The sequence below is a fragment of the Oryx dammah genome, unplaced genomic scaffold (assembly GCF_014754425.2).
Source record: "Oryx dammah isolate SB20612 unplaced genomic scaffold, SCBI_Odam_1.1 HiC_scaffold_6, whole genome shotgun sequence".
NCBI lineage: Eukaryota > Metazoa > Chordata > Mammalia > Artiodactyla > Bovidae > Oryx > Oryx dammah.
This window is the reverse complement of record NW_024070190.1, coordinates 15,216-128,005: the sequence shown is the minus strand read 5'-3', so window position 1 is coordinate 128,005 and position 112,790 is coordinate 15,216. Positions and strand designations below refer to the sequence as shown.

The 112,790-nt window shown below is 42.1% G+C and overlaps 2 protein-coding genes and 1 pseudogene across 4 annotated transcripts; 1 reads left to right on the top strand and 2 right to left on the bottom strand.

The window, feature by feature from the left end:
- Positions 1-4,954: 4,954 nt before the first annotated feature.
- On the bottom strand, positions 4,955-18,799 carry LOC120865376 (myoregulin). Of its 3 annotated transcripts, XM_040242630.1 has the most exons (4): positions 18,690-18,796; positions 12,809-12,887; positions 7,058-7,168; positions 4,955-5,185 (listed from the first exon to the last, which is right to left on the bottom strand). In XM_040242630.1, the coding sequence occupies exon 4, from the start codon at positions 5,163-5,165 to the stop codon at positions 5,025-5,027; it is 141 nt and encodes a 46-aa protein (XP_040098564.1). In that variant the 5' UTR covers positions 5,166-5,185; positions 7,058-7,168; positions 12,809-12,887; positions 18,690-18,796; the 3' UTR covers positions 4,955-5,024. The 3 variants fall into 3 exon arrangements, with proteins under 3 accessions (XP_040098564.1, XP_040098563.1, XP_040098562.1); XM_040242629.1 differs by lacking the exon at positions 12,809-12,887 and having other exon boundaries at positions 18,690-18,799; XM_040242628.1 differs by lacking the exon at positions 12,809-12,887 and having other exon boundaries at positions 7,058-7,191.
- A 28,070-nt stretch (positions 18,800-46,869) lies between these two features.
- On the bottom strand, positions 46,870-105,840 carry LOC120865110 (coiled-coil domain-containing protein 6; the record flags this gene model as incomplete). The annotated part of the gene is made up of 9 exons (XM_040242120.1): positions 46,870-51,200; positions 52,270-52,394; positions 61,308-61,408; positions 64,880-65,036; positions 70,724-70,884; positions 75,338-75,441; positions 88,495-88,623; positions 103,715-103,864; positions 105,787-105,840. Coding segments are annotated over 9 exons (1,176 nt in total), but the record flags the coding sequence as incomplete, so codon positions are not given.
- On the top strand, positions 68,984-69,205 carry LOC120865346 (annotated as a pseudogene).
- Positions 105,841-112,790: the final 6,950 nt, after the last annotated feature.

Here is a 112,790-nt window from a genome sequence, read left to right as displayed (position 1 = left end):
ATGATCTTCGTTTTCTGAATGTTGAGCTTTAAGCCAACTTTTTCACTTTCCTCTTTCACTTTCATCAAGAGGTTCTTTAGTTTTTCTTCGCTTTCTGCCATAAGAGTGGTGTCATCTGCATATCTGAGGTTATTGACATTTCTCCCAGCAAACTTGATTCCAGCTTGTGCTTCCTCCAGCCCAGCGTTTCTCATGATGTACTCTGCATAGAAGTTAAATAAGCAGGGTGACAATATACAGCCTTGACGTACTCCTTTTCCTATTTGGAACCAGTCTGTTGTTCCATGTCCAGTTCTAACTGTTGCTTCCTGACCTGCATACAGATTTCTCGAGGGGCAAGTCAGGTGGTCTGGTATTCCCATCTCTTTCAGAATTTTCCACAGCTTATTGTGATCCACACAGTCAAAGGCTTTGGCATAGTCAATAAAGCAGAAACAGATGTTTTTCTGGAACTCTCTTGCTTTTTCAGTGATCCAGCGGATGTTGGCAATTTGATCTCTGGTTCCTCTGCCTTTTCTAAAACCAGCTTGAACATCTGAAAGTTCATGGTTCACGTATTGCTGAAGCCTGGCCTGGAGAATTTTGAGCATTACTTTACTAGCGTGTGAAATGAGTGCAACTGTGTTGTAGTTTGAGCATTCTTTGGCACTGCCTTTCTTTGGGATTCTTTTTTACTTCACTCAAAACTCTGCCTCCAAAAATTAACTCGGTGTTGCTGTATAGAGGCCAGGTTTGTCTTCAAGAACAGGGACTGAAATATTTCCCGTGTGCTCACAGAGCTCCCAGATAGGTAGTGAATCCTTGATAAATGTTTATTGAGTACATGATCTCCACGGGGCAAGTCATAATCAACTTCATAAACAACACCTGAAAGGTCAGGCTCTGTACCTTGAGATCACACCTCAGACCGGAGTCCTGGGACACTGACTCTTCAGAGAACAGTCTGTAGCCTCCTGCAAGCTGAAAGGGCAGAGGGCTGAGACTGAAAGCCCCGTTGGCCACCAAGCACTTCCTCTGCTCCTGCACTAATCTCCCCTCACTGTGGTCCCGGGTCAGGCGGTGGATGGCTCCGGGGCCTTTCCTGTGGGTTTATAAATAAAATCTGGGCTCATGGCTGACCCCTGAGTGGCCTACAGGGCAGCATGCCTTCAGCTTGCTCCATTAGTAGGACTGCTCACAGGAAGCACAGCAAACGATAGCCATGCAGAAGCCACCCAGAACAGCAGCCTGAGTCTGTGTGGTCACACACATATCACACACTTCAGATTCTCTCTCAAAGGACCTACTATACAGCACAGAGAACTCTGCTCAGATTTCTGTAATAACCTAAAAGGGAACAGAATCTGAAAAGGAATAGATATTTAATACATGTGTATGTATAACTGAATCACTTCACTGTATACGGGAAACTAACACAATGTTGTTAATCAATTTTACTCCAATATAAAATATAATTTGATCTCAGTCTTTATAGAAGCAGTTCATCCACATCATACCCCAAAGTTAGGAAATATCCATTATAACTCGGAATGGCTTTCTGGCTTAATTTTCTTGCAAGTCATTTCATTCAAGTGAATATTTAATCACTAATGTTTCATCAGTTGTAGAGTACTTGTCACTCAGTTCCAGGAAATACCTGTTTACCTAACCCAGACTGCATACATACACATATGCCCTGGATATTGCATGGATATTGTTGCCACTTAGGAAAACAATCCTTTCCCAATCCTACTGAAGGTAGTCACAGGTCCCTTACTTTACAGAGCTACTCCTGTCTTCTTGATGTTTAAACAACATCTTAGATTTCTAGGACTCCTTTCTGTTATATGTCTTCCTGCAAATAGCAGTCCAGTTTATTTAATAACTATGGTGTTTCTACGTGATATGCAAAGCCAATGATATTAATGCCACTTTTGATCTTTTCTTGGTTCTGTTTTGACACAGGAAGCATAGGATACCCAGAGAAGGTAAGCAGTGTAATCCGAGGTCACAGAACTGTTCAGTAGCCAGACAGTAGGAACACGTAGTCCATGAACTTCCCTCCACATCAGCATTTCCCAAATCCATAGTAATCTCTGGGGATCTGGTTACAATGCAGATTCTGAATTTAATAGGTCTGGGGGGTTGAGGGGCAAAACTAGGATCCTGTGTGTTTCCTAAGCTCCCAGGACTTGTTGCTACTGGTGGTCCTCAGAACATCTTTCCCCACACCCTTCATGACACCCCAGACATGTCCATCCTACTATTTCCTCCAATGGCAGTTGTAGTACTTTGGTATTCACTAATTTCTGCCACTAACCTATCAAGCACCGTGAGAGCAGGAACTAGGTTTTATTCACTGTTTTGACCTGGCCACCCAGCACCATGCATGCCAAAAAGAAACCAAATGAATATTTTTGAAAGGTTAAGTGATCTATTTCCAACTACACAGCCATAATAATTAAGACTCTGATTTCTTATACAACTGAAATTATTTACAACACAGAAACAGACTCACAGACTTAGAAAACAAATTTATGGTTACCGGAGGGAAGTGATAAATTGGGAGTTTGGAATTAACATATATACACTACTACATTAAAAATAGATAGCCAACAAGGACTTACTATATAGCACAGGGACATCTGCTTAATATTCTGTAATAACCTAAATGGGAAAAAGAATTTGAGAAAGAATAGATATATGTATAACTGAATCATTTTGCTATACACCCAAAACACAAAGCTATAAATCAACTATAGTCCAATATAAAGTAAAAATTTAAAGAAGAATCAGCCATTTAATCAATCTTTCAAAAGGCTATTCATCGAGTATCCTTTGTTGTCTGGAGTCACATTATGATATCCAGTTGTCCTTGCCAGGTACCAAAATAACCAAATAAAAGCCACATAGGGTCAACCAGTTTATACTGGCTACAGAACACTGTAATACGTCCGGGGGACAGAATCACAGCCTTGGGCCTACAGGACAGGTTAACCTAGGGTCATTCCAAGGGCAAGGGGAAGGTGTGGAACAGTCAGGGTGATGGAGGCTTGCTGCAACTCAGCATCACCTGTGGATGTTGACAACCCCAGTCCTCCATGGATGGCGCCTTTTTCATATGCCAGGCACTCAACTAAGCACTTTGCACCTGTCATCTCATGCCATCCTCTGGACAAACCTATGACACAGGCACCTTTTTTATAGGTAAGGAAGCAGAGACTTAGGGTTATTAAAGCATAGGAGATGAAGCCAAGATCTGGACCCAGGCAGTGTGGCTTCAGAATCAGTGCTTCTAACCATATCATTGATTGCCTAGAAATACACAGGGAAAAGAAGCAATTGCCCGGGCCTGGGAGTGACTCGACTCTCCTCTCAATAACCTGACAAAAGGCTCCAACAAATCTCAAATAGAGGCGCTTGGGAAAAAACATATCATATCCACATTATATCCCGAAGGATGTCCAATGATATAGCATAGGAAAAAAAGATTCTGTTACAGCAAATGCTCACACAGTGTGATTCTATTTGGCTTATGGTTAAATATACAACTCCACTGAAAGCTTAAGTCAGAGTCAGTGAAGTAATGAGTCTCAAAGGTCTCAGATTCCTTTCATGCTTCATTAGATCTCTTGTGAAACCTTGCCCTAATGTCTGGACCAAAGCTGAGAAGATGGTCATCACACAGAAGAGATCAGGATTTTGTGAAGCATGTGTGTCCAATGTAAAAAGTTAAAAAGTCTAAAGGACAGAGAGAACTCCATTTGTCAAAGACTTAAAGAGCAGAATTCAACAGTCATAGTTTAATACTGTCAGAAAATGAGGGAGTCAAAAAAACAGGAAGAGAACACATTGTTCAGTTGGATATGAGAAAAGGGTAAACTTAATCTGGTTTTGATAGAAGATTCTTAAGTGTGGAATAAGAAAATAAATCAGGACAATACTAAAATATACCCGCAGGGTCTTGAATAAAACATTACTGTGAAAAAAGTTGAACTGTCTAGTTTTTTAATTGCGCTTGTTTCATTATTATTACCTTTGGGGGCAACATGATATGATGGATTGTGAAGGCACAAGGCCTGGTTCTGCCACTCCCCAGGTATGGTCTCCAGCTAGCATAACTGTTCCAGGATTCAGTGTGCTCATCTGTGAAATGGACAACACACCCTTGCCTCCTAGGATTACTGGGAGTCTTATGTTAAATGACATACTGTGAGCATTTAGTTCCAAACAGAGAATCAACACGGGTTGCGTCCTGTATTCTCTTCTTTCTTATAAGTTCTGTTTTCCTACAAGAATCTCTTTTTAAGCATTTCTATTCCTAACTTAAAGGTTTGTTGGTAGAAACATAAAGCTGTGGAGCATTAAGAAAAGCAATCTACCTACACACAGATGAAATGTATATATAAGAAAATGAGAATAAACTATTAGTATATCATATGGAAAGATTATCTTATGCTAAGTTTGGTGTGTTAAAAAATAGAATCACATAATAAACAACAAGATCCTATTGTATAGGAGAGAAAACTATATTCAATATCCTGTGATAACCCATAATGGAACAGAATATGAAAAAGAATGTATATATATGTACAACTTAAACATTTTGCTGTACAGTAGAAATTAATACAACACTGTAAATCAGCTACACTTCATAAAATAAATTTTAAAAACAAATTAAAACTTTAAAAATAGAACCATATAAAATTTCACATAGGTATGCATCCGTAATAAAAAAAATCACTCATAATTACACTTACACATTGTAGTCAATCTATTAACTATATCAATCATGTTAAAAATCAAGAAGTTTTATGACAGTAGTATAGATTTTTGAAAAAAATTCCATTTCAATTTATGTGAATGTTTTATAAACCATAAAGTTCTAAATAACACACAATGTTGTTTTTATTGCAATGTCCTATTAGCTTCTAGAATAACTGGAAATGTCATCAAATTAAAATCACTCAATGTATTAAATTATAAAATTTTATTCACTGGCGTTCAATATGAAATTAACAAGTAAAGTAAAGGAAGCCATTTTTCTAAGAAGTTATAACAACATATATAATAGACAGGAAGTCAACAAAGATTACAAACAAAATTTTTAGAAGTCTTCCCACAATTTCATCTTCTAGACTTGTGGGGGTAGTAGTAGAAATTAATATCCAATTTTTACATGTCATATCCAAAATGCTTCTGCTTCCTAAGAAGTAAAATAAAGAGAAAATATCCTTAAATAAACACATTTGTAATCCTGATTTTTTAAACTCAATCTAATAATTTGCACAGTAAAGAAATAGTGATCAAGAAATGTCTTTCAGTCAGGACTTTGTACATTTTAGTAACCAATCAATGAACTAAAATATTTTTCTCCTTAATGAATTAATGAACTTTTACCCACTAATTTTGACCATCTTATGTCATAATCATTGAATTTTCTATTTGTCTGTCTATTTTTTGGCTGAGCTGTGAAGCTTGTGGGAACCAAGGGGGGATCAAATTTGGGCTGCAGCAGTTAATGCATAGAATCCTAACCACAGGACCACTAGAGAATTCTCTTATCTTTCTTTCTTTTAAAAAAAAAAAGCAAAAAAAAAATTTTTTTTAAAGCTCAAGAACTATCAGAATTACCACTCTCTTCCCAATGTTATAAATTATCAGTTTATTTTTGAAGTCTTTTCTGCAAAGTCACTTGTAACCATTTTTATGGAATCAGTGAAATTGCAACTTTCTAACCTACAGCTAGTATTACCAGGAAAGAAGAATTTGAAGTCATGCAAAAAAGGCAGGTGATAAAATTTAAAAAAATTAAACAACAAAAGGTTTGTTTCATTTCCTTGATCTTTCCTCAAAATCCTCTTTCTTATATTTTGGTCACTTATTAAGACATTAAATATTTTCATTTCCACCACACTTCTGTGTTCAGATGGTAAAGAATCCCTCTGCAATGCAGGAGACCTGGATTTGATCCCTGGGTCAGGAAGATCCCCTGGAGGAGGGAATGGCAACCCACTCCAGTATTCTTGCCTGGAGAATCCCATGGACAGAGGAGCCTGGCGGGCTACAGTCCATGGGGTCACAAAGAGCCAGATACTGCTGAGCAACTAACACTTACTTTCTATGTTAATCAGTTTTTTAAAAATATCTGGAATTTTTTTAAGTATTATGGAATTGCAAAAGGTATTAATTTGCAGTCTGTTGAGCGCACTGTTGGAATGGTTTACTGAATGCCTGTCAGGTAGGGAATTTAGAACCATTCCCAACTCCTTTTTCCAGGAATGCAAGGTCAAATGAGTTAAGTAATTTTCAAAGCCTTGTATCCAAGTCCCTTATATACACTCAACTTAAAATGAGCATCAATACTTTAAAAAAGTGGCACGATTGGGGTGGGAAAATATTTTCTGCTATTTTTTTGCTCAAACCCAAAAAGGCAGGTAGAGTTTTAGGAGAGAACATGAAAGAGAAACAGGGAGATAAATGAGATGTATACAAATACGTTCTCCCTCTTTTTACTTACACCTTCTCCCTCTTGATTCATCTCTGTGATAACTAACCCCTCCCTAAAGGAGGGGATGATTTGCCCCAGATTTGGCAGCCATCATTAGCAAAGTGGTGATGGTGGTGCTGGTGGTTTGTGACCACGGAGAGCCCATCAGGATCCTCTGTCCATGGAATTTCCCAGGCAAGAATGCTAGAGTGGGTTGCCATTTCCTTCTCCAGGGGATCTTCCCAACCCAGGGATGGAACCAGCGTCTCCTGCATTGCAGGTGGATTCTTTACTGCTGAGCCACCAGGGAAGGCCACACTGGCAAAGTAAACACCTAGAATTTCCCCTAAGTTCAACAATTCCTTGGGAATTGTTTGGGAAACAAGGGGTAAGAATAACGCATGAATTTGCAAAGTGATTTTCCTTGCCTCATATTTCCTCCACCTCCAGCTTGTGTTTCTTCAGTCTGTACTCCGAGGGGTACCTTCAATTTTATCCAATTACAGTAGGAGAGAGACAGAATAGGAAGCAAGGGAAAGACCAGATGAGTGATGGGGATTGAAGAGTGCACAGAAACCCACTTCTCACCTGATTTAATCCGGGTAGTGGTAGATAATGCTGCTCCTCGGTTTTCTCTCTGGCTGCTCTTCCTAGGACAAAGTGCATTCAGAACAGGTGGTCTCTTAGCAACCTTGGTTCCTGTGTCAAAGCACATTAAAAGCCTTTATTGAATGGTGAGGTAGTCTGTGAAGCGGGCAGTCAGGGAGCCTGCGTGGAAAAACTCTCAAAGAAGTTGGGAAAAGGTGATACGTTAATTTTAGTGGATTACAGAAACTACAGCTAAAAACTACAGCTAAAAACTGTAGCTAAAAACTACACCTTTCACAGAAAAGTTAAACAGAATTCTAGAATTTTCCTGACAGGGCAAACATTTACCACTCTTTTAAAACAATAGTTCTCAGGGAGTGGGGGGAACAGAAGAGATGTTGTTTAAGGGTTACATATGTGCCACTGATAGACAAATAAGTTCCAGAGTGGTAATATACAGTACAGTGAGCATAGTTGTAAAAGTGTATTATATACATTAAACTTGCTAAGAGACTAGATATTAATTGCTTTCAGCACAGAAGAAATGACAATCATATGACAGGCAGAGGTGTTAGCTAACGCTACCATGGCAGTCATATTACAATATAAACATATCAAATCATATACTGTACACCTTAAACTTACACAATGGTTGTGTCAAATATAACTTAAATTTTGAAAGTTCCTAAAATTATTTTTTAAATATATGTTTCATTATCTTCCATAGTACAACAAACAAAAATTCTCTTTCTGCATAAGAGGCGATACCTCATGGGATTTTATATCTGCTATAAATTTTATAAGTTTTAAGATTTTGTATCACTTTTACAAACAAATTAGAAAGTAAAGGAGTGAATTTATTTGCAAAGACCAGGCTGTAAATTTCAGACAAAACTGAAAAATTATTTATCCAACAAAATGATGATTATTACAACTATGAAATAATAGAAACATTACTTAGAAAATCATGTTGAAATATTTAAGTATGGACGAAAACCAATACTTTAGGACCAGTCATTACACTCCTGGGTATATACCTGAAATACAAGCATAGATATCCACACCAGGACACACATTCAAACTTTATTTGTAATATACTGAAGCAACTTAGCAAAAGCAGCAGCAGCAACTTAAAAACAAACCAAATGCCTATTAGTAGATAGATAAATTCATATAATGGAATATTATACAATAATGAAAATTAAGTTACAGCTACATGAAAAAACAGTGGTGAATTTACAAACATAATATTGAGTTTTTAAAAAGCAAGACACAAAAGAAAACACATGGTAAATACATTTATGTAAAGTAGGAAAACAATTAAAGCTGCATGATTTAGGAATACATAATATGGGTAGCAATGGTGTAGGTGATTAATTGATCAAGTAAAGCAAAGGACTGACTACCATAAACTCAGGATAGTGGTGGTGTTAAGGGAAGGGGTGGAGAGCTTCCAGAAGTATTTCATTTCTTTCTTTCTTTTCTTTAAAATCTGGCCCTGCCACGTGCCATGCAAGGATCTTAGTTCTCCCTACAGTGGAAGCACTGAGTCTGAGTCTTCATAACTGGACCACTGGGGAAATCTCTTTTATTTTAAAATTTTTCACTTTCTGTCCTTGGTGGTGGTTATGTTAATTATCAGTTTTTAATTACTTCCTAAACTTTTGAACTGTGGTGCTAGGAAGACTCTTTCGAGTCCCTTGGACTGCAAGGAGATCCAACCAGTCCATTCTGAAGGAGACCAGTCCTAGGTGTTCACTGGAAGGACTGATGCTGAGGCTGAAACTCCAATACTTTGGCCACCTCATGCGAAGAGTTGACTCATTGGAAAAGACCCTGATGCTGGGAGGGATTGGGGGCAGGAGGAGAAGGGGACGACAGAGGATGAGATGGCTGGATGGCATCACTGACTCGATGGTCGTTGAGTCTGAGTAAACTCCAGGAGTTGGCGATGGACAGGGAGGCCTGGCATGCTGCAATTCATGGGGTCGCAAAGAGTTGGACACGACGTAGCGACTGAACTGAACTGAACTGAAACTGCACATAGAAATTTTATAGGCCTTTCTCTAGGTATGCAGGACTTCACAATTGAAATATTCTTTAAAAAGTCAGAGAATTCTCTACAAATGTCAATAATGACTATAGTTGTTGAGTTTGGGTGAAGGACTATACGTGATTTTTTTCCCCTTGTTTCTTTCATTTCTCACGTTTTCATTTAAAGGATGTTGCTTATGAAACTTCAGAACACTAAAGAAAATAGTTTTCTAGCTCCCTGTCCTCTTTCTTGTCCATCTATTTAAAAGTAATGACTTTATCTTTGTCAAACAAATCATTTTAACAAATATGAACTCAGGAAAATTAAATGGATCAGTGAGAGATTTGAATGAAAATATGTAACCTACACTTTATCCAATAAATTACGCATTTTCATCAAAATGTTTCACTGACCCATTCCATTTTTCTTGAGTTTATATTAAATCTCTTTGGCTAAAGAACATGTTCTTGCTTCAGTCCAAAATGATCATGAAAAACAGGAATGTGGGTGGTTCCTGTCTGGGCCTTCTCCTTAATGTTAGATCTGTTTCTAGAACTAAATCGCTGGAAGCACTTGAATCTGTACCACAAGTTTACTAGCACACTCAGATTTTACTGGGGATTAAATGATGCTTGATTCACATTTTGCCTAATTAGTCCTTGCTATGCTATGGGGTCGCACAGAGTCGGACACGACTGAAGCGACTTAGCAGCAGCAGCAGCAGCAGCATGCTAGAAGCTTGGTACTCATGTGTTTTTTCTCTTAGGAACATTCTTTTGGAGGAATGGCTATTTCACAGCAGCATTTTCATAAAAAAAGATGATTTGTAGTGTTTTTCATTGGATAAAACATGCACTGAATAAACAGATTTCAAAAATAAGTTGATTAATTTTAAACAAGTTAGCACACTTCTTGAAGTGTAATAGAATGTATTCAGTGGAACTATCTTATTTTGAATACAACATTTAAAAATCCTAGCTAAAATAACATTAACTCCAATTTCTGATATAAGACATCCTAGGTTATTTGGGCCTAACATATTTCATGTTGAAATTTCAGATGGCTGCAAATAATTGCCCCTATCTTTTGAATGTCTCTTTATACCTTTCTTTCCCCTATTTCCAAATGGCAATGAGAAACAATTTATTTTGTAGAAATTAATTTCTAGAAAGTTATACTGAAAGTAGTATGAATAATCTCTTATCTAGTTTTCAAAACTTGTCTTTACTATATTCTCTTTTGACTCTACCAAGAGTCCAATTAATCTAACCCAAATTAATCTGTTTATTGAATGGTTGAACAGTGGTATCCCACAAAGTTAGACAAATGCCTAGTAGTCATCACTTTTGGTCTCTGAGGGTTGAATTTCATTGCATTCTCTGTTTTTTACCCTGCCATCAGCTTGTAGGTGCTAGCCTTTCAAATCTCCACAATCTTGTAGATTGTAGAGACACCTGGGACCCCAAGAAGAGTGCATTTGCCAAATGGTTTGGTCCCCTAGGAAAATCAAAACAATGCAAATGAACCAGTAAAACCCCCTCTATTACATAAAATTATTGCTTGTCCTAAGACTTCACCCATTTCTCAATCTCTCCCAACCTCTACTATTTCCACTTATTAGGCGTGGACTCTCGGTCAAGACAAAGAAGAGAACATACTTTGCAAAGTCTGTTTTTCAATCAGAAGAAAAACACTTTTCATTGGATTCAAGATTGTAGTCTTAAACACATGAGTCACATTTCAAAAATATTTTCTGTTTTGATAAGAATTTGCTAATCCTACTTCCATCAATATCTAATGGTCAAGATAATATTCACAGAAGTTCCCTAGAGACACAAATAGAAAAATGAGACACAATTGAAACCTGTCCACTCTTGCTTAACAAGTCACTTAAAGAGGCTCAGACAGTAAGGAATCTGCCTGCAATGCAGGAGACCTGGGTTCCTTCCTTGGATTGAGAACGATCCCCTGGAGAAGGAAAGGGCTAGCCACTCCAGGATTCTTACCTGGAGAATCCCATGGACAGAGGAGCCTGGCAGGCTACAGTCCATGAGGTCACGAAGAGTTGGATAGGACTGAGCAACTACCTGTTTCACTTTTACTTGTAAGTAAAGTATAATAATGGCCATTTATCATGGGTCTAGTATGTGCAGGTTGTGATTAGACACTATTGGGGCATGGAGCAACTGCCCAAGTTTCGAAGCTAGAGCCTTGACGCTAGTAACCTAGAACTTTAGCCCCCAGATGCCACTCTGTTTCGACTATGTGGATTTATTAATGTTTTCAAATGAAATGGACCAAAATGGAAATATCCACATGTAACAGCCATTCTTTCTCTTTAGTCCTGACTCCTCTCCGTATATGTGAATTGCTGGGTGAACAAAGGGATGGATAGTCTTGCAGTTACCCCTCTGGGCCTGATAACCCTGAATTTTCTGGAATACTTTTACAACAGCCAGTTTTATTCACATCAAAACCATCTTCTCTTTATAAACGGATCTTTCACAGGCCACTACTACAAGCTTACTCTCTAGCAACCTGATTAGCTGAAAGTTCAGTTTTTTTAATCTGTTTTTTATAAACTTTTATTCTCTGCAATTTTATTCTCTCCTATTATTAGTTTTGTTATCGACCCACTGATCATCTTATGATTGACAAGTTTGTCCCCTTGATCTTTTATTTTTGGCTGTGCCAGAGGCTTGTGGGATCTTAGTTTCTCAACCAGGGATTGAACCTATGTCCCCTGCAGTGGAAGCAAGAAATCTTAACCACTGGCCCACCAGGGAATTTCTCCTCTTGATCTTATTAACATTAGCTGGATGGAGAAATAACAAGAATGCTTCCAGGACTTGGTAGTTGAGAGATGGGTTGGGAATAAGATTGGTGGTATTTGACTTGGATCTGCCACTTACCCTGAGACCCTGGGCAAGTCCTGTTAACTCTCTGTGCCTCTGTTTGTTAGCACTTCTATAAAATGGGGATGATGATAACTGTGTGTGTCCATGTGTGTGTGTGCGCACACGCTCCGTTGTGTTCTTTGTGACCCTGTGGACTGTATCCCACAATGCTCCTCAGCCCGTGGAATTTTCCAGGCAAGAATACTGGAGTGAGTTGCCATTTCCTACTCTGAGGGAATCTTTCTGAACCAGGGATCGAACCCGAGTCTCTTGTGTCTCCTACAATGGGAGGCGATTCTTTAATACTGTGCCACCTGGAAGCCCAATAATGACAGTAGCCACTTCTTAGGGTAGTTTGGAGAAAGCAGTGGCACCCCACTCCAGTACTCTTGCCTGGAAAATCCCATGGATGGAGGAGCCTGGTAGGCTGCAGTCCATGGGGGTCGCCAAGAGATGGACAAGACTGAGTGACTTCACTTTCACTTTTCACTTTCATGCATTGGAGAAGGAAATGGCAACCCACTCCAGTGTTCTTGCCTGGAGAATCCCAGGGACAGGGGGAGCCTGGTGGGCTGCCATCTCTGGGGTCGCACAGAGTCGGACAGGACTGAAGCGACTTAGCAACAGCAGCAGCAGCAGCAGGGCAGTGTGAGAATTAAATGAGATAATACTGTGCCTAGCGAGTAAACACTTAATAAGCAAGGGTAACTATCATTATCAATTATACTCTACCATATTACCTCCTAGATGGTACCCCTTGAATGAATCAGTTTTCTCAGTTTCTCTTTAGGTATCCAAACATACAAAATTGTCACACACCTACTTATCCTTTGAAGCCCAACATATCTCCTCTGTGATCCTTCCTGATGTCCTCGGTCAGAATTTAGTGTCCACTTATCTGTAATGTATTGAAACTCACTACAGTGTATAATGGTTATTGTTTGCATGCAACCCCCATGGGCAGTTGCTGTCTTCCTAGAAAGTGGGGATGGACTTACCCATCCTGAATCCCACTCCATCATGGTATTTGATGTTAATCATTTTTAACAATATTGATTTACTAATTGCACATCAAACAGAAGCTTTCTTGGAAGGCTGAAAGTTCATTTTGCCCAAAAGACAACTACAATAAGAAAAACACATATAGTAAGTCTACTTTTACCACCAAAATTTCAAAAATAAAATCCCAAAGTTGGGTAGTTTCAATTTTGTCTCCAGAAAATGTCTCTCTCCCACAAAATTTATGTTTAATGAAATTTATCTTTTAGAAACCTGAGAAATCATATAGAAATCATACCTTGTTGATGTTTTTTCTTTTGGCCTATAATTATGTGACCTAGTCAAATGTTGGAAGAGAACAAAACTTTTGTACCAGCCTACAGGGTTTCATGATGGAAATGTCCTGTTGGGATGGTTACTATTTCTCCAGCATAATGGTGATTTGTCTCCTTAAGATTCTAGAAACAGATGACAGCCTGGTAGGATAGGAGACATCAACTCCTTAATTTTGAGTCATTCAGAAGTTAACTAAAAAATCGGGCATATTCAATAGTTAAAAGGATTTTGTGCATTCTGTAAGTTTCCAAAATAGAGTTCAAGGTGCATTTTCTGAATTAATTATGTGAGGAATTATATGAGGAAGAGAATTTAACAGATATCTGAGAAATTAACTCATCAATAATATGAGCATTGTACAGAGAAAGCTTGAATGAGAATAACAATAAATGGCATATGGTTTTACACCGAAGGGATTATGAGCATGATTGTTAAACCTTGTTTCCTGATTAAATATGATTTCAAGGAGACCTTTCTCTCTCTAGCTAAGAAAAACAACTGTAGTGAAAAAATCTCAACTATGACAGAAATGTTATGCCAGAAATGTTAGCACTGGCAAAGAAATTTGAGATTTCATCCAGCTTCTCACTTGACAAGCGAGGCCCAGAGAAGTACAGTAACTTGTCTGAGGTCACATAGTTACTTTTCTTCTGAGCTGCCATATTAATTGCCTTAGCAAGTTTTTGATACATTTATGGTAACTTGGATTCTGCATTTCACCAGACTTGGCTATTTGAAGATATTTTACCTTCAACACCTCCCAACTGCTTTGATTCAGGCCAAGGGAAGGCCAATGTCCGGGATAAAATAAGCCACAAGGAGAACTTGGAAACGTGGGAGGTAAGACTTGCCAGAATTGACAAAGTGGACTTTGCTTGGAGACAGAAACACGTGCTCTGTCACAGAGATGGGGGTCAGAAAGGTTGTGGAGCTGGATGGAACTGGTTTGAGATCCTGGTTCTGGCTGGTATTAGCACGATAGCCATTGACCAGACCTCATCTGCTATCTCATCTGGAGATAGACATAACCAGTCTTGCATGGGACTGAAAGGATTTTATTGATAACTACAGTTAAGAAGGGCCAGCACATATTCTGATTTTAATCTCATAAAGCTACTTGAGGTGAGTGCTAATGCTTCTATTTCCTTAGTTGGAGAGACTGATGACCTGTAACCTCAGGGAGCTATTTGAGATCACACTCCAGGGGATGACCCAGGATTTGAATGGAAGTCAGTTTGGCTTCAAAGCCTTAGCCACTGCAGCATCTCAGGAGTGGTCAAAAGAAAAAGGTGAGCTAAGAGCCCAGCATTTTGCCTGGCAACAGATAAAATAATGGTTGATATGATGAAGCTTGGGAGTCAAAAAGGTGGACATTTCCTGCAGTCTGACAATGATGGAGGGAGGTGAGGGACTCAGATGGACTTAAGAGATGGCAGGCCCCAGGAAGCTGAGACAGACGCTCAGACATGTGGGCCAGAGGGCACTGTCTGACCTGGCAGAGCCCCATGAGGGTCCACCTTACCCCCAGGAGTGCAGAGAGGGTCCCAGACCTCTGTGGAATCCCTCTGCTCTCCTCTTCTTTGACTGTAGTTCTCATGCTTTCTCTCCATGTCAGTATGTGTCCAATCTGGGCTTTCCCAAGCCACATATGACCATGCCTTGAGAAGGCAATGGCACCCCACTCCAGTACTCCTGCCTGGAAAATCCCATGGATGGAGGAGCCTGGTGGGCTGTAGTCCAAGGGGTCGCTGAGGGTCGGACACGACTGAGCGACTTCCCTTTCACTTTTCACTTTCATGCATTGGAGAAGGAAATGGCAACCCACTCCAGTACTCCTGCCTGGAGAATCCCAGGGACGGGGGAACCTGGTGGGCTGCCGTCTATGGGGTCACACAGAGTCAGACACGACTGAAGTGACTTAGCAGCAGTAGCAGCACATTTTTAAAAAACATTAATTAATTAATTGTTTTGGCCATGCGCACAGCATGTGCCATGGCTTCCCAGGTAGCTCAGTGGTAAATAATCTGCCTCCCAATGCCAGAGATGCAGGAGACTCCGGGTCAAGAGGATCCCCTGGAGGAGGAAAGGGCAACCCACTCCAGTATTCTTGCCTGGGAAATCCCATGGACAGAAGAGCCTGGTGGGCTACAGTCCAAGGGGTTGCAAAGTCAGACACGACTGAGTGAGCACACAGGCACACACAGCATATGGGATCTCAGTTCCTTGACCAGGGAGGACCCCCTATTCCCTGCGTTGGAAGTGAGGAGCCTTAACCCGTGGAGCACCAGAGAAGTCCCTTGCCTCACACATTTGAGTAAATATTCCAGCCCTAAAATGAACAGTTTTTCTACCTATGAACAAACATCTCCTCTTAATCATCCAGTACTGAGACTCCTGAAGGCTGAAATGTTCTGAGACCATGTTCCTAAACCAAATAGGAGATTGCATTGCCCCTAAGAAGACATAAATTACTCAGTTACAGGCACTTAACATTAAGAAAGATTCTGGAACCAAAACAATCAAAATGTTTTCAACCTTCTCCCTGCCAAGTTCCCCAACCCTTGCCAGGAATCACAGCTGTAGTGCAGTCTTACAAGGCCAGACGAACTGTCCAGAGTTGTGGCGAGGACTAGCCCTACAAAGCTTCCTTGTGAAGCCCCACAGGGCAGTGCCCCATGACACCTTCCATGGTGTGGTGAAGCAGGAGTGGAGCTGAGGCCAGGTGCTTATTTGTTGGTTTTGGAGGTTTTATCTGCAGAGCTCTCATATCAAAACAAGTGTCCTCCCAGGTTTGGCGAGTGGAGGGGAGGTTTCTGGACCTGTCTGACTTCTTAAAAGCATTCGGGAAAACCTTTTAAACTACTTTCTTGGCCTACAACACACACTCCTTTGCCTAAATTCATTGCTAGCAGTTTTGTCTTTTTAATCTAATATTTGATTTCTGAAACCAGCTAAGTGTTATTTGGAGTCAAGTTAAGCTGACAAGGCAGATGGCCAGGTTGGAGAACAGAATTTCAGGTTCAGTGAAAGACTGTAACTTCTTCTAAGGCCAAATTAAATTTCTAGTATTTAGCACAGGGCTGGGGCTTCCCTGATAGCTCAGTTGGTAAAGAATCCACTTGCAGTGCAGGAGACACTGGGTCTATTCCTGGGCTGGGAAGATCTGCTGGAGAAGGGATACACTACCCACTCCAGTATTCTTGGGCTTCTCTTGTGGCTCAGCTGGTAAAGAAACTGCCTGCAGTGAGGGAGACCTCGGTTCGATCCCTGGGTTGGGAAGATCCCCTGGAGAAGGGAAAGGCTACACACACCAGTATTCTGGCCTGGAGAATTCCATGAACTGTATAGTCCATGGAGTCGCAAAGAGTTGGACACAACTGAGCAACTCTCACTTTCACTTTGGAACAAAACAGGTACTCCCCCCAAAAAAAACTGGGGTGGGGAGGATGAGATTCGACTTTATGGTGAGTTTTTCTGTGCCTCCCAAGCTTGTTGCATAGAAGGTGAACCCAGGGAGGAACACTGAAAACCAATGAGCCGTTTTCTAAGGTGAGGTCTGATGATAATACCCATCCTCAGTGAGTAAGTTTTGGGAATGATGGCCCTGTGGAATGCCTGCCCACTGTTTGTACTTCTCATGTACCATGGATCAAAGCCATTCTGACTTATATCAGTTACTCATGAAATGACTTCTCTCTCCTACCTTATTCTGAGTTTACTGACCCTTTGCTAATCTAGCACTGTGTATTCACACAGTGGGAATTAAATAAACATTTGCAGAATGAAAACTTGCAGTGGAAAACAAAAATCTCATCCTGTCTCCTGAGCATACAGGGTAACACTTTGGGAAGTAGGTATTCTCTGAAACAACCCTCCTTTCTGTCTCATCCAGACACAGAATTGGAGCTAGGAAGCGGGGTAACCAGTCTTTCAGAAGCACAGAAGCATGGAACCAAAAGAAAAATTTCAGAATGCTGATTATAGAAGAGCAGAAAAGTTTATTAAAATAATAGCTTGTGCTTTGAAACTGTTTTGAGTTTCCCCAGCATCATTGATCTTTTTGTAGTTGTTTAGTCACTAAGTCACGTCCAACTCTTTGCGACCCCATGCACTGCAGCGTGCCAGGCCTCCTCGTCCTTCTCTATCTCTTGCAGTTTAGCCATAGCCTAATGTCCTGAACTGCTTACCATATGGCATCCTCCAATGGCCCCATCCTCAGCATTCCCATGGCTGATATCATCCTAAGGATGAAGTTGCCAAAAGCACTAAAAGCCAATTATTGTCTCTACAGTTTAAACTTTCCCATCAAAGACCATGTTGGAGGTTCTAGGTTAAGAAGATTCAAAAAAAAATTCAAATGAGGGACGTCATCGATAATGCTCCCATACTCGGCCGCTTAGAAACATGGTGAGTAAAACCCACCACCTTATCAAGGAGGTTATAACGCTCATCTCATAAACAAGGAAACTGAGGCTCAGAGAGGGTGAGTACTTGTTTAAGGTCACACAGCTTGTTGGGCCAGGCCTCAGTTCCCTGCTTCCGGTTCTCCGTGATGCCGCTCTTATTTAGAAGCCTGATGCACATGTTCAAGAGGACTGAACCTACATAACCAAAGCAGAAAACTCTCTTCGTCTGTAATCCTGAGGAGGGACTGGAGTGTCAGCTTTCATCTTTTCTGAGAGGGCTGGGCAGGGGCCCAGCTTCAGGGTCTTCCTTTTCCAGACCGTAAACACAGTGACCTACTTTGCAGGACTCTCAGAAACAACCATTATTTCAAAAGAAAAAAAAAAAAAAAGGCTGCAAGGACAAAGCCTTTGGCTAAACACTCAAGGCGGCAACAAATTCAAGCAACAGGACGGATACCCTCTCTCTGCAGCAAACCTCAAACGTGGAAAAATAACAGACAAGGCCCAAGTGTCCAGTCCAATATTCCCCTGCAGACACTTTCCATATGTGAAATTTCCTCTTTGAAATCACTGAAATCCTCTCTTTGGGGAGGGAACACAGAAAGACAGAAATACTGTTAATAATAATATTATAAAATAATTAATAATAAATATTAATATCTGGCATGACCACAAGGCTGGGTCAAGCTTTGAGATCATATTAACCCCTTGCTTCTCCTTGTGCCTTTATTAAGCCAGAAGGAAATGGAGGGGATAGAATTCTAATTCATATTAGATCATATAACCAGCCTTATAAAATCTGGAAGGACATTGAAAGACAGGGAGAGAAAACAGGCTTCCAGAGTCTTTGAGCTTCCTGTATTCCCCTACCAAAAGCAAGCAAGACTTCTGCTAAACTTTCCTCTTGTCAACATTTTAAAAGGCCACTAAAAAAAACAAAAAAAACCCACAAAACTTACTGTTTAGGGGTTTGATAAGCGAAGTCCAAAGTCAAGGAGATGATCCCTCTCTTTTGTGAAAAACACCATCTGCTCCTAGGTGGCTCAGGAGACTCGCTGGGCTGTTATTAATAACTGGCTTAGTGCTTTCCTGAGAAACATGAGCCAGGCTGTCCCGGGAGGAGGCAAGTGGGGAGGAACAGACAGACACAGGTGGGGTAAATGACGACAAAAACACCCTTAGGCCCACAGTGGAGTGCAAATAACCCATGAGTAGGGGGTGGGCCCCTCCACAATCAGTATTGATCGTGAGGTGCTAAAGTTCATGTCAAAGGTGCTAAAAGTTCAACATCAACCAACCAAACACTCGCTACTATCTTACTCTATTGGAAAACGTCATGACTCAAGCAATGTCAAGCTTTCCTTTGTTCTTCTGAGCAATTCTTTTCCATGGATATCAATATTTGAATATCTTCTCAAACTACACATTTTTGCTTTATGTTGAATTTCTTGTTTTTCAAATACATAAACAAATAGATTTTCAAATGCACATTATCAATTTGTTAAGGTTTTTTTCCTCGTGAGCGTATCAGTCTCTCTCCAACGAATAATCCCAAAACCTTTCCTGGCAAAGGGAGTGATGCATTGTGACAGCATCATAATAAAGGGAAACCTGTAGAATTCAAGTTCAAAGAATGGAAATAGTCATGACCTGGCTACTGGTTTACAGCCGGTCTTCCCTTTTGAAAAACTATCAACTACTTCCAAAAAATCTAAGTCTATGCCTCCCTTCCCCTAACCACAGACACCAAATTGTTCAGACCAAGAACTACCTGTCTTCTGACTTACATGATCTAACTTACATTGGTTCTGTATCTGTCTAAAGTGTTAAAAGAAAACTGAGGATCACACAAAAGTTATTAGATTATATAAAGATACAGAATTGAAGGGAACAAACACTCATCAAATGTCCAATTTGTAAGGATCCAACTGCCACCTGGTTCAGGCCCGGTAACTATTCTTTTTTCAAACTCAACTGGGGCTTCTCCTCTCCAGCCAGGCCCCTGACATTTGACCCACCTTCAACCTGAATCAGCATAATTCAGAACAACCCTTCCTTAATCATCCTACCCCAGCCCAAAAGCTGACCATGAACGTGGACCTTCCCTGATCAATGGTCCAGACATCAACTCGTTCACCCCATAGGCAACATCCAGCTCCTTCCAGTCTTGTTTACTCCCCTTTGGGGAAAAAGTGGAAGCAGTGACAGACTCTATTTTCTTGGGGTCCAAAATCACTATGGATGGTAACTGCCGTCATAAAATTAAAAAACACTTGTTCCTTGGAAGAAAAGTTATGATAAATCAAGACAGTGTATTAAAAAGCAGAGACGTCACTTTGCTGACAAAGGTCTGTGTAGTAAGAGCAAAGGCGATGGCACCCCACTCCAGTACTCTTGCCTGGAAAATCCCATGGACGGTAGGCTGCAGTCCATGGGGTCGCCAAGAGTCGGACACGACTGAGCGACTTCCCTTTCACTTTTCACTTTCATGCATTGGAGAAGGAAATGGCAACCCACTCCAGTGTTCTTGCCTGGAGAATCCCAGGGACGGGGGAGCCTGGTGGGCTGCAGTCTCTGGGGTCGCACAGAGTCGGACACGACTGAAGCGACTTAGCAACAGCAGCAGCATGGTTTTTCTAGTAGTCATGTACAGATGTGAGAGTTGAACCATAAAGAAGGCTGAGCGTTGAAGAACTGATGCTTTTGAATTGTGGTGCTGGAGAAGACTCCTGAGAGTTCCTTGAACAGCAGGAGATCAAACCAGTCAATCTGGTTTGGTTCATGGACGGACTGATGATGCTGAAGCTGAAGCTCCAATACTTTGGCCACCTGAGGTGAAGAACGGACTCATTGGGAAAGACTCTGATGCTGGGAAAGACTGAAGGCAGGAGGAGAAGGGGGCAGAAGAGGATGCAAGAGTTAGATAGCATGGAGATGAATTTGCGCAAACTCTGGGAGACAGTGAAGGACAGAGAAGCCTGATGTGCTGCAGTCTACGGGGTCACAGAGTCAGACATGACTTACTGACTGAACAACAAACTACAAAATAAAAAAAAAGCCATTTTCCACCTGACCTTTGAGATGCTTGCAATCTTGTGGTCAATGTGTTATTTTGCAGTGGGCCCCTTCCCCATATTATAAGTCTTTTCTCTTTTTTGAGTATTTTTTGAAGTTGTGGTAAAAGGCACATATCGTAAACATTAGCACCCTAAACGTTTTTTAAGTGTGTGGTTTGGTCATGTTAAGTACGCCCACTTTATTGTGCTACAGATCTCCAGAACTTTTTCATCTTGCGAAACTGAAACTCTCATCCCCATCAGAGAGCCACCGTCCACTGCCGGCCTTTCCTCCCACCTCTGGCAACCGCTTACAATAGTCCTTTCAAATACTCCCCCTTACCTACATCTGGATTTGTCTGGGACAGTTTGATGGTGCCATGTCTCAGACTGAATGCCAGCCCTCCCGTGGGCCAGGCCGTCTTCACCTCGGTTTTCCCATTGGCTTCTCTGACCCTCTGTGTCCTGGGGATCTGGGATGTTCATTCGGGGCTTTGGCCGGCCGTCTCACATGACATGCTGAGTTACAGTGACTCTTCCAGGCGAGGTGACTTTCCTCTGGCTCTTCTGCGAGGCCCCTCCTATTTCTCTTTGGTTCCTCTTGTGAGATTTTTCCAGGAAGTTCCTTCAGCTCCTCAACTGAGGATTGAATGAAGGAGGATTCTTTGCACTGGGACAGTGTGAGAAGCATTAGAGCAGTAACACGAGGGGGATGATCTTTCCTGTCTTTTTTAAGGTCTTTATGTCTGATATGATTATCTAATCCCACGGGTTACTAACTGGATGAGTTTCCTAGGGTTGTCCTGACAAAATGCCATAAACTGTGTGGCTTTGAACAACAGAAATCTGTTGTCTCACAGTTCTGGAGGCTAGAATCTGAAATTGAGGTGTCGGGAGGGCCATCCTCCTTCTGCAGGTTCTAAGGGACGATTTTTTTCTTGTCTGGTCCTGGAGCTCAGTGACTGCCTGCAGTCCTTGGCATGTCCCGGTTTATGCCAGATGATCTACATACATCACTTCTTCTTTTTTAAAAAAATTTCCCTGTAAGCCACCTCAAATAACTCTTTTTTAAAAATAATTTTATTTATTTATTTCTGGCCGAGCTGAGTCTTCATTGCTGTGCGGGCTTTTCCCTAGTTGTGGAGTGTGGGAGCTACTCTCTAGCTGTAGCGCAGGGACCTCTCACTGTGTGGCCTCTCCTGTTGCATGGCACAGGTTCCAGGGCACACGGGCTTCACTAGATGCAGCATGTGGGCTCAGCAGTTGAGGCTCCCTGGCTTCACAGCACAGGCTCACGGGTTTAGCTCTTCGGGACATGTGGGATCTTCCCAGACCAGGGATCAAACTTGTGTCTCCTGCATTGGCAGGCAGATTATTTACCACTGAGCCACCAGGGAAACCCTATATCATTGCTAATAAGATAAAATACTGAAATATTAGCACCCCACTCCAGTACTCCTGCCTGGAAAATCCCATGGACGGAGGAGCCTGGTAGGCTGCAGTCCATGGGGTCGCAAAGAGTCGGGCATGACTGAGCGACTTCACGTTCACTTTTCACTTTCATGCATTGGAGAAAGAAATGGCAACCCACTCCAGTGTTCTTGCCTGGAGAATCCCAGGGACAGAGGAGCCTAGTGGGCTGCTGTCATGGGGTTGCGCAGAGTCAGACGCGATTGAAGCGATTTAGCAGCAAGCATAATTTTAAGACTTTATATATTTTGATCTGTTAGTGAATGTGTTTTCTTTTGCTACATCAAGAAGCTGTACTGTAAAGATGTATATGGCCATAAAAAGTTGTGAGATATACGTTCATAAGCTTTGCTATAAAATGGTGTGCGACAGTTCACAATTACCCACTTTCCAGTTATTTCTGTGGAACAGAAGTTGCTGGGGTTAAAAGTTATGATCATTATATGTGAATGAATCTCTGAGAGAAATAACTGCATAGGAAAATACATGTGTATGCAAGGTATTCAGGATGTGCTTTTGTTAAGGGAAAAGAAGAGTAGCTTTGTCCTAAAGTAAGATGATTGGTTGTTTGAGAGTGAAGAGCAGGGATGCAGAGGACAAAATCTGCATGGATATAGAAAGTTGTAGAAGGTTCACAGAAAGGGAACTGTATTTGTCATGGTCAACATTTGTTAAGGGTTGGTGGTGGTTTAGTCACTAAGTCATGTCCGACTCTTCCTAACCCAGGAATTGAACCCAGGTCTCCTGCAGTGCAGGCAGATTCTTTATCAGCTACGAGGGAAGCCTCCTTTGTTAAGAGTTAATGGGCTTATTATAAGATTGCCTTTAAAAGATCACTAGTATCAAATATCATACTGGTGAAAAACTGAAATTCTATTTTCTCATTGCCAAATGACAAAATTTTCTTGGATTACTGATCTGCTTCTTAACAGATTAGAAAAGTGTTCTCAGTCTGCCTAAAAGGCAGAAGATTCTATGTCTTACCAGAATACTTTCCTGTGCCTTACGCTGACTTTACCACGTCCTTGATGACTTAAAGGAACAAAGTTTTCTCACTTTGGGAAGAGCTAAAGTTCTTTACAATCATGTGATCTACTTAACAAAATATTTGTCACTTTGATTTCAAATTGATTTTATTTTGTTTTACATGGCCAGAAACAACCACATTTCCTCATCAATTGCATTGTTTTTGTAATAAACTTTTAAAAATGGATGTATAGATGATTTATATATATATATATATATTTTTTTTTTTATAGTTTCTTCCTAGCTGTGTATCTCAGCCCCAAAACAAACAACAAACAAAACATTGTTGTATGTTAGGCATAAAAGCTGTTAAAAGAGTAAATCCTAGGAGTACTCGTCACAAAAAATACTTTTTTTCTATTGCTTAATATATATATAAATATATGATATTATATATGATATATATAAATATATGCTATTATATATGATATATACAAATATAGGATATTATATATGATCTATATAAATATAGGATGTTATATATGATATACATAAATATAGGATACATATATGATATACATAAATATAGGATATATATATGTTATGATATATATGATGATGGGTGGTCGCTAGACTCATTGGGGCAACCATCTCATGATATATGTAAGTCAAATCATTATGCTGTACACTTTATTTTATTTTTATTTTTATTTTTTATGCTGTACACTTTAAACTTAATATAGTGCTGTATGTCAATTATATCTCGATAAAATGGGAAGAAAAAAAACACCTTTCATGTAACTTAGATAAGATTGATAGATACTCCCTCATTTACCTAGGATGAAGCCAGACACAAACTCCAGTTCCCCTTATTTGTCTATCAATGATTAGCTAAACTGTTTGAGCCCACTGACCATCAGGTATCCCTGGTGGTTCAAATGGTAAAGAATCTGCCTGCAATGCGAGATACCCTATCCCTGGGTCGGGAAGATCCCCTGGAGAAGAGAATGGCTATCCACTCCATAATTCTTGCCTGGAGAATTCCATGGACAGAGAAACCTGGCAGGCCAGAGTCCACAGGGTCATAAAGAATCTGACACAACTGAGCCACGAACACTATTGACCATTATGGAGAAAACACCTGCTGACATGACTTGACCTAACTTTACTGTGGCTTCTTCCCTCCCCTGAGGAGCCTGAACTTTGACCCACTTTCAACCTGAGCCAGCATCAGAATACTGCACAGCCCTTCCTGACGAAACCTGTGGGAGACCCTTGTAAATCTCCAGCTCCAAGCACTCCATGACAACAGTGCCCCTGATATCTCCTTATCTTCCTCTAGAATTTTTTTTTTTAATTTTACTGTAAGAAAGTGCTGAGCGGTGCACCCAGTGTTATAAATATTGAGGACTATGAAAAGTGAAAGTGAAAGTCACTCAGTCCTGCCCAACTCTTTGCAACTCCATGGACTATAAAGTCTATGGAATTCTCTAAGCCAGAATACTGGTGTGGGTAGCCTTTTCCTTCTCCAGGGGATCTTCCCAACCCAGGGATCGAACCCAGGTCTCCTGCATTACAGGCGGATTCTTTACCAGCTGAGCCACAAGGGAAGCCCAAGAATACTGGAGTGGGTAGCCTATCCCTTCTCCAGGGCATCTTCCCAACACAGGAATCGAACCAGGGTCTCCTGCATTTCAGGCAGATTCCCTACCAACTAAGCTATCAGGGAAGGCCGGAGGACTATGGGGTATGGTCCAAATACTTAAGCAGACAATCATGTCTTAGTTCTATTATACAGGTAAGGAGATGGAGGCAGCAGAAGTCTAAGAGACTTGCTGACTCACAACACTGAGTGCAGATTTGGGAATCCAGGTGTTATTTCTTATCTCCTAGAAAACAGTGCTCTTTCCAGCACGTGCTTGCAGGCTAAGCCGCTTCGGTCCTGTCAGACTCTTTGTGACCCTATGGACAGTAGCCCGCCAGGCTCCTCTGTCCATGGGATTCTCCAGGGAAGAATACTGGAGTGGGCTGCGATGTTCTCCTCCAGGAGATCTTCCTGACCCAGGGATCGAACTCGCGTCTCCTATGTCTCCTACATCGGCAGGTGGGTTCTTTACCACTAGCACCACGCAGCACAAACATGCTCAGTTCTTGTCAACGTTTAGAGTAGGTTTGGGGAAATTATTGAAAAGCATTGGTTAAAAACAATCTCGTGTTTAAAGAAAGGGAAATTGTATCCAGCAGTGAAAAAAAGTCAATGGAATACCCTGAGCTTCAGGAAACTTCTGATCTGTGGAAGTGAATGAAGACCACCCAAATGAGGACAAGCAAAGGCTATTGATTTAGAGCAAGGGAGTTGACCATCATCACTTGCACGTGACAGAAACTCAAAAGCAGGCGGAAGGGCTTCCCCGGTGGCTCCGTGGTAAAGAATCCGCCTGCTAATGCAGGAGACATGAGTGCAATCCTTGGCCCGGGAAGATCCCACCTGCCATGGAGGAACTAAGCCTGTGTGCCACAACTACTGAGCCTGTGCTCTATAGCCCGAGAACTAAGACTACCGAACCCATGTGTTGTAACTACTATGCGCCCAGAGCCCATGCTCTGCAACAAGAGAAGCTACCACACTGAGAAGCCCACACAGCTCAGTGAGGAATAGCCCCCGCTCACCAAAACTAGAGAAGAGCCTGTGCAGGGACACAGTCACAAATAAGTAAATAAAAATTATTAAAAAAAAAAAAAAAGCAGGGGTTAGAGTGTGACAGTTTTCTGGTGGATAAAAAGGGTAGGAAGCCCTGATTGGAGGCTGTTAGCGTGGAGAAGCAGTAGATAGGCCAGTGAGACATGGAGCTTTCCTGTGTAATTGGTTAGGGGTGCATTCTGGCTTTCTCCTGTCTGTCCTATAGCGGAAGTAGGTACAAAAATTAGGGAGGCTGTCAGTTATTAATCAAGTCCTGGCTGTTTGGGATCAATTGCCACAGGGATTAAGATTTGGCTTCCTGGACTGGCTACTGTGGTTAGGAGGCTGGCTTCCTGGGCAGACTGCAGCAAGCTGTGGGCCAGGGTTCTATTTTTATTTATAGTCTGGCCAATGTACGTTCAGTCTCTCAGGGGCCTACAGGGACCCTGCATTTAGAAGAGGCTTTCAGATATCTGACCAGTCCTGCCGAGGAGTCTATACACAGGCCAGGGATACTGGCAAGAGGTTTTCCATTTCCAGTCTGGAGGAGGGAAAGTATTGTCGACTTAAAAAGTAGTTATAATTTCCTACCTGACAGAAGGGGGCGAAGGTGGTCACTTGCAAGCCAGCAATCCCACTGCTGGGCATACACACTGAGGAAACCAGAATTGAAGGAGACACGTGTACCCCAGTGTTCATCACAGCACTGTTTACAATAGCTAGGACATAGAAGCAACCAAGATGTCCATTGGGAGATGAATAGATAAGGAAGTTGTGGTACAGATACACAATGGAATATTACTCAGCTATTAAAAAGAACACATTTGAATCAGTTCTAGTGAGGTGGATGAAACTGGAGCCTATTATACAGAGTGAAGTAAGTCAGAAAAACACCAATACAGTATATTAACTCATATATATGGAATTTAGAAAGATGGTAACAGTGACTATATGCAAGACAGCAAAAGAGACACAGATACAAAGAACAGACTTTGGGACTCTGTGGGAGAGGGCGAGGGTGAGATGATTTGAGAGAATAGCACTGAAACATGTATATTATCATATGTGAAATAGATACCAGTCCAAGTTTGATACATGAAACAGGTCACTCAAAGCCGGTGTACTAGGACAACCCAGAGGGCTGGGCTGGGGAGGGAGGCAGGAGGGGGGTTTGGAATAGGGGACACATGTACACCCGTGGCTGATTCATGTCAATGAATGGCAAAAATCACCACAATATTGTAAAGTTATTAGCCTCCAATTAAAATAAATAAATAAGTTAATTTTTTAAAAGTAGTTACAACCTTGAAGTTGAGAGTTATATTTTATTTGGTGGGAATTTTTAGGACTTCAAGCCCAGGAGACAGCATCTCAGGGGAATCTGAGAGAACTGTTCCAAGGAGGTGGGGAGAGGAGTCAGGTTATATATAAGTTTTCAGCAAGGGGCAGGTCCACTGAGATCTCTGTGAGTCATGCAGAAGGGACTTGATGTCCTCAAGGAGCTCAGCCAAGTGGGAGAAACAGGCAAATAGGTGAATGCACTCAATGAATTCCCCAGGCCTACCAGCAGCTGTCTTGGCTCTGAGCTTGCAAATGGCCATTCCTTCTGTCTAGATGGCCTTTCCTCGCCCTAGTTCCTCACTGTGCATTTCTTTCTAGTTTCCCCAGGCTCCAGGCTAGAGACCTCTGAGTGACCTGCACTCACCTTTCTAGGATTGCTTATGTTATTCTGCTCCGGGGTTTTTGCCTCCTTTCCCTAAATGATTGTGAAATCCTGAAGACCACCTCTCAATCTGGGTTTCCATCATCTGTCTCATTCCTGATACAAGGCAGCCGCTCAGATATCTGAAGGTGTGCACGGAGCACAAGGGCAACCCAGGTGGGAAGACTGAGTGCTGGAGGGGCTGGTGCCAGGGCCAAGTCTGAAAGTGATGCCAAAAGCTCAGCTTCTCTCTATACTGGTGCCTGATAAAATCTCGGAGACAGAGTGTTTGGGGGCGAAGTAGGAAAGAATAGCTTTGTTGCTTTGCCGGGCAAAGGGGAACCCAGCAGGCTCATGCCCTCAAAGGCATATGTCCCCACTTGGGAAAGACTGTGAGAAGTTTCATAGTAATTGTTCGGAGAGGGAGTGATTGACTCTCATGGACATTCTTCTGATGGGGTGGTGGTGAGTTAAGAAGGAGTCTGCATCACCCACCTTCAGGTCCAACTGGTCTGGGGTCTACATCCTTGTGGGCAGCATACCATTGTTAACTGTTAACTTCTCCCACCTGGAGGGGTTTCAATATCTGCAAAATAGCTCAAAGATATTGTGTGTATCACTTGATGGGGAAACAGGACCCTGCTCCAAGGCTGCTCTTAGCTGTTTGTTTCTCTTTGGTCTCGCCTCCTTTCCCTTCCCTAATTAACAACTGTTTGAATCTGCCCATTGGAACTCAGGGAAGGTCATGGAGGCTGAGTGAAGGCTCTTTCCTATAGTCAAAGAAACTTTGAGAGACTCTGTGCCCAGGAACCCTACAGGACCCTGCTCAGTATCAAAAGGATAAGTAGGAACTTCCAAGGAGTCAATAGGAAAAGCATTCCAAGCAGAGCTATTAACGGAAGTGAAAATATGGGAGGAGGAGAATGGATATGGGTAGGATGAGAACATCATGGGGCTTGTACACCTGAAGCCTAAAGAACAAGGCAGGGACTTCCTTGGTGGTCCAGTGGTTAAGAATCTGCCTGCCAACGCAGGGGACACAGATTCAGTCGCTAGTCCGGGAAGGTCCCACCTGCTTTGGAGCAACGATGCCCACGTACATCTACTGATGAGCCCACGTGCCCTAGAGCCTGTGCTCCGCAACAAGAGAAGCTATTGCAATGAGAAGCCCATGCACCATAACAAAGAGTAGCCCCTGCTTGCCACAACTAGAAAAAGCCTGTGCACAGACGGAGCGTGGCAAAAAATATATTAAAAAAAAAATAAACAAGGCAGAAGCGGCCAGAGACATATAAAATTTTGATATTCTGCTTCCTCACTTACTAGCAGTTTAACTCCAACCAAGTTATTCAAACTCTCTACACCTCAGTTTCTTCATCTGTCAACTAAAAATCAGAACAGTCATTCTCACATAAAAATGTTGCAAGGGTTAAGTGAGTTAACATACACAAAACCTTTATCAATAGAAGAGCACAGAGTAAGAATGATAAGATTGCTTGCTATTTTTATTCTTTTATAGGCAAGATCTGGCTAATTCTCCTATTCTTAGCAGGAGTGAGAGATGGTTATCGGAGCGGGACCTGTGGTCAGCACAGAGGAATGATTTCCTACAAGAGTCCAGTGAACAATACAGGCTGAACTGACCTGGGGCAGGGGTGGGGAGGATAAGGAGGATTCAGCAGCATTTAGCAGGTAAAACTGGTCAGACTTACTGCCTGGCTGGAACTGGGTGGGAAAGACTACAAGAAGCCCAGGAAGCATTAGATGTGTGGTCTAGGCAATTTGAGTTGGTAAGATACAGAAAGATAAGGAGCTTGTAAGTGCTTCCTATGTGCTAGGCACATAGCTAGATGCTTGATGCCAAGAGATGCTGAGGAACTGATCCAGGGCCAGAGCAAGTGGCCAAACAAGACCTGAAACTCTGTCTCCTAAAACCCAGTTGATGCTCTTTCCAACACACCCCACTCTAGTCAGAGAACTGGGTCCTTCCCAGGGATAAGATTTCTGCCTCGCATATCACAGCTCTTAACCCTTAGGAACCAACAAGGAAAATTCAACACTGGGAGAGATGAGAGGGGGTATTTTTGAATTGTCAGGGCTTTCCACAAAATAAATATATAATAGAAGTGTACCTCAAGCCACCTTCCCTTTGCAAATTCCTTTATTTTATTTATTTTAGGGTAACCCATGTCATATAAACTTAAATACTTCTAACACCCATTTCTTATTCCTGGTTTAGTTCTTCGTATCAGGTGGCCAAAGTATTGGAGTTTCAGCTTCATATCAGTCCTTTCAACGAATATTCAAGACTGATTTCCTTTAGGATTGACTGGTTTGGTTCCCTTGCAGTCCAAGGGACTCTCAAGAGTCTTCTCCAATACCACAGTTCAAAAGCATCAGTTCTTCAGTGCTCAGCTTTCTTTATAGTCCAACTCTCACATCCATACATGACTACTGAAAAACTATAGCTTTGACTAGACGGACCTTTGTCGGCAAAGTAGTGTCTCTGCTTTTTAATATGCTGTCTAGGTTGGTCATAACTTTTCTTTCAAGGAGCAAGCGTCTTTTAATTTCATGGCTGCAGTCACCATCTGCAGTGATTTTGGAGCCCAGAAAAATAAAGTCCATCACTGTTTACACTGTTTCCCCATCTATTTGCAATGAAGTGACGGGACCAGATGCCATGATCTTAGTTTTCTGAATGCGGAGCTTTAAGCCAGCTTTTTCACTCTCCTCTTTCACTTTCACCAAGAAGCTCTTGAGTTCTTCTTCGCTTTCTGCTATTAGGGTGGTGTCATCTGCATATCTGAGGTTATTGATATTTCTCCCAGCAATCTGGATCCCAGCTTGTGCTTCATCCAGTCCAGCATTTCTCATGATGTATACTGCATATAAGTTAAATAAGCAGGGTGACAATATACAGCCTTGACGTACTCCTTTCCCAATTTGGAACCAGTCTGTTGTTCCAAGTCCAGTTCTAACTGTTGCTTCTTGACGTGCATAAAGATTTTTCAGGAGGCAGGTCAGGTGATCTTCATAGAATTGTTCAACTTCAGCTTTTTTAGCATTACTGGTCAGGGCATAGATTTGGATTACTGTGATATCGAATGGTTTGCCTTGGAAACGAACAGGGATAATTCTGTCATTTTTTTGAGATTGCATCCAAGTACTACATTTCAGAATCTTTTGTTGACTATGATGGCTACTCCATTTCTTCTAAGGGATTCTTGCCCACGGTAGTAGATATAATGGTCATCTGAGTTAAATTCACCCATTCCAGTCCATCTTAGTTCACTGATTCATAGAATGTCGATGTTCACTCTTGCCATCTCCTGTTTGACCACCTCCAATTTGCCTTGATTCATGGACCTGACATTCCAGATTCCTATGCAGTATTGCTCTTTACAACATCAGACTTTACTTCTATAACCAGTCACATCCACAACTGGGTGTTGTTTTTGCTTTGGCTCTGTCTCTTCATTCTTTCTGGAGTTATTTCTCCACTGATCTCCAGTAGCATATTGGGCACCTACCTACCTGGGGAGTTCATCTTTCAGTGTCCTATCTTTTTGCCTTTTTATACTGTTCACATAAATAATACTGAAGACACTACAACATTCCAAAGGAGACCATATAAAGCCCAGAAAAAAATCAGCGAGGTAATCTCACATATTTTGATGCAGCATTCACACACCACTACAGGAAAAGTATGTCAGTTTTGAAGAATACAATTGTCTTTTTTTAAATTGTATTTTCAGAAGTTCAGTTCAGTTGCTCAGTCATGGTCGACTCCTTGCGACCCCATGAACTGCAGCACATTAGGCTTCCCGGTCCATCACCACTCCCGGAGCTTGATCAAACTCATTTCCATTGAGTTGGTGATGCCATCCAACCAACTCATCCTCTGTTGTCCCCTTCTCCTTCTGCTTTCAATCTTTCCCAGCATCAGTGTTTTTTCCAATGAGTCAGTTCTTTGCATCAGGTGGCCAAAGTATTGGAGATTCAGTCAGCTTCAACATCAGTCCTTCCAATGAACATCCAGGACTGATCTCCTTTAGGATTGACTGGTTTGATCTCCTTGCAGTCCAAAGACTCTCAAGAGTCTTCTCCAATACCACAGTTCAAAAGCATCAATTCTTTGGAGCTCAGCCTTCTTTATGGTCCAGCTCTCACATCCATACATGACTACTGGAAAAATCATAGCTTTGACTATCCGGACCTCTGTTAGCAAAGTAATGTCTCTGCTTTTTAATATGCTGTCTAGGTTGGTCATAACTTTTCTTCCAAGGAGCAAGCGTCTTTCAATTTCATGGCTGCAGTCACCACCTGCAGTGATTTTGGAGCCCCCCAAAATAAAGTCCATCACTGTTTCCACTGTTTCCCCATCTATTTGCAATGAAGTGATGGGACCGGATGTCACAATCTTAGTTTTCTGAATGCTGAGTTTTAAGCCAGCTTTTTCACTCTCCTCTTTCACTTTCATCAAGAGGCTCTTTAGTTCTTCTTCACTTTCTGCCATAAGGGTGGTGTCATCTGCATATCTGAGGTTATTAATATTTCTCCCAGCAATCTTGATCCCAGCTTGTGCTTCATCCAGTCCAGTATTTTTCATGGTGTACTCTGCATATAAGTTAAATAAACAGGGTGAAAATATACAGCCTTGACGTACTCCTTTCCTAATTTGGAACCAATCTGCGGTTCCATGTCCGGTTCAAACTATTGTTTCTTGACCTGCTTATAGATTTCTCAGGAGGCAGGTCAGGTGGTCCAGTATTCCCATCTCTTAGAGAATTTTCCACAGTTTGTTGTGACCCAGACAGTCAAAGGCTTTGGCATAGTCAATAAAGCAGTAGTAGATGTTTTTCTGGAACTCTCTTACTTTCTTGATGATCCGATGGATGTTGGCAATTTGATCTCTGGTTCCTCTGCCTTTTTAAAACCCAGCTTGAACATCTGGAAGTTCTCAGTTCATGTACTGTTGACACCTCACTTGGAGAATTTTGAGCATTACTTCGCTAGTGTGTGAGATGAGTGCAATTGTGCAGTAGTTTGAACCTTCTTTGGCATTGCCTATCTTTGGGATTGGGAATGAAAACTGACCTTTTCTAGTCTTGAGGCCACTGCTGAGTTTTCCGGATTTGCTGGCATATTGAGTGCAGCAATTTAACAGCATCATCATTTAGGACTTGAAATAGCTCAGCTGGAATTCCATCACCTCTACTAGCTTTGTTCATAGTGATGCTTCCTAAGGCCCACTGACTTCACATTCCAGGATGTCTGACCCTAGGTGAGTGATCACACCATCGTGGTTATCTGTGTCATGAAGATCTTTTTTGTATAGCTCTTCTGTATATTCTTGCCACCTCTTCTTAATATATTCTGCTTCTTTAGGTCCATACCATTTCTGTCCTTTATTGAGCCCATCTTTGCATGAAATATTCCCTTGGTATCTCTGATTTTCTTGAAGAGATCTCTAGTCCTTCCCATTCTATTGCTTTCCTCTATTTTTTTGCATTGATCACCGAGGAAGGCTTTCTTATCTCTCTTTGCTGTTCTTTGGAACTCTGCATTCTGATGGGTATATGTTGCCTTTTTTCCTTTGCCTTTAGCTTCTCTTTTCTCAGCTATTTGTAAGGCCTCCTCAGACAACCATTTTGCCTTTTTATATTCCTTTTTTGGGGGGATGGTCTTGATCACAGCCTCCTGTACAATGTCATGAACCTCCATCCATAGCTCTTCAGGCACTTTATCAGATCTAATCCCTTGAATCTATTTGTCACTTACACTGTAGAATCGTAAGGGATTTGATTTATGTCATACCTGAATGGTCTAATGGTTTTCCCTATTTTCTTCAACTTAAGTCTGAATTTGACAAAAAGGAGTTCATGATCTGAGCCACAGTCAGCTCCTGGTCTTGATTTTTGCTGATTGTAAAGAGCTTTAAATTGCATTTTCAGAAAGAAAACATTAAAAAAGGAAAACTTGGAGCTATGAGAAGAGGTTAGGTTGATGTCTATCATTAGAACTTAATATGATTGACAATACTAGAGTGGTAAAGTCATGGAATGCAGAAATGTTTAATACCCGTTCTCATATACTGAGGGTTTAACTGGTCCTAAGTTCTAAGTTCCTGAACTAAGAGCTTCATCTACAGTAAGATATTTATTCCACACAGCTCTATGTAGATGAGAAAATGGGCTCTGGTTGGTTATGCAAACTGTCCAAGGATCTAAATATAAGATCCAATATCTAATCAGGCACTCAGATACAAATGCCTAGTCTCTTACCTTTGTTTTCAAAATATACATGGGTAGCTACAACAGTGGGCTTTCCTTGTGGCTCAGCTGGTAAAGAATCCACCTGCAATGCAGGTGATCTCGGTTTGATCCCTGGGTTGGGAAGATCCCCTGGAGAAGGGAAAAGCTACCCATTCCAGTAGTCTGGCCTAGGGAATTCCATGAACTTTATAGTCCATGGGGTCACAAAGAGTCAGCGACATGACTGAGCGACTTTTTAAAATTTGCCATGCCATGCAGATTTTGGTACCTTAGTTCCCCAACCAGAGATTGAACCCACACCCTCTATGGTGAAAGTGTAGAGTCCTAATCACTGGACTCCTAGGGAATTCCCACAAAGCATATGTTTTGATGCAAAGAAAAAAGGAGAGAAGAGCCACACCTCACACCAGCTGATCAGAGAGATCAATCAGATGAGCACCAGCACCCTTTTTAAATACCGACTGAACTTTCTGTCAGAGACATAAATAGGCTGATCCAAGCTTATAGATGGCATCCCACTCCAGTACTCTTGCCTGGAAAATCCCGTGGACGGAGGAGCCTGGAAGGCTGTAGTCCATGGGATTTTTGAGGGTCGGACACAACTGAGCGACTTCACTTTTCCTTTTCACTTTCATGCATTGGAGAAGGAAATGGCAACCCACTCCAGTGGTCTTGCCTGGAGAATCCCAGAGATGGGGGAGCCTGGTGGGCTGCCGTCTATGGGGTCACACACAGTCAGACACGGCTGAAGCGGCTTAGCAGCAGCAGCAGCTAGCGTATATATAACCTGGGGCTCAGGCTTGAAGGGCATTTCACACCTAACCTTTGGAGAGAGACGCTGAATGCAGTTTTAAAAAGCCAATAGCCTGAATAATGTGCAGTTCATCTAAATGGTAATAAAACTTGTTTAACAACTGAGGATCTTAATGACAATTTAAGGCACTTGTTTTCCTAACACAGAGAGAGTAATTAACATTAAAGAGCACTTGGTTTTTAATTGTTTTACAAACAAAATGATTCCTTTTCCCTTTTAAGCTATTACAATTGCCATCTGGTAAATCAACTCTGGAGATGAGCTAATGTTAAAGTATTTTCTTTAGGATCAAGGAAACCAAGGATCTGAAGCCAAATACTTCAGATGAGGGAATGGAATTTGAAGACAGGGTTCCTCAGAAGAGGAAAGTAAAAATGATAGTCACTCAGTCGTATACAACTCTTTGTGACCTCATAGACTGAAGCCCGCCAGGCTCCTCTGTCCATGGAATTCTCCAGGCAAGAACACTGGAGTGGGTAGCCATTCCCTTCTCCAGGAGATCTCCTCAATCCAGGGATTGAACCCAGGTCTCCTGCATTGCAAGCAGATTTTTTTTACTGTCTGAGCCACCAGGGAGGAAGGTGGCTAGAAATCTGGGGACGCAGAGTCTAACCAAACTTTCGCTGATTCCATGGCTCAGTGTCACTGTTCCAAACTCTCACCCAATCACATGAACAAAATGTAACCTTGGGGGAAACTAGGAGCAGAGTAGAGAATTTAAGAGCTTTCTTCCCACCCTAAAATTCTGTACATTTAGTTTTATTAAACTATTTGATTTAACAGCCAACACTAAATCTGTGATGATCCCTTCAGAGAAGGAGCTCAGAGTATCAGACATATGCTATCCACACCCATGTGGCCATTTAGATCTTTTAAATGACTATTCTTAAGTACTGACCTGGGGCTAGTGGGACAAGACAGAAGCTGCTCCCAAGGTATGAAGCTGGTCAGACTTGATATTAAGATACTTCAGAGCTGGACTCTCAGAGGACTAACCCTTTATTCTGCATCTCACCTTAATTTATGCCCAGCTGTGCTACCCAACCTGTGGTCATGTTATATAACCTGAAAGGCTTATACAATGAGTCACAAACACCCACCACAGGGAAAGTTCAGCAACTTAAAAAAGCACCTATAGGGGCTTCCCTGGAAGTCCAGTGGTTAAGACTCTGTGCTTCCAATGCAGGGGGCCCAGGTTCAATCCCTGGTCTGGAAACTAAGATCCCACATGCCGCACGGTTCAGTCAAAAAATAAATAAATTAAATAAAAGCAACCAGAAGTTGACACTCACAGTCCCACAAAGAGATTGAAAAGCCAAAGTAAAAGAAAGCCCAGTGATTCCCTTCCCCTAATCTAGTCATAAGCTCAGGTGTTCTAATGGGAGTCTCACTCGATACTCTGATACAGATTGTCTCTTTAGAAACCTTATCACAAATGTGCTTTCTTCAGGACTCCCAAACTACATGAATTTATCCCAACCCTCTTATGGTCCCAAAGTTCCATAAGGCCAACCCCAAATGTAATGACACCAACCTTACATCTTGACCGAAAAAATGAGAACTCCCCAGCACACCTGCAAGCTGTGGCCTTTCTCCAGCAGAACAGAAGCCCCACCACACCAGCCAGCCCTGCTTTCTGCGGAAATATGGATATGAGAACAAAATGGGAAAAAAGAAGAGGACATCCTTGTGCGATGAATTTCACTAGGTTATCGGTCACTCCAAGCCAGTTGCCCAGAGTCCACAAGTCCCAAACCCAGAAACTCACACTCAGTTCAGAGCAACTTCCCCCCAGGTTTCTCACACTGGAGGGCGGGGTACAGAATACTCCTGCCTTCCTGCAAAAATTAGAATTTTCTATAGTGGCATCTCTAGCACCATCTTTCCTGAGATGCCTGCCCTTCCCCCTTTCTAGCCTTAAAAATCTCTTGATCCCCTCCCTTGTATTTCTGAAAAATTTACTAAGAAAATCTCAAACATACAAGAGTATAGTGTAACAAACTCTCAGGTATCCATCCCCTAATTCAGTATCCTCCCGATCCTGTTTTCTCTATACACACATCAACCTGCCTAACCCCCATGAGCTGTTTTAAAGAGAACCCCAAATATCATATCGTTGCATCAGTAAGTATAAATAAACTTCTAAAGGACACAGATCTTTTAGAAATATTTACAGATAAGAAATACGATGAATGCATCTTATATATAAATAAGAAATAGAAAACAAAAAAAGAAAATTGTAGAGAGATTTAGGAACTTCCATGAAGTCATGAGTCAGGCAAGAGTTAGTCTATCTCCAAACGGCATCTTCTGTTGCTTGGAATTTTGCCCTTTTGCAATTATACTTTGTGACCTCTCAGGCTATCTCTGATGGCTCTGCTGAGTAAGGCTCTGAACTTACTGTTTAAGGGCAAAACTCCCCCAAGTAATTAACCCACCCACAGCCCTGAGAAAGATCTCCTGGTGAATCTGGAATCTTTCCTGGATGGAGTTCTGTTTCTGTGGCCCTCTCCAGCACCTTCATTCCAGGGTCCTGATATTTCTCTTGGATCTGGGACCGAGGTTCTATGGGAAATAGTCATCGGCTAAAATAAAAACTTAAAAAAAAAAGGGGGGGGGAAATAGCTATATAATACCATTATCACAGCTGGAAAAGAAATCAACAATATAGGAAGAAAGTCCAAAAAAAGAGAGGATATATATATAAACATGTGGCTGATTCACTTTGCTGATCAGCAGAAACTAATACAACATTGTAAAGCGACTGTACTCTAATAAAAAATTTTAAAAAGGAAAACGAAATTAACAATAATCCTTTAACATCAACTATCCAGGGGCTGTTCGATCCACTTCTCCTTTGATCTAGGTGGCCTTGGTCTCTTGGGTGCTCTGCTGGAAGTGGAGCGAGGAGACCTCTTTGTTTCTGAGAGCCCAGTTCCCTCTACCCATCCCACACCTAAACACACAGATGAATGGCGTACCAAACAATGTTTATGGGCTTCCCTTCACTCCAATCTGAACCAACACCCCCAACCCCAACCCCACTTCTCTGCTCTCATATTCCCAACATCTCCCCAAGTATTTTTAGCAGCTGCAAACGACCACTGCTCTGGAATTTCTTGTCATTAGGAAAGATACACCCACCCAATTGCCACATTTCTTTTCCATCAAGTTGTGAAGATTGCATGCTCTGGAGCCAGACGGTCTGGCCTTGCCACTTACTGTGTGATTCTGGGCAAGCTATTTATTGTAAAAAAATTTTATTTATTTTTGGCTGTGCTGAGTCTTCACTGCTCATCTCTAGTTGCCGGGAGCGGGGGCCACTCTTTATGGCAGTGCTTGGTCTTCTCGTGGCAGTGCCTTCTCTTGTTGCAGAGCATGGATCGAACCCATGTCTCCTGCATTGGCAGGAGCCATCAGGGAAGCCCTGGGCAAGTTATTTAAAATTTACGTGTGGTGCTCAGTTTATAGTCTGACCCAGACAGAGAGGAACAGGACAAGGGGAAGCCAGTCTCAAGTACAGCCGAGGGACAACCCGTACATCCTACAGAGCTCCTCAGCACCTCTGGTAACATCCCTGCTTCCGCAGAATGAAGTTCCAACCTCCTGTCCCCGCTGAAACTTAGGATGGTGGGGAGGGAAGGTAAAGGCAGAGCGCAGGGAAAACTGAGTGCAGAGACTGTGCCACCTGAGTGTGCCTGAGGCCAGTGTGCCTGGGTCTAATCTTGGGATCTTTCCCACAAAGGGCAGCTGCCGCAGCTGCCTTGAGATTCCAAAGGGAGTCTCAGCCTCAACCTTCTGTCCTCTGCCAATTCCAGATCCAGCCTTTCTCGGTGCTTGCACCTGTGCTTGGGGTTTGAGAGCCCCCAAATAAATCATTTCCTCTCCCATCACCCCTTGCAATGGGATTTGTAAACACGAGAGGCCTCTGATACAGGAGCTTCCTTTGACCTTTGGCCCAGAGGTATCATAGACCAAGCGCAAAAAAGTCTCAAGAGAGTTGACTGTTCAACTGCCAGGAATTTTGTGAGCTGGTTGTTAAACACAGACACTATTAGAATACAATTATTTAAGATAAAAGATTGTATTAAAAACTCAGCTTAAGGGACTTCCCTGTGGCCCAGTAGTTAGGACTCCATGCTTTCACTGCAGGGGGCATGGATTCGATCCCTGGTGGGGGAACTAAGGTGCCCTAGGCCCTCCCAAACCACAAAACTCATAGGTTAAAAAAAAACACATAGGTAAGTCTAGTCAAGGCTATGGTTTTTCCAGTGGTCACGTATGGATGTGAGAGTTGGACTATGAAGAAGGCTGAGCGCCGAAGAATTGATGCTTTTGAACTGTGGTGTTGGAGAAGACTCTTGAGAGTCCCTTGGACTGCAAGGAGATCCAACCAGTCCATTCTGAAGGAGATCAGCCCTGGGATTTCTTTGGAAGGAATGATGCTAAAGCTGAAACTCCAGTACCTGGGCCACCTCATGTGAAGAGTTGACTCATTGGAAAAGACTCTGATGCTGGGAGGGATTGGGGGCAGGGGGAGAAGGGGACGACCCAGGATGAGATGGCTGGATGGCATCACCTACTTGATGGACGTGAGTCTGAGTGAACTCCGGGAGATGGTGATGGACAGGGAGGCCTGGCGTGCTGCGATTCATAGGTTGCAAAGAGTCGGACACGACTGAGCGACTGAACTGAACTGAACAAATACTTAAACCACCCCACTTCCTAATTATTTCACTATTTGTTGTTGTTCAGTTGCTAAGTCATGTCCAACTCTGTAACCCCATGGACTGCCGCATGCCCGGCTTCCGGGTCCTCCATTCTCTCCCAGAGTTTGCTCAAACTCATGTCCCTTGACCCAGTAATGCCATCCAACCCTCTCATCCTCTGTCGCCCCCTTCTCCTCCTCCTGTCCTCAACGTTTCCCAGCATCAGGGTCTTTTCCAAGGAGTCGGCTCTTTGCATCAGTTGGCCAAAGTACTGGAGCTTCAGCTTCAGCATAATTTTCCTATTATTATGTATTTATGGTTAGTTACCCAGTAGAAATAACATATAATGGTGTTACTATTGTATCTCTCTCTCCAAGTTTAGTGACTTCATATTGCTGACTTGAAATCAGCCACAGTGGGGAGAATTTACACCATGACCATTGGTAAGCAATACAAACCAAGGCTTATTCTCCCAGAAGACAGACAATTACACTTCTCAACATCCCTTTCTGACTCATCTCCTCTACAGTTCTTCATCCATGGGCACATCCTCCTCCTCAGCCTGCTGAAACTGTGCTGTCTGTTGTATTTGGAGAGAGCAAGGGGCAAATTAGATGGCACCACAGCTAAGAGAATCCAGGAATACTTTCATATCTTCTCAAATCCTGTCCAATCTTCCCTATGAGGCTCACAAGAAAGACTGATTTCCTGAGACTTCCTTGTTGGCCCAGTGGTAGAGAATCCACTTTCCAACGTAGGGAACATGGATTCAATCCCTGGTCAGGGAACTAAGATCCCACATACTACAGGGTAACACGCCTGCCTGTGCCAACTGCTGAGCCCATGCCCTGCAACTAGAGAGCTTGTGCACCACGACAAAGACCCAGTGCAGCCAAAAATACATACATACATAAATAAAAGACTAACTTCCCAAAGTCCACTGTGCGTCTACAAACCACCTTCTATTAGTTGGACTTCTGCTGGGAGCTTCTGGTGTAAACCTCTCTCCAAACAGGGCTTCAATTTTCACTTGTCATTCACTCTCCTACTCTTTCCCCCTCCTTTCTTATGCACACACAAAAGCTCTAGCCTTCATTCCTAGAGGACCTTATGCCAGGGGTTCAGAAACTCAAAGCCTGCAGGGTGCACCGTGGCTCTGAAGGGGCAGATGTTCTCTGCACCCTGGGCATAGCTTCTGCTCAGCCTGGCTGACTGAGCAATGGAGGGGCGAGGCCCTGCTGAGCTCTTATTTTTTTGGGTAATCAGAAATCTGGATTAAAAAAAAAAATCTCCCTTATTGTAAATCCAAAGATATTCCAAATTTCATGAACTATAAGTAACTATGTGAGGTGACAATGTGTTCACCAACCTTTTTGTGGTCATCATTACGCAATATATATTAAACTTACACCGTGTGATGGGTCAGTTATTTTTCAATGAAGCTGGGGAAAAAGAGAAAACAGGAAAATAAAACACATTACAGGGACTTCCCTGTTGGCCCAGTGGCTAAGACTCCACACTCCCAATGCAGGGGTCCTGGGTTTGATCCCTGGTCAGGGAACTAGATCCCACATGCTGCAACTAAAGATCCTGCTTGCCACAACTAAAACCTGGGGCAACCAAATAAATAAATATTTTTTTAAAAAACACATTACATCTCTCCAGTTTGCGGGAAAAATGTTTTTCACGCATACTTGGGCCAAATCAAATTATTTTTGTTGTTGTTCATTCTCTAAGTCATGTCCAACTAACTCTTTGTGACCCCATGAACTGTAGCACACCAGACTCCTCTGTTCTGCCCTTCATTATCTCCTGGAATTTCCTCAAACTTAGGTACACTGAGTCAGTGATGCCATCCAACCATATCATCCTCTGTCATCCCCTTCTCTTGCCTTCAATCTTTCCCAGCATCAGGGTCTTTTCCAATGAGTCTGCTTTTTGCATCAGGTGGCCAAAGTACTGGAGCTTCAGCTTCAGCATCAGTCCTTTCAATGAATATTCAGGATTGATTTCTTTTACAGTTGACTGGTTTGATCTCCTTGCTGTCCAAGGGACTCTCAAGAGTCTTCTCCAATACCACAGTTCAAAAGCATCAGTTCTCCAGTGCTCAGCCTTCTTTATGGTCCAACTCTCACATTAATGCATGACTACTGGAAAAACCATAGCTTTGACTATCTGGACCATTGTCGTCAAAGTGGTGTCTCTGCTTTTTAATACTCTGTCTAGGTTTGTCATAGCTTTCCTTCCAAGGAGTAAGCATCTTCCAATTTTGTGGTTACAGTCACTGTCCCCAGTGATTTTGGAGCCCAAGAAAATAAAATTGGTCACTGTTTTCACTTTTCCCCCATCTATTTGCCATAAAGTGGTGGGACCAGGTGGTTAGAGGTTATTTAGCCCCCAGGCCACCTGTAGCAGACCGGATGCAATGCGTCACACTCCCTGGCTCTCCTCATGTTACTGAAATCCCTCACACACCTTGCCAGCACCCCTCATCAAACACGGGGTGGCCATCATAGGGACACAAAACAGATCAGTAGCTGCCCAGTGGCAGTGAGGGAGGTGACTAGGGAAGAAGCAAACTTCCAGGTCGATCATGAAAATGATCTACTGATTAAAGAGAAAACTTCTGCTGGGTCTTGGGAGATGGTGTGAAAAGGGACAAAGGACATTCTAGGAAGGTTATTTCAACATAGATTACAGTTCTGTTGTCTTGAGAAATAGGGTCACCTGCTGAGGCTTCAGCACATGGCATAAATTTCATTCCTATGTTCTTTAGAACATCAGTGAGGAGCTGGAAACACAAGACTCTGTGGAAGACTGAAAGTACCCTGTCAGCTGAACCCTAGTTTTATCTTCAAAAGGCCTTAAATAGCTTAAATTATGGTTCAACTTTTTTCCCCCCTTTGACTGCACCATGCGGCATGCAGGATCTTAGTTTCCAGACCAGGGATTGAAACTCAGGCCCCTCTGCAGTGGAAGTGCAGAGCCCTAACCACTGGGCAACCAGAGGACAGGGAAGCCTGGCATGCTACAGTCCCTGGGGTCGCAAAGAGTCAGACACGACTGAGCGACCGAACAACAACAAGAATTAATGAAATACTAGAAACAGTTAAGAAGTGACAACATGAAGACTTATATTCTCCCAAGTTTTAACAATGTTCACTGGATCCCAACAATTCCATTTGTAACAGAGAACAAATCTGACTCCACATTGAGTCTATTCCTTTAGCTTAAACCCTTGGGCTCTGTTGCCTATGCTTACTCATGCTGGTTCTCCATCTTCTGTAAAAATAATGTCATCTACAGCCTGAAATACATAGGAAAGCCCATTCTCAAGGCTTTCACCTTTAAAGGTATAACACTTTTCTCATCATATAGAGATGAAAAGTTGCAGAATAGAGAATATTTGCATTGTCGGAGGTTTACAGGAACAGAGTGACCTGACCTACATCGACAGCTGCAATAACAAAGGATTCTGGACACCAAATAGTTTGCAACAACCAACCAACCCCCTCACCCCACATCCATCCCTTTCTATCTTGGGTAACATGGTTGTCTGGGACATGAGTCCACCATCTTCTCAGTTTGCTGGCTTTCCAGTTAAAGTTGTTGTTCCTTGCCCCAACACCTTATCTCTTGACTCACTGGCCTGTCGTTTGGTAAGAAGTACGAGCTTGGACTTGGTAATATATTCTCATTCTTATTTTACAGGTGAGGAAGCCAAAACCCAGAAAACTGAATTTGGACCAGACCCTGAACTCACAGGACACTTTTTACTCCACCTAGCTACGGTAAATCTCAGGCTTCATGCTCAGCTTTAAAGTGATGAACAGCAGTAGTCAGGCAGTTCCCAAGGTTACTAATTTCCCAAAAGCATTTAACCAGCACCCAGACAAAGCCATCTCAGGGTAGAGGGGTGAAAGAAAAGTAGGTTAACTGGACTTAACTTGAATTTCAGCAGTTGCCTTTCAAAGGAACATTTAAAGAGCATAAATACAACCCACAAAAGAGTTAAGACAAGTTTTTGTTGCTTTACATATTTCAGATACTGTATTTTTTTTTCTCTAGAAGTTCAATTGGAATCTTTTTTATATGTTTCATTTTCTTCATCACGCTCATGTAGTCTGCCTTCCAGAACCCGGGAAGAATGTTTATAATGGCTGTTTTCACATCCTTGTCTACTAATTCTATCATCTGTTTCACTTCTCAGTCTGGTCTTTTCTTTTTCTTTTTTTTTTTTTTGGTCTTTTCTTTCTTGATTTTTAATATGAAAAATCTTCAGATTAATGACTCAGATCTCTTTTCGGGATAATTGAAAGTGAAAGTCACTCAGTCATGTTTGACTCTCTGCAACCCCATGGACTATATAGTCCATGGCATTCTCCAGGCCAGAATACTGGAGTGGATAGCCGTTTCCTTCTCCAGGGGATCTTCCCAATCCAGGGACTGAATCCAGGTCTCCCGCATGGCAGCCAGAGTCTTTACCAGCTGAGCCACTAGGGAAGCCCAGGAACACTGAAGTGGGCAGCCTATCCCTTCTCCAGTGGATCTTCCAGACCCAGGAATCGAACTGGGGTCTCATGCATGCAGGCAGATTCTTTACCAGCTGAGCTACCAGGGAATCCCTTAGGATAATTCAGTTCAGTTCAGTTCAGTCACTCAGTCATGTCTGACTCTTTGCGACCCTATGAATCGCAGCACGCCAGGCCTCCCTGTCCATCACCAACTCCCGGAGTTCACTCAGATTCATGTCCATCGAGTCAGTGATGCCATCCAGCATCTCATCCTGGGTCGTCCCCTTCTCCTCCTGCCCCCAATCCCTCCCAGCATCAGGGTCTTTTCCAATGAGTCAACTCTTCGCATGAGGTGGCCAAAGTACTGGAGTTTCAGTACTTCCAAGGAGATCCCAGGGCTGATCTCCTTCAGAATGGACTGGTTGGATCTCCTTGCAGTCCAAACGAGTCTCAAGTTGCACTCAATCACTGGTAGGGTATCAGAAAATACGATCTTTAGAAAAAGGGCTACTAGAATTCAGTGTAGTATGGAATTAGAGGAGATATGAAAGACAAAATGTTCTAAAGGACAGAAACTCAGTGTCTATGTTGACATACACATCTGACACAAACCATACCTTCAGAGTCCCTTGGACAGCAAACTAGTCAATCATAAAGGAAACCAGTCCTGAATATTCAATGGAAGGACTGATGCTGGAGCTGATGCTCCAATACTTTGGCCACCTGATGTGAAGACACGATTCACTGGAAAAGACCCTGATGCTGGGAAACACTGAGGGCAGGAGAAGGGAGTGGCAGAGGATGAGATGGTTGGATGGCATCACCGATTCAATAGACATGAGTTTGAGCAAATTCCGGGAGAGAGTGAAGGACAGGGAAGCATGGTATGCTGCAGTCCATGGGTTCATGAAGTGTTGGACACGACTTAGCCACTGAACAATAAATATTTACCAAGCACTGACTTCTTCCTCTATTTCTAGGTAAATGTTTAAAAGCTTGGGTCTGAATTGTATCAATACATTAGTCACTGAAAACAACTGTATTTCCCCAAGTATTTTTTTAATTCAAATAGCTTATACATTAAAGCAAGGGCCCAGATTTACCTATAGAGTTTTACATAAACACCAAAAGTTTCTAAACCATTTCGATTTCAGAAGCACCATGTGAAAAAAAGAAGTGCACATATAGCTTAAACTTTATAACTTACATGTTAAAGTACTCTGCTTGAAATCCCATTTTCTTCAAATTCTACCTGAAATAAGAATGGCTATTTCCAACATGCAGATTAGAAAACTGAAGCTGGCAAATGAAGCCAAGTTCTGAATTCAGAGGTCCTGGGTAATTTCTTGGTCAATATTTTCAAGTTACAACTAAAACTTCGCTGCCACGAGAAGATTCTGGTCAACTCATCAACCAACCAATTAAACTGAAAACTCTTATCATTTTTGCTTACTCAGTCGTGTTCGACTCTTTGCAACCCCATGGACTGTAGGCCCCCAGGCTCCTCTGCCAATGGGATTCCCCAGGCAAGAATACTGGAGTGGGTAGCCATTTCCTTCTTTAGGGGATCTATCCAACCCAGGAATTAAACTTGGGTCTCCTGTATTGCAGGCAGATTCTTTATCATCTGAGCCAGTGAAGGAAATGGTACTCAAACCTAGAACTGATCCTAAAGCTATGCTTCCTACAACTAGGAAGAGAAAACCCTACAGATGTATTTAAGAATATGTAACAAATGTATTTTCCCAAGCCTGACTATATATGTGTGTGTACATGTATATGGGATTCCCAGGTGGTGCTAGTGGTAAAGAACCTGCCTGTCAACTTATCAGAGAAGGCAATGGCACCCCACCCCAGTACTCTTGCCTGGAAAATCCCATGGACAGAGGAGCCTGGTAGGCTGCAGTCCATGGGGTCGCTGAGAGTTGGACAGGACTCAGTGACTTCACTTTCACTTTTCACTTTCATGCATTGGAGAAGGAAATGGCAACCCACTCCAGTGTTCTTGCCTGGAGAATCCCAGGGACAGTGGAGCCTGGTGGGCTGCCGTCTATGGGGTCGCACAGAGTCGGACACGACTGAAGCGACTTAGCAGCCAACCTTATATGCAGGAGATGTAAGAGACACAGGTTCAATCCCTGGATTGGGAAAATCCCCTGGAGGAGGGCATGGCAACCCACTCCAGTATTCTTGCCAGGAAGATACCATGGACAGAGGGGCCTGGAGGGCTATAGTCCATGGGGTTGTAAAGAGTCAGACACGACTGAAGTGACTGAGTACATATATTTTGTGTGTGTGTGTGTGTGCAATGAAATTACGTAACCAGGTTATGTGCTCATAGTGCTGCAAAGGTTCCCTAACAGAGTAGACTGCCTGGACTCAGGACACCCATCCCTCCACTTACAATGCAGGTTCCTCATTCCTCACTCTTGCTGAGAGCAGAAATTTTATCTTCCCGAGGAAGAGAAAGGCATTATGGAGCCACACCCATTCAAATCCTTGCTCTCAAGTATACTGATCACCTTTGTAGGCTATGGTCCAGAGTCGAAAAGAGTCGGACACAACTGAAGCCACTTAGCACGTGTGTGTATACACATGTATCTATTGTTCAAGGAAACATTTTGAGAATGAGTGTGGTTTTCTTTTCCTTATCATAATCTCCCAGGTTTATGGTTTTCAAGTGAAATACAACACATATATATATGGTACAAATCATAAACTCACAGTTCAATGTAGTTTCAAAACCTCAGTACATCCAGATAACCAGCATCCTGATTAAGAAACAGAGCAGTACCAGTCTCTTTTGTTTCCTCTTCTTAAGCTCACTCTCTAAGGCAGCCTTCAGTATTCAGAATCCAGGACGAATGTCTATCAGAAGCCACAGGGAAACAATATTCATTTTCTGACTCAAAGACCAGAAAGAAAGAGATAGAGTATAAGGCTCAAGAGGTTCATTTTAAAAAATTATCTTTATTTAGGTTCTGATTCAGCACATGTATCAAAGGCTAATCAACATAAAGAAGTAAATAAGACATTAATTGGAAGTCTTACATCTCTCTAAATTCTGACCAAGAAATGTCAAGATTGCCACTATTAGCAGAACTCCAACCTAGTCAAGTTGTAGACAAGCTATTATGAACGACATACAGTGTGCACAGATACGCAGAGGCCAAAGTCATGCTAGCGCTTGGCTCTCTCCTCTTCCTTGTTGACGTCTTTCCTTGGGACAGTCCACTTTTGCTTTCCATGCCTAGCTCCAAATAAAGTCCAAAGAAGGCTCAGGGCCAACCTGCTCCAACACTCTGCTGGAGGAATGCATTCTCAAGCTGTTGTGCCTGCAACTTTGTTTTTGCCAGGATGAAGTTCAGATCGAGATGTACAATACAACCTAGATGACAGTGCAGACTAGGTCAAGAACTAAAGTAGAGCAGTAACCCCGGTTAAGGCATGAATGCACACACACACGCTTGCACACACACATCACCCACACTATCATGAACAGAAGATTCCTTCCGTTGCCCAGCGAGAGGCAACCAGGGCTTGGCAGTTAACCACAACTGCTGAGCACTCTGGAACATGCTCCCTATAATTTTATACTAACAGCTGTGTGTGTTTTATCCAAAAAAGAAAAAAAGAGAGAGAGAGAAAGAAAAATGAAAGAAACTAAAAAAAAACAAAAAAACAAAAACAACCCTAACAACAAAAAAGCAAAACCAAAACAAAACCCCAAAACCTAAAAACCCCTTAATCTCTTACAATGGCTCTTGAGCATGGAACTCACGTAGCAGCGTCAATGGCTGGCTCTTTAGTAATTTGGAAATAAAAGGTTGTTTTACTATGCGTTTCTTTGGTAGTCATCACTACAAAGTTATCAGTGTTGGTTACCTATAATACAAGTACTAGATAGAAGAATCAAGTTATGCAGAAATTATTTCTTCTGTATCGATAAGATAAAAATAGTGAGCTCTCCAAGCACAAGTTACTATGCTTTTTCTTGCCTTATTGTAAGGGCATCCTCTACAAGCAAGGCTTCGTGCAGGAAAAGTTCATGTCTACCTAACAAAGGGCGATAACATATTCTATCTTTCTACAATTGAACAGTTAACAAAAATTCACATTATCCATTATTTCTGGTCAAATCAGTGAGAAGCCAATTACAAAGGGGCAGCAGCAGCACTTGGTGTCAAACCCACATTCTGGTCACACATTCATTCCATGGTTGTGGTCAGGCTCTCAGGAGCTCGAAATTTCAAACTCCTTTCAATGAACAAAGGAGTGAGTTAAATCAAACCTTAAATACTTCCACCATCTGCCACATCACTAGAAGTCTGTCTAGAATGCCAGCATGCTGAATGACAGAGAGCAGTTCAGAGCCCAGAGAGGCATCAGGTGTTAGGGAAAGTAATTTGGTTTTGTATAAAAGGCATGGTCATCTGGCGACAAGTACTTATTCTATTAGCAGCACAGTGATAGCCAAGGGTCTCTGTCAGTGAGACAGGAAAACGAAGCTATTGAACCTGCTGTGCCTCCCACCTGCCTTCCAAGGCCTGTGGGAGTCAGTCCTGGGTTGCGGGTAGGCAACAGGAAAAGCAGAAACTGCATTCAGCCCCCAAAAGACATGCTCCAGCTATGTCAGCTTCCTGTGGACGAGGGGGCTTTTGCCTCTGTGCGCTTGAGGTGGAAATCTTTGGGGTCCTTGGGGGCTGCCCTAGCAGGTACTGCCTAAGTGTGACAGGCTCCCCACAGGGTTACAAAATACTCAAACAGGACCCGAAATGGCATCAGTTCACAAGAGTAGTGTTTGTTCTATCAATCCAGAATGTCCACTGGGAGAGGCAACAGATTTATAGTGAAAAAGTGCTATTTGAAGGAGCTGTGTATTATTTTGCAATGAAATGACTAGTCTAGGGAAACTGGCGTCACCTTCCTGTAGAAATCTGAATGTTAAGGACCTGTCTTAGAAGGCATTTATCAGAACTGTTTGCTCCTCAGTCACCATAGGACAATGTTTTAACTTTTGTGCTTTCGGGAGATCACTAAATTGCTAGCAAGCAGAGGGAAGATCATTACATTTTAGACTCTTCTTGTTTGAGCGTAAGACCCTCTATCCAACAGCACTGAAACCTACAGTCTTGTAGAAAATTCTTGTAAACATAGACCATATTTATCCTCTAAGAAAAACTGAGAACTGTACCATGTAGCCAATACCTGTTTGCCTGCTCTCAGAATTCCTCAAAATGGCCAGGTGCCAGGAGGGACAGTGAGCCATTGGTGAAATACCCAGGTTAGACAGGACCCCATCTGATTGAATTAAAAACCTCAAGCCTCAATAATCAAATGCCAAACTTCTTCCCTATATTTGAGAACTGTACTATGATTATGTATATTACACATTATAAATAAAATTTATATAGACTTATGATTTCTTTCAAACAATTGAGGAGCAATGCTCTCAGTTTGGGGGTGGAAACTGAAAGAGCTGGAAAAAAAAATCCTATTGTTGCTTTTACTCTCAAGTTCTTAAGATGCTAGTCAAACACTATTAGCCAACAAGAGTTTTTCTCATTCTGTAACTCTTAAATATGCATTTGAAGGCAAAAATGGAGGTTTCTCTACTGTACAATATTAAGTATCTACAATGTTATGGTTCCTTATACTTAGGAGTGTGTTCAGTAAAGAGCTAGCTATGAGAGGTGGTAGTCACAAAACATGGACTCTTAAAAATTATGGATAAATTATTTTTCAGTTCTCTGATTATATCCAACAGATACACATTCTCATCATAAAATATACATTCTCTAGTAAGTTATTTCCATCCACAGCATATATAAATATGCAAACACAGGTGGTAAAAATCACTTTACTACCAAAGTACAAAACAGTAACTGCTGAAAAGCCAAAATAAAGGTGTTCCAAAGAGTGACTCAGTGTTCCACTTTAAAGTGAAACCAAACAATTTGTGCTGAATGAATGAAAATAACGCATTCAGGATATACTTCTTTGAACACTGCACTTGTTTTTACTGGGCAAAATAAGCAGTCCTCAAGGCTAATGTGCTACTTGCCTCTCTAGCTCTTTCCTGCTAAGAGATAAAGTATTTTGTGGCCATTACGCCAAAGTATTCCTATAATGTTCATTTCAAACAGTATTTTCTAATAGTACTTTTGCACCTTTAAAATATCTGTTCGAACTCTATTTTAGGGGAACACAAGTAAAGAATGGAAAGGGAAAATAGCTGTTTTTATTACAATCACACTGCCTTTGGCAGCAGAAATCACACAGCACGTTCTTATCAGCCATCGCAACCACCGGTGGGTAGTTAGCAACTCACAGGAGAGGGGGCTAGTGTGAGTAGGTTAACATCAAGGGTAAAGACAGAATCACACCTAGATATACAATAATTATCCATCCCATGTATATGGAAAAGATACAGCCATGTGAGCCAATACTTTAGGTGACCTCTTTTACAAGAGTTGTGGGTGTTGAGATATACTGAACATACCCCATACAAAGTGTATCTGTCAGAAAGTTCTATTAAACATGATCTTGGGCACTGATCCAGCTAACTTTCTGGTCTATACTGAGAGCTAGATTTTCAAAGGTCTGAACTGTAGTGCGGAATTATTGGTATGCTTGGTAAACACCATTATAATGAGGGGTGGGGGGTAGTCATAACAGCTCAGTAATTTTCTGCAAATTCATGGAAAAAAATATAAAAAAGAGATCCCTTTTTATTTTACAAACCTAAAAGCCAGGAAAATGAAGCTCTGGGGGCCAAGCGAAAAATTGCACACTGCTGCTTAACTACCAAAGAGTCGAAAAGCCGAGGTCCCAGCCAGGGAACGGACGCACATGTAGATTCAAGTAGAACACCGATGGAAAAAAGTCGTCTGTTTAGTGTTGTAGACCCACAACACTGGCTGCGTTTCCGACACACACTTACAACACAATGAATAGTGAAGCCTAGATAACCTCAGTGCAAGTAAGTCAGATCCGAATATGCCAGGGAAGGAAGCCTTTGGCGTCGAGTCGACGGCTCCACTGTATGAGCGAGTCCCCCCGTGGGGTCTGGACTAAGCACATGCGTTAAGGCTGGGAGGAAGGGTGCACCGAATGTGGCGAGGGGGCAGGCTGCGAGGTGGCTGCCGAGGGGACCGCGGGCTGCATGGGTGGCGGAGGTGGAGGTGGCGGTGGCTGGACGGGGGTCTGTGTGTTGGGAGACGGAGGCGGCGTGGGCCGTTTGAATTTGTCAGGACTGTTGCTTCTCCGCGGTGAAGGCCTCTGTAGAGAGGACAGGAACAGCAGGTCAGACCAGGCATACAGGCTCACCCCTAACCCAGCCTGACTCGGGGCTAAGGCTGCCCAGAAGCGGACCCATGGAGACGAAACACCGGCCGCGTCCTTGTCCTTCCCCAGTGGTTCTCAAACTCGTCATGAAAACTTCAACAAACTACAGTGTGCATTGACGCCTAGGAAAAGGCTACACAAAATCACGATGAAATGTGCACTGACCACATGACGGGACTTGGGGCCCTCAATGAGACTGTCCAAAAATGAAAAAACAGCTGCCACATCCTCCCCTGAAATGTTTTCTCTCTGTTGTGTGCCTCCAGTTCCTTCCATCCCTCAAACAAGTTTTCGATATCCTGAAAGCTATGGCTCAACCAAAAATGCCTGCTTTTATGTAAAGCTCATCAAACCAGCAAAACAGCTTCAGAAATATCTTACAAACTCTTTTTTTTTTTTTTGTAGAATAGGGCTCTTCTTTTCAAGATTCCCTCACTGGGAACACCCTCTATTCTACCCTGTTCTCAAACCTCTATTAGTGACATTTCCAACAAGCCTCTTATTCAACTACATAGCCAGTTCTAAAGAAAATACTCCGCTGTGTAGAGTCTGAACCAGATACACATAAGCTTCCTTCTAATTTCAGGAAAGAAAATTCTGGATGAAACTAGAAATGAATCTAATTTCAGGAAGAATATTGAGGGTCAGCAAACTGTGAAGATGCAGACAATAAATACTTTTAGATGTGATGGCAGCCAACAATAATTCACTATGGCAAGGAGCTGGCTAGAGTTCAATCACGGCATTGGCCAGAGTTCAAACTACATTTCATGAAGGGCAATTTTTCAAAGAAAGTGAAGGTCAGGTTTTTGCCTCCTGAGAAGGATTTTAATTTCAACACCACAGTGCGGCATCGAATTGTTGGGAGATATCTAGACGTTTAAGATGAACTGAAGGAATATGAAAGGTAAAGTTCCAAGGGCGTCAATACCAGCTCCCATGTCGCTGTGCCAGTCGCTACCACCATCAGGCATAAAGTGCCGCTTCCTGCATGGATACTTACTGTGATGCCATGGGATGCCCCCATATGCTGCACATGAAGACCTGGGGAATTGTAATAAGACATTCCGGCTCGAGTCAGTGAAGTTGGTGGTGTGAAACCAACTGTGTGGCTTGCATATGAGAGACCTGAAATATAACAACAACTTGTGAGTATTACTTTGGACTCAACTCTCTGGTGTCTTAAGCATCTAGGAGGCTTAAAAATAGGGAAGTTCTGGAACCTCCCTGGTGGTCTAATGGTCAAGACTCCATGCTGCCCATGCAGGGGGCACAGGTCGATCCCTGGTTAGGGAACTAAGATCCCACATGCCTTGAGGCCAAAAAAAAAAAAAAAAAGTGGAAGTTCTTATTCATCCACAAAAATGCAAACGGATAAGAGGAGTGATGGGCTCACCAAATGGCCTGATGGATGGATAACAAAGGATGTGAAAGTCAAGCCCTAGAACAGACTACACAGTCCAGATGTAAGTCCACACATAAATGGTCAGATGATTTCAATGAAGGTGCCAGGAAAATGCGATGGTAAAAGGGTGGTCTCTTCAACAAACGGCGCTGGGAAAACTTGACATTCACATGCAAACAGAATGAAACTGGAGCCCTAACTTACACCACACACACAAATCAACTCAAAATGAATTAAAGACTTACACATAAAACCTGAAACCATAAAACTCCTATAAGGAAACATAGGGGAAAGCTTTATAACTTGGTCTTGGCAATGATTTCTTAGATATGACACAAAAAACACAGCCACAAAAGCACAGATAGCCAAATGGGACTACAGTATACTAAAAAGCTTCTGCTCAGCGAAGGAAATAATCGACACGAAGGTAACCTATGGAATGGGAGAAAATATTTATAAATCATGTATCAGATAAGGGAATAATATGGAACAATATCCAAAATATGTAAGGAGCTCATCCAATGCAAAAGCAAATAAACAAATAACCTGATAAAAAATGGGCAGAGAACCTCAGCAGACACTTTTCCAAAGAAGGCAAACAGATGGCCAATAAGATACATGAAAAGAGGCTCAACATCATTAATCATCAGTGAAAAGCAAATCAAAACCACAACAGGAGATGATCTGACATCTGTTAGCACAGCTATTAAAAAAAATAAAAATAAACATTTCTAAAGGTTGGCAAGGAGGTGGAGAAAAGTGAACCCCGTGCACTGCTGATGAGAATGTAAACTGGTGCGAATGCTACAGAAAGCATTACGGAGCTTCTTAAAAAATTAAAAATAGAACTACCGTAAGTGATCCAGCAATCCCACTTCAGGGTGTTTATCCAAAAGAATTGAAAACAGGATCTTGAAAAGAAATTTGCACCCACAGGTTCATAGCAACACTATTCACAGTAGCCAAGACACAGAAACAACCCAGAAGTTCATCAACAGACGAGTGGACAGAGAAAACGATATAAACATGCAACGGAATATTATTCAGCCTTTAAAAAGAAAAAAGTCTGGTTTTTTTTTTTTTTTTTTTTTTTTAAGAACATGATGAACCTGGAGGACATTATGTTAATGAATATAAACCAGTCACAGAAGGATGGATACTGCACGACAACACATACACAAAGGATCTAGGTCAAACTCACAGAAGCAGAGAGCAGGACAGTGGTTGACAGGGGGTGGGGGTAGAGGAAATGGGGGAACTATTATTTGATGGGAACAATGTTTCAATTTTATAAGAAGAATAAGTTACAGAGATATGCTGCACAACATTGTACCTATTTAACAATACTGTACAGAACAGTTAAAAAGGTGTTAAGAGGGTAGATCTCATGTTAAGTGTTCTTATCTCCACTAAAAAAAAAAAAAAAAAAATTCAAGGCTTGAGAGGAGTACAACTGAGACTTTACAAAAGTGGAAGACAGAAGAAATAAGAGTAAAGGGGAAAAAATAGAGCGAAGGGGTAAAGACCAGATGCAAGAAAAGGGAAGGTGTCAAAAGACACACCAATAATAACAAAACCAAACCACAGTGTTTGTTGTAGCCACAAAGGCAAACAAAAAGCCACCACTGAAAACTTGGCAACTTCAGGATATTAAATGAAGAAAACAAAAAGCTCTATATATCCCAATGTTCCTCCCCAAAGAAATGAATATTTAACCACTTCCCAAATTGATGTTTTCAAATTGTGGTGCTGGAGAAGGCTCTTGAGAATCCCTGGGACAGCAAGGAGTTCAAACTAGTCAATCCTAAAGGAAATCAACCCTGAATATTCATTGGAAGGACAGATGCTGAAGCTGAAGCTCCAATACTTTGGCCACCTGCTGTAAAGAGCCGACTCATTGGAAAAACCCTGATGCTGGAAAAGATTGAAGGCAGGAGAAGGGGATGACAGAGAACAAGATGGTTAGAGGGCATCACCGACTCAATGGACATAAATTTGAGCAAACTCTTGGACATAGTGAAGGATAGGGAAGCCTGGGCTGCAGTCCACAGGGTCACAAAGAGTCGAACACAGCTTAACAACTGAACAACCACCACCTCTCCTTCAAGGCTCATCTCAAAAGCTCTCTAAGCTGGTAGCTCTCTCTCCTTTGAAATTCTCTTGAAATTAGTTTTTTTTTAATTATACCTTCTAATTTTATCATAAATTTTTATTTAGAAATAGTTTATGATTCATAAGAAGTTGCAAAAATACTACAGGATCTCTGTCTACCCTTCACCCAGCTTCCCCCAATGATGTCTTACATAACCACAGTACATTGTCAAAAACAGAAAATTGACATTGGCCCAAAACAAGTGACTACGATACAAACTCATTGCATGTGTGTGTGTGTGTACACGTAAAGGTGTAATTTTATCACTTGTGCTGATCCAAGTAATTATCACCACAATCAGCATACAGAATCATTACAAAACCACAGCAAACTTCTTTGTGTTGTCCCTTTAATTGTTATGCCTTCTCTCTAATCCTAACCCCTGGCAAGGACTGATCTGTTTTCTATCACTGTAATTTTCTCACTTTGAGCATGCTATATTAATAGATATGAAATTATACAGTATACAATCCTTTGAGATTAGTTTTTCATTCATCACAATGCCCCTGTGATCCTTCCAAGTTACTGTGTATATCAAGTTAATTCCTTTTTAGTGCTGGGTAATATGTCACTGACTATGGATGCACCACAACTTAACATTTTAGGGGATATAAAATACATAAAACTCATTATATTTGGCTTTGCATTAATAGTATCTTATTTCTTATGTTTCCTTAGGCCCTGTTGTTGATCATAAGCATTAGAGGCCAGAGACCATGTCTTACAAATTTTCTTTTTCTCCTAAGTTATAATCATCATACATCTGATGCTCAGGCCCAGGAATATAATAAAGGATAAAGATCCCCCCAGAAACCTAAATCGAAAATGCCTCCTAAACAGAATACTGTGGCCTTATGAAGTTATTGTTGGAATAAATTGCTCTTGCTCTACTACAGAAATGCATTGCCTAGAGTAAAAATTTTAAGATTTATTTCATTGTCCACTAGCTCAAGATTGTGAATTAAACAAAAAAGATTCATTAAAAGCAATTCATGACAAAATACCACTAAGCAAAATGAAGATACCAATGTATATAACCAACAGAAAATCAACTACCGAAAGGGAAGTTGCAAGACATGGGGGAGGGAGACATGGGGAGAGAAGACACTTGAAAACACTAAACTATTAACACTTTGGATACAAGGATTCTGGACGGTTTTATATTTCTGCTTCTTCTGACTGCCCCTAAATTCCCTCTAATACATCTCTGCTAAAGGAAAAAAGATGTGATAGATATGAGAGTTGGACTGTGAAGAAAGCTGAGAGCCGAAGAATTCATGCTTTTGAACTGTGGTGTTTTACTCTTGAGAGTCCCTTGGACTGCAAGGAGATCCAACCAGTCCATCCTAAAGGAGACCAGTCCTGGGTGTTCATTGGAAGGACTGATGCTGAGGCTGAAACTCCAATACTTTGGCCACCTCATGCGAAGAGTTGACTCATTGCAAAAGACCCTGATCCTGGGAGGGTTTGGGGGCAGGAGGAGAAGGGGACAACAGAGGATGATATGGCTGGATGGCATCGCCGACTCGATGCACGTGAGTCTGAGTGAACTCCAGGAGTTGGTGATGGACAGGGAGGCCTGGCGTGCTGCAATTCATGGGGTCGCAAAGAGTCGGACACAACTGAGCGACTGAACTGAACTGAGAGGGAAAAAAAATACAAAAGCAGCCACCATACAACCAAACAAAAGGCAGAAGTTTGAAGATCCTGTCCCTTTGGAGATTATTTTAGTTCTACAAGTCATTCATGAAAACACTGTCTCTGTGAACATTCACGCACTAGAGATATGATTTCTTCTTTAGCTCTCCCTGATCTGGCTCTGCCCTTATCAGTCCATCAGGGCTGCTCTTGCCAAGGTAGGCAGCGTTTCTGTGCTGCCAGCTGCATTGCTACTCTCCGCTCTTTATTGCAATTGACCTTGGGGCAATGAGGGACAGAGCTGACCCCCCACTCCCTTCTTGCTGAAAGGCTTTGTCTTCGCCTCAGTGATACCAGATACTGCTTTTCCTTCCCCTTCCCTGGGAGCAACTTCCCAATCTCCTTTGCCAGGTTTCCTCCTGTACATGACCTCTAAATATTACAGTCACTTCTGGATCAGACAGAAGGGCTTTTCTCTTCTCCCTGTACCTTCCATGACTAGGTGATCTTATCTATTTTAGTAGCTTTAAAATAGAGTTTTTATTTTAGAATAGTTTTTGGTTTACAGAAAAGTAGCAAAAATAAGTATAGAGAGTTCCTGTACTTCACACACTCAGATTCCGTATTATCATTATTTAATCACACCACACGCTTTGTAGGATCTTAGCTCCCCACTCCAGTACTCTTGCCTGGAAAATCCCATGGATGGAGGAGCCTGGTAGGCTGCAGTCCATGGGGTCGCTAAGAGTCGGACACCACTGAGCAACTTCACTTTCACTTTTCACTTTCATGCATTGGAGAAGGAAATGGCAACCCACTCCAGTGTTCTTGCCTGGAGAATCCCAGGGACGGGGGAGCCTGGTGGGCTGCCGTCTCTGGGGTCGCACAGAGTCGGACATGCCTGAAGCGACTTAGCTGCAGCGGCAGTTCCTCAACCAGGGACTGAACCCATGACCTTGGAATTGAAAGCGTGCAGTCTTAACCACTGGATTGCTGGGGAATTCCAACAGATTCCCTATTATTAACTTTTTATGCCGCTGTTGTACTTTTATCACAACTAATAAGCCAATGTTGATACGTTACTACCAACTCAGGTTCATACATTATCTGGATTTCCTGAGGTTTTCCCTATTGTCCTCTTCTGTTTCAGGAATCCGTTTAGGATAGCATGTTCTATGCATAGTTGTCATGTCTTATTAGGCACCTCTTGGCTGAGATAGTTCCTCAAACTTCCTTGTTTGTTTATGACCCCGTCAGTTTTAAGGTGTACTGATCAGGTATTTTACAGACAGAGTGTCCCTCTACTGTCTGACACTTTCCACGTGGGGTGATGGGCTTTGGGGAGGAAGACTGCAGAGGTAAAGGGCTCTTCTCATCACATCGTATCAAGGGTGTGTGTGTGTGTGTTAAGTTGCTTCAGTCATGTCTGATTCTCTGCGACCCTATGGGCAGAGACCCTGTAGCCCATCAGGCTCCTTTGTCCATGGGATTCTCCAGGCAAGAATACTGGAATAGGTTGCCATGCCCTCCTCCAGGGGATCTTCCTGATCCAAGGACTGAACCTGCATCTCTTATGTCTCCAGCATTGGCAGGCGGGTTCTTTACCACTAGTGCCAGATGGGAAGCCCTCATATCAAGGGGACATACTACCAACATGACTGACCACTGTCAATGTTGACCTTGATCTCTTGGCTGAGGCAGCACCTTTGAAGTTTCTCCACTATAAAGGTACTCTTTCCCCTTCCTTCTCACACCGTATTCTCTGCAAGTCCTCATCTGCGGTCCACATTTAGAGATCAGGGAGCTAGTTCCATTTCCATGAGGACAGACTATCTACATCAATTATTTGGAATTCCTCTGTAATGAGAGATTTATCTCTTCTCCCTGTTTATTTCCTTAGTCATTTATTCAGATCAGTGTGAACTGATGGATGTTTGTTTTCTGTTTGGGTTACAATCTACTATTACACCATTTATCATTCAAATGTCCAGCTTTGGCCTTTGGGAGCCCTTTCAGCTAGCTCCTGTGTCTCTAGGAATTATCCTTATCTCTGTGTTTTTTGCGCTTCTCCTTACTATGTTGGCATTACCGGAATGTCCACATTCATCTCATATATTCCCTGCCCCAGGCCCCAGAAACATACATTTCTCCAAAGAGCCTCAGTTCTTTTAACTGGAGAATGGAATTAGAAACCAAGATAGGGGCAGCAGCTATGCTTGTTGCTACTGCAGTATAGATCCTTTTAAAAACTTCATTATTCCCCATGCCTGATGTAGGCCCTTGAAAACATGCTAATTGGGAATGGCCTTTTCTTAGGCTATATAAAATAGTGAACTTCAAAAAAAATTGCTAAAAAAAATAATACTCTATATAATCGACATGTACAAGTCCACATATAAGCAAGAATTTTTCGTAAGTTCTATCAAGTTGTGAGATAGCCCTCAAAATATTCCAACAAGTTAATGAAAATACAAGACTGCCAATGTTAACCAGAAACGGTAAGGGAAGAAGAGCCAAAATACTTAAAATGGAAATGAAAACTATACAAACAGCATAGTTCCACTAAAGAAGTGATTAGATATTCATACTATTGAGAACCACAAATTCTTTCAATAAAAAATAAAGTGAAAAGAAAACTTGAAAATTCAGATGTTGCTCATATATTATGCATGCAATGGACTAGAGAGACCAAGAGTAATTCCACTGCCAAGAGGAGTTTATAATCTACTTTGATGATATTCTAGAATTTCAAAGATCGTACAACTGTTCTCACAAAAGCCGACTGAAATTTAAAAAGAAAAAAATCTAGTTGTTACTTACTATGATGTAGTATTAATGGACAACCAACTAGCTTTGTCTGTACAAGGAAGCCCCACGTTATAGCAACAGGGACAGCAAAAGCCAAAATTCTGTGCATGCAATAAATCTTCCTCCAGAGTATTTGTTACCATAGAAGTTAATATTCCCAACCAAGGTCTCACTTTTGTTTTTGGCTTCTTCAGTGACCACAATACTACATTTAATGAATTAGAAATCACATGCATTTAGGTTTAAATAAATCAAAGAGAACACTAAATTATACTTAACATGAATCAGCACCAGTATGAGCTATAAAAGCCTTCCTCTTGCTTGCTTCTTCCTAACTCACGACTTTCTTCCCCATCAATAAATCAGAAAGCAAAGAAGACCTTTATCCTCCTGGTAGTGAAACCCACGTGCTCTTTGGGGAAACCTGAGAGGCAGCTTAGGAGAGAAGCTTCTGGAGAGATCTCAAGGCCACTGCAGAGCAGGAGAAACAGACTCAGGAACATCCTTTGGGGCAAGAACAAGTGATGATTGTGCTGAAGATCCACAACAGAAAGTCCTTTTGATTTGCAAACAGCCCCTCTTCACTCTGTCAGATGCCTGAGAGTGTGCCGGCCCCAAGTGGACAAAAGCTGCCACACTTTGTGTTGGGCTTTTAAAAAATGACCCTTCTAGAGATGTCCTTGGTGGGCCAGTGGTTAAGACTCTGCACTCCCACTGCAGGCGGCATGAGTTCGATCCCTAGTCAGGGAACTAAGATTCTGCATGCCACACGGCTTGGGCAAAAACAGACAGACCAACAAAAGCCAAGAAGTGTGACCCCTCTTACAAAGAGTCATAGCAGCACAGTGCTGGGCTGGATCCTAAACTCACAAAACCAAGCCATTTCTGCCTCCTGCTATCCTCAGCCACCTGCCTGGCTGCAGCACTTCCCCTCTGTCAACCTGAAGGGCGTCCATCCTTGGTGTCCCATTATTACAACAGACAAAATGAGATGACACCCTAACGTGAAGCTGTTTCACTGTCCCAGACCACAAAACCTTTATTGTTGCCACCCTTTTAAGCCATCACCTCACTTTATTCTGCTATGAGACTGTCCCTCCAGCTCCCTTCCCCCACCCCCCACACTTTTCTCCCAACTCTGCTGAAAACCTGTTTACGAGCGAGCACAAGAAGGGCAGCCTGGATGCTTCAGTCACAAGACACAAGCCCTTGGCCGGCTACCTTTTCCTTCCTCCCTCCACTCACTGCCCTCCCTCCCTGCCTTCCTCTTTCTTCCCTGCTGGATCATTAATTTGCCCTCCTGGCCCGAGAATCCCATGCGGTGCGGGTATGGAGCCAGGGACCCCGGGGAGAGAGTTTTTTGGGGTCAGATGAAAACAAGCCTGCCTTTGAGGGGAAGGCTTCTGAGGAGCAAAGCCAGAGACAGAAGCAAAGCCAGTTCCTTCTTGCCCAGTCTGTGTCCCAGGGCTGAGGCCCACTCACCATCACTGCAAATAGCAGGAGGCAGCCTGTGCTCGGAAGGACACAGGCCTTGGAAATAAGACATGCCCTGCCTCGGCACTTCTGGCCATCTGACCAGTAGCTATGGAACCTCCGCATCACTGCTCCCTCAATTTTAATACAACATCTGCACTAATTATTCTGAGGATAAAAAGGAGATGGTGAATACAGAATATAACGCGAGAACCCATAATAAGCTTTGATGCATCTCAGAAAAATCTACCCAAGGTTCTTGTCAATTCATTGGCACCTAAAATCATAGTCAAAGATAGTCTTTTCACAAAGGTTTTTTAGAGTTAAATTACATTTTTTGGTTCCAGAAAAACTGAAGAAAACCACCAGCTGGCATTACAATATTTGTGCTTAAAAATTTGAAGCAAAGACTGTTGTGATGGTATTGATCTTTTTTTTATGTTTCTGGACAACACATGACCCCTCTCTGTTTACAACTTTTATATGCTGGGAGGGAACGTATTCAGGGGTACCTAATAAATACAGCAGAAATGAGTCGCAGAGGCAGCCGAGAACACATACTCACCAGGTGATATTGGCCGGCTTGAACTGGGAGAAGGTGTGTAAGGGATCGGGCTGGACACAGTGCGAGGTCTTAATCCTTGTGCAGACATCTCGTTAAAATACCTAAGAGGCAGGATGACATGGTTAGCGCTGCCTGCCTCCCAGCAGTTCCTCAGAACGCTCCCCTGAGAAAATGTCAGCCGCTCGCATCGTGAGGTAGAACTGAATGTTCAAAAGGTACCATTGTAGCGAGGACACGTGTATACTACAGGTACCAGAGCCACGCTGCAGCGCTGCCTGGCACAGCGCTCTCTGCAGGGGCGCAGGTGAGGGAACCCAGGATGTCTTTACTCAGGATGGAGGCACAGAACAGTTATGTAGGAATTCCCTGCCCTGTCCCAAGAATGAGACACAACCACGTTGTAAGTGTGTGTGGTGTGTGTGTGTGTTACTTGCTCAGTCGTGTTGGACTCTGTGACTTCTGCCAGGCTCCTCTGTCCATGGGATTCTCCAGGCAAGAATACTAGAGTGAGTTGCCATTTCCTGCTCCAGGGGGACCGTCCCGACCCAGGGATCAAATCCAGGTCTCCCACATTGTAGGCAGATTCTTTATGGTCTGAGCTACCAGTGGGGCTCAGTGGCTACATGTAAATGGTATAATGGCTACATGTAAATTATTCCTTGAAAGGCCAACCCACACAAGCCCTCTGAGATGTATGTCATCAAATTAAAGGCACGTGGTTCCCTCAAGTGGATGTCAATTGTTTACAAGGCAGGCCTTGCTTAACAGTCACATGTTTGAATGGGGGGTGTAATAAAAGACACTCGGGTGAGGACCTCAGCAGGTCACACTGTGCGCGTCAGACTTCTTCCTGGATTCAGAAATCACATTAGACCTCACTCGGTGAACAAGCACAGAGAGCTGACGAGGGCGAATTTCTGCTTGAGAGACTCTCTAATAAGCGATCCTTCCCAGGCTTTCCAGCCAAAGGAAGGAACACGTGCAGACATGTCTACCCTAGAGGCAATCTTAGCCCAGATGTTTAATCAGCTCACATGAGGAACTTGAACAGTTATTTCTAGGCCGGTTTAGTGAACGCGAAGAAAACAAGGCTCCCAAGTTTGGCACGCACCTGTCAGTGAGCTGCTCACCACCAATTCTCCCTGCTCTCTTTAGTGTAGCCCACCATGGTGCTGCTAGACCAGACGCCTTGTAATTCTGCAGCAAGCAAGGCTACTAAGACCACTTCTTGGTCTTTAAGGAATTAAACATATATAAGTCTCAAGTGTCTATTTTCTTTCTCCCAAATGTGATATTGTCCCCAGTAGGGACAGCAGATGTCTTTATTGGGCAGCTGTACTTGACTCCTGATAATCCAACCTAAGAAAGGTAACAAGGACCCACTGCATAGCACAGGGAACTGCATTCAATATTCTATATTAACCTATATGGGAAAAGAATACGGAAAAGAATAGATAGATGAATATGTGTTAGCTGCTAAGTCATGTCTGACTCTCCGCAATCCCATGGACTGTAGCCCACCAGGCTCTGCTGTCCATGAAATTCTCCAGGCAAGAATACTGGAGTGAGTAGCCATTCCCTTCTCCAGGGAAATCTTCCTAATCCAGGGACTGAGCCCAGGTCTCCTGCACTGCAGGCAGATTCTTTACCATCTGAGTCACCAAGGAAGCCCAGATATCTGGATTTGTATAACTAAATCACCTTGCGGTATACCTGAAACAAACACAACGTTGTAAATCAACTATATACTCTGATGTATGGCAAACCCAATACAGTATTGTAAAGTAAAATAAAGTAAAAAAAAAAAAAAAAAAAAGTAGGCGAGTGGGGCTGGGAGTCAAACCTTGTTTCTGATGCTACCATGCACACTGGACAAATCAAAAAAAAAAAAAAAAAGAAAGAAAGAAAGAAAGGCAAAGCTTCTGCAGTAAATACCAATTCTGGGGGAAAATCGATTTTTGTCCAGAAGCCTGAAGTAGCCTTAGTGTTGTCACTGTCGTCAGAGAACTTGTCCCTCAGAGTGCGTCATGTTCAAAATTCAAAAACAGGGGATATATGTATACAAACAGCTGGTTCACTGAGCTGTACAGTAGAAATGAACAACAGTATAAGGCAACTATACCTCAATTAAAAAAAAAAAATCAAGCACAGGGTGCTGTGTATATTAATACACCCTCTGCTCCATGTCTTCAGGTAGTTGCTAAAGTAGTAAGTTAACTAATATTCTAGCTGCTGTTTTCAGTCAAAACGGTTTTCAGAGGATAAGAATTTTAGGAAGAATGAGACATTGTCAAAAACAGTGAAATTCAGAGTTACGGATGACAGTTTTAGAATATAAACTTCTGAGAAAAAAAGACTCATTTTTATTCTCTTCAAACAAGGAAGATAGTTTTAAAAACAGATTTAAGTCTGTTTTTATTAAAATATTTTAAATGATAAAAGTAGATCTTCATTATAAAAAAATCATACATTTTTCATGAAATGATAATACTATCACTGCCCACAGTGAATTAATCAGAATGCCTGTTAGCCCTCTGGATCTGTTCAATAAGAGAAATGGAGTGCTGATCTGCTAGAACTGTCCACATGTGTTCAAACAACGTGCTCTGGTGTCAACAGCAAGTATGAGTCATCACAGCCATTGGCAGACCCTGGTCAGAGACTGGCTGCCCAGTCCTGTCGGATGGTGGCTGTCTTAACAATCACCTCTCTTCAAAGTACAGGGCAGGAGGGTGGGTAGGAAAGGAAAGGAAAATCTGTCTAGCTAACCAAAGGATGACTCTCTTATTCCAACCCATTTCTCAATGGGACAACGAAGGGTCTTGATATTGAGGCCTGGGCAGATAAATGTATTTGTTTCGTTTTTGAAAAGTAGCTGCGAAAAGGCTGAAAAGTCACCAAGTGTGTTAAAGCAAAACCTCTGACTTTCAACAACTTTCGCCCATCTCTGGCAGATTCTTTCACCCCCTGGACACACTGGCTTTCTCAGGCTGTACCATGCACGGCCTGCTCATTTTTTCTGTGAACTAAGACGCTCCCACCCATACTCTTAAGGCTTCCCCAGTGGCTCAGTAGTCGCAAAAGGAGACGCAGGTTCAACCCCTGGGTCAGGAAGGTTCCCTGGAGAAGGAAATGGCAACCCACTCCAGTATCCTTGCCTGGGAAATCCCATGAACAGAAAATCCTGGCAGGCTACAGCCCATGGGGTCTCTTAAGAGTCCGACGTGACTTAGCAACTAAATAACAATCACCTATGCTCTAAAGAGACATGGCAGGATCAGATGAATTCAACAACATATGTCGATGCTGCCTCTCTACACATGACCTGCCCCATGCCTCTCCTATCAGTAATTTGGGAAAGGCCATTTTCTTCATCTTTCTGTGTTTAGGGAGGATGGTCAATCGTCGTCATTTATCCCATTCTCGGCAATCACTTTGAGGTGACAGGATTCATCATGACAATAAATAAACGTTCCAGCCGTCTCCTACCACATCTCACAGGAGGTGAAGCAGGGCTGGAGGCTGGTTTTTGTTGCTGTTGTTCTCACGAGGTTTGTGGGACGCACACGCACCTTTCATCATCCATCTCTAAGCTGGACTCGCTCTCGGAGAGCTGTCTACAGAGGGCCTCTCTTCTCTCCATCTCCCTCTGCAGCTTCCTCTGCAGCCTCAGGTTCTCCTCTCTCATGTGACGTTCCTCCTCCAAATACTGCGCCATTTTCTCGGAATCTGAAAAGCCAGAGTTCTCGATTAAACCAAGGTCCGTGCAGTCATAGTTCGCTCTTAAAAAGACAGGGCTGGTCCAGCTTCTGTGCCACAGACCAAGAACAAGACAGCCATTCTCACTCCCCCCACACAGGTGACACCTGGATTTCAAGTTTATCCCAAGTACCAAGGTTGATCAATGATCTGCACTTAGGGAAAAAAAATGTGAAAAGCAGTGCTAAAGGGTTAGGCAGCATCAATCCCACTTCCTCGCCTTCTAAAGTGCTCAATGTCAAGGAAGACATGCTGGAGCTACATCTGGCCTGAGTGGTTACGAGCTCTCACTACCTTGCTGGAGTGGAGAGGGGAAGGGGACTAGATAGGGAAATAAACTCAGCCCATGGGCTCCCCTCAGGGCAACAATTCTGCTGCCTGTCAACACCAGACACGCTGGGGCAGGTCATCTATGGGAGCACACCCAGAGATCACATTTGTTAACACACCCCCAGTGCAAGTGGTGGGGGTGGGGGTGGTGGGGAGGGGGCTGCACATGGAGAGCCTGTGTACTCAATGAGCTAGGTAACAGTTATAAATCTTTTTATAAAACCAGAAACTGACTTAGTAAGCACTATGTGATCAACCTTTCCGATCAGTCTAATTTTGGCTGTACGTGTTACTGTCTCCTCCCTGGTGCAGTGTTTTGGAGGCAGACAGCAACTCGAGACCTGCGTGCAGCCAGGTTCTGGGGATGGCTCTTGCTTATGACAAGTACCCCTTCCGCAGGAGCTGCTCCAGATGTGGTGCAGTCAGAACTAATCGGCCCCAGGGCTAGATGCTATAGACTCAGGCTGAACCAACCAGATTATCTCTTGGAGGAATCTGAAATGTGCAACCAACATCTTCCTGGGGCTTTGGAATCCCCTTCTGCTGAGCTGTCTGCCCTCCGGAGTGACTCTGCAGGATTCTGTGGCATCCTTGCCACCAAAGGTAAAATATGACCCTCTGCCCTTTCCCGGTTTACCCTAGGCAGACCTCCCCCCTTTCCTGGTTTACCCCAGACAGAATGTGTTGCTACTAAGTACTGAAAATAACCTTCATACAAAACTCAGTGTCTACTCATCTTCTTGGCTCCTTCATCCCCCCCGCCCCCCACCCCCGTCTCAGCCAAGGAACTTGGGAAAAGTACAATCTCCACCTACTTCTCTTTTCCGAAAAGTACTTACAAGTTTAGAGTGGCCGTGACCACGTCTAACAGATAGTCCTACAGGATACTACCGCATATTATCAGTCTGGTTCAAATTTAAGGAAGGAAGGAAGGCAGTGACTGCTACCCTGACAATTTCTCTCCCATAAACTGAACCTATTTTGACTCCCAAGTCTACCAAATTAGTTCCAGTTTTACATAACTCAATGGAGGTCTGGCATTTTTAGCAAATAATGACTTTTGATAAGTACTCAATGATTTCCAAGAGACCATCGTGACAGAATGCATCCAAGTTTTTGAAAATCCTTATGTTAGAAATTCAAATGAAAACACCCAAATTATCAAACACTATTATGTGCGCTGAACACTAAATCTCTCGGCTGTTTTCAATCTAACCAGAAACCCCGCTGTCTAATCCAGATGCAAAAATCTCCTTAATTGAAGGCATGCTGGGAAAATATTTACAAAGTACACTTTTAATATAAATGATTAAAGGTATTTCATCCCAAATATGTTCAGAGGCAGAATTTTTCACGAGCTCTACAGGAAGTGCTCTATCGGCCTCTTGGAATATTTATTGTTTCTAGAACAAGAGGGGCAGCTGTCAGAGCAAGTTGTCTTTCTTTTCCGTAAAGAGAAGAGAACTGAGGATTCGTGAGGCTTTGAGAATAATTATTTAAGAGGAAACCCTGTCTTTCAAAGAAAAATGGCAATCCTTTAGCATCTGGGGAAACCAGCAGGGGGGATCCTTAAACAATAAGCTATAGACAAGAACATCAGTCACCAGGAGCGACGGCTGAAAAGACTGCCTGGCAGTTTGGCAATTAACCCAGAAGCCAGAGGCACAGAGAAGGCACCAGGCCCACAGCCTCTGGGTGTGAGAGACCCAGGCACAGATGGCTGAGACCGTGGCATTCCTTGGCTGCCCTCTACCGGCAGGTCGCCACACCTGATTTCACGGGGCTGGGTTTACTCTTGGGTCTTCCCTGGTGGTTCAGATGGTAAAGAATCTACCTGCAATGTAGGAGACCTGGGCTCAGTCCCTGGGTCAGGAAGATCCCTTGGAGAGGGAAATGGCAACCCACTCCAGTATTCTTGCCTGGGAAATCCCATGGACAGAGGAGCCTGGCGGACTACAGCCCATGGGGTTGCAGAGTTGGACACGACTGAGCAACTAACACTTCATTTACTCTCAGGAGTCATCCATCCTCTTTCTCCCACACTGAGCTCCCTAAAGCTTTGAAGTCACAGCTTATACTTCTGCCATCTTCAGCCACCTCACAAATTCAGTCAAAATTAGTGTCAACTGAAGGTGATTTCTAGTCTCCCAAAAGATGGTTCCTATATGATCCTAAGGTGGCCTGTACCTGGCTTTTTTTTTTTTTTGGCCAGTACGTGGGATCTTACTTCTTGGACGAGGGATTGAGCCCATGTCCCCAGCACTGGCAGCAACCTAAACACTGGACCACCAGGGAAGTCCCAAAGCCTGTACCTTCTGCATTCCCTTTCAAGTTTATGGTAAGAAAATACTCCGGCCCAGATCCCATCCAAACCAATGAAACTAAAATCCACGAGGATGAAGCCTCTCCACTGGTCTACAAAAACTCCCCTGAGGCTTCTAACAGTCATCCAGAGTTGAGAGCCATTTGGAGAGAGGTTCAAGCTCAGATTCAGCTTGACTTATGGGAAAAGGCCCAGGTGCCCTAGGAGCTTTCAAAGGGGACTAGATTATATGACCCAAGAAGGCAGATGCAGGTGGATGAGGAAAGTCTCATGAACTCATCCTTTAAACCCAACCTAAACCAACTGTGAGCAGCTAGGAGCCACAGGCAGCTGCTTCAGGTCAGCTTTTCCTGTCCTCACAAAATCCAAATAGCATTTACAGATGCCTCTGCTGATATGCAGTCTCTCCAGGGACCAGACATTGCAGTAGCAAGGAAGTAGAGGAAATAAGATACCCCTCCTAAATTTATTCCAAAAATGTTGTCTGGGGAACAATAAGGCAAGTATACACAGGAAAGAAAAATAGCACTCGAAAGATTTTTGAAAGGGGCTAAAAGACCTTTGCCTGTCCAACACAGCAAAAACTCAAAAAACACCCAAACCTAAAACAACTAATACTTGAGAACTCTTTGACTTGTTTTCACGAAATACACATTCATGGTGATTCTCAAACTGGGGTACATGATCAGAATTGCCTTTATTAAAAAAAATACAGATGACAAGGCTCCACCCCTAGAGTAAGCCCAGAAGCCTGTATGGGGTTAGACAGGATGGTGGCCTCCTACAGATGTCCACATCCCACTCTCTGAAGCCTGTGGCCATGCTGCCTGACGTGGCAAAAGAGACCTGTCGACACGGTGTGGTTAAGGACTCTGAAATGGGAACTCATCCTGGATTATCTGGGTGGGTCTGATGCAGCCCCAGGGTCTTTAAGGGGAAGGCAGGAGGGTCAGAGTGAAAAGATGTGACAAGGATGGCAGAGGTGGGAGTGGTACCCATGCAAAGGAGGAGTCATGAGCCAAAGAGTGCAGACGCCTTCAGAAGCTGAAGCAAGCAAGCAAGCAGTTTCTCCTTTCGAGCCTCTTATAAGGAAACAAGCCCTGCTGACACCTTGCTTTTAGCCCAGTGGACCTGTTTTGAACCCAGACCTCCAAAAACTGCAACATAATAAATTGGTGTTGTTTTCAATCAGTGAGTCTGCCTCTTTTTTCTTCTTCACCATCCTAAGTGTGGTTGAATTTGCTCCTCCCCATGTCCTGCTTCTCATGAGACTTTTGGGGTCAAGCGACTCCTGGCCAAGAAACAAAAGCAGAATTGTCCCACTCCCCAAAGGATTTGAATGAAAACTGGTAATAAAATCAGGTACAGTTCCAAGAGAAGACATGGGAGAAGAACCAAGCTGGGTCTCAGGAGCCTCACACAGGAATGGCACACATTTATGCTGTGTCAAGGTCACTTCCATCCTACCATATCACTTGCATCTTAACCACACAACTGCTGTTTGCACAGCCCACATGTGTTCTACAGAAGAGATGGAATGGCTGGCTCTCCTGTTGTGTTTCTCAGCTAGTACTCTATCTTACTAATATATATGTGAGATCTTTTGTTGGAAATAAAATAAATGACTAAGTTTGTGCTCATTTGTTAACAGCAAGCAATAGGATACGTAACACACTGGATTTCTTAAAGGTTCCCAAGATGACCTTGATGTCCCATCCCAGACACAGTACAGGACTAAAGCTTGCAATACACTTCAGAGAAGAAAACATAAAGATAAGAATCACTGAAAATTTAAATCTGCATTTCATCTGACTCAGCAAGTCCATGCCCTGGAGTTTGCCCTGAAGGTATTCTTACACAGGTATCAAAATATGGGTACAGAGATGTTCTCTGTGGTTGCCCATGGCAGCTCAAAGGGGTCTGTTGATAAGAGATGAGTTAAATAAGCTACAGCATATCCATACAATCAAATACTGCACAGCCTTTAAAGGAGGAGTAAGGCAGGTCTGTATGTATCGGCAGGGGAAAAACTGCAAGAGATAGTGAAAAGAGAAAAATACAAAAAAAAAAAGTTCATTGTGCTACTATTTATATAAAAGAAGTCTACACACAGACACACACATCTGAGGACTAAATTAAAAATGTGTTAATTGTGAAAATTTGGGGGGCTGGGGGTCAGGGGTGAAAGAGACTTATTTTTTCCCTGCATACTTTGTACAGTATTATCTATTCAAATAAATTTGAACAGTCTAAAAGCTGAAATAGGAGAAACACAAGCAAATACACAGTGACCAATAGCGTATCCAGAAGTTAGTTCTCTTGCTTTCCAAAAATAAAAAGAATATACTTCAAAAGCATTGATTCGTCAAGTACCATGAACAACTGTTAGCTGAGACCCAGTTTTGGTAGTAAAGACGATAATTACTCTTCTCTGCATTAATGCTCCCAAAGTACACTGAGGCCTCCAGCATCGCTTCTGTTAGCACCATCTAAGAGATGAACACCAGGGAGCTGGTGAGAAGGAGTACTACCTCTGATATAAAATAGATAACTAATGGGGACCTACTGTATAGCTCAGGAAACTCTCTATTCAATATTCTGTAATGACCAATATGGGAAAAGAATCCCCAAAAAGAGTGGGTGTATGTAAATGGATAACTGATTCGCTCTGCGTGCTGTATAACAGAAACTAACACACACTGTCAATCAACTATATTCCAATTAAAATTAATTAAAAGAAAAGAAACAGTGCCTCTGATCCTGGACCCTCCTGAAATTATGTGATTTTCTAGTATTCTTAACTATTTGCCCTGCCTGATTATAATGTTTTTTTTAAATAAACTATTCCAGGAGGACAGACATATAATTATGTACTGGCAATGAAACACAATGTGAATTTAATTTATACAAATTCAGTGGGAAATACATGTATTTGATAAAACTCTCTGCTTGGTAAGTGGATTACTCCTGTGGACAGACGACCAGTGACAACAAGCCTACGTACGCTGTAGCTGGGCGGCTCTCAGTTGCTTCTTCAGCCTCTCCACTTCATTCTTTAAAAACCTGATATGTCGCATCATGTTTTCTGGAGAGTCAATCTCCATGGAGATGTCTCTAGGCGATGGGGGAGCAGACACCGGCTGGTCTAATTTCTCCTGCAGGATTCTTCATTGAAAAGAAAAATCCAACAATGAAAAACAGTTTGTTTTTAAAAGATAAAACACTGATTTGATGCGCACCATCATCTATTTTAAAAATACATAAATAAATTCTTAGCAATTGAAAAATAAATAAAGACAAAACCACACATTCTAGCTGGGAGGTTTGTTTTAATAGCATGCTCATATTAATCACCAAAATTCACTAAATTGTTTAACTCCTCTGCCCACCTTCCAGTACTTTCAATCGCCCTTACTTGACAGTCAAGTCACAGGACAGAGCTGAAGAATCCACTTTCCCTTTCTTCCTGTTAAATGGCCGCTGGTAATTAAGCCTTACATAAAAAATCTCTAACACTGGCTTCTGATTATCATGCCGGGCATACCCTGGGCAGTCAGGATGATTTGCTGACTAAATGGTCCACATGTTGGGCTTGAGGGAATGGAGACCCTGGAGGAATTTCCTCTCAGTGCCTTTAGTTGAAACTTTAGAACTATAGATCATGAATCTTTTTGGAGGGTTGTGTCAAGTAGACAGATACACTTCTCAACTTCCTTCCTGAAAAACCAATCCTAAGATTTCCCTGATCCAGTGGCTAAGACTCTGTACTCCAATGCAAGGGGCCCAGGTTCGATCCCTGGTCAGGGAACTAGATCCCACATTCAACTAAAGATCCTGCTTGCTGCAACTAAGACTTGGCACAGTCAATAAATTAAAAAATAAACATTTTCAAAAAGGGAAAACAAGGGCAAGGCTAACTGGATGGAAGGCCCTTTGCTTCTGGCCACAGCAAAAGTAAAAAGAGTTAAAGACAAAACCAAAAAAAAAAAAAAAATGTACTGGGTTAATAAGTGGTGGTGCCACCTTCTCTATCAATTATTTTTAGTCTGAAGTACATAAAGCTCTAATATTTGACAAAATGACAATTTCATAAAGTTCCATGCAATAATCTGGTATTTATATATATAAAAAACCTTCCACTGCTTTCTTCAAAGAAAGATTGACTGGCTACAGACCTCTCTGCCTCCTTTTTATAAACTGCTGGGAAGTTTTTGGTTTAGTTTGGTTTTTACCTTTGAGTTTATCCCTTGCTGAGAAAACCAGTTGGTTAAATATTGTAATGGTCTCTCCATCTATTAGATGAAATAACTTTTCATGATTCAATTTATTAGTACTACTATAATAAGGCAAAACATAACTGATTCAACTACTGCTGGAACAATTTCATATAGGTACACCCTGTGTCTTCACTTTTTTTAAAGCCTGTAGAAGATTCCCTGGAGACAGGCATGGCAGCTCACTCCAGTATTCTGGGCTAGAAAACTGGATGAACAAAGGAGCCTGGCGGGCTACAGTCCATGGGCCGCAAAGAGACACAACTGAGCGACTAACACACAACCCACACATGAATCTGTTTTGCAGATCTTGAGATGAACTCCATCTATGGTTATTCATCCAAATCAAATATTTATGGCAAATATTTCTGGTCAGTAAACTAAAGTTCCTAGTGAAGTAGGTGAATGAATATTTTCAAAAAGTTTCCTTTCTACACCCAAACACACATCCCATCTACAGAACTTCCCTGCCGTTAGCCCTGTTCGACCCACCCCAAAGCACACAGTGCTTAAATCTAAGGGCCCACCAGATCTTTTTTTGGTGGGGGACTGTGTGGTACAACACGTAGGATATTGGTTCCCCATACAGGGATTGAACCCATGCCCCTTGCCCTGAGAGCTCAGAGTCTTAACCACTGGACCACCAGGGAAGCACTCCCACCCCAGTTCTTGCACAAAGGGATTCTAGATTACATATGTTGCTGAGTTTTTCATATCCATGTACATATATTTAATAGTAAAAACACTAACCTTAAATATGTACAAGTAAGTCTATAAAAAATAAAGTTTTGTAGACTTTAGTAAGTCTTAAAACACAAAGATGATCATTTTGCTATTAAAACCTCAGCCTTCCTCATGAAGTACACTCTAGAGATATGTGATCAGTCATGGTACACAGCACACATCCTAAGCAGTTCAGAAAATAACTGGGGAAGCGAGTTCAATATAGTAAAAAGTTGCAATTGAAGTTATCCTTCAGAACAACTCAGGGGTAGACAATAGCGCCTTCACTAATTTCTTCATAGCCTCCAACATCAAATGAAAAGAAATTCTACCAGGACAGTAAGAGGGGAGTATAAAGATGGACCAACAGAAGGATAGTTCAGTTTAGCTGCTCAGTCATGTCCGACTCTTTGTGACCCCATGGACTGTGGCACACCAGGCTTCCCTGTCCATCACCAACTCCCAGAGCTTGCTCGAACTCATGTCCATTGAGTCGGTGATGCCATCCAACCATCTCATCCTCTGTCATTCCTTTCTCCTTCCACCTTCAATCTTTCCCAGCATCAGGGTCTTTTCCAATCAGTCAGTTCTTCCCAGCAAGTGGCCAAAGTATTGGAGTTTCAGCTTCAGCATCAGTCCTTTCAATGAATATTCAGGACTGACTTCCTTTACAATTGACTGGTTTGATCTCCTTGCAGTCCAAGGGACTCTCAAGGATCTTCTCCAACACCACAGTTTAAAAGCATCAATTCTTCGGCGCTCAGTTTTCTTTATAGTCCAACTCTCACATCCATATGTGACTACTGGAAAAACCATAGCTTTGACTAGACGGACCTTTGTTGGCAAAGTAATGTCTCTGCTTTTTAATATGCTGTCTAGGTTGGTCATAGCTTTTCTTCCAATTCCAAGGAGTAAGCGTTTTTTAATTTCATGGCTGCAATCACCATCGGCAGTGATTTTGGAGCCCCCCAAAATAAAGCCTCTCACTGTTTCCATTGTTTCCCCATCTATTTGCCATGAAGTGATGGGACCAGATGCCATGATCTTAGTTTTCTGAATGTTGAGCTTTAAGCCAACTTTTCCACTGTCCTCTTTCAACAAGAGGCTCTTTAGTTCTTCATTTTCTGCCATAAGTGTAGCGTCATCTGCGTATCTAAGTTTATTGATTTCTCCCAGCAATCTTGATTTCAGCTTGTGCTTCATCCAGCCTGGCATTTCGCATGATGGACTCTGCATAGAAGTTAAATAAGCAGAGTGACAATATACAGCCTTGACATATTCCTTTCTCGATTTGGAACCAGTCTGTTGTCCATGTCCAGTTCTAACTGCTACTTCTTGACCTGCATACAGATTTCTCAGAGGCAGATCAGGTGGTCTGGTATTCCCATCTCTTTAAGAATTTTTCATAATTTGCTGTGATCCACACAGTCAAAGGCTTTGGCATAGTTAATAAAGCAGAAGTAGATGTTTTTCTGGAACTCTCTTGCTTTCTAGTTTGATCTCTGGTTCCTCTCCCTTTTCCAAATCCAGCTTGAACATCTAGAAGTTCATGGTTCAGGTACTGTTGAAGCCTCATTTGGAGAGTTTTGAGCATTATTTTGCTAGTGTGTGAGATGAATGCAACTGTGCGGTAGTTTGAACATTCTTTGCCATTGCCTTTCTTTGGGATTGGAATGAAAACTGACCTTTTCCAGTCCTGTGACCACTGCTGAGTTTTCCAAATTTGCTGGCATATTGAGTACAGCACTTTAACAGTATCATCTTTTAGGATTTGAAAGAGCTCAGCTGGAATTCCATCACCTCCACTAGCTTTGTTCATAGTGATGCTTCCTAAGGCCCACTTGACTTCAGATTCCAGGATGTCTGGCTCTAGGTGAGTGATCACACCATCGTGGTTATCTGGGTCGTGAAGATCTTTTTTGTGCAGTTCTTCTGTGTATTTTTGCCACCTCTTCTTAATATCTTCTGCTTCTGTTAGGTCCATACCACTTGTGTTATTTATTGTGCCCATCTTTGCCTGAAATGTTCCCTTGGTATCTCTAATTTTCTGGAAGAGATCTCTAGTCTTTCCCAGTCTGTTGTTTTCCTCTATTTCTTTGCACTGATCACTGAGGAAGGCTTTCTTATCTCTCCTTGTTATTTTTTTGGAAATCTGCATTCAGATGTGTTTATCTTTCCTTTTCTCCTTTGCCTTTCAGTTCTCTTCTTGTCTCAGCTACTTGTAAGGCCTCCTCAGACAACCATTTTGCCTTTTTGCATTCCTTTTTCTTGGGGACGGTGTTGATCACTGCCTCCTGTACAATGTCATAAAACCTCCGTCTATAGTTCTTCAGGTACTCTGTCTGTCAGATCTAATCCCCTGAATCTATCTGTCACTTCTACTGTATAATCGTAAGGGATTTTATTTAGGTCATCCCTGAATGGTCTAGTGGTTTCCCCCACTTTCAGAAGGATAGGCTATCAATATTTTCCCCATTTGTCAAATTAAAACAGTGTGCATCCACCAAGGCATTAAAATGTCCCCCTGGTACTCCCTGGTCACACTCAGTGTGGTCCCCCGACCCCACCTCCAACACACACACATTTACATACACTACACAGAACAGGAAGACTCAACAAACCGCTTTTCAGCTTCAAGTTTATCCATCCTCTTCCAGAGACGGTTCACTAGTGCTTCTTGTTCTTGTTCCAAAGTATTTTCAAGGTCAATCTTCTCCCGTCTCAACTGGAGAAAAAGAAAGAAGTTTTACTGAGAATCGTAGGCCACTTTAACTTTGTTAATTAGATTTTTTGATTGGAACACTAGGCTCCCTTTCCATGGAGAAAACTGCAAAGAAACGGTCAATTTTCTGGCACAGACACCTTAAGTGCATTTAGTTCTTAAACTTTAATTGAGAAAACTGAGATACGTTCATTCTTTGATGTTAATGCTTAATTGCTCTCTGGTAGGTGGATCACAGTGGTTGCTTCAGCAGTTACTCAAGGCACATGGAAAGTCTTCCTTAAAGAGAGTTTGAGGAGCTTTGCTTACCAGTTGTCTCAGGACATAAGTGGATTTGTCTCCCTAGTCCTGCATGCATTTCAACATTAAACCAGAAAAGTTATACTTCCATTTACAGAAATAACTCCAACACTGAAGATAATTCTACCAAGTGGTTAATGGGTACAAAGAAATGTGTCCTAAGATATAAAAACATGTGCAAAAAGGATAAACACCACATTCACAATACTGGTTACTTCTGGGGAGGTGGGGAAGAAGGAAAATGTGATTTAGGGGAAGACAAACGGTTGCAGAGGGAACACCACACTGCATTCTACTTCATAAAAAGCAATTTGGGGAAGCAATTAACTTAATCTAACATATAAAGTGAAAGTGTTGAGTCGCTCAGTCCTGACTCTTTGGGACCCCATGGACAGTAGTTCTCCAGGCTCCTCTGTCCATGGGACTCTCCAGGCAAGAATACTGGAGTGGGTTGCCATGCCCTCCTCCAGGGGATCTTCCCTACCCAGGGATTGAAGCCGGGTCTCCCTCATTGCAGGCAAATTCTTTACTGTCTGAGCCAACACAGAACAACAAGCAGTAACTGAGACCAACAGCAGACACAGGGTAAGAGGGATGTCGCAGAGAACTGGGGAATCAGAAAGGTCTGCCCTCTGGGGACTTTTTTGGTTGGCCAAAAAGTTCGTTCAGGTTTTTCCATTACAGCTTGTGGGAAACCCAAATGAACTTATTGGCCAGGCCAATACCTTCTAGTAGTGGTGAAGACATTAAAAGAAACCATTTATATGTTTTAGTAGAGAGTGAGAGAGAGATGAAGAAAAAGAGGGCTGGTGATGGGACAGAAAGTGCCACGATCAACAGAGTTCACACCATCAGGAAGAAGGAAATGTGTGGTATCACTTTTTGTATACTTGTCTATCTGCTTGGGATATTAAGTAATTTTAACAGAAATCATTTTTTAAAAAGGGGGCAATGTTATATTACTGCTCCCATGCTGTCTCTTCAACCAACTGGAATTTATCTTTTCAACCACTGACTTAACAGATTATTTTTGATTGCACAGCTACACAGCTATCCAGGTATTAATAGCAGAGTTCACACTTCTTTAGCAGGTGAGAGGCAAGCTCCTCACTGAGCAAAGACCCCTGTGTAGACATAAAGTGAGACCAATTCCATGGACAAAATGCAGCTTTTTACAGCAACCAAAGCAGACATACCTTACTCCACCAGTCAACGAGCCAAGATCACACTGTCAACGGAAAACATAGCTTCACTGTATTTTCTTTGCATGGGCAAAGCGAGAGGAATCAGACTAAGCCGGAAGCATCCTGTGCAGTGAAGCTGGGAGCTGGCTAATGCACAAAAGCTCCTCAAGATATTAAACAGCTCCTTTTCCCCACAAGGAGGAAAAACCCAGGAACACCTCACAGAATTCCTATGAATCTTTGTGACCCTCTGACCACATTTTGGGCCAAGGTTTGAAGTACTGATACAATTCACAGTCGCCTACTCAAAGAAACAAAATGCCAAGTCATTACCCTTTAAGGACCCTACTGCCATGTTTAACTAAAACATGACAAGGGGTACTTGTTAGGTGAGAAAAAATTCAAGCAAGGCATCCTTTTGTAGTACAGATGCCTAGTAGAGAAACTAATGCCCAACGGCTTATTTTTAAGAGTAATTATGCACCATGCAAATCTATAACTCCAAAAAACAAAATCAAGACAAAGCTGTCTTTATCCACGTATGACTGACTCAGCATGTGGTTTTGAGGACGTACTAATCTGCTCTCAGGCTTCCCAGGTGGCGCTAATGGTAAAGAACCCTCCTGCATAGGCAGGAGACGTAAGAGATGCAGGTTTGATCCCTGGGTGGGGAAGATCCCCTGGAGGAGAGCATGGCAACCCACTCCAAGTATTCTTGCCTGGAGCTGGACAGAGGAGCCTGGAGGGCTATGGTCTATAAGATCAGAGAGTTGGACATGACTGAAGCGACTTAGGATGCACGCATGCAATCTGCCCTCATCTACGAAATGAGAAGGCTGGCCTCAATGACATCTGAGGTCCCTTCCAGGGCCACCCATTCTATCATTCTCTGTCAATCTCAAGACGGCACCGGTCTCAGTCCGCACTAGTTCTGTTGAGATTTTTAGAAACAGAAGCAGCAAAAGAAATCATCTAAATCCACTCTTTCATTTGAGAGCTGAGGAACCATTGATTCAGGGAAAGTGATGCTGCCAGCAGAGGGATGGGGATCAGTCACCGTGGTGACCAAAGCAGCTGGGTCCCATCTAACCAGCAAGTTCAGAGCATCTGGAGGGGCAGAGAGGATCTGGGGTAAATTATCCAGTAGTTCTTAGAAGTAGTGGAGCAGGGGGTACCTTAGTGAGTCCAAGAGTATGCAGGAGCAGATAAGAAAGCAGGAAAAACAGAAGTTGAACATGAATCTCAGCTTCTTTTTGGTACCAGTTAGTAGAGCTATGTGTGAGAGTGTGTGTGTGTGTGTGTCTGTTAAGTCACTTCAGTTGTGTCCAACTCTTTGCAACCCTATGGACTGTAGCCTGCCAGGCTCCTCTGTCCATGGGATTCTCCAGGCAAGAGTAATGGAGTGGGTTGCTATGTCCTCTTCCAGGGGAGCTTCCCGACCCAGAGACTGAATCCATGTCTCATATCTCCTGCACTGGCAGGCAGGTTCCTTACCACTAGTGCCACCTGGGAAGCCTGTTAGTAGAAACCCGAGTTTCACCCTCCGGAGGCCTTGGTTCACTGAAGTGGGCAGAAAATTGATAGCTGGTTGCCACATGAAGAACTTCAGAACCTCCCGAAGTTCTTTATCAGTGCTGCCCTTCCACCTCCTGTCCATCTAATCCCACAGCCTATTTATTTACAGCCAAAGAGTATAAACCAGGACTGCTGTTTCCGACCTAAGTAGATTTTCAGTGCTTGCATTGCCGTGATATCAAACAACCCTCAGATCTGACAGCGTGTGTTAAACTGACAGGGTACTGAGTCAAAAATTCTTGCTGGAATGGAAACACCAGCTCAGTGCTGCTCTCGTTGCTTCTACAATGCTTATCTCCATCTGTAACAGTCTTCCCTATCTCCTTTTAAATTCAGTGTTCATGCCACAAGTACCCACTCTTCCATTACCAAACATCAAATTCTCAAGCAAACCCAAGCCCCTGCTGACTACACTGTCTATGAGCGTGCAGCACCAGTGGATACAGCCGATTTGTAGAATATTCATTTGAAGGGTGGCTGTGTAATTAAGTCAGGTCAATGGACTGTCAGCCAAACTCCTTACTCGTCTTCAGTAGCTCTTCCTCCCACTGCAAGTTAATTAACATTGCACCAAGAGTTCTTATTATGTTTCCTAAATAAATAACTTCTTTAATGGATAAACTTAAGTGTATAAAAGTAAAGCTGGCTCATTTGAATTCACAGCCCTTCTCAGTGGGCTGACACTCACCACCCAAAAAGCAGAGAAAGCAGGGGGCAGCCAAGAGACAGCTCCAACATTACTGCACTTCTCTCTCAGTGGAACATTTTCCCACTTACAGAGGACCCGGATGCTCGCAGAGGTCAGGGAAGGACTACGTGGCAAAAAAGCCTGATGAGAACTTTAGCATGACCATGTGCTCAACTAGAGAATTTTGAAAGGTTTTAGTGGATCATTTCAATCTACTTTGAAAAGTTTTAGTCTGACCACCAAATTACCATCATTCCTATGTGAAAATATATTTTGAACTCCAAACATTTGACTTAAAAACCCAATTTTGGAAGGCAGCCCATGACAGCTCTTCCCATAACAGGCAGCCCATGACAACCACCCGTTCTATGTGCACCAGAAACATACAGAGAAGGGAATTCCCTTGCGGTCCGGTAGCTAGGACTCCACTATGTTGCTGAGGACCCAGGTATGGTCCCTGGTTAGGGAACTATGATCCTACATGCTGTGTGGTGTGGCCAAAAAAAAAAAAAAAAAGAACAGAAAATATATATATACTGATAAAAAGACACACAAAAAAATCACAAAGAATAGCAAGATAAATAGGGTTGGCCCTTGGGTGAAAGTATTAACAATATTGGTGATAATTTATCTTCATATCTTTTCCTGCTCCCACACAATTTTTAAAAATATTTATGTATTTTGGCTCTTTTGGGCTTCCTAGATGCAGCTCAAAGGCTTGGCTGCCTTATGGCACATTCCTTCGTGGGGAAGTAAAGAACTGCCTTAGTTCCCCACCCAGGGATCAAATCCGCATCTCCTGTATTGGCAGGTAGATTCTTAACCCGTGGACCACCAGGGAAGTCTGCCCCACACAATTTTTTAATGAACATTTACTATGCTTATAACAAAAAAATGGGAAGACAGTCAATCTTACAAATTAACAATTTCTTAATTTAGGATATTAATTCACATATCTAAAACACAGAATGAATTCATATACTCTTAAGAGGAGAAATTATACTGAAGGCTCAGCTAGTTATCTGGAAGACTGAGAATCTTCCAGAGAGCCTTGAGTTATTAACCTTCTTTACCACAGCTTGTGCATCTGTATAAAAATTAGATTTGTTCTTTGAAATGGGTATAACTTCAGGACAATAGTAATACCTTATTAATATTTAATATATGAAAAGTGACACTTTCATAGTTTACCAGCTCAATAAATTTTGCTTTTGTTCAGTGATATTGAAAAATGAAGGTCTTTTATGAAACAGATACACATAATTAGTCATATTTATATGGTTTCCAGGCTCAAGTTTCCATCACTTTGACATCAGTACAATATTATACAAATTTGCATAATGGGTTCATAATTTTAGGGGACTCTTTTACCAAATAATTACCATCATTGGAAAGCAAGCAGGTTTCAAAGTCTTGGGTATACAGGATTTTTTTGCCACATCAAGAACACAGTGGAGAAATCCTTGGGAAAGAACACATACCACAGTGCACGCTGCAAATACACTGTCACATCAGGGGCTACCTTCAGTTCATCATCATCTAAAATAAGCCTCTGTGAGAGACAAATATCATGTATCAGGCGGAATTCAAAAAGGATACAAATCAACTGATTTACAAAAACAGACTCACAGACATAGTAAACTTATCATTACTAAAGAGGGAAGGTTGGGGGAGGGATAAATTAGGAATTGTGGGTAATATATAGATGCAGGATTTAGCCATTTGCCACATACGTTTAGCTAAGGAGAATACCTTTTCTAAGTCACCCACCAAATTCTTGTTCTTTTTTTTTTTTTTTAATGGACTTCGTGAAATGAACTTATGGTTGCTGGAGGGAAGGAATAGTTAGGGACTTTGGGAAAGTCATGCACGCACTGCTCTATTCAAGATGAATAACCAACAAACACCCACTGTACAGCACATGGAACTCTGCTCAATGTCACGTGCCATCCTGGATGGGAGGAGGGTTTGGGGGAGAATGGCTATATGTATATATATGGTTGAATCCCTTCACTGTTCACCTGAAAGTACCACAACATTATTAATCGGCTATACCCCAATCAAAATAAAAAGTTTAAAGTTATAAAGAACTGACCTCATACATTCTAATTACAAGCAACTAGAAAGTCTCAGTACAGTATCTCTGGATTCTATTGCCTTTACTGTACGTAGCACACCCATGCCCTACAATTTCACAGGCAAAGTCTTTACCACCAGTGCATGACCAGGAACATACATGGTTGGATCATGGTGAGGTACCTCTTTCTTTGTAAAGAAAACTCATTTTTAATTTTGTCCCTGCCATCATCTGTTCAAACTGATGCACAGGCAAATGTTATCTGGGTGCTTCAAAATAATACCTGACAAGATGGAACACAGTCTTGGTACTTAATTGAAACAAGGCCTAAGGAAGGACTTCTTTCATTTCATATCCTGTGGAGGGACTTAAATCTGTGTCCTGGACAGAGCTCAATGTCTGCTCTCACAGGTGTGGAGGGGAGGACCCTCAGCTGGCTTCATCACACTCTGACAGCTCCTCAATTACACATCAACTGAAGAGAGAGCCTGTTGAAGCTCCTTCAGTACCACCTACTACTGCCCCTGGCTTGTTTACTATCAAGGCACAAACTCTCACTTACATTCCAGTATGCTCTGAGGCTTTTCTCCACCTCTCCCTGATAAGCAGTTAGGCAGGGCTTCCCTGGTAGCTCAGACAGTAAAGAATCTGCCTGCAAGGTGGCGGACCTGGGTTTGATCCCTGGGTTGGGGAGATCACCGGAGGAGGGCATGGCAATCTATTCTAGTATATTTACCTGGAGAATCCCATGGACAGAAGAGCCTTCGGACATGACTGAATGACTAAGCAAAACACAGCACGTGTCTGTACTTGACCTTCAGGTGACCCACCTATCTTCAAGGATTTGCTACAAATCCCCATCAAGCTGACTTCAGAGTTTACCATGATTATGTCTGGCTGTGTACCTTGTCTGAAATGTGAAGACACAGGTTGTAATATTTTACTTTACAAAATTAAAAGCAGGGCAGCAAATGACAATACACTATTATTCAGTTCAGTTGCACAGTCATGTTGGACTCTTTGTCATCCCATGGACTACAACACACCAGGCCTCCCTGTCCATCACCAACTCCCGGAGCTTGCTCAAATTCATGTCCATCGAGTCGGTGATGCCATCCAACCATCTCATCCTCTGTCGTCCCCTTCTCCTCCTGACTTCAATTGTTCCCAGCATCAGGGTCTTTTCCAGTCAGTCAGTTCTTCCCATCAGGTGGCCAAAGTATTGGAGTTTCAGCTTCAGCATCGGTCCTTTCAATGACTATTCAGGACTGACTTCCTTTATGATTGACTGGATTGATCTCCTTGCAGTTCAAGGGACTCTCAAGAACCCTCCCCAACATCACAGTTCAAAAGCATCAATTCTTTGGTGCTCTGCTTTCTTTATAGTTCAACTCTCACATCCATACATGGCTACTGGAAAAACCATAGCTGTGACTACATGGACCTTTGTTGGCAAAGTAATGTCTCTGCTTTGTAATATGCTGTCTAGGTTGGTCATAGCTTTTGTTCCAAGGAACAAGCATCTTTTAATTTCATGGCTATAGTCACTATCTGCAGTAATGTTGGAGCCCCATAAATAAAGTCTCTGTTTCCATTGTTACCCCATTTATTTGTCATTAAGTGATGGGACCAGATGCCATGCTCTTAGTTTTTTGAATGTTGACTTTTAAGCCAACTTTTTCATTCTCCTTGTTCATGTTCATCAAGAGGCTCTTCAGTTCCTTTTCGCTTCCTGCCATAAGGGTGGAGTCATCTGAGTATCTGAAGTTGTTGATATTTCTCCCGGCACTCTTGATTCCTGCTTGTGCACCATCCAGTCCAGCGTTTCGCATGATGTGCTCTGCACAGAAGTTAAATAAGCAGGGTGACAATATACAGCCTTGACATGTTCCTTTCCCAATTTGGAACCAGTCTGCTGTTCCATGTCCAGTTCTAACTGTTGCTTCTTGACCTGCATACAGATTTTTCAGGAGGCAGATCAGGTGGTCTGGTATTCCCATCTCTTTAAGAACTTTCCAGTTTGCTGTGATCCACACAGTCAAAGTCTTTGGTGTCATCAATAAAGCAGAAGCAGATGTTTTCTGGAACTCTCTTGCTTTTTCCATGATCCAACGGATGTTGACCATTTGATCTCCGGTTCCTCTGCCTTTTCTAAAACCAGCTTGAACATCTGGAAGTTTACGGTTCACGTACTGTCGAAGCCTGGCTTGGAGAATTTTGAGCATTCATTTGCTAGTGTGTGAGATGAGTGCAATTGTGAGGTAGTTTGAGCATTCTTTGGCATTGCCTTTCTTTGGGATTGGAATGAAAACTGACCTTTTCCAGTCCTGTGGCCACTGCTGAGTTTTCCAAATTTGCTGGCATGTTGAATGCAGCACTTTAACAGCATCATCTTTTAGGATTTGAAAGAGCTCAGCTGGAATTCCATCACCTCCACGAGCTTTGTTCATAGTGATGTTTCCTAAGGCCCACTTGACCTCACATTCCCGGATGTCTGGCTCTAGGTGAGTGATCACACCATCGTGGTTATCTGGGTCGTGAAGATCTTTTTTGTGCAGTTCTTCTGTGTATTCCTGCCACCTCTTCTTGATATGTTCTGCTTCTCTTAGGTCCACACTATTTCTGTCCTTTATTGTGCCCATCTTTGCATGAAGTGTTCCCTTGGTATCTCTAATTTTCTTTACTATTGTTAGATGACACTTATTAGTGTTATTACCTGTGTTAGACAACACTATATATTGTTAACAACATTATCCCTTGGTATCTCTAATTTTCTCTACTATTGTTAGACACATTATTATTCGTGTTATTACTAGCGTTAGACAACAGTGTGCATTTTTCACTACTCTATTGTTGGAGGAAAAAGACAAAGGTAAGGAAGATGATGAAAAACATGAATAGCAGTTGTTGGAGGCGGGGACTGTAGTCTAGGTGATATTTTTTCATGTTTGTACTTCCATGTTTAGGTTTTCCACATTTTCTTGAAAGCCCAATGGATTAGTCTTATAACTAAGAAAGTTTAAGACTTCCATCATTTGAGATGAGTCTGTGAAATCAAACTTCAAAAGATGCACAGGGGTCACCAAGTTTCCTCTGTGCACGTGTGTGTGCTAAGTCGCTTCAGTCGTGTCCAACTCTGCGACCCTAGGGACTGTAGCCCAACAGGTTTCTGTGTCGATGGGGCTCTCCAGGCAAGAATACTAGAGTGGTCTGCCATTCCCTTCTCCAAGGGATCTTCCCCACCCAGGGATCGAAACTGCGTCTCCTGTACTGGCAGGCAGGTTCTTTACCCAGGAAGCCCCAAGTTTCCTCTCCTTAATGCAAATGAAGGCTCGTGGAACATGGTTGTTCTCTGAAGAGCTCCTGCAACACAGCCTGCCAGGGCAGCCGCCAGCATGAATGGAATTCTAACTAAAACCAGTATACCCACGTTACCCATGAACTGAGGAAATATCTTATTCCAACTTAAAAAAAAAAATCAACCAATCAAAGATGCAGACCTGAACACAAGCCACTAGCCACTCAATTAGCTGCTAAGTCACAAGGACAACAGATGATCTGTGTAACTCACTAGAATTAGTCATTGCAGCCACTAAAAATAAGCAGCATCAGAATTGTATGTGGACTGCTTGTGACATCAGTTGGCTTGTATTACCCGCTAGACAAGTAAGGCAGAAAGGCCGTCTTATATTCTTAACTCAGAACCATTGTACTAAGAGCTAGAAAGCGACAATGTTCCTTTCTTCTTTGTGGAACTTAAAATACACAAAATGTTTCCTTATTACCTTTTTAAAAAAGTGAACCAAAAAAAAGACTGTACTTCCCTGATAGTCCAGTAGTTAAGAATCCACCTGCCAAAGCAGGGGACGCAGGTTCAACCCGTGGTTCGGGAAGATTCTACATGACGTGGAGCAAGTAATCCCGTGCTCCACAACTACTGACCCAAATGTTGCAACAAGGGAAGCCACTGCAATGAGAAGCCTGCACACTGCGCCTGAGCAGCCCCTGCTCCCCTCGACTAGAGAAAGATCACGCAGCAAGAAGGCCCAGTGCAGCCATAAACAGAGACATAAAGAGAACAACACAACAAAAAATTACTTGTTGAGGATTGAAATTCATTCTAAAGCCTTGCTTCTAGGATAAAGTTATATATGGTGATGGACACTGGGAGAAGTGGGTGTTGCCCCTGGAAGCTGGGGTCTTCTCAAACCTCTGCAGTCACCTGACGTTGGCTAGTGGCTGAAGGTAACCACTGGGCACCTTCCAACACTGAGGCCTGCAAGAGTCGTCGTACGGCTACGTGGCTGCCTCTGCAAGACACGCACTGTAAAGACAAGGGTATGCCCTCAAAGACACCACACGTGCAGACTGCCGAAGCCCCGTCTCTTCCCCTGCCCAGTGACAAAGAAGAGGGATTCAATTTTACATCTCCATCTCTTCTGTGTTCTCAGCACCTCTGTGCCATCCAGAACCTCTATCCACTGTTTACTGCGTAGCTTTCCCATTTCCGTCTCCTCACACTTCCTTGCTCCTGCAGCAAGCCTGGCCTTGGGTTTATCCAAGTCCATTACCCATGCCCTGAACCAACCTGACCCTACACTGCCTTTTGAAGTACAAATGACAGCTCTCCAGTAACCTGTCCAAATCCACACTTTATTTAAACTCTTCCAACAAAGCAGTGCTAAGGCACTGGACCCAAAGGATAAATGCCTTCAAATAGCTTTTAGTTCTAAAAATGTGTTGTCAGAGACAAGAGCAAAGGCATGACCACATATATATCTGCATAATGAGTAATATAACACCTGTCTTGGCTCTTCTTATAGTAACTTTAATATAGGGTATATTATATTATACAGACTATGACATATATAGTAAATATAATACAGATGACCACAAGAGAGGATCAGAGCATACCCACGGAAACACAGAAGAGATTCGTTTCTACTGTAGAACATAAATGTTCTCTCCAAACACAGACTAAAATTACTTGTAGCTAAACAAAACAGAGTGAAATCCCCAACATTTAATCATCCTAGATATACCCAAAAGAAAGGGGGCCATGTCTTATGATGATGTTACATTTCTCCATCTTAATTAAAACAAGGACTTGATGTAATGACCTCTATGGGAAAACAATCTAAAAAAGAGTAGATGTATATGTATGTATAACTGACTCACTTTGCTGTATACCTGAAACACAATATTGTAAATCAACTATACGCCAATAAAAAAAGTTTTTAATTAAAAAAATAAAATACAGACTTGATATCCCACAAACACTTTCACTTTTTTTCACTTCATCCCACATCTGAAGTTAAGTTTCCAGTTAAGTTACAGTGTACACGTTTCATTGTGGAAATCCACTTCTTTAGTGTTGAGGTCTGATATGAGTCTTACAGTGGACTAAATCATTAACTGGGGAGAAGATATAACTTGTGCCTAGTTTTCAAAGCATTTAGTTACTGAAGTTTCCAATGAGCCTTAACACGGGGAAGCCATCCATCCTCTCTCCCTTCTCTTTCTGACTCTACCTCCACCTTGTGGCCACAGCTAAACTTTGGGGGTCAGGGTTCCAAAGTCTCCTCTGGAATCTATGAGCAAATACAAGGTAGAAGCCGCTTCCATTACTGAGAGCCATCACAGAGAAGGTGTTGACCAAGTCAAGTTCTCACAGTACCAACCAGGGTGAGAATTCCACTTGGTCACATCTTGATTAACAATTACCAGAAACAAGTTTGTGGGATGTCAGGGGCTTTTCAAAACTAATGTGAATGGAACTGGCTACCATCTATCCTGGAAATTAAACAGGAGAACTTTGGAACAAGATGTTTTTAAGCTATGAGAGGTGGAGGAGTAGTCTTCTAAATTTGGAAACTGCATCTAAATTCCCAAGAGGAACAGTAGGACTAGATTACTCTGGATTTTTGCAAAATAGCCAGCCCGTGGAAATGGAACTTTTTTGTTCTTTAACCTAGAAGGAATGGAAAAAAATTTCAAGGCCATTATTCAAAGTCTTGGAAATCACCATAACCCATCCTTTGATATAGGTAGATAGAGGAATAACGCAAAAAAAAAAAAAAGGTCAGTGCAATTAGTTTAAAATAAATGCTCACTTTCTCTTACACCTGATAATCCCACAACAATTCAGTCTCAAGTACAGTGATGAAATGAGAATCGTCCTGAGGGTGATTCAAAAACCAATTAGCATGGACTAAGCTCCACATATGAAAGACGCTAAAGTTGCGATAAATCAGACAACTTTGCACAGAAGCCTTGGCCAAATCATCAAAATGATAATTGGGATCCAAATCATGAAGAGCTAGAAAATGTCAATATACTGAATTTTACATGGAAACCGGGTAGCAGTACACTATGCTTGGTCTCTTCCAACTTCAGGAAAATAAATTAGCGTGGGAACAGCATTAGGGACACTTGGGCCAGAGACACCAGGAACTTCTGTCTGGCACGCCAAGCCGGCAGGACCGACAACGGCGGGCCACGATTCTGGGCCCAGCCTGGCCTCCTAAGGCAAACACTAACGTCTACCAAGGGCGATGCACAGACGGACTGTGCACTGGTGCTTTCCACCTTTTGCACCTTTCTCAGCTTGCCACTCCTGATTGGAGCTTGTGCTTCTCTTGTTTACAAATGGCAAACTTGGACCCCCGCGAAGTTAATGAAGTTAATGCAAGGCCACAAAACTAACTAGTGGCTGAACCAGGATGAGTGACTGAGTCTAGGACTCCATACCTGTATCAACAAATCTAGGTGGGAAAAGACAAGGTTCATACAAGGTTGCTAATAATTCAAAGACAAAAGTGCTAATTGTTCTGAAGAACCCTTGAAAGAGAAGTTTTTGCTCCACAGTGCCACTGTCTCAAGAACTTTCACAGAAGGGATCCTGTGGTTCAAAACATATTCTTCCCTCTTTTGCAAAAGGAACCTAACATTTCCTGCCTATAAATCAATACACCACAATATATCTCTTGAAACCTTATTAGTTGTGGTTGAAAAGAACAAAAGAGCACAAGAGAGTAAGGAGGTGCTATGCAGAACTGTCAATGCATACTTTAGACAGGAAGTCCCCACAGTGTGAAGAAAAAGTTGAAAAATGTTTTTCACTGATATTCCACAGAACCTTTTAAAGTCTGAAAGAACAGTTGATGATATGAGAAAAAAAAAAAAAGAACTATCCTAATTAAGGATAGAGAGAGAGAACCATACATTTTTACCTGTTCTAAGGTAAGCTGTTTAGAAATGGTATCATTCTCCAGTTTTTTAATTTTCTTCATCAGTTTGTTGACCTGGAATTCCTGCTCCTGCTCAAGATGCTGTTCTAGTTCAGCTTTCTCATGCTGCAACTGGAAAATGAAAAAAAAAACACAGATGTGGAAATCAAGACACTCAAAAGCCATGATAATGCTGGCTCTAAAAGCTGGTTAAACCAAGTATAGGAGGTCATCATAAAAGTTACCTTACTCATTTCTCTCGTATATCCAAATGTACACCTAATAACCCGCTCCTGATTCCTCTAACTTATAACCAAAATAATCAGAGTGCATAATCAGAGGCACTTGTCTGTCTGTATGTATACATATATATGTGTGTGTGTATATATACACACATATATATGTGTGTGTGTGTATATATATGTATATCAGAACATCAAACCATGATTAAACACCAATTTCAATTTTGAAGAACATGTAAGTGGTTGTCTCTGTAGGGAAGAACTGGGGATGAGGAAAAGAAGGAAACGTACTTTTCAGCACATATATAACCCTTGGAGACTTGAAAATTTTTATACCTTGGCCATAAAAAATATTTAAAAAATAGAAAATTTGCAACTGTCAGTTTTTATTAAATGAATTACAGTTTACTTGCATTCATGCAATTTACTTGCTTTTATACAATGTACATAGAGAGGGAAGAGAAATTACAATCACAAAAAATACCTGGTAAAGTATTCTGAATGCTATTTATGAGTGTACTAGTAAGCATACTTGGCAAAAATCAGTATAAATAATTAATTTCTTGTAATGAGACCAACTTCACACCTTCTACATCTTTTCTGAAAACCAAGAGGGAAAGCCTCTTATTTATGCAATTAAAAAATAAGGTTATGGGGTCACTGCAAAAGAAATCTTTAAAAAATGTACTCCAAACTTCAAAACCAAAAGAGAATAAAAGAAATTCAATGACACACAACTGGGGTCCTCATGAATCACTGTGCCTTATTTCCAATGTTCTCAGTTGGGAGGGGCTATTGATTCATAGTAGGGGTTAATAGGAATGAGCCACAGGGCCTGATATTTTCAGAACTACAGGCAAATTAAGCAAAAGCTATTAAACACAATGAAGCACACAGTTTGATTTTGAGGTCTAAGATGACCAATGCTCCCTAATTCTACCTCCAAAACCATTTCTTCAGGCAGGCACTGCATACCATGCTCATATTAGGCAGGCATGACACCTCCATATCTAATGTGATAAAACAGGTTACCAGACCAAGGTAACTCAGCTGGAACGTGGCAGAGCCTGGGGCCCAAACCATGCTCTAAACTCTAAACCAGAGTCCTCCTACCCGATCCTGAGCAAATCTGAGGGGCTGGCTAAACACTCTTCCATCCACAAGTGCCTAGTGCGCCCCTGGCGTTCGGAAGATTAAATGGCTAAATACAGACATGGATGCTTGCCCAGGGAAAGCTATGTCTCTTTGTGAACCCGTAGAGGGTGCATTGGACAAGAGAGAGAGCTCAGTGGGCCTAAAAACCTCAAAAGGTTATACTTAATCATCTCCTCAATTGAAACAATTTCCATTGCTTTGAAAGTACCATACTTGGTGTTTAAAAAGAAAACAAAAATGTTCAAAATCTGACATCTGTCTTTCAACATGGGAAATGTTGACTAAACAGATGCTGGTTTTCCTCCAACTGTTTTTTACATGCAACTCCAAAAGAGCTGGTCAACCTTGAAGGGACTCAAAAAGCAAGCAGATGTGAAGAGGTGCTTACAGTGACAAGTCTATTTTTAGCTAGCTCATTAAAATTCAGGTTCTGGAAGATCAAGCAGTAATTAAAGGAACTAAGAGGAATGGTCAGAGAGTGAGAACAGTTCTCAGCATTTCAGACACAAAGGCCCCCAGTGGGACAGGCATCAGTTATGAGGGGAAAAAGGCAGAACGAGCACCTCTTCATCTCACTCTTGCATTCTTTAAAAATTACCTGTGTGGTGTGTCTTCCTTCCACCTGCACAGTAGAGGCAGAAGGGAGTGAAATCTATAGTTAAGACATTATCTTTGCCCTAAAATACTTTATGAATGCTAAGCTTAAATGATATCTACTGGTTTAAGAAAAATGAACTTTTTGTCTTAAAACTTTTAAACCTTTTGCATAGTTTTCTTTAAATATTAGATGTGTTTTCTTCCAATATGGTTTTTAAAATACTGGCTGCGCCATTCTCAGTTGTGGCATGCAGGATCTTGGCTGCATCCTGTGTGATTTTTCACTGTACAGGGATTCTCTAGTTGCGGTGCACGGGCTTAGCTGCTCCATAGCATGTGGGATCTTAGTTCCCCGACCATGGATCGAACCTGTGTCCCCTGCATTGCAGGCTGGATTTTCAACCATTGGACTACCAGGGAAGTCTCTCCAATATGTTTTCAACTGCTGCCACTTTTATTTCAAAGAGCCTCCTTCTTCCCTTTTTTTTAGTGTTATACTTGTGCTCTTAAGTAAATTAAAATAATAAAGAGAAAGTGGTCATTGCTCAGTTGTGTCCATCTCTTTGCAACCCCATGGACCATAGCCCACCAGTCTCCTCTGTCCGTGGAATTCTCCAGGCAAGAATACTGGATGGAGTGGGTAGCCATTTCCTTCTCCAGGGGATCTTCCCAACCCAGGGATCAAACCTGAGTCTCCTGCATTGCAGGTGGATTCTTTACCATCTGAGCTGCCAGGGAAGCCCCAAACAATAAAGAATGCAATCTAATGTCAAAAAATCTCTCCCCTGACCCAGGCAGCAATTTGTCACAGAATTATTAATCTAAGCAAAGATTCTCATTGTCCTAGAGGAAAAGACTCACAGACAGATGGTCTAACACCATCAATAACTGATAAGGTATTTCCTTTAAGAATACTGATTCAGCTAGTAATGAAATCTAGAAAAGCTCTCAATTTTAAAAGGCTTTTTCCTTTCAAGAGCTATACCCAAAGGAAAATGTGATGATGAAGCTGTCATTACCAGAACTCAAACGAGGTCCCTGGGTTGTACAAACCATTTGGAAAATATCAAGCCATCCTGAGATATAACTCAGCCAAACACTCACAGTTTTCAACATCCCCCAAAGACAGACCTGGAACAAACAGCTTTGCTGCCTGTTTTGTTCGGCCATCTCTCAGGTGACAGGCAATTTAGGGGCAGGGCACAGAGTTAGTGTTCCAAACAGAACACTAGAAACAGAAAATCTGGTTCTTCCTTGGAACCAAGAAACCACCAATAAAAAGAGAAATACAGCAATAAATACAAAAACAACCCCCCAGAACAATCATGAGAAGAGAATTAAAATGGGCAAGAAGAGAGGCCAGAGTTTTCCTCACGACAATGCACCTGAGAAAATTTCAGAAATTATTTGTTTCAAACAGATACATGTAAATTCAAGCTATTTGGCCCCAACAGGACTTGAACCAACACCCTGAATCCATCTATTTTATTTTATTTTTGTTTTTTTATTTGGCTGCACCTCATGGCATACAGGATTTTAGTTCCCCAACCAAGGATAGAACTCATGCCCCATGCAGTGGAAGCAGGAAGCCCTAACTACCGGACCGCCAGGGAATTCCCTCCACCTGCTTGTTTTAAAGCTGTAGTCCATGACATCATAAACAAAAACCGTAAAAGGAAGACTGGTTTAGGTGACCCGGGACATATCAGAGATGATTTCCTGGTGACTCAGTGGTAAAGAATCTGCCTTCAGTGGAGGAGACCCAGGTTGGATGCTATGGTTGGGAAGATTCCCTGGAGAAGGGAATGGCTACCCACTCCAGTATTCTTGCCTGAAGAATCCCACGGACAGAGGAGCCTGGCGGGCTACGGTCCATGCGGTCACAAAGAGTCAGACACGACTGAGTGACTAACACTTTCACTTTTCAGGACCTATCAGAAAAACTAAACTCCAGTTTCATTACTGAGTAGCATCTTCAACATGGGCATACAATTTAAGCCATGATTTGAAATTTTTAATCAAAGGTCTAAATGTCGTAAGCAATTCTTAATCTTACTAATCAGGTCAGAGATCCTAAACTGGAACAAAAATCATTCAAACTGAGAAGTAAACAGGCAAGTAAATTCTATTAATGTGTTTGGAAAAAAAACCAAGAACTCATTTGCTTGCCTTTAATATATCTAAAGTAAAATGCTTAGGTAGATTAAAATTTGTCGTCAGAATCAGCATTTTCTGTAAAATATACTTCTTACAAAGTCAATCTCACAGATTACAGGAGAGCTTTAGAACTGTTAACCGTGCAATATATTGTACCATTAACAACAAGAAACCTTGGAGAATGGAAATTACATAACTGACGATCCATAAGCAGCACATTTACAATGGAATTAGGGTTATATAAATAAAGATTTGCTCCTTGGGATTCAGCATGAAAAATATATTAACATAAGTGAAAAAGCCATAAGCAAAAACACAACTACAAACCTGGAAATTTCTAAGCACTCAAATGTGAGCATTTTCTCATTGTATCCACTCACATATGAAGTCCCAAAGCCAATTTCCAGCCCATTAAAAAACATGAGTATAGCATTAAGTTGATCTAACACAGACTAGCTTTAAGCATCATTGAATTACCGATAATTGTTGTCTTTCTCATAATTTCCAAAGTTTTCTGGAGCCACTTCAGTGAACCAGGCTTCTTATATCAGAGATTCAAAAGCTCTTCACTGAATGGCTTTTATTCTGGGCAAAACCTTCTCCAGCAGGTACAGGCGCCACTGCAGGTGCACGTGAAGGTTGGTGCTTGGCCAGCCCACCCACCCAGCATGCAGCAGGTTTCCCAAATCCCAGGCTTGGCGAAGCGTGTTTCCAAGTCTGGGCCTGTTGTTAGTCCACCCAGAGCCAAGGCAGGCACGCCCTCTTGCCACCAGCCCCGGACTCAGCTTTTTCGATCCAACTCGAGGATAAACCCAAGATGCCCCCAGTTCTGTTTACACTTGTCAGTGCTAACCATTCTCTGTACAACCTGCAGTTTTGCAACCAACATCCCTCATTTATTGACAACTACCAAGAACTAGAGCCATCTGCACTGAACCAAATAAAGGCCACCACAGAACAGTGACTACATTAAATCACTGGATTGCCAAAAATAATTGTCATGTAGTTAACACAGTAAGCCCCCTACATGTGAACAAGTTTTATTCCAAGAGCGTGTTCTTAAGTCCAATTTCACAAAGTAAGCCTAGGTACCTGACTAACACAATCAGCTATATAGTGCCGCTCTTATCCTTGCTTCCAGACATCGATGGCTTGAAATAAAGATACTGTACTCTGTACAGAACTGTACAGCAAGTACACAAAAGCACAACCACTTGTAGAGGAAGCATGCGTGTGACAATGTATGCTAGACATGAGAACTAACTTACGTGAATGGACAAGTGAACAAACATTCGCATCGTTTAAAGTTTGCAGCTTAAAGGTTCACGTGTAGGGGACTTACTGTTCCAAGTAGTTAACATGGGCTTTGAAAAAAAAAAAAAAAAACCTGTCTCTCACAATATTGAGTCTCTAAACCAATCTGAACAGCTCTGCTGAGCAGAAAGTCAACCTCCCACCTTCAATTCAGTGCATCACCACTAGACGCCTCCTGGGCCCACACTTAAGCCCACCTCCTTCCCCTTTCTGTCTCTGGTACCGTTATTCTCAGTCAATACCTCACATCTCATCAGTTACCAAATGCCATTAAGTCGGCCCCCAGAACAGCTGTCCAACACACCCTGCGCTTTCTGTGCTCTGGTTCAAATCGTTTACTCCTCTTCACTGGGCAACTGCCAAAGCTCCTAATCGATACCCCGGGTCCAGTGTAGCTCATGCTAAACTAAACTAGTAGGGTTTTCTATTCATTCAACACCCTGCTCGAAACCTTATAATGGCTCCCTCATTCGTGCAGAGTAAGCCCAAACTCATCTGTACAATGTTCAAGTCCACCTTCGATCCAGTCCCCATGCAAGTTCCCCATACTTTCACACTCAGCCTAAGTGACAGTCTAAGGTTTGCACACACAAATGCCTTCAAAGAATGATGAATCTCAGCACAGAGAGTGGTGGTAACTATGATTAAAGGCCCATCTCACGTCTTTTTCTAAAGACTCTTTTCCTGGAGGGAAAAAAAAAAAAAACCACCCACATTTTAAAAACTGAAGGGACCTGCCCTGGCAGTCCAGTGGTTAAGGCTGCACCTTCTAACCCAGGGGGTGTAGGTTTGGTCCCTAGTCAGGGAGCCAAAGACCACATGCCTCATGACCAAAACATAAACCAGAAGCAATATCTTAACAAATTCAACAAGGACTTTTAAGAAATTGTCCACATCAAAAAAAGAAAAAAGAAACCTATCATCCTGGGCAAACGTGTCTGGAGACCACTCTGGTGCAGGGGCTTCTAGACCCCAAGTCCTGTTGGTCACCACACTAACAGGAGCCGCCGCACCCCAAGCCCAGTCCTGATCATTCTGTATCCTCTGCCTAGAGCACCTGAAGCTGTTTCTTCCAAATTTCTGCAACTTAGGGACGGCTCCAAAGACGCCTCCCACAGTGCCTTCCCACACACGCTCAGCATCATGTACACTCCCCCTCCTTCAGGCTGAGATGAGCACAGTCTGCCTTAATCCAAAACCAAAGTTTTGTGTTCTCTGATTCATCCAGATGAAGCAAAAAAAAAAAAAAAAAAAAAAAGGTTCACTTTTTTCCGATGGTATAGCTCTTCATGATTCCAGATTAAAGCGGAGGTGATTTATCTTTGTCCCCACCTTTGGCCAGCCCTGAGCTCTGACTTCTGAAACCCCAGCTCTGCACAACTGCCAAAAGCACAATTCAGCTTCTTAGCTGTTCTGTAACAAATAAATAGCAAATATGCTCAGGAAAAAGGGAGCCTTGGGTGCTGGGTCTCCTCTCAATTTCCACCTTCCCCAGATCTCCCCCGAGCAGTTCTTCGTGGTCTTGTTAATTTTTCCACTCGTCTTCAGTGAAGCTTGCCTGAATTATCTAATTGTGATTTTCAAAAAGGGAAAAAGTATACTTAACTTTTGAAAGGAAAAAAAATTGGTAGGCCCTTTCAGAAAATAAATTATTTGGGGGATGTTATTTTCTCGTCAGCCTCCCCAACACTGAGGACAAGCTCTCATCTGAGAGGAGGGCTCCAGTACCTGAGGCTTCTTGCCCACTTAGAATACCTCAGGGGCTAAGTCTGACCTTCCTAGATTTGATTCCTAATTGCATCATGCTGCTTAAAGTGTTAACACCTTTGAAAAAATCTAGTTAGATTTACAAAAAGATCCTCCATGAATAAGATAAAGGAATTCTTGAGGTTCTGGACTCAACCTGCCAAAAAAAAAAAAAAAAAAAATCCATTTTGTAAAAATTAACCCTTTCTTCTTTGAGAAGTAGAGAATATTTAACCCAAAGAAAGAAAGCATTTTAAGCTGAGACCCTATCATAAATTAAAAGAAAAAAAAAAAGGAAAGTAAAGATAATTAGTAGTAGGATACATCTCTGTATTTTAAGGTAATTACTAACTGGGCTGACTGTAAACTTTTTAACATGAAAAAAAAATTACCCAAGAAATGCAGAACACTGCAACATTTATAACTGCAAAGTTTAAAATCTTTTGCACAGCATTTCCAGTGATAGTTCAAGTCCATCTACAGTGCAGCCAAGTATCATTCAATCTCCAAGATTCACCTTTTCAACTAGAAAGAACAATGCCACCCCTACCCTAGTGAGTAAAGCGACTTCTCACTCCAGTTTCATCTCATTATTTTTCATTTCCTTCTATTTTTATTTTCTACCTGCATTTCTCCATATTTTGTCCAAGAAGTCAACCTGAAAAGCTGCTAAGCCCTAACCCTTGCTCTTGTATTTTGGGGAATCCAGGCTGGCACATTAACTCCAGCCATAATGGTAACATACTACACACATTTTGCACATTTGAAAAAAAAAAAAAAAACAACAACGCAGTGATTTGTGAAGACTAAAAGAACTGCCTCAAGTTTATTGTATTTTCTAATCATAATGCAGATTACGTTGGACTGAGATTTCTGGCATGCTGCTAACAGGAAAATTCTGCCTTATAATTTGGCCTCTGGTGGTTGTGGCATTTAAAATGCAATAAACACACCCCAGGAGCCCTCTGCAGATGTATTGTGAACACAATGTATAAGCCCCCTATTCCATGAAAAGAAACAAAGAACACACGCAGCTGAGAGTCAGATAATGTGGAGTGAAAAACAACAAGGAGAATGACACACAAAATAACTCACAACTCAACTTTGCCCCAAATGTTCTGTTAGCTATTAGGTGATAGCCAATTTTTCTGCTCAGCATTAATAGCCCTGAAAAACTAAAAGCCAACAGGGCCACTGGTCGAGCCAGCTTAATGAAGAACATATTTCAAGGTCTCTTCTCCTCTGCCACGGGAGAACAAGTCTTCACCTGAATAGATGTGACAGCAGCGTTCGCCTCAGTGCCTTTAAAATGAACTAAACAGGGTTTCATACATATTTATCACCCTGACATGTGATTCTGCTGCCTGAACAAACAAGATCACTACACTGCCATCTTAGTGACTTGGAGAACTTGGAGTAAACGAAGGCAGCCTCAGATTCTGGCGTACAGGCTTCAGAAGGGAATTGGACATCTACGCTCACTTCTAGTGCCTGCGGACAAGCCTGCCCTCCACAGACACAGCCTTGAAGGGACTAAAGAAGGGCACGCGGCAGAAGAAAACCTGCCTCCGTTCAGATGCGAAAGGAAGGAGAAACTACCGCTCCGGGTTGAGGGGAGGGGAGAGAGGAGGTACAGGAATGTAAGCCTTTGTCTAGGTCAACGGGCAGATTCAGGGACTTCTCGCAAGCCTTACTCTGTTTCATTCCTGTGCAAACGCAGATGGAAGAATCATGCTATTACAGAACAGCCTTCTGAACGTCTCAGCTCTGTATCACTTGGCAACGGCGGCTTCAGCAGTGGTTTTTGCCCACAACTTCCTTCCTTCCCTCCATATATCACCTCTCCACAGATGCTAGCAATCTGCAACTGCTGCAATTCCCGGAGGCGTTCTCACCTCAGGGACCAAGTCAACAATAGTAACAATAAGTCGTGCCACTTAACAAGAGATCCAGAAAACTTTTGTTCTTGAGTGCTTTCCGCCATCAATAAGAAAAATGTGTCTCCTCAGTAAGAGAATGAGTACAATCATTTTCATTATATTAATAGCTACAGTGGCATTGTTTTCTGAGGACCAGATCCAATTTCAAATGTGACTCTACAGTTCAAGACTACAAACGTATTTGTTATTTTAAGGTCTAAAGTTTGCAAACTGGATTAGAGTGGAAACATTCAGAGAGATATATAATATTCAGCACTCCTATCTCAGTCCTGTTCCAGGCTTTTAAATAAAGGGGAAAAAAAATTCATTAACTTTTGGCAGCAGTATTGGTGGAGAAAAGTGTAGGCAACAATTGAACAGGGCTTCCCAAGAGCAGGAAGTGAACCTGATGCCTTGGGCTTACAGAAAAGCAAGTGAGAAAATCCACTGGGGCTAAAATCTCTATCCATCTCAGCAACAACAGGTCTTCCAGTTGGTATTGGTGACTGGTGCTTAACTGTCAGCCAGAGGAATTAGGGTTTTGTTGTGTTTTTTTTAAAGAGCGGCCAGTGGAATGAATTGGATCACAGCTGACAAGACAGTTAAGCCAATCATAAAAGCATTTTGTTTATGCTAGCTCTAAATGAACAATCTGGGTAGTCCAGAATCTTCCTGACTTTGCAAGGGGCTCCAGTGCACTGCAGTCTATGCGGTCCATGATAAACAGATGCAATTATGATAGTGAAACCGAGTAAGACCCTGCAGGACCACCCCAGGGATAGACCTCCATCTTACCCCTACCCCTGCCTTGGCCCCTGCCTCTTGTTTGTAGAAAAGCTTTAAATTTGCTCTTTGGTTACATAGCAGATTTAATTAGAGAAGTGAGAAAATAGTCGAGCAAGACAAAATAATAATAGTTAAGCCATACAACAAAGACAAAGACCTTTATTTTATTTCCTCCTCAGGGCTATAAATAATATCCTGAGCCATGTCCTTGAGTTGTTGTGCAGATACTAAAACCCCCACTAGGTGGAAGAAGTTAGCTGCATGCTGACCACCAGTATAAATAAATCCCAGACTGGTTGGAACCAGAAGACTGATGGCTGAGATTCCAGAAACATCACTATTTCCTCACCATCAACCCACCAGAGAACTGGGCATGAGCTGATCATGCACCCTGTGTCTCTCTCCCCTCAATGTCTTTCAAAACCCTTCCCGAAAAGCCATGGAGGAGCTCATGTCTTTTGAGCACAAGCTACCTATTCTCCTTGTTTGGTGCCCTGCAGTAAACACTGTACTTTCTTTCACCACAGCCTCATCAGTGGACCAGCTCTGGTGCACATCAGGTTAAGCAGACCCCAGTCTGGTTTGGTAACAATTGCAAGACTATGAGCTCTCAAGTTCAGTGATACAGCTGGAGGTTTCAAACCATAAGGACAAAATAGGTATTTTTAAAACTTTCTTCTTAGGAAGTAAGATATTTTCTAATTACAAAAGTAATGCATGTTGCCTCCACAAACTGAGAAGGAAAGGAGCACAAGAAAGTTAACATCCCTAAGCTCAGCACCCAAGTATAATTACAGCCAACATTTCAGAGAATAGTCTTTCAGACTTTTTTTTTTCCTAGCATAGATATTAAGAATCTGATGAAGAATTTGATCACAAAACATTCCTTATACACTTTAATTACAAATTATGATTAAGCAACAAATGTCTCTTCAAGGCATTCCAGAGCTGAATTTAGTTCTAGTGTAGGCTTGGCATTAGACTAGAAGGCTCCTTTTTAGGACAGTTCTTAGCGTCAAGTCATCGATCGCATGGTCCAGGCTCAGAAGGAAGCAGATTTTTCAGACAAGAGTCTTTGCAAAACCAAGGTATCTCTCTAGCAGATGTATACAAAAATAAAGGAGAAAAACTGCATGCTACTTTGTGCCTGTGTCTTTGTTTGCTTTAGACAGGATTAACATTTGGAGGTGTTGAACCTATCTTCCAAACATGATCTTTTAACAGGGCAAAGAGATTTCTATTCATCTACTTAAATACATGTGATTCAGTTTTTATAGGTATTCGATACCATCTGTATCACAGCAGATGGAAAAGGAGGTATCTCCTTTATAGTGATAATCTCATTTTGTTCTCAAGGCCAAAGAATTCCTTTGAAATGCACATAAAAGCAACACTCACTATCACAGACAACAGCCGTTGCACAAGCAACAAAACCAAAATTGCTCCATAAATAGCCTCTACGCGGCCTCTGGGTGAAAACTGTTAAACACTTCCCTGGCGAACACGTCAATTTACTCCTCTGTCCATCAGTGTCACCGGCAGCACGGTTTCTCTTAGTAGGCTATCATAACAAGTTCTTATCCAGAAGCAAGCATCCTAGAGAGTCATATTAAAAGTAATTACACAGTGGGAAAAGTCTATTGGTACCAATTACTCTGAAAATCTTCCAGATGGAGATTAGTTCTACCACACTGGGTGGCAGAAAATGTGAGGCTGCAACAAAGGACTGGCTGAAATCCTTCAGGAAAGCCCGGGGGATGGGTACAGTAGGCCTACAGCCCTTCTTTCCAGCAGTTATACAAGAGCCTTCCAGCTGGCCAAAGGTACAGGGGTTCACCACAAAACGGCGTGCAGTTGATCCCTGGTGTCTAAAGTGAGGGATCACTATTCATGTCACAGTAGGCACAGCTCTGGAGCTTGCCAGAGACTTCAACCTCACACTACCTGCCGTCAGTGTCTTTTCAAAAGTCTTAGAAAGAACCAGAAGCATGGAATAAGGTTATTTCTTATGGATTCAGTTTCAGTTTGAAAAAGTTCTTGGGGATGGGTGGTGGGAATGGTGGTGTGGAATGTGAGTGTACTTAATGCCACTGAATTACACTCTCAAAACTGGCTGCAATGGCAAGGTTTACGTCTATGTTATAGATACTTTTGTGAAAGTTGCTCAGTCGTGTCCCACTCTTTGCGACCGCATGGATTGTACAATCCACAGAATTCTCCAGGCCAGAATACTGGAGTGGGGAGCCATTCCCTTCTCCAGGGGATCTTCCCAACTCAGGGATCGAACCCAGGTCTCCCACATTACAGGTGGATTCTCTACCAGCTAAGCTACGAGGGAAGCCCAAGGGTACCAGAGTGGATAGCCTATCCCTTCTCCAGCGGATCTGCCCGACCCAGAACTCAAACCAGAGGCTCCTGCATTTTACTACTATATACACACATGGAATTCCCTTATACAGGGCTTCCCTGATGACTCTGTGGGTAAAGAATCTGCCTGCAGTGCAGGAGACACAGGAGACACGGGTTCAGTCCCTGGGCTGGGAAGATCCCCTGGAGGAGGAAACAGCAACCCGCTCCAGCATTCTTGCCTGAGAAATCCCATGGACAGAGGAGCCTGGTGGGCTACAGTTTAAAGGGTTACAAAGAGTCAGACATGACAGAGACGAAGCGCACACACACACACTCTCTCTCTCTCACTCACTCACACACACACACACACACTCTCTCTCTCACTCACTCACACACACACACACTCTCTCTCACTCACACACACACACACACACACTCTCACACACACACACTCTCTCTCTCTCTCTCTATATATATATATATATATAGAAAGTAAAGTAAAGTGAAGTCACTCAGTCGTGTCCGACTCTGCAACTCCATGGACTATAACCCACCAGGCTCCTCCATCCATGGACTTTTCTAGGCAAGGTACTGGAGTGGGTTGCCATTTCCTTCTCTAGGGGATCTTCCCAACCCAGGGATCAAACCAGGGTCCCACACTGCGGGCAGACGCTTTACCATCTGAGCCACCAGGGAATCATATATATCTATATGTCTCTGAGACATGAATATATATATATATAATATATGAAAATAAAATCTAGGAACCAAGCGGGGATTCATGTCTCAGAGACATGTTGACCATCCATTTGCCCAGGTTCTACAAGTGGGATTACTAATGAGCTACAGATCCACCTAGAACTCCCCAAACAACAGACTTACATCCTCGTACTGAACATTTTGTTTTGACTAAGGGTGAACATAAGACCCAGACATGTGAAGACCAGGGCTCCACATTACATACTACTTTGGGTAACATTTTTTTGCATTGTCCAGTTTGTATTAATGCATTACCCAGTCTCTTTAGAAAGATCCCTGCCCCTCAAAAAATTTAAGTTTTTAATATATGAAAATTTTTTCTCCTGACCAAGTAAAACTATTTCTTTTAATGTAAGAATTCTGAAAAACAATCTGGAAAAAATAATAATCAAAAAAAAAACACAAAACCTACGTTTCTCCAAGTTATAGCTTTATTTATAAGATGTTCAGAGCTTAAATTTTAAGTTCAAACCTTCTTATGCCAAATATATTACTATAATTAACGTCTTTCTGTTGCACATGGCTCTTAGGCATTCACTCTATCCAGTAGCTTGCTTTAAGGGACATCAATGTCCTTGGAAAGAAGGTGGGTCATGATAATAAGCTAATGAGAGGCTAGTTTAAACTACACATTAGAGAACAACTCACAATGAAAATGAGCCTTTCTTGAGAAAAAGAAAGCATGGTCTGGCTAGGATACTGACTGCTTTATAATGTACTTTAATCAAAGATTCCAAATACCAATGACTATGCAAGTTGAAAACAAAAAAATGTTTCTTGAAGTGTTAAAAATTAGGGCATCTGATTACACACAAAACTCAGAAAAGGAAGCCTTAAAGCAACATGCAGAATAATTAGTCTAATGCTGCCAAGGTGTGATACGAGTCAAAGTCAAACTAATCTTCTACCTTATTTCTCCTCTAAATCAGAATGCACAGGAATAAAGAAAACATTTCAACACAGAAATTCCACCATAAATCTCCGCTAGGTAATACTGACCGAGGATCTCTATCCGTCACATTCCAACAGCTACCATATAAATCAAATTTTGTACAAGATCATAGTGGTATCTTTATTCAATAATTAGGTAGGAAAATAAGAATAAAAAGATGGGTATAAGGTGCCTGGACCATTGCATTGTCTTAACACTAAACATTCTGGTCTCTTCTTCCAACATTTGATATGTTAGAAGGTAAGAGAAGAATTTAGGAAGGTTTTTTTAGGCGCCAAATATCCTTTCGCTATAATACATATTATCATTATACATATATACATATCATTAGAATACATATTTTGATCAAATTAATGAGTGAAATTGTTAGTAATGCCAGTGAATAGAAAATACAAGGAAAGATTTCTACCTTTTACAGCCATCTGAAAAAAATACCAATAATAGTTCTCTTTGGATAATTTTATACCTATTCACTATTTTGGACATGTTGTGTTAAATAATGAAAACTCAATGACCCACTGTTCTCAAGTTCATACTAAATAACCTGCATGATATTTGCTAAACAAATCTTACTTTTGTAATTTACTAATAAGCTTCAAGGAGAGGAAAACAAAACAAACAGGAGGGGAAGGTAGAAAAATCTAACTAGAAAAATTAGAATTTCTGTATGTTTTGTGCATTGTCTTCTATATACTTAGTGATTGATGTTAAGTTTCAACATTTGTTATTTGTTCAGTAACATATTACTCACCCATCTAAACACAACTGATTGTGCATAATTTTAACTATCCCAGATACATATATTTTTCTCCCCTCAAAGTGGCATTTCCCTTTGTATCTTCATATATTAGTACAAAAGACCTACTTCTGGTTGCCAAAAACGTCCATAGATTCATTATAGATTCAATATAAAAAGAGAAAGAAATCTCACAGTTGGCGTTAACTCTCATAACCCCAAAATACCGCATACATCATTGACTCCTGTGCTAAGGCCTCAGAATCATCAGCAATTTCTTAAAATGGTCAGGGTATAAAATATCTTACCTCACCTAAGCAGATGAGCTGGGAACCACAGTCTTGAGTATTACACTGCTGCCATCTTCACTTAGGTATTTTAATCTCTAAAGAATTTTAGCTACAACCTCATCAGCAAATGTTTCAAGCAAAGTGCTAGATCAAAGTCATTATTTTCCCCCCTAGAGAAGAAAACAGGCAGGGAAGATAAGAGAGGAGAAAAGGTAATTTACCTGCATCAATTTTCTGGAGAGCTCATTAGTGAGGAACTCTTCTTCCTTCTCGTAATTTACAGCAAGGGTTTCTTTCTCCTTCTGCAAAGCTTGAATTTTCTTGAATAAAGTGTTACTTATGAATTCTTCTTCCTGCTCAGCCCGGGCTTGCTGTTAGAATTTTCAAAAAAAGAGAAAAACAAAACAAAAATATGTTAAGCAAATAGGAATTTACTAATTGAAATATAGTTCTTATTTTCAGAAAGGGCACCCATTTTAATTAGAGCTCTATTTTTAACTGTGAACCAATATACCCCAAGATGACAAAACAGAGGAATTGAGTAGCAACCATAAAAGTAAATCTGTTACCCCAAAGGGACTTCCTGTACTATCATCTTAAATGGATAGTGTGACAGGCGCTCAGTTGTGTCTGACTCTTTGCGACCCCTTGGACTGTAGCCTGCTAGGCTCCTCTGTCCATGGGATTCTCCAGGCAAAAATACTGGAGTGGGTTGCCATTCCCTTTTCCAGGGGATCTTCCCAACCCACGGGTCGAACCCAGGTCTCCTGCATTTTGCAGGTAGATTCTTTACTGTCTGAGCCAACAGGCAAGCCCTATTAAAGAGATATTTCAAAGAACTTAACAAAGATGGTTTGCAGTTTTTAGAAGCTATCCCAAATCAATCACCAGAATACAGAAAGCTCCTTCTCCTATGGCAGACGGGTCCAATGCTGCGGCATGCATATTAATTCATGACAACTCTCCACAAGTCTCCTCATTCGAAGGGTTCAGAGTTAAAACACCTAGGTACCATCTTTTACTGAAGCAAAGAAGTACCGTTTATCAAAGTAAAATCATGTCACCTCTTCAAGATGTTACTGAAAGGGTTTGGATATGAAATTTGAAAAGCAATACAGATAGACATAGATGAATTTACATGTTCATTAAATACTTATTGGAAGGAAATATAGCAAACAGCTAAAAGGTAGCTGTTGCAAAGAGTCTAGGGGATGAAAGACAAGGATGGATGAGAGGAGCGTCATTTTTCCCTTACTTCCCTACTGGGAATTTTTTGGAGGTGAGGGCAAGGACAGGCGTTACTAAATGTTAAAAACAGAAGAAAAGGGAGTCAGGCATCATTCAATGGAGATGAAAATATTCTCCCATAGATTTCTCCCTCCACTTGTGTTTTAACAGAATAAACAGAAAAACCTAGTCATCCTTGCAGGAAACCAGTTTTTTTTAGAAAATGGGGGCTTGTTCTAAAGGGACTCAACTCTCTTCAAAGTATCTTTTAAGCTGCAACATTTTGATGCATGAGTCCCCAGTAAAGCAGTCCTATTTCATCTGCCAAATCCAAGAAGCAAACAACTGCAGCAATTCCAAGCCTCCAACACCTGTCACTTAATCAAGACAAAGACAGCCAGAGGGTAAGAGAAGAAAAGGGCACCTACCTGAAACAATCGCCACCTTTTATTGTAAAAGGTCCACCTTTTATTGTAAAAGGTCTGACAGCCACTCCCAACTCTCCTGGCTGGGCTGGTGGAATTGCCACCCCCACCTGGAGAGCGTTGGTTTCTGGGGAGTTCATCCTCCCTGCTCCCCATCATAGGCAGGAAGGACGCCAGTGCCTGGAACTACCTGCCAAGCAAATCTACCAAAGAAAGTCACGTGTATGTAGTACTAAGACTGAAAAAAGAGCTACATAGAAAATGGAAGCTTGGGGAAGAGGTCTGGCTCTCCAGTTCTTTAAGACATCATCTGGCGTAGGCCAGGAGAAGTAAGCAACAAAGAACACATCACTCAGCTAATAAGGTTTTATGACCAGCCAAGCGCACCCAGGGAGCAGGCTGGAGGTTCCCAGAGTTCCCTTACACATTCTGTAATTCATCAGCGCTTCTCAAGGTCGTGCTCTTTACCCAGTGGTCAAGGAAGCACAGCCCAGGACTGGCACTTCTCCCCTTTAAATTGACCCCCAACTCGGCTTCAAAACTCTAAGACTTCAAGATCTAGTGCACTGGGCAGGAATCCAAAGCATTTCTTTCGGGCATATATGACACACACATCCAAGCCCGCAATCTGTTCAAGTTACCTGTTTTTCTGGTTTTGACTGACAAAGTTCTATATGATTTGAATTTTGATTATTCTAAAAGGAACAGGACAAAAAGGTAGAGAGGGGAACTGTAATGCCTTTGCAGGTGATTCTGCACTTAAATTTCAAAAGGATGTTTACCATAAACTCACTTCATTATCAGATCAGACTCAACTTCTTGTGTGTTACCTGGCATTCTCTATATAGATGGCTGGTAAATTTACCCACAGTCCAGTAACAGAGAACCAGGCCCCAAGGCCCAGCAGACTATTACTCCCTTTGCACAGGGACCTAGAAGTGAGAAGCTGAAAATAACAGGTCAGGCCCTAAAAGTTTAAAAATAAAAAGGATTGGGGGCAAGCTAGGTCTGTTCTGTAAGTGCCTTCCAAAGTAAGTGATGGTTGTGAGAGACCCAGGCTTTAGCCAACAAAACTTGTCACCATTTTAGAACAGCCACTTATTTCTAGGCAATAGAAATAGAAAAAGCTCTCCAAGGACCCACCAACAACACGAGGAACTGTTCTATAGAGGCTGGTTAAAGTCTATCTAATTTAACAAGGGATTAACCAGGCCTGACACAGACCTCCTTTCACTAAGTTTTTGCACTGGGGATTGTTACTCTGCTTCCCATAGCATCTACACACACAGACAAAAAACATCTATCTGGGAGATAAGACTCCAGGTCCCCAATCATAAAACTAGTTCACCCTTTCTCCAACTGGTCACAGAGCATTTTTAAGCAATTAATTCACAAATGAGGGAAAAAGACAGGTGTTATATCCAATACGGCTCCAGAGAAAATTGTTTAAAAACTCAGCTCTAGTGTACTGACGACCATGGGTAAACACGATCATCAGAGTAGGTGCCATGCATCAGAGACAAGCAAGAAGCATCCATTTGGATTTTCCCTGCAGCTTTCCCTCTACTCTTTAGGCATTATCTTCTCAATCTTCATCTCAAATCCTGTCTTTTTCTTCTCCTTAAATCTAAAACAGGCTTCCCAGGTGGCGTTAGTGGTAAAGAAACTGCTTGCCAATGCAGGAGATGCAAGAGAGAGACAGAGGTTCGACCTCTGGGTGGGGAAGATCCCCTGGAGTAGGGAATGGCAACCACCTCCAGTATTCCTGCCTAGAGAATCCCATGGACAGAGGAGCCTGGCAGGTTCCAGACCACAGGGTCACAAAGAGCTGAACATGCCTGAAGTGACTTAGCATGTATGCACACACACACACACACACACACATTCCAAAACAGCCCTTTTCGTTTAGGCTGTAAAAGCAATCACTTTTCCAATTTATCTCCCTGAAAGAAGCCAAGAGCTAGGCAGTCCACAGACTAGGAGCAAAACAGGCCAGGTGCTATTTGCAAGGATCTTGGGGTTGGACAGGTGGACAGAACAGAGATAAAAACGGGCTGACATGAAATCTCAGTTTTATCAATCTATTTCCCTTTTATCTGAAATGCTTGAAAATCTCAGCATACCTAAACACATCCAAATTCAAAAATCAAACTCTCTTCTCAAAACAACAACAAAAAAAATCAATTAAGGTTAGCTTATAACTCCCTAAACTCTCAAAAGAAACTATGAGCCAAACAATTACAAACTCTTTGTTTTGCATATATTTGTAGAGTTAAAGACTGCAAAAATCTGGGGGAAATCAAAAACTCTGTGATTACAGATATAAAGAACAAACTAGTGGTTACTAATGGGGAGAGCAACTACAGAAGGAAGGAAGGAAGAGGTACAAATAATCAGGCATAAAATAAGCTACAAGGAAATATTATACAACATGAAGAATATAGCCAATACTTCATAATAACTATAAATAAACTTTTAAAAATCATTAATCACAATATTGTACACTTTGTAATTTACATAATATTGTGCAGCAACTATACTTCTATTTTTAAAATGTGATTATATTTTCATGTTCGATAAGGTTCTAACTGCTGTGTTCAGAAGCTGAGTGAATGCTAGCATTACCTTATTCATTTATTGGTGTCTGCTACTTTGCCCCCCACCCAGCAGGGTTCACTTGACTTCTGCTGATGTGAGGAGCACAAAGAGTACAAAGCATGTCTCAGTCTCCATCACTGTTTACTCATTCCACAAAAGTCTGATTTTTAAAAAAAGAAAGAAAATGAACAAAAAGAAAGGGACGGGTAGGGGAGACACAGGAGCAATTTACCAAGGTCTTTGGAAAAAATGGCAACCCATTCCAGTATTCTTGCTTGGAGAATCCCATGGACAAAGGAGCCTGGTGAGCTACACTCCATGGGGTTGTAAAGAGTCAGACATGACGTACCGAGTCAACAACTAACTGGGAAAAACAAACATCCATCAAAAAATTCTTAGAAAACAATTACTTCCTCCTAAGTCACCACATATTTATTTAGGCAACCATACTCAAATGAGCACAATTTTCTGCTGATAAGGAAATCATTCTGACCCGCTGCTATTATGAGCAGGGCACAGATTTGATAGGAGATTCCCCTGTGATTTAGTGCTTCTGTTCTCTATCAGGGATATTTCTGCAGATCAAGGATTGGCACAGAAAGGAGAATGTGAAAACCCTCAACAAGAGCACTCACTGCTGGCAAGAAAATCCAAGTACCAAGACCAAAATTATGTAAGATGATGCAACTCATCATCTGTCAAGAGTAAGAAAAGGATGGTTTCCAAAGCAAAAAAGAAAAACAAAAAAAAACCAGGCATTTATCTCTCTGACAGCAGGCACAGGTAAAGGATATAATGAAGAGAAAGCTCAAGTGCCTACCAAGATTTTGCAACTGTTTTACAAAACTACCTTTAATTTAAATGCTGTTTGCTTTAATAACAAAAGAATCACAATACTAAGATACCTTGGGGGTTGGGAGGGAGGCGCAAGAGGGAGGGGTATATACACACACACACACTCATGGCTGATTCATGTTGTTGTACTGCAGTAAAGCAGTTATCCTCTGATTTAAAAAAACTGGAAGCTCTAATTTTTAAAATTCGGGCAGGCTGGTATTTATTATTTTAATTATTTAAATTCCTTAAATTTAGGAACCTATTTACATACATTATTCTAATTATTTAAATGTATTATTCTGTTGCTTAGTAACTTACAACTCAAATTTTAATGATCTTAACACCTCAGTTTGATAAAGCATCTGAAACCAAATTGTCAGGATGGCAGAAACCAATACCAAGCCAGGAAGCTGAGTAACAGTGCTCTCATTTATGAGGCACACCACTGCCTGTATCAATTGTTCTGGGAGATGCTTGGCGTTCGGCGGAGCTCATGACAGAGGGCTGGCACCTCTTACAAGATTAACCTGGACATCGGCCATACCCATGGGTTTATCAGAACAAACTACTATCCTGCCGTGGTCCTGCACGGGCTAACGTTTTAAGCGCCAGTAGATCCCCTGGAGAAGGGGATGGCAACCCATTCCAGTATTCTTGCCTGGAGAATTCACAGACAGAGGGCCTGGCAGGCTACAGTCCATGGGTCACAAAGAATCAGACAAGACTGAGCGACTCATACACACACTGCAGTGGTGGGTGACAGGGAGGACATGCGACAAGCCCAAGCCCCACACCTGTGGTTCTTCTATTGGAAGAACTAAGGAAGTGATGTCAATTACATGCCTAAGAATTACAATCCTCTATTTAGGCCATGGAAGCACCAGGTTATCTCGTGCTTCCTCCACACACTGTGTACCAGCCCACAGTAAAAGCAATTAATAACTGATAGATGAAAGCATTTATATTATTTATTTCCTCCTAGTATTGTCAGCAGATCACTAAGTACACAAGGGCCAGAAAGGAGTCATTATTAGCCCTCACAAGTGTGCTAAGCTGCCCCAGACACTGTGCTCAGGCCATTGTTCCAGGGCTGCAGGGCAAGGGCGGAAACAGCGACAAAGGGGGACTTTCAGGACAAGAACGCAGACAGTCTTGATGTTAAAAAGGACCTTAATGGTTAACCAGTTTCATCAAGCTGCAAGGCCTCTCAAACCAGCTTAGCGAAAGACCAGCCCTCACCACCAGTCCGCAGGGGACAACACATCCCTCCGTGCATGTCCTACTGGACACGAGCAGAAACAGCTCTACAGACGTGCTTTGCCCCATGAATTCAACAACACCCAAACTGGTCCATGTCCAGTTCAGGAAAGATAAGGACCCTGGTCACTTGCTTGGATACAGAGCAATGAGAAATTGCTAGGGAAGTTACTAAATGTTTACAGTGGATTATGGGTTAAGAATTTATCTCCCCTTGGGCCAGTGACAAACGGAACAAGTTCACAGGCCAAACTTTGAACAGCATGACTTGGGGTGGGAGAGGGGACACTGCATGCATGCCATCGGACTCTGGAGTCAGGCTGCCTGGTTTATAAGGGGCCTATGCCCACCTCCAGCTGTATAACCCCAGCTGAGTCACGGGACCTCTCTGGGCCATTACATTCTCCTCTAGAAAGTGAAAGTAATGGCACCTCCCTCCAGGTTGGTTATGAAGATAAATTCACACAATTCACATCAAGAGCTTATCATGCTCATACCTTGCATGAGTAAGCACTCGAGGGACATTTAGCAGAAGAGCTTGAAGAGGGGATATGTACAGGATGATTCATGAGAAAACAGTGAAGTCTTAGGGAATCTCACTTCATTTAGCTAAAAGGGGCGATGAACCTATTTGCAAAAACACAAATAAAGACACAGACGTGGAGAACAAACACACGGACACCAAGGGGGAATGAAGGACTGGGATGAATGGGAGGATTGGGATTGACATGTATACACACTATAAAACAGCCAACTAATGAGAACCTAATGTACAGCACGGAGAACTCAACTCAGGACCTAAATGGGAAGGCAATTCAAAAAAAGAGGGACTGCATGTATACATACAGCTGATTCACTTTGGTGTACAGCAGAAATTGGCAAAATATTGTAAAGCAACTATACTCCAATCAAAATTTTAAAAAGAAAAAAGGAGAAATGGACACAGTTGTGGCACAGAGAAAAAAAATATATATATAGTGGAAGAATTAGAAAAAGAACAAAAAACATGGTTTGTATGTAATGTCATAAAAAGATATCTAGGGACTTCCCTGGTGGTCCACCAGTTAAGACTCCGTGCTCCTGACACAGGGGGCCTGGATTTGATCCCTGGTCAGGGAACCAGATCCCACATACCACAACTAAAGACTCCGAGGGCTGTAACTAAGACCCACTGCAGCCCAATAAAGAAATATTTTTTAAAATGATGTCTAGCAAAAAATGGTTAAGTGAAATAGAGAAAGTAAAGGGGGAAGGGCCCTACATTGAGCTCCCAAACAAAAACCACATACCAAGGACACAAAACACTGTAAGTCAGTTAACAGAAACTGTTGACAATTCCAGTCACTAACTGCCCTACTCTCATGATAAGCAATGGCTTCAGACCTCCAAATTCTCATAAACCATAAAATAATTTACCTAAAACATGTACAAACAAGAAGACCAAAAATATGGAAGATATCAATAGATACAGGAAGGAAAATGAAAAGATGTTTCTAGGAAGAAAAACAGGAAAGAGAAAAAGAGAGTGAGACTGTCTAAAAAGATGATGGCTTCTATACAATCTGAGAATATCCCATAACTAATCCAATGAAAGACGTGAGGGAACTCCGTGACTGTCCAATGGTTAGGACTTGGCACTTTCACTCCAGGGACCTGGGTTCAATCCCTGATGTGGGAACTAAGATCCTGCAAGCCAAGGGGTGTGACCAAGAATAAGAAAATAAACACAGCTCCTCATCCTGTGTTTGTTTTGGCCGAATCTGGCCACCCTATCTGGTTTCCAAGTGGCTTTCTCTTTAAGTTCAGGTTTGGGGGTACGGCACCATACTCATATCCTTGCCCCTTCTTTGGCAAAAGACTGCTGTTCAAGATAGTTTTCAAAAAGTTTCTTTGGTATTATTTTCTCATTTTTCCCCTCTCAAAATTTTTTATCTCCTACTGCAACACTTCCCAGATCTTGTAGTATACAGGAACCCCGAGTTTCGAACCATGTCCCCACTGTTGTGACAAGCAGTGGTCAGCCTCAATGCTACTTCTAGAAGCTCCTCTTCCCCCAATAATAAACTCCCAACCAGAACCACTGACAAGTAAAAGCAAACTACAGTCATCAGATTCCTAAAACGTAATCCAACACTCGTGACACAGCCTCTCTTACACAGTAAGCTCCATGTGGACACGGCAGTGAATACCACAGACATTACCCCTGCCCTGAAGGGATATATAATCCTTCCAGCAATTAAAGAAAAGTAACATAGTTAATCCATACATTTAGCAGTTGCCTTTGGAATACTCTTACCTCTATAAAATAGCCTGAAGAACCAAGGGATTTAAAATGAGATTGAGTGGTTCAGATGGTAAAAAGTTTGCATACAATACATGAGACCTGGGTTTAATCCCTGGGTTGGCAAGTTCCCCTGGAGAAGGGAATGGCTATCCACTCCAGTATTCTTGCCTGGAGAATTTAACAGACAGAGGAGCCTGGTGTGCTACAGTCCATGGGGTCGCAGAGTTGAACACAACAGAGTGACTAATACATACAACCCATACATTTAGCAACTGGCCTCAGAATAATCTTGGCCATATAAAATAGCCTGCAAGAACCAAGGGATTTAAAATGAGATTGAGATGCACAGAAACTGTGGAAAATTCTGAAATAGATGGGCATACCAGACCACCTGACTTGCCTCTTGAGAAACCTATATGCAGGTCAGGAAGCAACAGTTAGAACTGGACATGGAACAACAGACTGGTTCCAAATAGGAAAAGGAGTACGTCAAGGCTGTATATTGTCACCCTGCTTATTTAACTTCTATGCAGAGTAGTACATCATGAGAAATGCTGGGCTGGAGGAAGCACAAGATGGAATCAAGATTGCCGGGAGAAATCTCAATAACCTCAGATATGCAGATGACACCACCCTTAGGGCAGAAAGTGAAGAAGAACTAAAGAGCCT

Coding starts and splice junctions, on each gene's coding strand:
- LOC120865376 (XM_040242628.1), bottom strand. CDS start 7,184: ATGTGCTTTGACACAGGAACCAAGGTTGCTAAGAGACCACCTGTTCTG. Junction 5,186..7,057: donor CACTACCCGGATTAAATCAG/GTGAGAAGTGGG, acceptor TTTACTTCTTAG/GAAGCAGAAGCATTTTGGAT.